Consider the following 144,179-nt stretch of genomic DNA (forward strand, 5'->3'; position numbering starts at 1 on the left):
TGAGAAGAGAAAAATTGTGGGAGCTAACAGCTCAGCATAAGTATAAAATGCTGAGGGCAGCAGGTTGCACTAAAACTTCCTCCTGTTGTTCATAGGCCAACAGTTCTATTGCCAGATCAAATACTAAAGAAAGGGGCAAATGGCCATCTACTGACACAATCAATGAAATGAGAAATTAAATATGTCCATTTTTGTTAATGAAGATTTACCATTCTATCAGTTTTAATATGTTTATTTAGCATAATGATTTTTAGCACAGGCTAAAGGGATAGTTTATGCAAAAATTGTAATTCTGTCATCATTTACACACCTTCATGTTGTTCCAAACCTATCTGACTTTCTTCTGCGGAAAGCAAAAGATGCTAGGCAGAATATTAGGGACTGACAGCCTTAATCATTGTTCTCTTACGGGCTTGGGACAACATGAGGGTGAGTAAATCATGACAATTTAAATTTATGGGCAAACTTTCCCTTTAAAATATACCCTTCTTAACAACAGTTGAAACAAAATCTTCAAAAGACACTGCTTGACATAGTCAAAAATTGAATGAACCGAAAGTCAGTGTGTTAATGTCTTCCTGCCACATACTTTCTATCCTAATTATTGAAGTATTCTCACACAAGAATTCTTCTGTCATACTTTGCATATGCTCAATGCTGTTGCACCATGTTACAGATGACTACACAAAAGTATATCAGCAACTTTTTAAGTAGAATAACTTTTTCCCCTCCAAAAGGATAAGACAAGATTGCGGTCATTATTTCTCAATGGGCATGTCATACCCTACATGCACGAATAAAATAGATGTTAGATTAGTACAATATGAAAAGTTTAACCTGATATATGTGTTGCACTATACTTTGGATAATAATAAAAATAATAATAATATACTGTAGGGCTCTTGTTTTTAACATTTTTAATGAATACTGAACTGTCTCTACAGTATGTTTACTATTTGTCTATTGTCCGTCCAGCTCATCTAGTCTGCATTCTTATTAAATCTCTCTTGCTAGTATTCATGTGACGTCACTGAGACTAAAAAGCCCAAATAGTTATTCATATGAATCTAGTCCATATGTTTGCCTTTTCTAGTCTGAAAAAGCAAACAAACAAACAAATAAACAAAAACCTTAGCTTGTAAGTAAAATGGTTCAGTTGTAAAAGAAGGACTAAATTCTGTTATATAAAATATGCAACTTGCAAAAAACCCACAAACAACAACAACAACAACAACAAAAAACTACAGAGGCACATGGTCTGTGTATGCGAGGAATGGCAGCCAGTGGAGTTTCTGGTGCCCCCATAGGGGAAGATGGTGCCCCAGTAAGGAGTAGGTGCACTACGCAGACTGCGTAATATGTGTATAGGGAGCTGCAGTACCGGTCAGTAATACTACATTGAAGCTGAATAATACCAAGAAATTGACAGTGTATTCAGATGGTCCCCTTCACAATTTTAGAAATAAATCCTTTTTGAGCTATTAATAATAAAAAGTGTATAACCTTTCTTATATACTGAGAACTTTCCTGACCTATGATTTATAAAAAATATCATTCTTTTAATTTCTTTGATTATTTATTTTTATTTTATTTATGTATACATCTGTGATCTGAGTTGGTTTATATATATATGTATATATATATATATATATATATATATATATATATATATATATATATATATATATATATTTATATATATATAATTTTTATTTTTTTATTTACTTTAATTAAATTATTTATTTTTATCTTTATGAGTGATAGTATTCATACGTTGTTGGATCTGTGTAATTTTGTACATCTTATTGAACTTTTATATTGAACTTTTTTTTCAATAAACAAATCCACAGTTTTAGCACAATGTGTGGACTTTTCAGACAGTCCCTGCACCCTCCACAGTATTAGCACCTTTCAGCACAATGTGTGGACTTTTGAGACGACCCCATACCCTCCAAATCTCCAACTTATATCAATGTTATATTAACGATCTGGAATGATTTTGCCATGACGCCATCTGACAAGCTTATGGGACAAATCATGTGCCATATTGATTCAATACAGGACGCATCATTTCATACTTAAATACGGGATGATCTATGAAGGTAAAATAGTGCCTAAATGATTTGCATGTGCAGAGTAAAATGTGTAAAAGCGTAAATTATGTTACAAGCCTGATAGAAAATTTTTTATGTGCATAGTAAGATTTGTGAAAGAGTAAATCAAATTGCAAGCGTAAAAATAAACTGCTTGCGCACAGAACGTTTTGTAAATGTATTAATCAAGTTGCAAGCGTAAGAAAAAAAATATTAGCAATACTTTAATGCTTTGCATAAGTGTAATTCATGTGTTGTGAATCTGCAATTTCATACTAACACAAAGTAAATTTGGTGTGTATTCTTCTGACTTCCTTTTATCGCCCTTACACTTTTGCCACAGTTTTGGTGCCTAAACATGGCCAAAAACATTGCAAACCTGCAGTCAGCGATATGCAAGCAAAGACAGGGTGTTATGAACAGCAAAACGGATTAACCACGTAGAATCAGTCTGCACGTGTAAAATAAACTACTGCAAACATGTAAATTACTTTTGTTTGTGGCATAAATATTTTCCAGAAATAATCCGATATACATTGTTGTCAGGAGTGTTTTTGTTCTTATTAGTTCCATGCCATGTTTGTTCCTGTTTCCTTGTCATGTGATCTTGTCATGTGTTTCCCATGTTCTTGTGTCTTGTACCCATTGGTTCATTGTTTCATTAGGTTGTTAGCAGTCTTGTTATCTTGTTTAGAGTCCTAAGTGTTCATTGGTTATCATTGTCATGTGTTCTCCAAAGTCCTAGTATTTAACCCTCATGTTTGCCATTGTCCATGGTCAAGTATTGTTGGTTCTATAGTCAAGTCATGATTATGTTTTGTTTCATAGCCATGCCATGCCATGCCATGCCATGCCATGCCATGCCATGCCATGTCAAGTCAAGTCAAGTCTAGTTAATTCAAGTTCATGTTTTGTTCACATTGGGTTCTTGGATATCACTTTTGTAAATAAACTGCACTTGGGATCATCGCACTGCATTGTCATCGTCTCTGCGTCTACCTTGTTGCCAGCCTACGTTACAACTGTTCTGACTTCCCTTTGTTGCGCTCACACTTTTGGTACAAATTTCTCTTTGAAAAACGTTTGCAAGCATGAGGAAGGCTGGTCTACCTGCTTCTAGTAACAAATCAAATGAGGTTTTCCTTGACCAGTTTACTCTGACCTGATTGGTTTAATAACGTGACAGACAGCTTCTTCTTCATAAGGCTCAGTGTCATTTCTTTGGGTATCTCTCCTCTCTTAAATATTAAACTGAAGTTTAATATGAAACAAACAGACATTTCAGTTGAAACAAACTGAAACTCTTTTTCAGTTTTACATTTACATTTAATAGAGAGTTCTACATTAGATTGCCATTGTTCTCTTATGTGAGTTGATATTGTCAAAGATACAGTTGAAGTCAGAAGTTTACATACACCTAATTTTCACAATTCCTGACATTTAATCGTAGAAATCATTCCCTGTCTTTCATCATTTCTTTCATTACATTCCCAGTGTGTCAGAAGTACACATACAATTTGTTAGTATTTGGTAGCATTGCCTTTAAATTGTTTAACTTGGGTCAAATGTTTTGGATAGCCTTCCACAAGCTTCTCACAATAAGTTGCTGGAATTTTGGCCCATTTCTCCAGACAGAACTGGTGTAACTGAGTCAGGTTTGTAGGCTTCCTTGCTCGCACGTGCTTTTTCAGTTCTGCCCACACACTGATTGAGGTCAGGGCTTTGTGATGGCCATTCCAATACCTTGACTTTGTTGTCCTTAAGCCATTTTGCCACAATTTTGGAGGTATGCTTGGGGTCAATGTCCATTTGGAAGACCCAAGCTTTAATACTTTAACTATGTTGCTTCAATATACCCACATCATTTTCCTCCCTCATGATGCCATCTATTTTGTGAAGTGCACCAGTCCCTCCTGCAGCAAAGCACCCCCACAACATGATGCTACCACCCCCATGCTTCACGGTTGGGATGGTGTTCTTTGGCTTGCAAGCCTCACTCTTTTTCCTCCAAACAAAAACAATGGTCATTATGGCCAAAAAGTAAAATTTTTGTTTCATCAGACCAGAGGACATTTCTCCAAAAAGTAAGATCTTTGTCCCCATGTACACTAGTCTGGCTTTTTTATGGCTGTTTTGGAGCAGTGACTTCTTCCTTGCTGAGCAGCCTTTCAGATTATGTTGATATAGGACTCATTTTACTGTGGATATAGATACTTGTTTTCTCCAGCATCTTCACAAGGTCCTTTGCTGTTGTTCTGGGATTGATTTGCACTTTTCACACCGAACCACATTCATCTAGGATACAGAATGTGTCTCCTTCCTGAGTGGTATGATGGCTGCGTGGTCCCACGGTGTTTATACTTGCGTACTATTGTTTGTACAGATGAACGTGGTACCTTCAGGCATTTGGAAATTGCTCCCAATGATGAACCAGTCTTGTGGAGGTCCACAATTTTTTTTCTGAGGTCTTGGCTGATTTCTTTTTATTTTCCCATGTTGTCAAGCAAAAAGGCACTGAGTTTAAGGGAGGCCTTAAAATACATCCAAAGGTACACCTCCAATTGACTCCAATTAGCCTATCAGAAGATAACTGGCTAATTGCCTAAAGGCTTGACATCATTTTCTGGAATTTTCCAAGCTGCTTAAAGGCACAGTTAACTTAGTGAATATAAACTTCTAACCTACTGGAATTGTGATATAGTCAATTAAACGTGAAACAATCTGTCTGTAAACAATTGTTGGAAAAATTACTAAAAGTAGAATTACTAAATGACTTGCCAAAACTATAGTCTGCTAATATGATATCTGTGGAGTGGTTAAAAAATTAGTTTTAATGACTTCAGCCTAAGTGTATGTAAACTTCTGACTTCAACTGTACGTACAGACACTAGCAGATCTAAATGCTCTTCCTCAGTTTTCATAAACAATGACCCTACATTGTATGTTTTTATTTTCAAAGTCAAGTTAATCAAAACCTTTGTTAGTTTAGGGTATGAGGTCATGTTTGTTATTCAGCCAAATGTTAATAAAAGTGTTGGGTAAAATAATTACGGTAAAATTATGGCCCCAGTTGAACGTTCATTTGGATAATCTCGCCCCTGCAGGTAGTTGAAGTGCCCTGCCGTATAGTATAAAACCACAAGTTTATTTATTTATTTTGAGATAAACATATGTTGTGAACAAAAACAGTCTCACAGTATCATATAATATATATATATATATATATAAATCAAGTTTAATAAGGAGAGTACATGCATTTTTTTTTTTTTTCACTTTAAGCACTGTACAGATGACTACGAAATGTTGGCCAACATTTTATTTTCTTTGTATAAATGCTTTAAGTTTAAGCTGAGAAAGAGGTAAGTAAAGGTATGTAAAGGTTAAAACAATGCAGACATCTGTGAGTTCGAACTTTTCTTATTCATGGGTTTCAGCCTATTACATGGCCTCTTCTCTGCAGTCTACGTGTCTCTCTTAGACCTGCTTTAATGAGCATTAAATTTCACCTCAATTCCTTTACTGAACTTTGTTGAAATGCTGATTTTCACCACATTTTTCCAGGCAATCATCATGTCTTAAGCACAAATGTAAGTTTTGTCACACACACATTTGGTAAAATGGGATTTAAATGTTCTACAATAATAATAATAATAATAATTATTATTATTATTATATTAACATTATTGTTGTTATTATTATTATTAGTAGTAGTAGAAGTACTGTTATTGTTAATAATTATAATCATCATTATAAGAATATATTCTTTGTTTTCCTGAATTTTTGAAAAAATTACAGTAAAAAAATAAAAATAAATAGCAATAAGGCAAAGGCATACAAAGTTTACAATATAGAGAAAACATGGCATGTATTGTGTATATTTATATAGAGCACTGTCTAGTGAAACAATAAGGACGACAACTGCTCACAGCTACACCATCTTGACAAGAAGACTTATTGAATGCTCCAGTCAAGGGTCATGTAGTAATAGCAATTACATAATTTTCCTGCTGGCTGGGAGGGATCACTGCATCTAAGATTGTGCCATATAAGCTAATTCCATCTGCTAAAGCTAAGCTAATATGAGTTAATCCATACCAAAAGTCTTATACCTCTAAACAGAGTGGGAGGAGGGGGTCTCATTCATGTACACTGAAGTGAGCGGTTAAAGCTGCTCAACCAAACTTTCTAGGTCACGTTGATCAGCAGCCAAGTATATGCAGTTAACAAAAGAGTGAAAGGATTTGCTATTTGTAGCTCAAAAAGCTTCAAAAGATCAGTGTCAAAATAATCAGATTCATTTCACTGTGTAACAAATTTTTATTTTATTTTTTGTTCCTGGGTTGTAAGTGTTATCTCCTAATTGCTTATGCCTCCAAAGTATAGAAAATGGCTATTATTCACCACAAACTTTGCTTTTGTGACCAGGACAGTGATATTTTGAAATGTACCTATTTCCAATGAGAAAACAGGCAAATTTGTGTCTTTTTGTTCACATAAAGTCAGAAAAAACAACAACACATAAATCCAAATTAACATGTATTTATACTAAAGTAATATTCAAAGCCGTGCTGGTCCATACTTGTAACAAGTACCCGTCTCTTTCCCTGCCTCACTCGGTGCACCTCAAAGAGGATTACAATAGCATCAAGACCTTGCTGGACGCCTTGAAGTATGATGATTATGGCTGGGAGGTCATATTAGACTTCAAAATGGTGGCATTCCTGATGGGTCTCCAAGGCGGTTTTTACCAAGTTTCCCTGCTATCTTTGCTTTTGGGACAGCAGGGACACCAAGGCGCACTACCACAGGCGGGACCGGCCACAGCAGACCGAGTTCTCTGTGGGGAGGAACAACGTCAAGTGGGAGCCACTGGTGGACCCCCGGAAGGTTCTGATGTCACCACTGCACATCAAATTGGGCCTTATGAAACAATTTGTCAGAGCTCTAGATAAGGAGTCGGCAGCCTTCAAGTACCTTCAAGACTTCTTCCCTAAGCTGTCTGAGGCAAAGGTCAAAGCCGGTGTCTTCGTCGGACCACAGATAGAGAAGGATTTTGGATTTTTGGATTCATATGTTGTTTTGTTTTTTCTGACTTTGTGAACGAAGACACAAATTCACCCGTTTTCTCATTGGAAATAGGTACATTTCAAAATATCACTGTCCTGGTCACAAAAGCAAAGTTTATGGGGAATAATAGCCATTTTCTACACTTTTGAGGCATAAGCCATTAGGAAATAACACTTACTACCCAGGAATAAAAATTGTTACACATAGTGTTTTCATTGTTTGTTGTATCTGGAACAGAAAAAAAAACTGGGATTGTTGATTATAATGTTGATAATTTATTTGTCTGCAATAGTTTCCTATTGTATTGGATTTTGTGTAAAACCACAGAAGACACATGTAAATGAGATCCAGAGAACCAAAAAAAAATGTACAAAGTGTACATACTATGTTTATGGAGTATGTTTACATAAGAGTATTTTGGTTAAAATCAGATCAGAAAATCTGGTACTTGCTCTTCTCTCTAGATTTTACACTGCTAGGCAGACATGTCTATCCTTCATGGCAGAAGGATTGCCTTGTCTCACCTGGAGATCACCTCCTCTTATTGTAGAAGATTATGAAGGTGGTGGAGGGAGAGAACAGACTAACAATCCCACACCTGCTTTTTAACCCAGAGACACAAAGTACTGAGCTGATCAGCAGGTCACTCGAACAAATGGCATGATTGAACAGGGACATGTTTTTCCTCTATATGTTTGGTGTTTTAACTCTATTTACATGATATTACAGTATACAAGCTTTAAGGTATTTTTGACATTTTCTGACAGTTAGAATAACTGTAAAAAAAAATTATATGTATATTAGTAAAAAAACACTGCATGGACCGTCACCATGCAGTGTATGTTATGTTTTAGATGTTGGTCCCCAGCTTGAGATGCTAGTGTCCCCACCAGACTTTTCATAACTAGCTTAACCTGCAAGACAACAGTACTTTTAACAACACTGTAAAAAGTGGTAACTTGCAATTGTTACCTTAAGGAGTTATTCCTACCAAATCCAACCCTTAAAATTAGTTTTGTTGCTGTAACAACATCTTCAGGTTTATTCATTGATGTTAAAGTTATAGTTCACCCAAAAATAAAAATTTGCTGATTATTTACTCACCTTCAGGTAATCCATGGCTTCTGAAATGATATGATAGGTGTGGGTGAGAAACAGATCAATATATAAGTCAGAGTTGAGATATTCTTCAAAAATCTTCATTTGTTTTCTGCAGAAGAAAGTCATACACATCTGGGATGGCATGAGGGTGAGTAAATGAGAGAATTTTCATTTTTGGGTGAACTATTCCTTTAAATAACAAGTTTGACTTGAATGAAACCAGTTAAATGAAAGAAGATGACACCACATGCAGCACATTTTAAGTTAACATAACAAGAGAGATGCTGGTTTACCAACTAGACCAGCACCAAACCACCATATCCCAGCCTGAATCAGCATGTAAAAGTTGGTGTAAGCTGGTCTTTTTTCAGAAGGGCAGTTTGTATTTCATAGTGTCAAGTGTGTCTGTTTATAAAAGACCACGTCTCTGCATTGCCTATAAATGACAAGACTTACAGGTGCATCTCAATATAATAGAATGTCGTGGAAAAGTTAATTTATTTCAGTAATTCAACTCAAATTGTGAAACTCGTGTATTAAATAAATTCAATGCACACAGACTGAAGTAGTTTAAGTCTTTGGTTCTTTTAATTGTGATGATTTTGGCTCACATTTAACAAAAACCCACCAATTCACCATCTCAAAAAATTAGAATACATCATAAGACCAATAAAAAAAACATTTTTAGTGAATTGTTGGCCTTCTGGAAAATATGTTCATTTACTGTATATATACTCAATACTTGGTAGGGGCTCCTTTTGCTTTAATTACTGCCTCAATTCGGCGTGGCATGGAGGTGATCAGTTTGTGGCACTGCTGAGGCGGTATGGAAGCCCAGGTTTCTTTGACAGTGGCCTTCAGCTCATCTGCATTTTTTGGTCTCTTGTTTCTCATTTTCCTCTTGACAATACCCCATAAATTCTCTATGGGGTTCAGGTCTGGTGAGTTTGCAGGCCAGTCAAGCACACCAACACCATGGTCATTTAACCAACTTTTGATGCTTTTGGCAGTGTGGGCAGGTGCCAAATCCTGCTGGAAAATGAAATCAGCATCTTTAAAAAGCTGGTCAGCAGAAGGAAGCGTGAAGTGCTCCAAAATTTCTTGGTAAACGGGTGCAGTGACTTTGGTTTTCAAAAAACACAATGGACCAACACCAGCAGATGACATTGCACCCCAAATCATCACAGACTGTGGAAACTTAACACTGGACTTCAAGCAACTTGGGCTATGAGCTTCTCCACCCTTCCTCCAGACTCTAGGACCTTGGTTTCCAAATGAAATACAAAACTTGCTCTCATCTGAAAAGAGGACTTTGGACCACTGGCCAACAGTCCAGTTCTTCTTCTCCTTAGCCCAGGTAAGATGCCTCTGACGTTGTCTGTGGTTCAGGAGTGGCTTAACAAGAGGAATACGACAACTGTAGCCAAATTCCTTGACACGTCTGTGTGTGGTGGCTCTTGATGCCTTGACCCCAGCCTCAGTCCATTCCTTGTGAAGTTCACCCAAATTCTTGAATCGATTTTGCTTGACAATCATAAGGCTGCGGTTCTCTTGGTTGGTTGTGCATCTTTTTCTTCCACACTTTTTCCTTCCACTCAACTTTCCGTTAACATGCTTGGATACAGCACTCTGTGAACAGCCAGCTTCTTTGGCAATGAATGTTTGTGGCTTACCCTCCTTGTGAAGAGTGTCAATTATTGTATTCTGGACAACTGTCAGATCAGCAGTCTTCCCCATGATTGTGTAGCCTAGTGAACCAAACTGAGAGACCATTTTGAAGGCTCAGGAAACCTTTGCAGGTGTTTTGAGTTGATTAGCTGATTGGCATGTCACCATATTCTAATTTTTTGAGATAGTGAATTGGTGGGTTTTTGTTAAATGTGAGCCAAAATCATCACAATTAAAAGAACCAAAGACTTAAACTACTTCAGTCTGTGTGCATTGAATTTATTTAATACACGAGTTTCACAATTTGAGTTGAATTACTGAAATAAATGAACTTTTCCACGACATTCTAATTTATTGAGTTGCACCTGTACTTTCACTTACATACACATCTTATGAATCAAGAGATTGTTTATGTTAAGTAAATGATTCTGTTCATTCTAAGGGTGTGTTCACACTTGGCATCTTTGGTTCGATTAAAACAAACTCTGGTGCGATTGCTCTGTTAGTGCGGATCATTTGAACAAGTGTGAACGCTGCCATTCGAACATTGGTGCGCACCAAACAAGCGGACCGAGACCGCCTGAATAGTGGGTCTCGGTCCACTTCCAAACGAACTCTGGTGTGGTTCGATTGATATATGAACGCAACATGGACCAAAGACGTCTAAACGGACCAAAAATGGGAAGTACTTTGCCTGATACTGACCTCAAGCATACCTGGTTCTGCTCATCATTGGAGCTATGTTGCCCATTACAGTTCGGTACAGGCATCGGAACCGCTGTCAGCCGTCCTTGCAACATATCTTTGTTTGTGCAACAGAGGAATTCCTGGTACTGTTTTGACTCCTTTACACATTTTATTAGCTCTTCATTTGTTCTCAGCTGATAAAAATACTACCCTATATACATATATATATATAACGAGTGCATTTAGCCCAGCAGCCAGCATTGTTTTGGATGTTCGAAAGTTCCGTTGCAAAATATACATCATAAAAGCTGTCCAATAAGGTTGTGACTTTTTCCTGATGCCTTTTGTGTTGTATTGTTAGGTTCAGTGTTAAAAATGGCAGTGTGAACGTGAAGCGAACCAGGACTAAATGTATCATTTCTTTTTTTGGTCCAGACCAAGAGAACCGAACTACAAGTGTGAACACACCTTAACCGTAATGAGTAGTTGCTGAGATGAGACGCTGGATCTAATTGCAGGCTTTTAATGAAGATGATGAAAGTGAACCATGAACTCTACTAGCAACAAACAAGAACTGGCAAAAAGGGAACAAAACTAGAGGGTATTTATACACACAAGGGCTAATGAGAGAATGGAGAACAGGTGAGAACAATGGGGAACAGATGGCAGTGATGAGGGCAGTGCATTATGGGAAATGCTGTCCATGGGAAACAGAAGACAGAAGACAAAAACCACTTCAAAATAAGAGTCCTTGGAAATACGACGGAAACACACTGTGACACTACCATTAATGTCTCTAAACTGAAGGGTTACTTCATCAGGCCATAGCATGAGTTAAAAACTGGCTCAGTCACACTTGCTGCCTTTTTTCCCCCTTGTTTTATGGCTGGAATACAAAGAAACCTTTCAGCTATACTAAAAAATAATTTAAAATAAAATAAATTAATAAAATATATAGGTCAGGAAGAGTATTTCAAGAATAAAGAGGTCTAAGATTATACTTCATAGCGAAGTTAAGCCATGCTACAATCCCTTTATGAAAGTGTAAAAATAATGTCAGATAATGTCAACTCCTAAAAATAACCCTAACCTGAACTCTGCTCCTAAATCTAACCAGAGACGTCATGCCCTTTCAGACTGAGGGGCATGTGCCCCCTTAGATTTTTGAGCAAAGAGGATTTTAAATGGATTATTTGAACTCTCAAAAACGTATTTGTTCCTTCAATAATTAAATCAAATGATTATTGCTTTATTCACATTATAATCTTTATTCACACGTCTACATTTTGTCAGTCCAAATCCAAAAGAGTCACTTATGTTCCGCTACACGCGGCGTCCCATGGCTGCCTTGAAAATCGCATTCATGGAGAAGGTCAAGCACCAAAGGAAAGTGTGATGTTATGATAATAAAAAACAATTAATTGCATCAACTTCAATGCAGGTAATGTTTGCCAACTATGTCTGATCGATTTGGAACAGTTAATCAGTGTTTTTAAATAATCTAATATGGAATATACAGGGGTGGAAAGATTACGGAAAAATAATACTCAAGTAAAAGTACTGTTACTTCTTAAAAAATGTAGTATGAGTAGAGTAAAAGTACCTGTCTTAAAAACTAGGAGTAAAACAGTATACAGTAGGAGTAAAACAGTAGCTCATTTAAAAGTACACATGAGTAGTGTGTATTGAGTACTGAGTTGCGAAAGCTATGCCCCTTTATAATAAAATTCTATGCTTCAATTTAAAAATGTTGCACACATACCATCATTTACATTCCCTTTTATGGCTGTTTGCCAGAAAGAATAAAATATATAGGTATTTTATAGGTGTTTGTGATTGACAACTTTTAAAATACATCACTTATCTCTGATACTGAAAACACTTCATGAATCTGACTAAAATAAATAAAAGGGTGACATGATTACAGAAATTAAAAGACAAAAAAGTTATTTTCAATATCATAATGTATAAAACAATTACATTAAAACCAGTTTATGTGTAGGGTCTAAATTTCCCTTAATGCCGACAGAGAGAGTTACTGTTGCGCATAAAACATGTTCAAAACAATGCAAGGAATGCAAAAAATAAAATAAAAATAAAAAAATTATGAAAACCCACTAAAATAGCAGGGTCACTTGGTGCGTCATGTCCCGCACAATAGAGGCGGTAGAGCAGTTGTTTGGTATAGGGGCCACATTGGGCTTCAAAGGAATAATTCACACAAAAATGAAAATTCTCTCATCATTTACTCACCCTTATGCCATCCCGGATGTGTACGACTTTCTTCAGCAGTACACAAATTAAGATATTTAGAAGAATGTATCAGTTCTTTTGGTCTATACAATGCAAGTGAATGGGTGCCTACATTTTGAAGCTCCAAAAATCACATAAATCAGCATAAAAGTAGCCTAATCCATGTGACTCCAGTGGTTTAATCCATGTCTTCAGAAGAGATATGATAGGGTGGGTGAGAAACAGATTAATATTTAATACCATTTTTACTATAAATTCTCCTCCCTGCTCAGACAGTCTCCACTTTAACTTTCACTTTCTTCTTCTTTTGTTTTTGGTGATTCACATTCTTCATGCATATCACCATCTACTTGGCAGGGAAAAAAATTTCTAGCACATTTTGAATTCAGAGTCCTATTCATGGTTAAACTATCTTATGAAGAAATAACACTGAGAAATACAAACCATTTTTTCTTTTTTTTTTAAGTAAATGTTCTTAGTTTTATTAGCTATCACTTCAACTAAACATGGAATAGGCCTACAATATTTGCAGGATTGCCTCATTCAGAGAAAGGATACGTGTATTCACTCTCTGTTGAACTGAAGCAGTTGTGGGCATTGTTGCGTTGGTAACACTTTTCAATAAGGTTCCAATTGTTAACATTAGTTAACAACAGTAGTTAAAATGAACTAACAATGGACAATAGGGCACAACTGGCTAAAGGCACCCCTTTTTTCTGGTCACAAAATGTATCAAGGTAAAAAATATATATATATTTAAATATATATTAAATAATAATAATAATAATAATAATAATAATAATAATAATAATAAATATATTAAATATTGGTGGAGCAACATAATTTGTGTGAAAAGAAATAATAACGGAAGGTTGTTTCAATTAAAATTAAGTAAAAAAAAAAAAACACACTTGGGGTAAAAGGCCTCTAAGGGGTTTTAAGTGATATTGTGTAGATACCAGGGCAATAGTTAAAGGGTTCAATTTGTCAACTAATGCAAATATTTTTGAGACAGCAACATGCTTTTCTAAGTAACAAATTAAGATGATGCTTACTCAAAATAACTAATTCAGAAAAATGTCAGCCATTTCCTGTTCATTTCAAACACATTTGGCATTTTATTACATTTCAAATATTCTACAAACAAACGAATCTCTATAATGATTGTATTATTTGGGGTTTTAGTGGCAGACCATGGTGCCCCCTCAAAAAAAAAAAAAAAAAAAAAAAAAGAAATTGGTGTATGAGTCTAACCTTATCCCAAACCTTAATAACGGCAGTGGTCAAAAATGCCGGTGTGAGGTTGATAGCGTTGGTAAATCAGTCCTTGAACATTTGTCTTTTAACTTGTAATTTTAAGTGCATTTCGTTCAATATTATATCATTTTAACTCGGAAGCACTTCCTGACCACTTAGGGGTTCATTTTGTTTCATTTTGTTACTTTTTTACTTTTCATTTTTTGCATTTGTGAAGTTCGTTCACTTGAACCTTTGTTTTTTATTTAGATTGTTATTAGCTAACACATCTCACTTTCCGTTGTCAGTTTCATCTTTTTCGTCAGAGCTGTGATTGAACCCTCTGGAGGGTTTTTGGACCATGACAAAAGACAAGAAGCGCAAATCTAAACCGATGGATTCATCTTTAAATCTCGGTGCCTGTGTTACAGTGGACTTTAACTCAGACTCATCTGCAACTGTACCACTGCCTGAAACTCTGATAAAGGAACCAATGCACAAAAAAGGCAGGAATGATGATGGTGGTGATGAAGATTTACAATCTCCTCTAGCCACTATGATAATAACATCTCTCAAGTCCATCATCAATGAAAGAGCTGACATCCTTGATAAAGGCATTGAGGAGGTGAAGATGTCAGTTGAATTTTTGACAGAAGAAATTAAAGATGTAAAAGGAAAAGTGGAGCGAGTCGATAAACGGGTAACAAATGCGGAAAAAAGAATCAGTGAGTTGGAGAACAAAGTACAGGATCTCTCCAGATACAAGAGGAGATGGAATCTGTGGCTCCACGGCCTGCCCGAACAACCAGGAGAAAACCTCAGGCAGAAAGTTCTGGATATATGCTGTCATCCCAGCTTTTGCTGGCAAATCTCATGAGCTCATCGATGTGGTACACCGTTTGGGAAAAGTGGGGAGCGACGGTGCTCTGTCCTCTGGTCAAAAACCTTGCGGAATTATTCTACAGTTCACAATGCGTCATTTTCGTGATGCGCTCTGGAAAGCTGCAAACAACTCTCCTTATCTGGCAAAACACCACTTGCGTTTCGCAGAAGATATGTCCCCTGAAGAACGAGAGCAGTGTAACAAACTTTGGCCTCTTGTTGAGAAGGCTCAGCAGCAAGGACGCCACGCTTACTTCGCTGGTCCAAAGGCGTATTTTGATGGTAAACAACTTGCTTTGCAGAACATGGAGATCGCCGAGTGAATTGAACATGAATTAGCTCTCGGTACTGTTCTGCCTTTCTCAACGCGTTTCTGACCTGATAAAGTGACTGTGTTTTCAACCTTAAAAATACTAATTGAAAGTTATTGACTAATTGACTAATTTAAAAATAAGTCACTTTGAGATAAAGCTGTGGATTTAGATTTTATTTAGCTGATTTATAATTATTATTATTATTATTTATTTATTTTCCTGAACAACTCCAACCTTGTTTATTTACAAGTAATTAATTTTTTTTCTTACAGGATGTCATGGGCTTACTCACTTCTTGTTACAGTTCTGGTGTCATATTGTTCCAATGTTTCCTAAATTTTCTATTTGCTCAGTTAATGCAAGAGGGTTGCGTAATGATGTCAAACATAAAGCAATTTTTCTATATGCAAAAACTCTTAATACTGATTTCTGTTTTATACAAGAATCACATGCAAACCTTAGTGATTTTAAGTTTTGGAAATCTCAGTGGGGTGATGAGCTGTTCTTATGGTTCTAATTTCTCAGCAGGTGTTCTAACTTTAAAGCACAAATTTAAGGGTAAAATTATAGAGACAATCTCTGACCCTGAAGGCCATTTTCTTTTTTTATTGGTTGCTTTAAATGATTTCATCTTTGTCCTGGGTAACATTTACGGATTTATTGCTACAAAAAATAACTTAAAATTGTTTAATTCAATAGAAACACATTTAGAATATTTCAAATCTAAATATTCTAACTTGCTTATTCTCTTGGGTTGTGATTTTAATCAAACTATAAACAACTCTTTGGACAGATCACCACCTAGATTATCTAATGGATCATCAGGCCTTTGTGATTTGATCTCCTGATTTGGCCTAATTGACATTTGGAGGGAAAAACATCCTCACGCTTCACAGTTTACCTGGTCTAATAGCTCTGGTTCACTGAGGTCTAGGATTGACTTCTGGTTAATATCTGACTCTTATTTGATTATATCACTAAGGTTGAAATTTTGCCTTCTCCATTGTCCGATCATAAATCCATAATTCTATCTTTTGAAAACCCATCTTCTTATTTAAGCAAATATAGTTCATATTGGAAACTAAACTCTGTTTTATTAGAGGATGAGGACATTTGTCAATCTGTTATATCTAGGATTCAATATTTTTTTTAACAAAGCTCAAGCTGAAGATAATTTTGGTTCTAATTGGGAGTTATTAAAATACAATATTAGGTTAATGCTACTTAAAGCTGGTACTCAAAAAGCCAAGCAATATAAATTAGAGGAACTCAACATTGTTAAAATAATTGTCTGTTTCTCCTGCATCCCCTTTGAAAATGTATCAGTTGTCCAGAAATCAGAATTGGTTGAACTACAGAATTCATTAGATAACTTTTATATATGTAAAGCAAAGGGTGCTTTTGTTCGTTCAGGAAGGAGGTGGCTGGAAGAGGAAGAAAGAAATTCCAGCTATTTTTTCAAATTAGAGAAACAACAAAATCATCTTAATTCTATAAATAGTCTTAATGTAAATGGAGTGGTTTTAAAGCTAAAAATCATAAAGACATTTCTAATTATTGTGAAGAGTTTTATAAAGACCTTTATTGTTCTAGACACTCTCAACATATCTTGGATTTATTTTTTATCTCCCTTGACACGGACCATATTCTCAAAATTGATGATAATGGCAAGATTCTGTGTGAATCTCCTATTCAAATTAAAGATATCTTTGAGGCGATTGACAAGCTGAAACTAAATAAATCTCCTGTAAATGATGGTCTTACCACAGAGTTTTATAAGAAATTTTCAAATGATCTTTCTCCATTTCTCCTCGAAGTTTATTTAGAAAGTCTTCATAAGGGTACTCTCCCACCCTCTATGACTCAGGGCGTTATAAATTTGATCCCTAAACCTCAAAAGGACCATGCTCAATTAGAAAATTGGCGCCCTATAAGCCTCCTAAATAACGACAACAAAATATTAGCCATGATTTTTGCTAAAAAGATTAAATGTGTTCTAGATGATATAATTGATGAATGTCAATCAGGTTTCATGAGAGACAGACTTATTTCAAACAATATTAAATTTGTTCTTGATATTTTAGATTACTCAGATTTGATCCCTGATGACAGTTTCTTGCTTTTTCTTGCTTTTTATAAAGCTTTTGATTCTGTTGAGTTTCCTTTTATTCTCAAGTCCCTGAATATTTTTGGTTTTGGCCCCAATTTTATTAATGCAATTCAAACTTTATATAATAACGCCAATGCTTCAATCAAATTACTACATGGTACTACCCATAGGTTTAATTTAGAGAGAGACATCCGTCAAGGCTGCCCAATCTCACCATATCTTTTTCTGCTTCCTATGCAATTATTAGCCATCCACATTCAAAATAGTCATCTGAAAGGTATCTCTGTGGCAAATCGATCAATATTAATAAGCCAATTGGCTGATGACACAACTCTATTCCTGAAAAATAAAGATCAAGTTTTTTAGTTTTTTAGCTTTAGACATAATTAATTTTTTTTCACCTGCTTCCAGTTTAGTTCTTAATATCCACTTTTATGTGAACATTTATCTGTAAAACATTCCACTGATGTTAAAATTTGTGACGTCCCAGTCAAATCTGAAGTCAAATACTTAGGTATAATTATATGTAAAGATCAGAAAAAGAGATCAAAACTTAACTTTGAACCTCTTATCCTTGCTATTCATCGTAAATAAAACTCCTGGTTACAACGTGATCGGGTAATGGGGGGTTTTGAGTTAGTGGACTTTTCCACTCTTAATAACTCTTTCAAAGTTAAATGGATAAAATCATTTTTAAACAACCCCACATCCTTCTGGAATATCATTCCAAATCATATTTTCAGTTCAGTTGGAGGTTTACATTTTTTCTTGCGCTGCAACTATGACATCTCTAAAATACCGTCAACTTTATTTAGTTTTCATAAACAGGCTTTAATATGTTGGTCCCTAATATATAATTATAGTTTTTCTCCACATAGTTATTTTATCTGGAACAACACAAATATTATTTTTTTCATAATTGGTTTGATAAGAATATACTTTTATTGAGTCAACTTTTAGATGATAGGTGTGTCCTGCTCACTTACGAATATTTTATGCAAGAATTCTCTTTTCCAGTACCCCCAAGAGAGTATGCCATTGGTTTTGGTGCAATTCCTGATTGTGTCAAACTTTTAGTAAAGCCTGGCCCTAAAGGTTTTTTATGCTCTCCTCCTATTTTTGTCAAAAATAATTTATTTGCTCACCAATGTCTTTTCGGTAGCATGTCAAACAAACAAACAAACAAACAAATAGTTTAATTCTTAACAGATCTCAGATTTCTCTACCTGCTTGTGTAAGTTTTTGGAATAATACATTTAGTGATAAAGAATGAGAAGATTTCTGGCTTCTACAACAACAACAAAAACATTTTTATCTAATAAAGTTGTTGAAGTCTCTATTAAAATTATACATAATTGTTACCCAGTAAATTATAAACTTGTTAAATTGAATAATAGTATTTCCCCCATGTGCTCCTTCTGTCATCACTTTGAAAAAACAATTATTCATTTATTTTGGGACTGTACTTATTGCAAAGTATTTTGGGTTGACTTTTCAAATTTTGTTAAAAGTATTTGTCTTCAAACTTCTGTATAAGCCAAAAAATGTTGTTTTTTGGTGAATTTCTGAAATTAGACCATTCTCATTTTTATTTTATAATAAATTTATTACTTTTTCTTGCCAAATTTTACCTTCATAAGTGTCAATTTTCAAAGAATACTCCTTCCTTTTTTATTTTCAAGAAAGATATTGATATTTATTTAAATTCTTTAAGGAAGTCATGGCGTCAAGTCAAAAGTGACGCTGCCCTCTAGTGGCTAATTATAAACATTTATCAGCTGCATCGAGTACTATTCTGATGCTTTTTAATAAGGGATGGGAAACAGGGAATTTACCATCTGCCTGGAAGCATGGGGTCATTGTGCCGATTACAAAGCCAGGAAAAGATCATTCGCAACCTATTAACTACAGGCCCATAGCATTGACGTCTAATTTATGCAAGCTTATGGAATGCATGGTCATGTTTAGATGGGTTTATGTTATTGAAAACAAGAGTCTTTTTTCCCCATACCAGAGTGGCTTACGGAAGAGGTGAAATACAATGGATTCTGCTCTCTGTTTGGAAGCTGAAATAAGAAAGGCTCAAGTCAATAGGGAAATATTAGTGGGAGGTTTTTTTTGATGTGGAAAAAGCATATGATATGTTGTGGAAGGAGGGTAGAATGGGAATCAAAGGGAGAATGTACAACTGGATCATGAGCCTCTTATTTGGTAGAACAATACAAGAAATAGTGGGGTCTGCGTAATCCCCGATATACCCAATAGAGAATATAACTCCTCAAGGAAGTGTTTGCAGCCCTATTCTCTTTAATATAATGATTAATGGCATTTTCTCTCAGATAGACACTGGAATAGGGAGATCATTATACGCAGATGATGGCGCTTTATTGAAGAAGGGGTGCAATGTTACATATGTGGTGAAGAGTATGCAGACTGCTGTAAACAAGGTAGAGAATTGGGCTAATATTTAGTGTTTTCGCTTTTCAGTGGCAAAAACACAAGTGATTTGCTTCTCAAAAAGGAAAACGAATCCCACAGTGAATATTAATATGTATGGATATCAGCTGGAACAAGTATCAGTTGTCAGATTTCTGGGTATGTGGATGGATTAAAAATTGACCTTTGGAGTGCATATCCAGAAACTGATAGATAAATGTAAAAAAAGGATGTGCTTGGCAGGAGCTGAATGGGGAGCAAGTTGTCAGTCACTTAGAAGTATATACTGTGTACTGATCAGATCAGCTATAGATTATGGCAGTATGGTTTACAGTTCTGCATCTATAATATGGCTTAAAAAGGTTGAGGCAATACAATCACAAGCACTAAGATTTATGCTGTGGAGCATTTAGAACATCTCCAGTGCCATCTTTACAAGTGGAGATGTTGGAAATGCCTCTAGAAATCCGTAGGCTTAAGTTAACGATGAGATATTGGACTGCTGTGAAGGGTCATTTTGAAAGTCATCCAGTCAAAGTACTGAAAGATTGTTGGGAATATGAGTAAAAAAACAAAAAAAAAAACAATAAGCTTTGGATGGATAGTTAGTAAGGAGGCACAGAGTATGGGATTGAATGATGTTGATATTGCCTCTTCTGTGGTTGTGCCAGCAATACCTCCTTTGTCAATCAATCAATCAATCAATCAATCAATCAATTTATTTTTATATAGCACATTTAAAAACAACTTTGTTGACCAAAATGCTTCACAATCAAGAATCTAGAAACAGTTAAGAGATTAAGAATGATGGAAGCATCACCACACATAACATACATACAGTGCATCCGGAAAGTATTCACAGCGCTTCACTTTTTCCACATTTTGTTATGTTACAGCCTTATTCCAAAATGGATTAAATTCATTATTTTCCTCAAAATTCTACAAACAATATCCCATAATGACAACGTGAAAGAAGTTTGTTTGAAATCTTTGCAAATTTATTAAAAATAAAAAACAAAAAAAATCACATGTACATAAGTATTCACAGCCTTTGCCATGACACTCAAAATTGAGCTCAGGTGCATCTTGTTTCCACTGATCATCCTTGAGATGTTTCTACAACTTGATTGGAGTCCACCTGTAGTAAATTCAGTTGATTGGACATGATTTGGAAAGGCACACACCTGTCTATATAAGGTCCCACAGTTAACAGTGTATGTCAGAGCACAAACCAAGCCATGAAGTCCAAGGTATTGTCTGTAGACCTCTTTAAAACAGAGCAGGACAATACCATTAATCAAAGTGCTGTTTACAATGGACTGAACACTAGGGCCTATGTCAAACAGGTCTTTCACAAATTGAGGAGGGATAGGATCCAAAGGAATGGATGTCAGTTTCATATGTTTAATTATGTCCGCTAAGGTTGGATGAGAGACAGGATCAAAATGGTTGAATATCCAAAAACTTGAGATGGGAGGCGATAATTCAATATTAGATGAAGTAACGTGTGATCTGATAAGATCAATCTGATTTACAAAAAATTTTAAAAAGTCTTCACAGGCATTTGGAGTTGAATGTAAAGGTGTGATAGCCGGGTTTAGCACCTTGTTTATGGTGCTAAACAGGACTTTTGGGCAGTGAGTCTGAGAAGTATTTTGTTCTTGCAGCTTTGCAACTCTCTCCACTGGTGCTCCATTGATGGTGATGGGGCTGTGTTCTCTTTCTCATCTCCTGAAGTCCACCACAAGCTCCTTTGTCTTAATGACGTTGAGGGAGAGGTTGTGCTCCTGACACCAGTGTGTCAGAGTGTGCACCTCCCCTCTGTAGGCTGTTTCATCATTGTCAGTGATCAGACCTACCACTGTCGTATCATCAGAAAACTTAATGATGGCATTGGAGCTGTGTGTTGCCACACAGTCATGTGTGTACAGAGAATACAGGAGTGGACTGAGAACACAGCCCTGCAGGGCTCCAGTGTTGAGGGTCAGTGATGAGGAGATGTTGCTGCCCATTCTAACCTCCTGGCATCTGCTTGACAGGAAGTCCAGGATCCAGCTGCACAGCGAGCTGTTTAAGCCCAGAGCCCGGAGTTTCACATAAAGCTTGGAGGGCACTTTGGTGTTGAATGCTGAGCTGTAGTCTTCAAACAACATTCTCACATAAGTGTTCTTTTTTCCAGGTGGGAGAGAGCAGTGTGTATTGTGGATGCAATGGCATCATCAGTGGAGCGGTTGTTGCGGTAAGCAAACTGCAATGGATCCAGTGATGGAGGCAGCACAGAGCAGATGTAATTTCTGATTAGTCTCTCAAAGCATTTGCTGATGAAGGGGGTCAGAGCAACAGGACGCCAGTCATTTAAGCAAGTGATTTTGGATTGCTTTGGAACAGGCACAATGGTGGATATTTTTAAGCATGTGGGGACCACAGACAAGGAGAGGGAAAGGTTGAAAATGTCCGTAAAAACACCAGCCAGTTGGTTCGCACACACTCTGATGACGCGACCCGGAATGCTGTCTGGACCCGTGGCTTTGCGGATATTCACCCGTCGGAAGGATCGGGTTACATCCGCTACAGAGACAGAGTGTTGCTTCGGCCGTGAGAGCTCTCTCCGTGAGGGCAGTGTTATTTCCCTCGAAACGAGCATAAAAAGTATTTAGCTCATCCGGGAGAGAGGCAGCAGTGTTCACAGTGGAGTTTTTATTCCCTTTAAAGTCCGCGATGATGTTAATTCCCTGCCACATGCTTCTAGAGTTGGTGGTGTTGAACTGTCCTTCAATCTTGTTCCTGTACTGACGTTTTGCTGTTCTGACTGGCTTGTTTATGCTCCTCCGTGTTCCCAGAATTAAAAGCAGAGGTCCGCACATCAAGTGCCGCGCGTACATCGATATTAATCCAAGGTTTCTGGTTCGGGTAGATCCGTATTTTTTTTGGTCAGAACAACGTCCTCTACGTGTTAAAACTAATGTGTTGGTGGTATTTTGGAGCGACTGATTTGAGATTGGCTTTGTTAAAGTCCCCGGTCACAATGAACGCAGCCTCAGGGTGCGCGGTTTCCTGCTTGCTTATAATCCCGTACAGTTCCTTGAGTGCCCGCTCTGTGTTGGCTTGTGGCGGGATGTACACAGCAGTGATAATGACGGCTGTGAATTCCCTTGGTAGCCAGAATGGTCGACACAGAAGCATGAGAAATTCCAGATCAGGAGAGCAGAAAGACATGATAGAATGTACATTCCTCTGATCACACCATGATTTGTTGATCATAAAACATACACCACCACCTCTGCTTTTACCTGAGAGGTCTTTCGCTCTGTCCACTCGGTGCACGGAGAACCCCATGGGTTCAATGGCTGAGTCTGGAATCTCCGCAGACATCCAAGTTTCTGTAAGGCAGATAATGCAGCAGTCCTTCGTCTCTCGTTGGAAAGAGATCCACGCTCTCAGCTCGCAGAGCTTGTTGTCCAGAGACTGAACATTTGCCAGTAGAATACTGCGTAGCGGGGGTCAATTTGCGTGACGTCTTACTCTGATGAGAACGCCAGCTCTGTTTCCCCTTTTGCTTTTGCGTTTCCGCGGCCGGGCTGCCCAGACAAATGGCTCCGGCGTGTTTGTAAACAGCGGGTCGGCATCAAGGAATTTGAGTCTGGTTTACAGTGTTTAATTGCAGAACCAATGTCCAAAAGTGTTTGTCTGTCGTAGACAATAAGGCAGACAACATCCAAGACAAAAAACATAAGAATTGTAAACAAAACAAACAAAAAACTACAATGTTGTGTCAGAGCTTGCAACACAGCAGCCATACTCGGCGCCATCTTGAGTCCATCTTGAGAAACAGCAGAGTTAAGACAATGAGAAAGACAATAAGGACTCCAGGCAAGAACAGAGTTGGTTGACCAGTCAAAGTGCAGATTGTGCATTACCAACCATGGATGGCCTAGTACCACCAGTGCAGAGTGGGAGTGGACCAGCAGGAAGGACAGCTGTTCACAGTGGTTGCCCGTGATGAGTGTGAGCGGCTTAGTAGAATGGATGACGATGGCCAGGAGCGTGCCGGTGATGGAATAAGCTGTGATCAGCTCGGCCAGTTTCACCACCGGAATCCACCATCTGGAAACCATGGAGGGATCTAGGAAATGTCCCTCCGCTCCGGAGTCCACCAAGCAGAGACAAAATGAGTGGTTATTCCGTGCTGCAGCCGGGCCGGCAGAAGAGGTTGTTGTGCGGGGTTTTTTCTCAGTAGAGTTGTGCTCACCAGTAACCCCTTTCCTACCAATGAGAATGAGCTTTTACTGGGCAATTTGTGATGATGTGACCAGGAGAAGCACAATAGAGACAAAGTCCCTTGGACTTGCGACGCTGTCTCTCTTCAAGTGACAAGCGTGTCCTCCCGATCTGCATGGGTTCCACCTCGGACTGTTTTTCCGATGCCCCGGTTGCAGGAGTGGGAGGAAGGTCAGCCAACTTAGGGAGTGAAGAGCGACATTGGCTACATCAAAGCTTGAGGTGCTGGTCAACTCTAATGGTCAGCTCGACCAGGTTGTCAAAATGGGGAGGCAAGTCCAGAGCATAAATCTCATCCTGGATCATATCTGACAAGCCATCCATGAACCGACTCCAATGAGCCCCATCATTCCATTTGCTGGATGCAGCGAGGGTGCGGAACTCAGTGGCATATTCCGCGACAGAACGGTTACCCTGAGACAAACCGGACAGAATCCTAGTAGCTTCATGACCATGGGCAGATCCATAAAACACTCAAAGCAGCTCAGCCGAGAACTCCTGGTAAGACGAGCAGCAATTCTTCCATATAGCGGTTCCCCACTGGCCGGCCCTCCCGGTCAGGAGCGTGATAATGAAAGTGACCTTGACTGCCTCTGTGGAGTATGTGGAGGGCTGCAGTGAGAAACAAAGTGAGCACTGCGTGAGGAATGTGCAGCATAACCCTACCTGAGTATGGAGGCGGGAGGTTGATACGGGGCTCTAAGCATACGGTGCTGGGGGAAACTGCAGGGGCCGGTGTGGAAACATCCGAAGTGGGGTCGGCATTACGAGACTGACGGAGTTGTGGGAGTCGATGAACCAGAGATGTGAGCTCTGCTAGCTGGGATGCCATCATCTCTATGGCACAGTTGGAGGTGGAGATCTGGTCCTGCTGGCGACCCAAAAACACTCCCTGCTGAGCGAGCGCAGATCGTAGGTCTGTGTCCTCCACTGGATCCATTCTGGCTCGATTGTTCTGTCAGAAAGGATGAGACAAAAGATCCAAGTGCGGAAGCAAGGAACAGTTTATTTATTAAAGACAGCAAGAGCTGGTGAAGCATCGGGGTACCCGGCACTGACTGCAGAGTGGAGAAGGAGAACGTGAGGAATCCTCTGGAGAGTGGTATGTTCATAGGTCTGTGTGTGTCATGGTAGTGTGAGAAGCAGATCCAGTGCAGAGAGATAACCGCTGAGGGAAACTCAGGAGAAGCATCAAGGAAAGCAAAGCAACAGGCTGGAAGGTAACCACAATCAAGGCACAAACAGCGAAGACTGGCAACCAATACAGAGAAGACGATACAGGACTGACTAGGGCAGAGGGAGAGAGTGGTAAATAACAAAACTCAAACAACAATCGAGCAACGAACACAAAACAGAGTGAGGTAAATATACTCGCTGAAAGCTGGAGCGATCAGCGTTCCGATGGAAACAATCAGTGTCCCCATGGCAACGCTGATTACGCAAGCCAGCGGCACCTGAATCATCAGAGGAAAAATTTAAACACAAACTGGAACAAACCAGTGGACTCACCGAGACCGTGACATCCTTGGCTCTTCCCAGTGCCTGTAATTGACTTCCATGTACATGAAGAAATACATAACAAGGAAATGAAAGTGCAAATAGATATAGCAGTGCAACATTATCTAAATCAAACATATTATACAATGATACAGATTTATACAGATGCCTCAAAAGATACAGATTCTTGAAGCACAGTGGCAGCAGTTTATATACCTCATTTTAAAGTTAAAATAGCAAAAAGAATAACAGATCATATATCAGTATTTACCACAGAATTACTAGCCATTTTTATAGCTCTTCAGTGGGTAGAAGAGATAAATCAGTGATATGCACAGATTCACCATCAGCACTTGCAAGCTTGTCAAGTGGACTATCTACAGAATGACAAGACATATTATATGAAGTCATACAGAGTTTGTTCAGAATACGGCAGTTAGGATTAATGGTAAATTTTGTATGGGTGCTGGCACATGTAGGAGTGAAAGTGAATGAGGGGGTAGACCGTCTGGTTAAGCAGGCACTGAAACGACCACAAATTGACATTAAGGTGACATTGAGTAAAGCAGAAGTTAAAGGGTTTATTATGATTGACGTTAAAAAGAACTGCAGGAGTTCTGGGAGAGTGAAACAAGAGGTAGACATTTGCATCGTATTCAGGAATATGTTGGTGCAGAGAGAGTAAAATACGGCAATAGGAAAAAGGATGTTATTATTTCCCGACTGTGTATTGAACATTCAGCATTAAATCAGAGTCAGCACATAATAGGGAAACACGAGACCGGTAACTGTGAAAAATGTGGACATCCCGAAACGGTAGAACATATACTCCTAAACCGTGTTGAGAAAGATTACATCTTATCCTAGCGTTAAGATAGTTGGGAATCAACAATATTTCACTCCAGGTTCTGTTAAGTAATGGCCCAAAGCAATCAAGAATTTACTATGAATTATTTAATTATATGAAAGAGACAGGATTGATCAATAGGATTTAGGATGTATTAATTTTTATTATTTATGTATTTATTTATTTATTTGTGCCATAATTCAACCATTTTACGCTTCACACTCCAGTCCAGTAGGTGGTGGAAATGCACCTTTTACGTTGGTTTGCCAACCGCCATAAAACATCACCAGAAGAAGAAGTGGCTAATTATGTCATAGTTATGAACACAAGCAGGTAAGTTTCATTAAATAATGAGGAAAGAATTTACCAAGTTAACTCGGAAACAAAAAAGAACAGCAGGTCAGGTAGGGAAGCCATTGTGCTGAAAGTCAAAAGCATTAGAGTCAAAACCAGATACCAAACCATTCCCTGTATTGTTTCCTACTAAACATTTTGCGAGATGCCATGCATGCTAAATTAAGTCTGCTAAATACCTTAAATATAAATACAAATGCAGTTTTGTGCTATATTCTCTGAAATACATCACTCATTCATTGCACTAACTAAAAGTACCAAAAAGTAACATGATACTTCCACGTTTTCTTCCCCTGTAAGCTACAGGATTGTGGAGTGCCATGGAAATACTGTGGTATAGAGTACATGAATATGGTAATCATTCAGTACCATGGTATTACTATCTGATACCATTAAATAATGTTACAACCACAGTATTTTTTTGTTTGTTTGTTTTTTGTAAGGGTATGTACTTGATGATTTAAAATGTACATAAATGTTTCCCTTCAGGACATACTTTAGTGTTACGTGGCTTAAATTTGCGTTGTGTTTTGAGGTCATATCTTACCCTGATTTAATCTGTTTTAAATCCAGCAAGCCATATATCCCTCCTCCTGTTGTGGATAAAGAGTGTTTTCTATGAAGGAATGGAGGACTACCAAACAAATTTTATATCTCTTACTCATAACATCCTCTCCTGTTTACATCAGCATCATCATGTCAAGAGTCCTGTGTTCGGACTCTACCAGGTGAAACCACCTGCAGCGGAAGTGATCTCTATGACTAGGTCAAGTATGGGAAAAACAGAAGAATAACTGAATTACCCTTTTAAAGATGGCTTCTCGTAAGGTATGATAAGATGTCTTCTTTCATTGTTCCTCTGCATCTCTCTCCTTCTTTTCATATTCTGTTCCTTTGACAGGATCTCAATAAACCTTGAAAGAAGCTGGCAGAAGCAAGTCATTAGATCACAGTTTTTTTTAATTCAGTGCCTGCATTGTCCAAAATAATATTTGAACCTGCAATATTTGAAGTTTATCGACCATACAGTACCTGCCAGACTAGGAAAGGGAGTGCATAAAGCTGTGATGTTTTGTGATTTTTAACTACACATATCCAAACAATAGTGTGACATAGCATCTAGTGCTGCTCTTATAGAAGAATAAGGAGACATTTAATCCTTCATTAAATTACTAAAGTGAAAAGCCAGGCAGTTATTCTTGGTAACAGCTTGATTAAGAGGCACCCATTGTGAGTTCCATCTGAGCTTGTAGTAATGAGAGCATATGGAGCCAGATGTATGTAACATAGCAGATGCTGTAGACTCTTGGAGTAATATTGAAAAATACCTGTGTATTCAAAAGCTTCAGTCTGATTGGCTGTGAAAATGGGGCATGACAGTGAAGTGTTGAGAAAGTCAAAGGCAGTCGTTAAGTGTGACACCTTTCCTCTGTTTAATCAGTGTGACAGGCTCACTGACTAGGAGGGTAAGATCAGCGAAAACAGTCACTAAGTGTGACGACCCCCCACCCAAATCGAGTTGTTCTGAGTCTGCTAGTGTGGAGCCAGCTTAAGATTACTTAGTGGAGTGCCTTGAAAAGTATATCAGAACAATTCTGTCATTTCACTGAAATTTTGTTCACTTTGATTGTTTAAAAAAATAAAAAAAATAAAAAAACAATATTTCAGAGAAGACTGAAAATTATTTTTCGCCCAAGTGTTTAAAAATATTGCTACTGGCTTTTTTTATTCTATAGGCCACTTCAGTGTACACTTTAGTCTTGTGTTTGGGGTCTTGATCCTACTAAAGTTTTAATAGTTTAATCATTTTTATATGCATTTTATTTATAAGCAAATTATATCAATATAACAGTAATGTTTAGCTTTGTATTGTCAAGACAGTTTTCAGGTTTTTGGTCTGCTTCTTTGAATTTGTTAGTTTTGCTAGTCTTTTATATACTTATTTTCTAGTCACATATCACCGAAAGCCTGTACAAAACAAAATATTAGAATTGCATTATTACATGTTTTCATGTTTCCTTATAATAGCTTTCATTTCACTGAAAGAAAAAACCTGAAGTCTCGTTCAGTCTCCCTGTAAATATGAATGAAGCAAAAATCTGCTTTAGTATATTTTTGTTCCTCCTCATTCAATATACAGTATGCATGCATGCAGTCTTGCCTTTACCTATCGTATGTCCCAGGTGGACTGCATTTGAGGCAGGAAATGATAATGTGCTTCGACTGACGGCTACAAAGGTTAGTCCTTCAGTATGTGGTGCACCTGGTGTTAAATGCTGGGTTGTTGCATATTGATGGAGGCATGGTGAGGAATAGGCAAGTGCAGTTGTAGAATAAGCGCACAGAGGTGCAGTGACAGGAAAACAGAGGTGTTTTTGTTTTGTATCTGGGTCGAGTCACCACTTATGGCAAAGCAACAGTCAACAACGGATCAGTTACGATCCAAGACTCCGAGCATTCAGAGCATCTCTCCTAAGCATACAACCTGACACCACACTGACTGCAGTACTTGTGTAAAATGAAGACATCCTTTAAGAAATTCAAGTTTTATACTTTCAAGACCTGACAGTCATATTTTCAAAATCAATGCCAATATTTTCACAATTTCTGCCAGGGTATGCAAACTTTTGAGCACAACTGTATGGCGTATGCCCACCTATCTTTCTTAGGATTTTGCGTAAGCCCACTTAAAATAAGTGATGATACGTGTGGCCGCCAGTACAACGAGTAAGCTCTTGGCCTGCAAATTTTTCACTAAAATCGCAATGCCGCAGCACCGTTGAGTTAATTGTGTTTTTTATTATTATTTTAAAAAGTGTACAGTGATTCTCTCTTAACGCGCACAGAGCAGCGGGAGGTGGGAGTGCAACTGATGGCACTGGCAAGACAGAGATTTCGACTAAGCTGATCCACCAATCAGAATGTTCATTTCACGCACGATTGGATATTTGCTAACCAATCATATTTTCCATTTCAGTAAGGGGCGGGACATTTCCACCGTCTAATGCTGATGCACAAGCATCTCTGGAGTAACCATAATTTGCGCTGTAAATTGATTTCTCTGCTAAACAGTTTATACACTGTATATACACCGATCAGCCACAACATTAAAACCACCTACCTAATATTGCGTAGGTCCACCTTGTGCCGCCAAAACAGCGCCAAACCGAATCTCAGAATGGCATTCTGAGATGATATTCTTCTCACCACAATTGTACACAACTACTACAGATTATCTGAGTTACCGTAGACTTTGTCAGTTCGAACCAGTCTGGCCATTCTCTGTTGACCTCTCTCATCAACACTCCGAATGGTGCCAAAAACAAAAAACATCCAGTGAGCGGCAGTTCTACGGATGGAAACGCCGTGTTGATAGAGAGGTCAACAGAGAATGGCCAGACTGATTAGAACTGACAAAGTCTACGGTAACTCAGATAACCACTCTGTACAATTGTGGTGAGAAAAATATCATCTCAGAATACTATTCTGAGATGCGGGTTGGCACTGTTTTGGTGGAACGAGGGGGACCAACATAATACTGTGCAGGTGGTTTTAATGTTGTGGCTGATGGTGTATATACATTTAAATTTAATTTAAGCAATTAAACTTTGTGAAAATACTGTATGTTATTGCACCCGTGCTAGATTTTCATGCACTTTGCAGGTACTTCATAAATTTACAGTATGCCCACCTCTTCAGACACTACTACACCACTGTACATCTGTTTGCGTTTTTGTGACAGCTGAAGGCCGTGCACCTCCTAATGAGCCTTTGTTAGGGAGAAACGTGAGGTGTTGACTGGCGTGTGATAATGAACGAAGAGGAACTATAAAAATTATTTTCAGATTGTTGAGCGGAAAACCAAAAATGTTGCAGTGAAAAGTAATTAGTAAGATGATGATAATGTAAGTCATGTATCAATTTTAGCAAAGTAATTAATCTGTAGTGGATTACTTTATGAGTAACTTACCCAACACTGCAACTAAGTACTGTAAGTTCTCATGAGCATTTGAACATTTTAATTCAAAACTGAATCCACTGGAGTCTCAGTTAATGAAGACTCCCGCAGTTAACCTGTTCTGTGTGATACCAGTATAGTTCGCTGTGATGTGAAGAAGAACATGTAGAGGTGTCTGAGAGAAACTCCACTCAGGAGTTACAGTTTGTCATGTTCTGCTAATGAGACAGATATAAAAATGGCCCTTCATTTAGATAAGATATGGCCTCTGACTGTATTGATCCACAGGTAGCAATTAGTGCTGAACTGCTAATTGACCCCCACCAGGCCTTTTTTCTGATTCAGAAATTGTTGCTTAAATTCACATATGCCTTTCATATATGAATGTACAAATAAATATGTATCATTTAATGAAATGGGGGCATAATTGGGCATAATAATCACTTTTTACATAATTTATTTGATGATATGTGACATGCTGTTGGGTTTTGCTGAACAATAATACATTATACATGCATACAATACATAATGCAACATTTCATGGCTTGGCTTAACATGTCTTTTAAATGCTTTCTCATATTCCTTCAGAATTGATTGTGAATGACTTTACAAAATGTTGTTCAATTCAGAGAGTTGAATTTGCACTAACAGTACATTCTGTAATCAGACATCAGTATTTATGTTGTGCAGAGTTTGATTTTAAAGCTTACTGATAATGTATGGTCTGAGAGGGATCAGATATTTGAAATACAAAATATTGACAGAACACTCCAGTAACACATTTTTAAGTACACATCACAGACACCAATTGACTTTATACAGAGTCTCTTTCCATACTTTGTTTAACTTTGCATTTACAATGTAGCACATTCTAATAACTTAAAATGAAAAGGTATGAAAGACCACACAGATAACTTTAAATAAAGAGATAATATATATCTAACATCATAAACTGCATGGTATTAACAATCTGTCATTGTTTTTTATCACCTTATCACAATATCTTAACAATATCTAAATATTTTAGTTTAAAGGAATAGTTCACCCCAAAATGAAAATTCTCTCATCATTCACACTCATGTAATCCCAGTTGTGTATCACTTTCTTTCTTTTGCAGAACACAAGCAAAGATTTTTAGAAGAATATTTCAGCTCTGTAGGTCCTCACAATGCAAGTGAACGGTGACCAGAACTTTAAAGGTCCAAAAGGGACATAAAGGCAGTATAAAATATATCCATTACACTCCAGTGGTCTTCTGAAGTGATATGATAGGTGTGAGTAAGAAACAGATCAATATCCAAGTCCTTTTTTACTGTAAATCTACACTTTCCAGAAATGTGGAAGTGACTTTCACTTTCACATTCAGCCACCTACTGGTTGGGGCTGATAGGTGGAAATTGATAGTAAAAAAGGACTTGAATATTGATCTGTTTCTCACCCACACCTATCATATTGCTTCAGAAGACATGGATTAAACCACTGGACTCATATGGATAACTTTTATGCTGCCTTTATGTCCCTTTTGGACATTCAAAGTCCTGGTCACAGTTCACTTGCATTGTGAGAACCTACAGAGCTGAAATATTCTTTTAATTTTTTTAAATATGTGTCCTGCAGAAGAAAGAAAGCCATACACATCTGGGATGGCATGAGGGTGAGTAAATGAGGAGAATTTTCATTTTTGGGCGAACTGTCCCTTTAAGTACGGAACAAAAAGTTGAAAACATTAAACGATTCATTGTTTTAGCATTATGACATTTAAACTCTTTGACTATATAGACATTTGGTCAAAGCAGGAATTTACAGGGACTGGAATAAAATGTCAGCAAACAGAATGAGAAATGATGTGGGTCTTAAACAATTTATTACAATTTGATGTATACTATGACTATGTTATATGCAAAAGGTATATTATGTTCAAGGTAGATAATAAACAGTGTAAGTGCATGTTAATATACACAATACCGAAATGGGGGAGTATTACAGATTTTTACAGGGTGTGAAAATTCAGCTTGTATTGTGCTGTTGTTACTATGTACAAAACAAAGGCCAGTCACTTTCACAAGCAGAAGCGGATTTGATTGTTCATTGACCTTTTGTCAAATTAGGCACAGATTGTTTAGGCTTTATTAGCCATAAATTGTTTTGTCTGAAGGTGTTTATTATAATTATGTCTTGCCATGTTGGGGGAGAAATATCTGATTACTCAAAAGAATAAGGCAGTAACATTAGACAATCTTTTTTGGTTATGTCCACTCCCAGTAAGCATGTTAATCACAAAATTGACAAAGTGAGCTTGTACTAGGTAGATGCTCTATGGATTATTTTGACCCCTAAGGTAAACTTTTTTATGTATAGTATTGAAATCAAAATGTCCTTTGTCAATTTAAATCTGTAAATTGACCTTGTCTTAGTGATTAAAGACGCAAGCTTTAGGAAAAAGGCAAACAAAAGAAGGAATGAAAATGCATTTGAATAGGTAATTAATTTGCATATAAATAACCAAATGTATGTAATTTTGATCCTTTTACATATTTCACATACCGCACCAGATAAAACAAAAACAGTGAAAACATGCAACCAGATTGCAGACACAACATACTTTTGTATTAGCCCACATAGAACAATCTGTTCTCTGAAGTGAACAAAAAAAATTTATGTATTTAAATATGAACTCAGAGATGAATCTATGTGAAAAGAAATGTGCAGGAACAGTTCACCTATGACAAGAAAGGATTAAAGAAATATCTTAGCAGCACTCTATTCAAACACAACAAAATGATACACAACTTTAAACAGCTTGTCTACATAAATTCAAGTGAGACCACTTCAATTGCTGGCCATTAACAGTGCAGGTTAATAACTGCAAATTCCACAATTCTTTGCACATGTCTTGTTGATATAGGGGTATGATTCTCACTTTGGGTCCAAATCCTGAGAAAGCCTGATGTTTGTTGTTTACTTTACTCTATTAATGTGCACATGCAAATGACTGCAACTAGTAAATAGAGAAGATCAATTTAAAATCTGTCGTGCCAAGAGTTATTAATAAAACAAACATAAGAGGTTTGTTACCAACATTTTTGACAGGTTCTTAATAAACCAATCGAAAACCTTAAACTATTAAAGACTATTCAGATTAATTAATATGTACTGAATAGGAATATTAAATATCTAAAGGAAAAAACAGTTTTATTCAAAAGCATCTGACCATTCTAAGGCTTATCCATGAGAATTTTTTTTAGATAACCAAGTCCATATACAGTGCATTCATAAAGAATTCAGACCGCTTCATTTATTTTTTTTTTCATATTTTGTTATGTTGCAGCCTTATGCTAAAATGCTTTAAATTATTTTATTTTTTTTCATATCAATCTACTCTCCATACCCCAGCAAACCACAAAAATTCATTTAGATTTGTCCCTCCTTATCTTTAATGAAAGCAAAAATCTGGGATACAGTGATGCGCTTACAATGGACGTGAATGGGGTAGATCAGTAAACTTAAAAAAAAACTCAGTTTCAAAAGTATATCCACAAGACATAAACAATATGCATGCTAACATTATTTTAGTGTGATAAAACTAACACTTACTGTGTAAAGTTATGTCCAGGTGTGGCAGGGCGGAGGGTGGGGCCGGGCCGTGATGCTGCACACCCGGCCATTAATCAGGCTGATCAAGCCCTAGAGGGATAAAGGCAACTGGAGGCGGCAGTTCGAGAGAGAGAGAGAACTACAGGCAGCTGCCCTGTATGTGTTTGTGTTTGTGTCTTTTTGTTTTATTAAAAGATTATTTATATTGTCAAGCCGGTTCTCACCTCCTCCTTTCCCTTTTTACCCTGCCACACCAGGTTTACAATTTTGTTGCCATGATTACGTGACACCATAAGCCTTGTTATCCTGGTAAACGACGATTCAAACAACTTTACAGCTCAAAAAACACACAAGTTTTTATGGAAGAATTAATGTACGTGGTTTTATAAAATTATGAGCTTCACATTACTGCCTTTAAACCCTCCAAAAATTGGCCCCATTAACTTCCATTGTAAGTGCCTCTTTACAGGTACACAATTATGTACCCAAAATGAGTTAGAAGCTCTAACTAGAGGTAAAAAAGGGTCCCCTTGAGGGTACCATGTCCACATCAGTGACAGTTCTTCTAAGTTGTTTCTTCTGACAAACTTCAAGTTAAACACAGTTTTGTCTCTTCTCTCTACCTCCTCCGTAGATAGATAGAGATGCCTAATTTCTAAGGATTTCAAAATAACATTAACATTTTTGACAGTACAAAACAGTTAAGTGCTGAGACTCTCTTCACCAAGTACAACATAAGCATAGTATATCACTTCAGACTGATCAAACTGTGAATTCGGCAACAGTAGGTTGAAAGTTTTGCTGTTGAAATTGATCTGAGCTTACCGAAATTTGAATCACTGAATCTCCCCCTCCTCAACTTCTCGCTCTGTGATAATGGCAGATAAGGTGCTGGTGGCCAGGCTGGTAGACACATTTGTCTCTATACTGGCTCCGGTCCCTGCACTGGTTAATGTCCCAGTGCTGGTGTCATCCATGCTCCCTATTTGGCCACAGCTCCCACAGTTTCCCTGGATGCACGGCAGGAAACGCGGTATCTCCTTGTAAAGCTCTTTGCAGCGTAAGCCAAACACCACGGGACTCAGTGACTGTGCAAAGCTGAAGACAATATAAATAGCCATTGCCACAGCTATTGACTCCTGATGCCTGGAGATGATGATGGCAGAGGGCAGGATATGCAGGCTCATCTGCAGGCTGTGGATAAGAATGGTGCGCCGGCCCTTAGTATTGGAGCGTGTGAAATGGCCAGCGCGTCTGCCCTCCAGGTAAATTGCCACATAGCTTATGATGATGAGCAGAACCAGCAATGACAACACTACTAAAGCACTAACGATGCAAGCCGTGCCTTCCAAAGCCGTGGAGCACTCTGTATCCAGCCCAATCACGTATTCCCATGGGAAGTGCATACAAGCTAGGACAGTGAACACCACAGGGTTCAACAGGGCAAGGACACAAGCCACCAGCATGACCCAGCGGTGGAAGCACTGAACCAGCACTGGGTAACGCAGTGGCATGCAAATAGACAGACAGGTGCTCACAGACATCAGCGTGAGGGTGATCATCAAACCACGAGCCATTACTACATGCAGGTCAAAGAGAATCCAGCAGATAATTCGAGAGATTGGCCAGCGGAGGCTGCGCAAACCGTGCACTGCTGCACCAGTAACATTAAAGCCAGTTACACAGATGCAATGTTGACATAACAGGGCGTAGCGAGGGTTCTGACACAACTCTGGGGAGTGCCGCACTGTCACTATGATAAGGTAGGTGAAGAAACCAGTGACAATGAAAGCTCCAAAGTTGACATAGGCTTTCACGGTCTCTAAAAGCTTGCTGCCCTCAGCTAAAGTGGAGCTACTGTGCCCTGCAGAAAGAAAAATATTATAACACAAAAAATCTAAAGTTATATAAGGAATGATAATGAGTAAACAACATAACTGTACTTAACATAATTGAAAAAATTAAATGTATCCAACAAGCTTCTTATGGCAACAACGCATCTACTGGCACAGATGTCATTCTGTGTTCAAGAAAAATAAATCAGTAACAAGCTCTGAAAAGACTGCTAGATTAACAGCTGTAAAATTGCTGTAAATCCTGACGGTATATTGCAGTAAAGTAATTTTATGCCAAAAATGTAGATATTCACTCACCTGTTTGAAGCAGAAGAGCTAAATCCATCCTATCACTGGTATTAGTCATTGTTGATTTTTCACTTGTTTGATTCATAAATCGAATTCACATCTCAGCCCTCCTGCCTCTCTCTCAACTTGATTTAAACAAAAATAAATAGCTTTGTCTTTCAATACTCCCTCTGGTCTTACTCATGCTTATTCACATATGAAGAGCGCCTGAGTGATCCTCACCTGCAGCCAGTGGTGTAGTCACAGTTTCTCGGATTTCGAACATCCCCCAACACATGGTCTTTTCCTGTGCTGTCACACAAAGCTATGCAATAGAAGTATATTGAATGCATGCGTGTGATTTAAGCACATGCTTATAAATGACTTATAAATGAGAAATTTGGCACCTCCATGACCCAGCAGATGCAATGCTGTGGATATTTTTTACATGGTTGGTGTTTCCTGGTGTAATGATTGTTAAATCTAATGATGGAGTGGATTGTCATGGTAACATTGCTGTCTTTCAATGGAATCCAGCAATATAGATGAGTTGAGGATGAACCTATGTCTCTTTTTTATATACAGTATATATTTGAAACTATTTTCTCTTAAGCTACTACTAAACAATATTTTAATTTTCCTCACAAATGCACAGGACGAAGAGCCAGGGAATTAAAGTATACAATGTACTTTTATTATGGAACTGCGACATGTATTTTTATCAAACAAAACAGGACATCTACACATCCTTGCTAAGGAGTACCATCCCCCACAGCCAAATAGCAAACTTTAAATGTTTCACAAAATGTTTCTAAATTATAGGCGCAATTCACAAAAATTGGCATATGCACAGGACAATACTGTCAGAACTGAGGGAGTCTTGTTTGTACTCCTCAGTAAAGTCAAGAAAACCTGTCTTTCACATGCAGACATAATCTGTCTTTTAATATGTGTTTAAGGTAGCCGGAAAGAGTGCAATAAATATGCAAGAAAATCAGCTAAGATGAGCTTGTCTCACAAGTTGCAAGATGCAGGGGACAGTATCCTTTCACCTCAAAACTGGTTATTTTGGTTAAAAAAAACAAAACAAAAAAACATATATATATATATATATATATATATATATATATATATATATATATATATATAGATTTGAGTAAAAAAAAAAGTCCTAAGAAACAGAATTAAGCATAAATGCACATTCTATTCTTTTTATAGTGAACCTTCTCCAGTGGATGTAACAAGCAAAAATGGGCATCTGAAAAATAAACTTTAAATGAAGGCTCTGGCCAAGCAGATGTAAAAGAGCCTTGAAAAGGGTCTTCCAACTCGACCCTTACTCCAAATGTACTGAAAAGGAACTTGGCTCGTTTGTATCCTCACAGGGCTGATTCTTTCTCTGCTTCCGACGGCTAATCTGCATCTGCAGCTGCAGCTTGTTGGTGAAGAAAACGGTCCTCCAGCCAACCTCCTTAGCTAAATCCTCCAGTGTGGGAGTGACCGTTTCACTGTTCTTTCTCACTGTCTGCTCCCAGAACTCCTCAGACTTACAAAGCTGGAGATAAAAAAAAATATAAATCATAGAATCCAGGCACATAACATAAACCAGTGGCTCCAAAAAGTTTTTAGAGCCACATAACACCTAAGGTAATTTTTTGTAATATTCAGTCAGTCTCCCTCAAGTTTACACAGGTGTCAAAGCAGAGTAACCAGGTGTAGTTTATCACAATAACAATGGACATGCTCCACTAAGTTGATAGGACAACAAGAATGTGTCTAATTGTTTATTTTCATATAGTTTTGTCATTTTCCATTTTTAACCAACTGGGCCTAAGGTGATTTCCTGTAGATGTATGAAGTCAGTAACCACTGAAGAGTAACCACAGGTGCACAGTATATCAGTTGTTTTATCATGGTAACACTTTACAATAAAGATCTATTAGTTAACATTAGTTAATGCATTAGGTATCATGAACTAACAAGGAATAATATATTTTTACAGCATTTATTCATCTTGGTTAATGTTATCATCTACATTTTTTTATTAAAAGAAATTATTTATATGTCAAAAGTAAACCAAGATTGATAAATGCTGTAAAAATATTGATTATTGTTATTTCATGTTAACTAATGTAATTAACTAATGTCAATAACTACAACCTTACAGTGATGGGATTACAATAGGCCTTACCTCTCTAAACCTACGGCAGGTGCGTGAAAGGCCTGAAATGTCTTCAAGGTCCAGATGTGCCAAGATCTTGAAAAGTAAAGAGTTGGGCAGGCGCACGATGTAATCATAGTGGCCCTGGCATAATTTTTTGGAGTACTGCAAGATGTGAAGGCCAAATACCATGGCCACTTGACCTGGATGAGATCAGTCAGTTTGTGATTTGAATTTAGCAAGCAAGCACAATAACACCACATACTAATGTTCATTGATGAACCCACTTTGCAGGCGTTGGTCTTCTATGTAGTCTTCATGTGATTCTCTCAGTTGTCCTGGCTGTGTGTTCCTGCAGTCTGATCTCAAAGAAATCTTCCACCACCTCCAAATTACCTGAGAAGGTAGATTGTAACAATAATGATAATTCTACATTTGCATCAATTTTTTTGTTTGTGTACAGTAATCGTGGTATTATTTAAATCATATGAATCAAGCTTGTTTTCATGTGTGCATCTTAAATTCTTATTAAAGTTTAATGACTTAAGATAATGAATTAAGATCGCTGCACCATTTGCAGTGTGACGAAACGCAAAACAGCATATTAAGGCTCATTTTACTCTTAAATGCATTGGTGCTTTGCCAAACATTCTTTACAAACCTTGGGTCTTTTGCAACCCGGCATATATCTATCACAAATGGATCTACAAAATGCCCAGATAGTGTCAAATTTTCAAAACGTTTTCAAGACAATTATGAATTAAATAGAATGGAATATATTCTGAAATATTTTGATGTTTTATTTTATAAACCAAAGAGATGATGCCAAAAATATAGGATTCATTACTTCCACACTGAAATTTCATGAGATATAATAACACATAAGCTAGACATGGGCTACACATGTATTTTCTCAGGCACTTATTGAGTTTAAATAGACTTACATAATTTCAGTAGTACACCCAAATGACAACAGCCAATTCATACTGTTCATGTGTTACATTTGCTATAGTTTACTTCCACTTTGCTTTTTCATCAAATAGCAATGACAAATGTAAATCAAGTCAATCACTGAAACATCAGCACCACCATGAGTAAGAAATAGCATGTATAAAATGTGTGTGTGTGTGTGTGTGTGTGTACATGCATATGGGATAATGAAAATTCACCATTTATCACACAGAAAATCAGCGTGATATAGTAGTCATTTGTATGAATATAGTACTCATTTCTCTTGTAATAAACAAAGAAATAGATATCCTGTGATAGTAAACTTACATAAATATGAAACAATCATACAAATATTATTTATGGAAGCTAATCCCTGCTGGAATATCCATTTTAAGCTGGTAGCTGTGTTTTGGAACATGGTAGCTGGTATTTAGCTGGTCCAAGCTGGTCATAAGCTGGTCCAAGCTGGTCTTTAGCTGGTCCAAGATAGTCATAAAATGGTCCAATCTGGTAATTCGCTGATCCAAGCTGGTCTTTAGCTGGTCCAAGATGATCATGAGCTGGTCCAAGTTGGTCTTTAGCTGGTCATGAGCTGGTCATGAGCTGGTCCAAGATAGTCATAAAATGGTCCAATCTGGTAATTCACTGATCCAAGCTGATCTTTAGCTGGTCCGAGCTGGTCGTGAGCTGGTCCAAGCTGGTCTTTAGCTGGTCATGAGCTGGTCCAAGCTGGTCTTTAGCTGGTCACGAGCTGGTCCAAGTTGGTCTTTAGCTGGTCATGAGCTGGTCCAAGTTGGTCTTTAGCTGGTCATGAGCTGGTCCAAGCTGGTCTTTAGCTGGTCTAAGATAGTCATAAGCTGGTCCAAGCTGATCTTTAGCTGGTCCAAGCTGGTCATGAGCTGGTCCAAGTTGGTCTTTAGCTGGTCATGAGCTGGTCCAAGCTGGTCATGAGCTGGTCCAAGATAATCATAAAATGGTCCAATCTGGTAATTTGCTGATCCAAGCTGGTCCAAGCTGGTCGTGAGCTGGTCCAAGTTGGTTTTTAGCTGGTCCAAGCTGGTCATAAGCTGGTCCAAGCTGGTCATGAGCTGGTCCAAGTTGGTCTTTAGCTAGTCCAGCTGGTCATGAGCTGATCCAAGCTGGTCTTTAGCTGGTCCAAGATAGTCATAAACTAGTCCAATCTGGTCATTCGCTGGTCCAAGCTAGTCATAAGCTGGTCCAAATTGGTCTTTAGCTGGTCCAATCTGTTCATTCGCTGATCCAAGCTGGTCTTTAGCTGGTCCCAGCTACCAGCTTGTCATACCAGCTCAAGGTGGACCAGCTACCATGTTCCATAACACAGCTACCAGTCTGAGCTGGATTTTCCAAGCTAAAAGCAACTAAAAAGCTGTGGGCACAACTCCAAAAAAAAAAATTGGGTCCCATTAAAGGGTTAAATGAGTACTGTATACATTACTAGGTTAATTCAAGCTGTTTAGTAACCAAAATGGAATATACTCTGGAAAATGTACTGTAATTCAAGTTAAAAGTTAAAGTTATCGCATAAGGAAGTGCCCTAACCCTGTATCTCAGTAATTAAACTGTAAATCAAGAGGAGTGGAGAGACACGCTAGCCGACTTCAAATAAACACACACATATTGCTGCAAGTGCAACATTTCATCAAGTTTAACTATTGAAAACCTCGGCTAACCTCAGACGGTCTTATTTCAAAGTGGAAATAGTCCTTAATGGGTGCAGGACCCTGTCCACTGATTTCAAAGAGAGTTTCTCCCAGCAAACTCGCCATTCCCGGACGCCGCTGACACGTTACCATGACAACAGAGCTCCACGGTCTGCGTCATCAGCTCTAGAGCGAGACACAGCTCGATTTAACACTCGGCCATGGTTAGATTTAGATAATACGCTTGCTCAGTAGTTATTGGATGTCCTAAAAAATAGAACACTTTCCTATATTAGGCGAATATCAGTGCCTTCACGCAAACTGTCGCAAGGTTGGCTTGTGCGTGTCACAGTAGCTAATGGTGAAAATATTGCAGGGTCGCACGCCAACGGGAATGCTTTTGCTCGCGCCTCATAATTGCATGAATATGTCCAGTTGTAATATTACTACGGGGTCTGCTCATCGGTCTTTACTTACCAGTTACACACACTGTTATTAAAAGACGACGAGATGCCTGTTAGTTAATTTATTAGCTTTTTTCTTTAAGAAACATCCAGTAACCACCAGGTGTAACAGAATTACTGTATTATTGTCCGAGCAAAAGTCCAAAATTATTTATATAGTCTTTGATAACAATAATTATCATGGGTCTGCCATACGTGGCAAATTAATCAGACTGAAATGCACGCAGGCAAATACACACAAACAAAAATAAATAGTGTGACCTTACACACGTGGGTATCTTCACAATGTCTCTGGTGAAAGTAAAATGGATGAACTTAACAAATTGTACTCTGTATGCTAGATAACATTACTTCATGCTTTCCGTGTACCGCAATGGGGGACACATGTAGCAGAATTTAACCTCATTTAACAATGAATTCATTTGCAAATAAGAAACCTTGGATTTGTGTAGGATCAGTAAATGTGCTTATTATGTTCTTCTAAATACTTCAAAAGCTAAACAGATGCTTTAATTATAGAAAGCTTTTTTCGCTATTAAAGAACATTAATTGTTGACATCTAATGCAAGTATTATAAGGGCTCTCAGTAACTGATGAGCACTAAAGACAAAAGTTAGGTGTCATTCAGCTTAAATCGGATCATCTGTTAACATACGCTCCAATAAATAGAATGAATGCTTTGATTTTTAGTGCCGCAAATGTTTTCTTTCCTTTTATGTTCCTACTGAAAAATAATTTCTTAAGTTACATTATACTGTCTTTATAGGTGTATAATTTTAACATTGTGAGAACTAAACTAGCACACTCAACTAACTAACTAATAACCCTTGCACTACCCACTCAATGAAGTTAATAAGAAAACAAACAAACATACACATGTAACACAGTAGTTAAAAATCATTTAATATTTTATACATATATTTATATATGTACACATTAACTTGTATACATGTATTGGTAACTTTTGATGTGGTCAAAAATCCATTGATGGACAACACTGCAGGTCAGACCTGCCATTTTTCAAGGTGCACCTATAGACCCCGAAGGCAGATAATAGAAATAAATCTCTACCATTTATTTCAACTCAGTCCTTTTGTGCTGTAGACACCTGTTTTTCCTACATACCCTCTTGTGCTGAGCTCCTCTGCCCTTTCAAAATCAAACCAAGTTTTCCTTGCCTCCTTGATGTATATTCCTTACAATGGGTTTTTTCACCCTTACAGAACAAAACATTTCTGCAAGAGCAGGTGCTAAGGACAAACTTAGTTGTTTGGACAGCTAATCATAGCATCCTTAGACACCATTTTGTTCTGCGGTTCTCTTTGTGAATAACTCATGTTTTTAAAAGGATTACAAATGCTGATATGCACAAGGAGCTTACTTTCTAGGCATAAAACTTAACTTATTGAGTCAAAGGCATAAACGACAAAGGACAATTGTGGAGTTTTGCTTCAATTCCAACAACATTTGTCCAGAATACACAGATGGGTGGGGGAGCCCAGCATGTGCAGACCCATAGCACTTTCTCTAGAAATGTCAAAGACTCAGTGCAGTGAATTTAAAATCTGAACACGTTCAGATTCTTGAAGACAATGTTTTAGAGCATTGGTGATGCGGAATGTGTACATGACACTGCGGAGATGTGGCATAAAAAGCACTCTAGAGGAAGGGGTTGGTAGAGGAACCTCCTGTGGAGTACGGTCCTGCTGGGCCTCCACCCTGAAAAGAAGACAATGTAAGGATCAATACAGATTACTAATTGTTATTAATGGTTTAATGCATAATTCTTGCCTCCCTGAAACTTAGCTCTAAGGGCACATTAGAAGTACTGTTACCATTAAAAGGCAATCCTGTTAAATTGAAAGTAATTTAAATGATGGTGATTGTGGAGAAGTAGACTTGAGAATGCAATAAACTTTCATGTGCATTTCTTCACTGATCATTGTGCTGCACTCACTGATTGCACTGCATCATTTTATTTCTGTATTCTTTTTCTGTTTTATCCATTTTTAATCAGTTTTACTTTTTTGAATGTATTTTATTTCTTTTATTCTTATTTTGAATTGCCATTGTGTATGAAATGTGCTATATAAATAAACTTGCCTTTCCTTTAATGCAACATAATAAGACCAGTAACCAGATGTTAAACTATTCAGACTGCCATTAAGCCAACTGGAATGTGACATTCATTATTGTTCCATGTGACTGATGTTTTCAAAATGATAACACAAATAATAATTCACTGAAGTGTGTAATTTTATCGATGTGAAAATATTTGATTCTCTTCTAGCTTAATATGCAGAATTAACCAAAATAAGCCATTTGTAGGCTGAATTCCCCAAAAAGTGTGCTATTAAAATATCCAGACACATGAAGTGAGTTTGGGGCTGGACTATCTGTAATTGCATTTGGTGACGCTAGTGGCAGAGAAATGACACACTTCAGCAGCTATTACGTTTAGGTACAGACAGACATTCAAAGTAATAAATGCATAACTTTAACATCCTTCATACTTGATATTTATTTTCAAGCCATTGGTTTGCTTACCATGAATGGGTTGCTAGAGATCCCAGGTCCTGTGACCACCTGACCATAGCTGCCCATAGGTTTGGCCTGTCCATAGGAAGGAAAACCACCTGAAAAGGGCCACGAAAGGACAAAAGCCATGGAGCTGGTGTGTTATATTAACAGCCATTAAATATTGAACTCATTGCCAAAAAAACGGAACCTGCTACTCCGACACATGCAACATCAAAAGTCACATCAAAGCATAAAGCACAAGAGTTGATAAAAAAAGGAAAAAAAACAGCCTTCCTCATGACTTAATATTATGCACACAAGAAGGCATAAGCCACTGGGGTTTTGGGCCACCTTACACTCACAAACACACATATAGTCTCACATACCATTGGGCTGTTGGTGGTAGGCTGCAGGTGGGGGAAAAGGACCTTGGCCAGGGAATTGCTGCTGGAAGGTCCCACTAAAACTGGTTGGCAGGCAGTAACTTGTTGTGTTCCCAAAGCCAGCTGGCATGCTCATGGAGCCAGTGCCAAATGAGGCTGGTGTAAATAAAAGGGAGACCAGAGGAGGAGTAGCATGTTTCATCTGCTCATTCCTTAAATGGACAGACACAAAGCGAGCATGCTGATCTGACGGAGGCTAGATTTTACCTGTGGCTGAAGCTCTTCCGTTGGTTTGGAATGGATTTGTTGACATTGGCTCCTGAACCATCCCAGCAGCTACAAATGGGTTTGTGGAAGGAGCAGCTGGACAGTTAAAAAAAGTGTCGAGTCAATTTGTGTAAAAAATATGTAAAAAAAAAATAAAATAAAAAAAAACAACAACAAAAAAAATTAAACTGAAGACACTTAAAAGTGCTGTGACTTCCACCTGCAAAACCCTGTTGCATGTTTGGTACTCCTGGCTGAGTTGGAGCAGATCCTGGCACAGGTCCAAACACGTTTCTGCATTCCCAATTAATGCATGAACACACAAAAAGATGAACACACAAATAAAGATTCAAGGGATAGTTTACCCAAAAATTAAAATTCTCTCATCATCTACTCACCCTCATGCCATCCCAGATGTGTGACTTTATTCGTTCTGAAGAACAAAAATTAAGATTTTTAATAGAATATCTCCGCTCTGTAGGTCCATAAAATGCACGTGAATGGCAACCAAAACTTTGAAGCTCCAAAAAGCACATAAAATTAGTTTTGAGTGAGAAGACCAAAGTACAGATCTTTTTTCACTGTACATCTTGCCTTTACAATCTCTAAGCATGATCATGATTTCAAGCTAGATTACACTTCCTAGCACTTGATGCATGCGCAGAGTGCTAGATGATAGAAGTAATCCATATGACTTCAGTGTTTAAATCCAAATCTTCAGAAACTATATTATAGGTGTGATTGAGAAACAGATTCAAATTTAAGTCCTTTTTTTACTCTAAATCTCCACTTTCACTTTACATCTGAAAGTCACATGTGGTGCCTGTTTAGTTTCACTTTCACATCTGAAAGTTAAAGTGGAGATTTAGGTAATAAAAAAAAAAAAAAAAAAGGACTTAAATATTGTTCTGTTTCTCACCCACACCTATTACATTGCTAAAGAAGATATGGATTTATACACTGAAGTCATATGGACTACTTTTATGTTTCCTTAATGTGATTTTTAGAGCTACAAATGGTCTGATCACCATTCACTTGCATTGTATGGACCTACCTAAAAATCTTAGTTTGTGTTCTGCTGAAGAAAGAAAGTCATACACATCTGGGATGGCATGAGGGTGAGTAAATGATGAGAGAATTTTCATTTTTGGGTGAACTATCCCTATAAGTACCACTTACAGAAATTAGCAGTAGAAAAATGCGTGGCTGCCTTGACAGCTTCTAAAACAATACATTTTTAAAGTTTGGTTTGAGCTAGATATTCACTTTTTATAAATCTGCCATTATTATTTTTTATAGAACGAGATACTTGAGCCAGGTTCCACAATGCTTCACCATGAACAATTCTTAACCGATCAACTGCTATTGATTTTGTAACTTTTTTTTTTTTTGTCATGATTCATTTTTGTATTTCTTACATTTTCTGCATGTTTTGTCCTTGTGTTTTGAAAATGTAACGTAATTTGCAAAAAGGTCTGAAAAGCATATGTGCTGTTGCATGTTGCAGAGACCTCTCTGCACTGTACATAGGGACTAAAGTGTCTGCTCACCCTTGTGGACCTCCGCTTGAGACTGAGGAACTGAGAACACTGTCAAGCTCAGCCAGAGCAGCGTAACGGTCCTCTCTTGAAGAACTGCTCTGAGGTGGGGTAGGAGCCATACCAGGTAGTGGAGGAACTGACATGCCTCCTCCTATAGAAATTATTCCTTACTTATTGCTTTAGCAAAAGCATAACCTTCCTAAAATGATCGGTAACAGTAATAACACTGGCTGTTTTATATAAACACACATTACATAAAATTCACACTGTGTTGACATTTAGCAGCAATGACAGGACATGGAACATAAGGGTGATGGAACAAACACACAATGGATGGCTTCATGGGGCAGGGTGTGGTACCTGTAAGGGGTTGCTGAATGGAAGGCTTTGAAGGGGGTGATATGCCAAAATGTGAAGGTACACTGGCATTTCCAAAGGAATCAAAGTTGGCAAAGTCTGTAGTTGAATTATTTAGTGCTACAGATGGCACAGGATGAACAAAGTTTGTTAATGAACATGACTGATGAGGACAATTCAAGTGACTGTCTGAAATCATGATACGGTGGACATAAAGTCAGGTGAACAAAAACTCAACACTGAGCGTTCAAGGCTTGTTGGACTGACAGTGATCATGTAAACACAAATAGCTCTAGAGCCAGGGGTTTCAACCAGGGGGTCCATTTACAGGATTTTCTTTAAAAATATATTTTAAAACATTATATAAATTTGAACATTTATTTAGAAATGTGGTAGATCAATGATCTATTAAACATTACAGAAGGTAACTATGCAGCTTTTTTATACTGGGGATCCCTGAGATGGCTGAGAGTCTGGATGAGGAGTCGCTGGGTCTGTAAAAGTTGAAAACCCATGCTGTAGAGTACTAGTTTTAGTACCTACTGTACAGTAAGGTTTTTTTTGGAGCTAAGTGCACAAACAAGTTACCTGATGGCCTGGTAAAATTTGTAAAATTAGCAAAGTTCGAGGAGCCGCTAGTTTGAGCTGAAGGGGCAGAAAAAATATCTCCACCCAAATCAGACAGGAGGTCAAACTTCTTCTCCTGGCCTGCAGACTGGGCCTGAATACGACTGCTCACTGGTGACTGTGTGAGGAAAAACAAGGGTAAGAAATAAAGAGGAACACAAATGCAGAAGATTTCAGGTACAGAATATGCAGAAAACTGTGGCACAACCTGGTATTAGTGAGAAGAACGAACGGTTTTGAGATACAGAGTAAAAGCACAACGTAGATCTGGTTATGGAAGACCTTGGTGCGATGTTACCTGGTTACATGGAGTCTTGGTGAGATGCAAGGTTTTGAGGGGCTGGGGAAGAACCTCTGGGGTACTACTGGTACTGCTAGCAGATGAACCAGATATTGAGGCCTGAACCGAGGCTATCACCTTCGCCTGCTCTGGGGGAACGTACCTGCAAAACACAGTAACATAATAAAAACACTACAAAAGTAACAACTACCTGCTGAAATTATTACCTGAAAAGATCTAAAGGTGGACCTGACCGCAAATGGCTCCTTACCATCTTTTCTTCTCATATTTCTCCTGTAGAAACTCTTTGACTTTCTGGGGTTCGCGAAAGTCTGGGATCACAGAGCTCTTATCATCATATAACCCAAGCCAGATGTGTTTGCAGGCCTGAATACACACACACACAAAAAGAGACTACTCAGAGAGAGACCTCAATATGCTCATCCAGTATATTGTGATGAGCCTATATTAAAGTAGTACCTCATTGCTGTGTTTCTGTAAGAACTCGATTTCCTGTTGGGTGAAAGTTGTCATAGAGATGGACTTCACTCTGTGTGGAGGGTTGAGCCCTCGTCTGAAACACAAATGAAAGCAAATGTAACATTTTCACTGAAAGATGAGAAGCACTGTCATCATAACTAAAGTAAACATCAAAGAATGTTCATTGCATAGACAAGGTTAAAGTAATAGTTCACCTCAAAATAAAAATTATCTTCATTTACTCACCTTCATGCCATTCCAGATGTGTATGACTTTTTCCCCCTCTGCAGAACACAAATTAATATTTTTCGAAGAATATCTCAGCTCTGTAGGTTCATACAATGCAAATGAATGGCAGCCAAAACTTTGAAGCTCCAAAAAGCATATAAAGGCAGCATAAAAGTAATCCACAAGATTCCAGTAGTTTTATCAATGTCTTCTGAAGCGATCTAACAGATTTGTGTGAGAACAGATTAAAATGTATCTCCTTTTTCACTGAACATCTTGTCATTGCAGTCTCTAGGCACAATCATGATTTCAAGCTTGATTATACTTCCTAGCACTTGACACATGCTCAGAGCGCGATATGGTGCTAAGAAGTGTAATCAAGCCTGAAATTACAATCACCAAGGAGACTGCTGTTGAAACAATTTATAGTGAAAAAGGAGGTACATTTTGGTCTATTCTCACCCAAAAACCATTGGATGGCTTCAGAAGACACCGATTAAACCACTGGAGTCCTATGGATTACTTTTATGCTGCCTTTATGTGCTTTTTGGAGCTATACAATTTTGAACACCATTAACTTGTAAGGACCTGCAGAGCTGAAATATTATTCTAAATATCTTTGTTTGTGTTCTGCAGAAGAAAGAAAGTCATACACATCTGGGATGGCATGAGGGTGAGTAAATGATGAGAATTGTATTTTCTGGGTGAACTATCCCTTTAAATTACGTCCTGTACGTTGCATTATTATTTTGCTATACAGTAATATATACATCCTTGTCATATATAAAAATGCTGTTCTGTTCTATTCTACTCCATTCTTAAAGGACATTAAGGCATGATTTTCTGTGAAGCTGCTTTGAAACAATGAGTACTGTGAGATGTGCTATTATACAAAGAAAAATATTCCAATCTATTCTGCAGAGACAAGTGAGATCAGAGATCCCTGATGGTTCTGTTCTACCAGACTTGCATTTTGCATAATCTTTTGTATTTATAAGCAGTTGTAATGTTTGGACATGGGTGTGTCACAGGTTTATAGAGAACTTTATGAACACATACTTAATACAGCCCTTGTTATGGATCAACTGGGGATCATGTTAGCTGGGGATGTGTGCATGCATGTGAATAATTTCACTTGCCTTTTTAGCAGATTCGTTCAATGTGAATTTCCAAGGAGCTGAGAAAAGATGTTTTTCACATTGTAAAAAACTGAGTTGTTTCTTTGATGCCTGTTCTAATGAATTTGACCCGGGTTCAAATCCAGGTCAGACAGGATGCATTTGTAGCTTTGCTGCAGATTTTGATGTATTTTTTAACATAAATAATGAAAACAATTTTGTAAAACACACATACAATAAACTTATTGAATTGTTTTAAATAAATCAATCAAACTGAATCTGACAGTGAGTAATAACAGTATAATCTATTGAATTTTCAGAGAATGCTTGAATTACTAATAAAAAAATAAATATACAAACTATATTTTCCATACATAGTTAAGAGGCTTTTTAAAATTGTCAAACCAATTTAAGATTTAAGATGCCCAACAAATAAATTCATTACATTTCTGAAGAACTTTCTCATGCTTTCACAGTTTATCATCACTCACTGGTCAATTTGTCCTTTGCACGTGCTCTCCACAAAAAAAAAAAAAAAAAAAAAAAAAAACGCCGTTCTAAAAGATCATATTTTGGCAGTGTCATGGGTAGTTATAAACATACGAAACTGTCCTGCACATAACCTTTGAAAAGTAAAGGATGCTGTTATTCACCTTATTCAGCCCCGCCCCTTTTCTACGATCCACTCATTTTGTCATTAACTTCCTGTTTGTATTGAAGCTACTGAGAAGAGCCGATCAAAATGGTATACATGTGGGAGCACATAAAGTATTTTTCCCCAAGAGTTGATGGTGAGTCTACAACACCCCTTTACTACGTGAAAATGCTAGTGAGGTGTTTTTTCTGCCACTCTAAATGTTCAGACAGCTATGACACACTGCACTTTTTCATAATACAAACATTTAATTGTTATACGTGTAATTCTGCTTGATTTTTAGGTTTCAACTTGTTAATAATTTGTGTTAAAATGTGTAGTTGATATGAAATTTCCAACAGTGACAGCTCATTACACATGCAAGTCCAATATTAAATACAATTACAACTGTACTTTTTAAAATTGTCACCCTACATTTTTTAGAGGCTTAAATGTGTTTAAAATGGTTGTAAATGGAATATAAAATAAAACATACACTTTCTCATGTGTGTGTGCAAAAATATAGTATTAGCACCTTCACAGCTGTAAAGTTGGACATGTTTTGAGAACTGTAGAAAATTATGTTTATTTTAAAGCATATATTGAGTCTAGTCAGAACCTGAAGAGTTTGTTGTACCGAGATTATGTACTTACTGCAGATCCAGGAGAGGTCCAGACAGCAGGATGCTCGTGTATTACTGGACTCAGGCGATGAGACTGTCATGCTGCCATTTTTCGGATAAAATACAATTATTTTGTGGGAGATGACTGTGTAGTAAGCTCAATCTAACTTTATAACTGTTAGTTTACATACATAATATCCATATCTAAATGCTATACATTAAATGTTTTAGTGTTGACTGAACAACTGATCCTGTTGGTAGACTGAATTTATTGTTCTTGTGTAGTAAATAACGATGTATTAGCAGCCACACAATAAACTGTACCGTAACAAAAGAACTACATGCAATACAAATAAACATTTACTTGGACATACATAGTAAACATTGTACACAAAAGTTCAATGTTCTCTGTAAAGCAACTATAAAACAGTATGTATTATTAAAAGCACTAGCTGTGGGGGCCTGGGTAGCTCAGCGAGTATTGACGCTGTCTACCAACCCTGGAGTCGCGAGTTTGAATCCAGGGCGTGCTGAGTGACTCCAGCCAGGTCTCCTAAGCAACCAATTGGCACGGTTGCTAGGGAGGGTACAGTCACATGGGGTAACCTCCTGGTGGTCACTATAATGTGGCTCGCTCTTGGTGGGGCGCGTGGATGCTGCGGAGATTAGCGTGAAGCCTCCACACGTGCTATGTCTCCGCGGTAACGCGCTCAACAAGCCACGTGATAAGATGCGCGGATTGACGGTCTCAGATGCAGAGGCAACTGAGATTCGTCCTCCGCCACCCGGATTGGGGCGAATCACTACGCCACCACAAGGACTTAGAGCGCATTGGGCATTCCAAATTGGGGAGAAAAAAGAAAAAAAAGCACTAGCTGTACAAATACATTTAACTGATAATTAATTAATGTCCAAACTGTTTTCCAAATCACCTTTTCCCCTTAAGGGAAGACAAGCACATTCTGCAAAGACACTCAAAAGAAAGTGAATTGCAGGCAGGAAATATGCAGGGCAGAGGAATATCAGAATACAGTTCATTTCAAATTTGATAAAATTACTGTACATGTCTCATCTAATAATTATGGTCTTTCACTGTATAATTTATCCATTTAGCATCACAGCAGGAAAACAACTGAAAACACAGTCTCTAATCACAGACAGTTCAGGAAAAACACTGTTCCTTTTTATACTCCGTAATAATGCCATTTCAGAACATTTGAAGCATTCACACAAAAAAGATGCTAAATAGAAATGAACAAACTCTCAAAATTTCTAATGAACTTTCAGCACATGTACACACACCTGTTAGAACAATAATGCTATCGTTTATATGTAATTAATTGCGCTCCGTTTCTGGACGTCTATCGTAGCCGGACCTTAACGGTGGATAATACAAGTAATCCCCACTGTTTACTTCTTGCCAATAAAGTGAAAAGAGCACACAAAAAATTATTCCAAATGTTTTTCAAACAAATGTTCCTAAGTCAATCCTTCTGTAGGCAGCGATGGAAGAAGCAGCATCTGGGACTGGAGCGCTGTGCTTTGCAAGTGGTTTCTGATCATAACATTGCTGTTTTAGACAAAACTTTAGTTTCGCTTGATTATCAGGATAACCATTAACTGCACACATTGTCCGGTAAATTTTTAAGACATCTTACAACATTTAAAAAGCAAGAATCTAAACGCAACTTCGCTAGCTAATTACACTGTCATCAACACCATAGAACTGGTAGAATGGAGGTTGCGAGACAAAATTTTCAAGATGGCTGCACGCTAGTTTCTCTGGCACATAAGATGAATAACAATTTAAATAAAAATACAAATGATTACAGGAGATTTGAACCCAGGTCAATATGCATGGTTAGCAGACACACAACCGCAAGACCAACAAGCCTAATAATTAAAAGAGAACAGTAATTTTATCAAACTATTATTTTTCCTAAATAAACAAAAGTAATTTAAGTGTATAGGCCAATTATTAACATTTCAGCCTATGATGCTTTAATTTTGCAAATAAAATAATTACACTTGCGATTTACTGCTCTAACAAGTGTAATTGCCAGTTTCCATTCGAACTAATATCCCACGTTAACATGGGAAACCATTAAAATTGCTCTTAAACTGTGTCAAATTCATTGGAACAGACATCAATGAAATAAAGCGGGTTTATAATTTTACCAAAAAATTTTTATAATGTGCAAAACGTCTTTTCTTTGCTCCTTGGCAATTCACATTGAACAAATCAAAATAAAATTAACGCACATCCCCAGTTAAACCATAACACCCTCAACTTGCTTTAAAGGATAGCGAAAACAATACTAAACCGCACCAATCTCACACTGATATGTTTAACCCTTGTGCGTCAATATAAAAAGTTACTCAGAGGTCCACAGAGGACAAAAATGTCCACGTCAAAGAACTGCCATAATAAGATTATATATTAATATTATTTCCCACTTTCAATTAGTTAATTTATTTTTTAAACCAACATCAGTCCTGATCATTACTACCAAATATTTATTCTTTTTCAGGATTTTAACCCTTTCAATGCCAATGTTTATATAATTCCACTGTTGTGTTTAATGAAAACAAACAAACAAACAAAAAAAATAAAATAAAACCCACAAAAAAGGAATTATTTTCCATATACTAAATGCTAAGGGGGGGGGGATTTATTCCAGACTGTAGTTTGGGATAGGTCAATGATTAGCAACAACATTGATTTGAAGCATTATTATTTTTTGTGCAGTGTCAGATTAAAAAACTAAAAAAAAACACACACACACACACACACACACACACAAAAAAAACACTTAGGACCTTAGAGTTCAAAAATGTCCATGTCAAAAAACTGCCATAAAAATATTATATATTAATATTATTTTCCACTTTCACTGACATTTTTTTAACCAATATCAGTCATGATCATAACTACTAAATATTCATTCATTTTCAGGATTTTAACTCTTTAAATACCAGTTTGTTTGCATAATGCCACTATTGTTTTTTAAACAAACACACACACACACACACACATTTCTCAATACACACATACAAAACACACTCTGACATCTATACCAACACACCCACACAATTTTAGCAGCATCATTTATTCAACTGGCCTGCAGTGCTCTATAATACAGCAAATAGGAAAAAAGCATGTATTTGCTCCATAGGCTAAACATGAGAAAAATTGCACCATCTCGTGGAAAATATTTTTGTTTTTTTATTTTGAAGCCAGGGCTCTGGAATGAAAGCATAATATCATAGAATTCATAATTTTATGCTTTAATGGCACTGGGATCAAATATTGCAGTTTTAATGGGTTTCAATGGGGACATTTTTGTCCTTAAGGTCCTGAGTGTAACTATTTTGTGTACACAGTGTATTATAGATGTATTATAGGAACTGAGATTTAAATATCAAAATCCACCCAAAAATGCACACCTTCGTCAAAATGTAAGCCTTTCGCACTAACACAGCCAAAATGATCGACAAAAAAAAAAAAAAAAAATGGAAAATATTTTTGTGGAAGCTGATGTTATGATTATGTTAGAGAGGCAGCTGGGACAGATTCTGCAGATGTTCTCTCAGATGGGAGGGGTTATTAAGCGTCTGCCAGTACAGACTCTCGCTACACGGGGAAAAACAACAACATCTACCATCTGTGTGAATGCGAGGACCCTGTGTTTATACACTTACAGTATTCCGGAACAGGTGGTACACACAAACGAGCCCACTGTCATGTTGGCGTAGGTCGGGCCGCGCTGGTCGCAATCAAAGCATTTCCTATTGGGAGGAAGGCTGGTCATCTCCCGAAGCATCTTCAGGTGTTTCTCCTCCTGTTTTCGCTTGGCACTCGCCGCCATCACTAAATAATAAAGAGGTCGACTCTAGTGCAGGTAGAGCTGTTAGTTGTGGCTTAATCTAGTGCATAAACACGCCCGGTTGCACTGGAAACCCGTTCCCCATAGGAATGCCAGGAATAGCCATGAACGGCCGGTTCCTCGCTGCACTGAATAAAATGGGGCGCTGTAGTCTGGGAATGTGAATACTGCCACCTGCTGCACCGGAGAGAGCCACGCTATTACTGAGACGTCAGAGAATCAGAGTGAGCTTTTCTGCCAAACATGCTTACACACACACAAGGAATTTGTCATGGTTACAGAAGCTTCCAGTGCAAGAGAATGCAACATATATACATACATACAACATATACATTTAAACATATATACATATAGTGACATATATATATATATACATATATATATATATACAGTAGCGCAATAATGTTGTTAGAATATTTTATATACAGATATACAGTAATGTATGTAATGTATTGATGAAGAGGTAGGATATGTTAAAGAATATAAATTAAATATGGATATAAGTAGGAATGGATGGATTGAATTTTGCACATGGTTGTATTAACAAAAGGAAAGTATTTGGGGGCAGTTTTAACTGTTCATGAGGTGGATGGCCTGAGGGAAAAAACTGTTCTTGTGCCTAGCTATTCAAGTGCTCAGTGCTCTGTAGCGCCAGGCCAGAGGGCAACAGTTCAAAAAGGAAGTGTGCTGGGTGAATGGGGTCAAGAGTGATTTTACCAGCCCTTTTCGTCACTCTGGATGTGTACAGTTCTAGCAGTGTGGGTAGGAGAGCACCAATAATTCTCAGCAGTCCGAACTATCCTTTGAAATTTTCTGATATCTGACTTGGTAGCTGAACCAAACCAGACAGTTATAGAAGTACAAAGGACAGAGTCAATGTGGGTCTCCCACTTCAGGTCCTGTGAGATGGTAATGCTCAGTAACCTGAATCACTCCACTGCTGCCACAGTGCTGTTCAGAATGGTGAGCGGGGTTAATGTTGGGGTGTTCCTCCTAAAGTCCACTATCATCTCCACTGTTTTAAGTGTGTTCAGCTCCAGGTTGTTTTGACTGCACCAGACGCCCAGCTGTTCAACCTCCCTTATGTATGCAGACTCATCATCATCTTGGATGAGGCAAATGACTGTAGTGTCATCTGCGAACTTCAGGAGGTTAATAGAGGGGTTGTTGGCAGTGCAGTCATTTGTGTAGAGGGAGAAGAGTAGTGGGGAGAGCACACATCGATGGGGGGCACAAGTGCTGACTGTAAATGTGCTGGAGGTGAATTTCCCCATTCTCACTAGCTGCTGCCTGTCTGTCAGAAAGCTCGTGATCCACTGACAGATAGAGTCGGGAACATAGAGCTAGGTTAATTTAGTCCATAGGAGAGCAGGGTTGATGGTGTTAAAAGTCGAACTGAAGTCAACAAATAGTATCCTTGCATAAGTCCCTGGTCTGTCTAGATGTTGAAATATGTAATGCAGTCCCATATTGACTGCATCATCCACAAACCTGTTTGCTCTATAAGCAGATTGAAGGGGATCCAGAAAGGGTTCAGTGATGTCCTTCAGGTGAGCCAACACCAGTCTCTCAAATGACTTCCTGACCACAGATGTCAGAGCGACGGTTTGTAGTCATTAAGTCCTTTGATCTTGAGTTTCTTTGGGACGGGGATGATTGTGGACTGTTTGAAGTGGCAGGGAACATCACTGATCTGTTGAAGATCTGTGTGAAGATGGGGGCCAGCTGGTCAGCACAGGATTTTAGACAAGTGGGTGAAACATCATCTGTGCCCTGTGCTTTTCTTGTCACAGATCTTAAGTGCATGTTGAGTAGCAGGAGAGGGGAGGAGGGTGGTGAATGAGCAAATATGGTCAATAAACAAAGTATTATTGTACTGTTTTACACTTGTCCCAGACCAAGATTTCCAATATTAATCTATGAAAATCCATTTAGGCTAAAATACAAATGACTACAAGTTTAAAAGTAGTATAATACCTAAACAAAGAGTGAGATAAACAAATAATTTCAATATTCAATAAAAATACCTGTACTACTGTCCCAAAATTATGCAAAAAGTGTGAAAATATTATTTAATTGTGTGTATTTAGGATACATAAAATGTTAGCAATGATGTTAGGTGCACTCTCTTTTTTTCCCCTAATTTAAAAAGCTTTACTTCTAAAGAAATTAATGTTAATTTTGAAACATGTAAAAAATCATGAGCACTCTTGTGAGATGAAAAGTTCAGTCATATCAGTTACCTTATAAAAGCTCTTTTATTCTACATGGAGCAGGGTTGCCTCATGGGGGCAGCCATGTTAGCATCACATGACCAGTTGAATATTACTGGCTTAATCTCAGTAACTGCCCTGTTATTGGACACTTTTATTCATGGAATTAATCCTGGTTTACTGTGCATAGTGAATTTCTACAATGGCATCTGCAGCTGAAAACTACTGTTTTTGAATGGTGCAGCATCCAGGCCACTATGTGTCAGTCTAAGCCACTTCGACCTACTGCAAAAAATTACTGAGTGCACCTTTAACAACAATTTATATAAAAAAAAGTTTCAAATGTAATTTCCAGAAATGACATAACTATCCTGTGACACATACGTTATACACTGTTGAACATAATTATTAGTTGAATAATTAAACTAGTTAGAGTATGAAAAATGTATTGAAGGGTCCTTACTTTCTGGAAGTTCACAGTGCTAAAAGTGCCCAAAGCTGAAAGCACACGAAATTATGAACAGGAGCATGAGATCCTAACAAAAAATACCGTACATTAATGGTATCAGATGATAATACTTATTTTGATACCATGCTAGTTTTTATGTGAGGGCAGAGACAACTTAGCCCCGAGATGAAGCACTTGCATTAAAATAAACGTGAGAAATTGGAACACTCAATATGGCAGATGTAAAAAAGGAAGTCCAGTCCTACAGATAAAAGAGCCAATCATCTTTTAGATATAGACATCGCCTGTCAGTCATCTTAAGAACATGCATGTGTATTAGCTGGACCGGTCTGAAAAATAGCATTTTTACCCATGATCTGAGCTAAAGTAGCACAATGTATAATACCACTATTGTCAGATTTTACTGCTGATTAAAAATATGTTCTTTGATCATAATCTTGACCAACTGTTTTGGACATTTTAGTCTTTCCCCATTCATGTACTGTCGATAGGAACTGTACTTTCATGCCGCTTGTATCCATAGAAAATAGCTACACGGGAGTGTTCCCAAGATGGCCTCTGAGTGGACTGACTTGCCTTGAAAGGGACTTTGGTCTGGGCCCCTTCCTCCCTTGGACCTTAGTGGACCCCCCTCATCACAAAGCCTATGATGACAACATTTCTGGTTGACCCAGCAAAAAATGATCTGACCCCTATCAACTACTTAGTTGTAGTCGACTAGTCTGTGCAAACCCTAATACATAACATTTACTGTATATAAGCAATGACATACGGAGCCACACAAACAGGAGCAACACATACTAGTATTGTATGACATTAAGAAAACAAGAGGCAGAGCGTAGTTTAAAAAATAGTGTTGGTATTTTACTGTAATCTAATTCAGGTTACCAAACATAAAAGTTGTTCCTTTTTTTTTTTTTTTGCATGATACAAACAAAAATGTAAAATATATTTTCTCTTGGCACTGGTTTTATGTTATGTTGCTTTTTGATAAAAATCTAATTATTCAGAAAGTTAGCATCCAAAACAGATCCATGCTTTATCTTCATCATCAGATACTGCCATTAAATTTCAGACTGTTCGGTTGAAGACATGGTTCAAGCAACACTGTGTTTTATTTAGTCTTTAATCGTTTTGTGCCACCAGATCTTCCAACAACTGTAGACTCTGCCTGGAAAAGGAAGGAAAGAATGCTTGTTAAACTGTTCAAGCAAGCAGCCAATTTACACTACTCCTTAAAGGGATAGTTCACCCAAAAATGGAAATGCTCTCATTATTTACTCAACCTCATGATATCCCAGGTGTGTATGACTTTCTTTCTTCACCAGAACACATTTGAATAAAATTAGAAAAATATCTTAGCTCAGTAGGTCCTTAAATTGCAAGTGAATGGTGATTTCTCTTTTGAAACTCCTGTTTCACAGATAGTCACAGATAGTCAGCATAAACATCATTCATATGCCTCCAGCGTTTTTTTTTGCCAATGTGTGAACGGCTTGTAATGCAACTTAAAAAATGAGCCCTTCCCGGACTTCCTAGGTTGCCTATTAAAGCCTGTAGACTGATTTTCATGCAAAGGGAGCGGGTCCCTTTTGCCGGGAAAATACAAAGGATGTGACGTTTATGCGCACTCCCGAGAGCCTTGCCTCAGTGCTTCTCTTCCGCTATTCAACAGCGACAACAAACTGCAACACTAGGTAACGTTATCTTAGAGATGGAATCCAGCAAACGTCCGGCTCCCAGCACAACACCAACTCCTACACAAACTCAGAGTAAGCCAAAAAAAAAAAAAAAAAAAACTTTTATCTACTGAATCCCATCTGGCTAAGCGGGAACGTGATCGTGGTCAAGCGAAAACTAGAGTGAACATCGGCAGGGCATTTGATTCCTGGAGGGACCTTCGTTCCGTTTTGGGGATCAAAACCGACCCTGAAGAATTGCCGTTCTTCTTATTGGACAGGTAAGCTTACATAACTGCAAAGCATGTGAAAAACAGTGCCATAAGAATTGATCTGTGTCATTTTAGCTAACTTGATCTTGCCTGCTAACGCTGACGAATTGCAAGCTACCTTGCTTCGTAACTTTCAAATAATTTCAACGATCTTCTCTTTATACTAAAAGTCAGGTATGCTGATTCACAGTAACTGACATAATGTTAATCTGTAATTATTCAGCAAGGTAAACTACAATAACACATGAAATGAATGCTAGACAATGTTCAAAATAATGCAAAAAGCTCCATTAATTAGTGTAATGTAACTTGGTTAAACAGAAAATATATACATTCTATGATTATAAAACAATAGCGCATCAATATATCAAAATGACAGTTGTGATGGAATCACATCAATACTGAATTGTCAACATATTTATAATGTACAGTCTATTTTATAAACAGCTACTGTCATCATCCACTAAATTTAGCTAACAGTTATTGATAAAGCTGGCTAGCTAGCTAATGGCGACATAGGCTATCGTATAAATGCAGTCAATGTATCATGCAAAGAAAAGTGATTACTTCAAACTACAGTCTCGCATAGTCGGACCTATATCCACACTTTGTTTTAGCCCTGTTCCAGCACTGGAGAGTCAAATATAATATACAATTTCAAAGTGTAATAGTAAATAGTAAAACAATCATAACTGTGTAATTTTAATTATGCTACCTTATCTGTCATCATGATGCCGGTGAATCATGTTCAGTCTCTTTGTTTTTGTCATGCTCGCTCGCGTCCCCATAGAGTGTGCACGCGCGTGATCACGAGCAACAGGCTGCAGTTCACTTAACGGCCACAGGTGTCATTAATAACAAGGGTTTCTGAATCTTACATACTGCACCTTTAAACTCTAAATCATGCTTCTGTGCTGCAGCGGTATGCGTGTGTAACTTAATCGCATTGGCATTTGAAACACACGAGAACTGAGGCATGTGCGTCACAGCCGGAAGAGCAGCACTGTTTACAAGTGAGCAGGAGGAATGCTATACAGTAGCTTGGTTGGTTTTGGTTTAGATCTGTATTTATCTGTTTCTTTACTCACAATAGTGCATTTGTATGCTCATCCTGGATGTCTCAACCGAGAGGAGAACCTGAGATTACGTCCGTAACATGGCAACGCGAATAAGTCACACGAGAGACTGCACGATCTCCAAACTTTCAGGGGCCTGGGTAGCTCAGCGAGTATTGACGCTGACTACCACCCCTGGAGTCGCGAGTTCGAATCCAGGGTGTGCTGAGTGACTCCAGCCAGGTCTCCTAAGCAACCAAATTGGCCCGGTTGCTAGGGAGGGTAGAGTCACATGGGGTAACCTCCTCGTGGTCGTGATTAAGGGTTCTCGCTCTCAATGGGGCACATGGTAAGTTGTGCATGGATCGCGGAGAGTAGCATGAGCCTCCCATGCTGTGATTCCCTGCGGTGTCATGCACAACGATCCATGTGATAAAATGTGCGGACTGATGGTCTCAGAAGCGGAGGCAACTGAGACTTGTCCTCCGCCACCTGGATTGAGGTGAGTAACCGCGCCACCACGAGGACCAACTAAGTAGTGGGAATTGGGCATTCCAAATTGGGAGGAAAAAAAAAAATCTCCAACCTCTCGTGAAGCTTACCTTCACGTTGAATTATAGTTAAAAAGTTCTTAAATATTGATCTTTTTCGCACCAAAAGTGATCGTATTGCTTTAGAAGTCATTAATTTAACCGCTGGAGTCGTATCGATGACGTTTATGCTGACTGTCTGTGATTTCTGGAGCTTCAAACGAGAAATCGCCATTCACTTGCATTTTAAGGACCTACTGAGCTATTTTCCAATTTTTCTTCAAATGTGTTCTGGTGAAGAAAGAAAGTCATACACATCATGAGGGGATTTCATGAGGGTGAGTAAATAATGAGAGAATTTTCATTTTTGGTTGAACTATCCCTTTAATTGATATCTTACCTTTCTCCTCCGTGCTGCAGGGAAAAATTCCTCAAGACGTGACTGTCTAGTTGGCCCCATCTTGTCATCCACCTCCCTCTGTTTCCTTCTCTTTAAGAGAGACTCACGAAACTTCTGAATGCGTCCCCGCACTTTTATTTCCCTTTAAAACAATAAATATGATTACAGATGCTAAAGAAAGGTTATACGCACACCTAAAAAATCCTTCAAGTCTCCCAGACAGAATCAGATAACATTGTGCAATCTCAACTTTTTTTTTGTCCAGTTCTTGACAGTCCAAGAATACAGTATCAGTTCATATTGAATGCTAAACTCAGAGACCTACTTCAAAGGTTTCTCCTGGCATAGGAACTGCACCAGGCCCTCTTCATCAGGCTCATTCCAAGCCAGTACAGGGGCATCAATTTGTGGCTTTTCAAAAAACAGCTTGCGGGCAGCCTTGTAATCCCAGTTAGAAGGGATAGGGTGTGTCTTTAAGAATCAGAAACTGTCAGTTACTCAGGATTATTTAGTAACTCATGGCACTCTGAGTCTGAATAAGAATTTTATGTTTGTGAAATAATAACGATCTGAATAGTTCATCCAAAAATGTAAAGCCATCATTTCCTCACCCTCATACCATCCCAGATGTGTATTACTTTATTTCTTCTGCTGATCACAAACAAATATTTTTAGAAGAATATTTCAGCTCTGTAGGTCCATACCATGCAAGTAAATGGTGACCAAAACTCTGAAGCTCCAAAATGCTCATAAAGGCACCATATAAGTAATTCATAAGACTCCAGTGGTTAAATCCATGTCTTCAGATGCAATATGATAAGTGCGGGTGAGAAACAGATCAGTTCTCCTCCCTGCCCAGTAGGTGGCAATATGCACATAGAATGTGAATTGCCAAAAACACGAGAGGAAGAATTTGAAAGTGAAAGTGGAAATTTATAGTAAAAAAAGACTTTAATGTTGATCTGTTTCTCACCCACAGCTATCATATCACTTCTGAATATATTAATTTAACCAATGGAGTTGTATGGATTACTATTATGCTGCATTTATGTGCTTTTAGGAGCTTCAAAATGTTGGTACCCATTAACTTGCATTGTATGGACCTATAGAGCTGAAATATTCTTCTAAAAATCTTTGTGATCAGCAGAAGAAAGAAAGTCATACACATCTGGGATGGCATGAGGGTGAGTAAATGGAGAGAATTATAATTTTTGGGTGAACTTTTCCTTTAATAAGATCATTTCTGAAAATGAACCTTTCTGTTGACGTGTTCCATCACACCCTCTATTGTATGATGCTCCTTTATAAGCTTTAGTGCTCGACTTGGCCCGAGGCCCCGAATCTTATCACAGTAGTCACAGCCCAATAAGATACATAGGTCAACAAACTGTGAGAGTGAAACAGAAGACAATGAAGAAAAACTGTAATCACACTTTCCTGTATTACACCAAAGTCCTGTTCTTTTATATTGTTTTTCTCTTAAAGGGGTCAAGGCATGAGGAATCAAATTTTCCTTGATCTTTTTTTTATTTTATTTTTTATCCCCTTTTCTCCTAATTTGGAATGAACAATTCCCACTACTTAATAGGTTCTCATGGTGGCGCAGTTACTCACCTCAATCCAGGTGGTGGAGGACAAGTCTCAGTTGCCTCCACTTCTGAGACCGCCAATCCGCACATCTTATCACGTGGCTCGTTGTGCATGACACCGCGGAGACTCCGCATGTGGAGGCTAATGCTACTCTCCACGATCCATGCACAACTTACCACACACCCCATTGAGAGCGAGAACCAATAATTGTGACCACGAGGAGGTTACCCCATTTGACTCTAACCTCCCTAGTAACCAGGCCAATTTGGTTGCTTAGGAGACATGGCTGGAGTCACTCAGCACACCCTGGATTCTAACTCGCGACTCCAGGGGTGGTAGTCAGCATCAATACTCGCTGAGCTACCCAGGTCCTTCCATGATCTTTTGACATTTGAGAGGTCATTGCACTATAAAAACATACTGTAAGTTTCAGAACTCTCAGAACAGAACTTCCTTCTCAATGCAAAAAGAACATTTGTGTAAACCAAGCTGCCAAAATGACTCATTCTCTACTTCCTCCATATTGTGACTGTGGTAGACATTTGCATCTGACCGCCTCCACAACAACACATCAATGCCTACTTTATCTTATCACTTACGAAGCCCCGCCCAGTAGCGGTGAGCAGTGAGATGGCAAGGAGAGAGCAGGCCAATCAAGAGCAGAGAGCCAATCATAAAAGTGGGCGTTTTCTGTCATGTCTTAAAGGAGAAGCAGCACCAAAACTAAGCATTTCTGACAGAGGGTCAGAATAAGGGTGAAAAATGACCATGTCTTACAAATATTTTGTACATGTTTTATAAATATATAATATATTTGTGAATTTTTTTCTTACAAATATTATAAGTGAACCTCAATGAACATATTAAAATAATAAAAAAAATGTATGCCATGACCCCTTCAAAGCTGAAGAGTGTAATTTCTGTGCCATAACCAAATGGAATACGCCACCCCCCACTGCTGTTGAACAAACAAACAGACAGTCCCGCCCCCAACTCACGTCATTGAGTCAATGTTGTTGTGTCGGGCTGGACATTCAGAAGAAGATCAGAAAAAAGACTGAATGTTTTACCTCTTTATGTGTCAGCTGTAAAGCTTCCAATAGTTTTGGCAAGGAGTACTCTGACACCTCACTATGAGATACATGAAATAAGGACATTCCAGTGAATTATTTGTAGTGTAAGGTTTGTATCTTGCTCTGACTGTACATATACAGTTCTGTATATGCCATATATTGCATAATACATAACAATAATATAATATTTGTAATGCCATTATTACACGTGTCAGGTTGGTAAAAAAAAAAAAAGGAAGGCGACAAACATTTTGGTTCCTTAACTATTATTTGTGTCATTAGGACGACACTTAACAGGCTCTTTTAAAAGATGAAAATATGTTAAAAACAACAATAACTATAAGTAGGATATTTTAGTTGCACAGAAGACACAGTACTGTAGATTAAAATGTCTCACATCAGCTGTGAGTTTATGCTGGTTCAAAGCCATTTATAATTTGTTTCCACCTTAATGCAGCTTTCATTTACAATTTTGGGTATTCATGGAAAATAAAGTTAGCAATTTTTGTTCATTTTTGTAATGACATTTAAAAAGAGCACTAATGTGATGACTAAAACAATAACACTGCTTTTATCATTGAAATACATAGCCTCAATTATCTTGTTCAATGGTCTCCTTCAAAATCTATAATAATCAGAATCTCTAAGTCTGCAATCTGCAAATTATTTTGAAACTTTTTCTCAACCTGTCTTTCTTTGAATTAAGCTGGCGTAGAAGAACAGTTCCCCCAAACGCTAGTGTGTCCATGTCCTCTGAGGCTACAGCATTAACTGCGCCACTTTTAACCAAGTGGGCACAGAGTGCCTCTGCTTCACCTGGAGCCTGAAAGTAAAAATCATAAGAACCTTATATGTAGTAAAACATTCCTATTTGGTTTATTTGGATTGAGCTCAATTAAATAGGGAAAAGGGAAAGTCATACCCTGATACAAGGTACACCCATGAGCACTAGAAGACGTTGGCAGTCTTGTGTAAAGGAGGACACTGCAAAAACATGGGAAAAATGTCACAGTCTTCAGCAAATTGGGAATATTGATGGGAAGCATGAAACGTGAAAAACGTGAAAAGCCTAACTCATTACAGTATACGTTTTTTTTTTTTTTTTTTTTTTGCTAAAATTTACGTAAAATAGAAAGTGATTCACATTTATTTTCTTGGCAGACCCATTCATAGAACAATGTTTTGGCCATACATTTATACTACCTGTGTTTGAACTCGGTGAGCTGCTCCAGCCTGTGCTTTGAGCTCTTTTCTCCAGCTGCAGGGATAAAAATAGATTTTTATTAAATTAATATTTAACTGATTGATTTTTTAACCTCTGTTTGTGTACAAAATCTTTTTTTGTAAAAAAAAACAAAAAAAACAAAACACTTTTAAAGGTGCACTCAGTAAGTTTTTGTTAATGTCATCTTGGACTTACACTGACACCAAGCGGTGTGGATGCAGCATCATTGAAACACAATAGTTTTCAGTTAAAGAAAATCACCATTCAAAGTCAGACATGATTAATTTAATCCAAGAGTGAATGTGTCCAATAACAGGGCAGTAACTGAGTTTAAAGGTGCTGTAAGCAATTTAAGCCATTCTAACTTCCACGAGACTGAGCCGTTGAATTAGCCACGCCCTCTCTTTCCATCACATCAAAGATACCATTGAGACTGTCACTGAGGAGAAGAGCAGCATTAGTGCATGTTCCCATTGTTGTCAAACACAACAGTAGCAAAATAGAGTGCAACAGTTGGGTTCCGGAAGGAAAAATCTCATACATTCATCCCATAGACCAACTGATATTCAACTATAACTTATAAACCTTTAGAGGCAGACCTACCGTGAGCTACAAGGTTGTTCATCGATGGTATATGCTTCCGTTAAAGCCATCTGTCTGCGTTAGCAGAGAAAGCTTCACCAATAAGACAACCACTGCCAACGAAGCCCGCAAAACGTGCCTCAGAGCGACCACCCACTCCCATGACGCACTGTGAAGGAAGTAATTGAGTTGGTGTCTCTTCACCATTAAATTACTTACTATCTAGTTGTACGTATCAGAATATTTAGCAATAAATGAAAAATATATTGTTTCTGTACTTATAATCAAAAACCTAAAATCAATAGTTTTATATTCCCATCATTTTTTATTCAACGACATCATTTGCAATGCTTCATGGGATTGTAGTCCGTGCCCTCATGAAGGATGGTAAGTGCACAGCTTTGTACCTTTGTCTTTCTGTCTGATTTTCAAAGACTTTTTTGCCTCAAGACAAAGTTTGTGGTTGTGATTTACCTCGGAGTTGGTTGGTTTGGTTCATGGCTTACAACACTTTTATGGGGGATTTTACTAAAAGTCTATAAAAGAAATGAGATCCTGCTTCTGTATATGCGTTCATCATTGCTATTGTATTACAGTCTATTGGCAGAGACTGTCAGTTGTCCAATGAGACGATGGTGAGAGGGAACGTGACTGTCAAGAATCCCGACTGTACATGCTTGGGGCACTTCTCTCAGCGCCCCTCAGGCCATAATATCGAGGCTGCTGATTGGCTAAATTTCGTTTGCACATGTGAATATCTTGTGTCAGCATTGGTTGGCACTGCTCCACCAAGGGGCGCTGCAAAAACAGCCCCAAGCATGCGCAGTCATTGGTGGTCGGGACTCTTGACGAGAGAAGGGATGCAAAGGAAGCTAATTTTCCCACACATAATGATTTATATTTTATATATTTATATAGTGCATGTTATTATGCATTTTAAACACACACATACTTAAAATAAGTTTTAAAAAATTACTTTAACATTTTTTTTTATTATTTATTTATTTATTTTGACAATTTGCAGTTCTTTTTAACTTGACATGGTGTTTAAAGTATGCCGGTCCTGCGCGAGACGCTGATGAAAAAGCGAGACGCGGTGCAAACTTCAAAGACATCCGTCCAGCATGTGTTTACATAGGAAAACAATGGGAAAACAGAACAGACATGCACAAAAACACATTCGGTGTGAATAGCCCTTAACTCGTCCGTTCGCACGTGTCTGTAAGTGAAAGGGCGTGCGCGAAATAAGTTTAGTAATTTTTTTTTTTTTTTTTTCATTAATTACAAACCCGAACCCGAAGTTCTACTTGAAAATCTGACCCGAACCCGGCCCGAAACCCGTCATGTTCTCGGGTCCCGTCGGGTCCGGTTCAGGTTGCAGACCTCTAACTGGAGTCTTCATCTCATGCGGGTTATCATGAATGTATACACATGTATCAAAATTACATTTAATTTCTTTAGGAGTAAAACTTTTATATATATATATATATATATATATATATATATATATATATATATATATATATATATATATTATGAGGAAAACATTACCGAGTGCACCTTTAAGACTTTACTGAGACATTTAAATTTGCTAGTGCACATCTCACCACAGCTCTCTTTTCATTGGGAGGCCTGCCATCAAATACAAAGACAGGTTTAATGTCATGCTCCAGGAAAGTAAGAGTGCGGAAAAACAGGCCTGTGAGAGGGCTACAACATCAGAAGTTCGTATCATAATAGAACACTGTGGAAAACCATTATCTACTGTACATATAAATAAGTATTAAAATGTTATTTGCGCATAACATTTAAAAAAGACAAAGAACACAGATTTTAATACAGCATAATCAAGGTAAACAAAGTCAGTGTTTTAAGATTACTTTAGATGTGATGTGACTAGAGCTTTTGTATGTAGAATTCACCTTAGCTTCAGATGGCCGGGGACAGCTGAGCGAAACTGATTCAACACAATAGACGTATCCAGTGCGATAATCTTCCCTGGAGCACAAAAACATACTGCGGTAAAGTTGTTTTTATGTTGGATATTCGTTAGACATTCGATTCTTCCTTTAACATTAATTGGTATGTAATTGCAAAATAGTGGCGGCTCATGCTGTGTCTCGTTCTGATAACACTGTAAATCATAATAGCAAAAGTAATTGTTTTAAGCATCAAAAGTGAAAAACGCAAAATAGCTATCCCAACAAGGGCAATCCAAGTTAGGGTGTGTCTCAAAAGTGCAAACTGCACAAATATTAGCTAAGAGATACATTATTCCATGACTACATTAAAAAGTGGTTCTTTTTACATGTGTAATGTTTATGTTGGTAAACAAATTAAGTTAAATTTAAATCATTTTTAATTTTCTTATTATTTATATACCTGTTATAACTACTTAATATAAACTGAATGCATTAATGAAATAAATCTATTTAACTTTCTGGTTTTTCTTTACCTGAATATCTCACTTCACCTGCAATGTATTTATACACACCTGCTACATATCTTACACAGCTTTGATTGTGGAAATATGTTTTTTGTGTATTTTTCTGGAATTTAGAAAATAATAAAATCCATTTAACTTCTTGTTAATTTCACCTGATGATGTCACACCACCTGTAAAATATTCACAAACATCTATGACACATCTTACATGACTTGAAACTTGAAAATATGATGTTGTGTATTTTTTTTCTGAACTTTTTTAAAATGTTCAAATCCATATAACTTCCTGCTCATGTGACCTGGTGATGTCAGACCACCTGTAATGCATTCGCACACATCTGACACACATCTTAAACAACTTGGATTTTGGAAATATTATTTTGTGTATTTTTTATGAATTTTTGAAATTTTCAAATCCAAAATCCAAATCATGTAAGATGTGTGTCAGGTGTGTGCGAATGCATTACAGGTGGTCTGACATCACTAGGTCACATGACCAGGAAGTTATATGGATTTGAACATTTCAAAAATTCTTAAAAGCTCACAAAACCGTATCTCCAAAATCCAAGATGTGTATTATGTGTGTCAGGTGTTTGTAAATATATCACAGGTGGTCTGACATCATCAGGCCACACACAGGTTTTATTTTTGAAAATAAAAGCTAAAAATCATAAAAAAGGTGTTGTGTATACATGTGCTATAGGAGGTTTGACATTCATCTATTTCTGTTAGCTATAAGTTAAATGCAATTACATTGTTATAACATCATTACATATCCTAGGGAATAAGCCATTTATAGCTTTAAATGTTTGTTTTTTGTACCATATATTTCTACTTAGCTTGTTTGACAATATTAAGATACATCTGGATAAAGCTACACATAGCCACAGAGTAATCTGTTTTTCACCAGCCTTTGTCCGTTTCACACTTTAGTGACACTCCCTAACTTTGCCTGCCGAATGTCTAACAAATGTCCAATATAAAAACAACTTTACCGCCGTCAAATACATAAAATTAGAACAATTAATGCCTACTGCATGAAGCATGTAAACGTAACAAAACTATGTTAATATAAAGACTTTTAATAACAAGCCATTTCTGATGTGTAGTTTCGATGCTTTTTCAGCTTGTCACGGGCTTTACTCAATGTTTTCTCTTCTTTCATGTTGCTAATGCATTCCTGTAAAACTTAGCTCAATTAGCTGCTTCTTCACATTATAAAACACTGCACTGATCTTACCAGAATAATCGCCGATCTCTTTGTTGCGCACAGACGTTGGCGCATCAGAACGAATTAATTTTGCCAACTTTGCGATCCCCATTTTAAATTAAAGAGGTTTCTGACAGTTGTTATTGTCCCTCGTCATTCGGCTAAATTTCCGCATTCTCCCAGACAGTTCTCAGTAACGTACAATTTGCAGAACGCAGATAGGCTACCGCGACTGCACATCACCATCTCTCGTTTCGCAAATACAAACAAACTGTCCCATGTCGCTTGCCGTACATGAGCTCCAACGAGTGAAAATAGTTTTGAAAGTGAGGCGAATGTGAGAGGAGAAGATGGACAGACTACTGAGTTAATTTGTCTAAATGTTTTATAAGGCAAATTACGTCTAAGTTCAGTTTTATTTTGTAAACAATAAAACCTCATTTGCGTAGTAAAGATGGAGCAGGGACTGGAGATGTCAGCAATGATTCCAGCATTGCAAGATCTAGCCAGGTAATATCAATGGCTGCTAACAGTACTGGACATTCACCCGTTATATGATGTTGGTAGTTTATTAACATGTCCTTAATGTAAATATTTACGTCAGAAGTAACCCACTTTTGTCTTTTACAGTGCTAGTTCGGTTGAGTACAACCAGGCCGTGCAGAAACCTCGTCAGATTCTGTGTCAGTTCATTGACAGAATTCTGACTGATGTTGATGTCGGTAAGATTGCAGCTTGCATTTGGTTGAGCTACTAACTTGAGTGTTACCACTTTAAGTATGATATAGTTTAAGGCAAATGTAGTGATGTCCAAATGAATTCTGAGGCGATTTGTGAAAATCCTTCTATTTTGTATGATTTTGTCTCAGACTTTTGAACTTTACTATATCTTCACAGTGTTACTATTTTTTCTTTCTCACATTATAGTTGCTCTGGAGTTGTGTAAGAAGACCAGTACTGAACCAGCATGTGTCATGCTTCTGGACTTTGTGCAGCACATCATTAAATCCTCTTCACTGATGTTCTTAAACCCAGCATGTCTTTCAGATAACTTCAAAAACACAGAAAACAGCTCTACTGGTAGGCTGATTTGATGTAAACAGTTTATTTTAAAGGAACTGTTCACTTGAAAATCAGAATAAAAAAATCTGTCTTCATTTACTCACCCACATGTCTATTCCAAATTCGTCTGACATTCTATCTTTTAAAGTAATAGTTCTCCCAAAATGAACATTCTCTCATCATTTACTCACCTTCATGCCATCCCAGATGTTTATGACTTTATTTCTTCTGCAGAACACAACTGAAGTTTTTAGAAGAATATCTCATCTCTGTAGGTCCATACAATGCAAGTGAATGGTGACCAAACCTTTGAAGCAACAAAAAGCACAAAGGTAGCATAAAAGTAATCCATACTAGGGCTGAAATTATTATGAAATCTGGCTGACGTTTAGGCCTAATTGTCAAACAAATAATTGCAATTATGACGAGATCATTTGTCTGTTTTAGGGCTCGCACAACTATGATGATTAATTGTCATACAAATTGTCATACTTTTGTCATAGGTGTATGTGTGCTTCATAAACCTTAAGAACTCATTTATTAATATTTACCTTTGACATGATTTCCTTTAATGTTTTAAAAAAATGTATGAATGACATTAAGAGTTATATTTTAAATATCAAAATATTTCAAAATACATAAAATATCTGTCTCTCTTTGTAGTCTATTGTTGTTAGAACCCAGCCAATAGCTATTATATTATATTATATATCTCACCCACACCTAAAGACTTGAATTTAACCACTGTAGTTGTATGGATCATTTTTATGCTGCATTTATTTGCTTTTTGGAGTTTTAAATATTTGGTATTCATTAACTTGCATTGTGAGGACCTACAGAGCTGAGAAATTCTTCTAAAAATCTTTGTTTGTGTTCTGCTGAAGAAAGAAAGTCATACACATCTGGGATGGCATTTTTGGGTGAAATATTCTTTTACGGGGATGTTAGGCAGAATATTAGAACTGACAGCTTCAGTCACCATTTACTCTCATTGCATCTTTTTCCATACATTAAAAGGAATGGTGACTAAGGCTGTCATTCTGCCTAACATCTCCTTTTGTGTTCCAGAGAAGAAAGAAAGTCATACAGGGTTGGAACAACATGACGGAATTTTCATTTTTGGGTGAACTATCCCTTTGCAACTCTAGCTATCAAAAGTTATGCTCAAATACATCCTGCTGAGCTTCGATTTTCTGACTGTCTTTCTCCCTTCACAGATTTCAGTAGATGGATCATCAACCGCCTCTTGCGAATTGCTGCTAGCCCAGAGTGTGAGGATCTTCACATGAAGATCTCCTCAGTCATTTGTTCTTTGCTACATCTTTTCAGAGCCAAGGGTCCAGTCATATTTGGTCTGTTTTCAACAGAGCTGATTCATTTAATGCAAGATCTAGTGCATAAGAATCTCGTTGTCAGACGAGAATGGCCAGTGGCGGTGGAATGCTTCTCCATCACGTCTACAGAAGCTGTTGTTTACCTGACTCCAACTGTCCTTCAGCTGTCCTCAAGTGCCTCAGCACAGGCATTGTTAGTAACTTCATTAACAGTTCTGACAGATATTCTGCAAGGTATCTTCTTCCTGAGAGAAGTGGGCATCATTTGGGACACTACTTGTCTGATCATGTCCAATGGGAGCCCAAAGCTCAAAGCAGTGTCCATGGTGCTTTTAATTCGCATTGTGACTCTGGGAGGTTTCCCTGAAGACCATTCACAGCCATTTTTCTCTGCTTATTTACATCTTCTGGACTCCTTGCCTGCTTGTGAGGTGTCAGATCTCCGTGTCTATGCCAAGGAGTTCCAGAGTCTCTCCCAGTGTGTTTTCCAGCCAGAGCAAGGTGCTCATGTCAAGTTTGAAAGAGTCCACCTAAACATGCTGATGGAGAGGCTTGAGAACCTGGTGGTTGGTGGGATTCTTGAGCAGTTGAAGGTGATGGAGGTGAAGGCTACACTTTGTGATGTCTTCTGCTTCATCCTGGGCTTTGTTCCCCCTGGATATGAGTGTGCGGTGCAGATCCGAAAAAAGAAAGTCACAGCAATTTGCAAAGCTCTGATTAAGACCATTGGAACTCGAGGACAGCAGGAGGTAATGACTTGAAGGAATAGTTCACCTCACAATAAAAATGTATCATAATTTTTTTAAATCCTCAGGTCATTCCAAATCCCTGTCACTTTCTTTCTTTAATGGAACACAAAAGGAGAAATTTAGCAGAATGTCCTGGCAGCTCTTTTCCATACAATGAAGGTGAATGGGAACAGGGTCTGTCGAGCTCCACAAATGACTAAAAAGCATCTTAAAATTGGTCAATATAACTTGTGCGCTGTATTCCAAGTCTTCTGAAGTCATACGAAAGCTTTATGTGAGCAACAGACCAAAATGTACAATTTTGCCCTCTGCAGTAGCTCTTAAAAGTTCACCCAGAAATAAAAATTCTCTCATCATTTACTCACCCTCATGCCATCCCAGATATTTATGACTTTCTTCTGTGGAACACAAATTAAGATTTTTGGAAGAATGTCTCAGCTCTGTAGGTCCATACAATGCATATGATTTTGAAAGCTCTAAAAAGCACACAAAGTCAGCATAAAAGTAATCCATACGACTGCAGTGGTTTAATCCGTCTTCTGAAGTGATCTAATTGGTTTTGTGTGAGAACAGACCAAAATTTAACTCTTTTTTTTTTTCACTGACACTGTACCATTGCAGTCTCTAGGCATGATCATGATATCAAGCTCAGTTACACTTCCTAGCGCTTGAGGCATGCACAGAGTGCTAGATGGCACTAGGAAGTGTCATCGAGCTTGAAATCATGATGGCAAAGGAGACTGCTAATGTCGAGATTTATAGTAAGAAAGAGTAATATTTTGGTCTGTTCTCACACAAAACTGATTGGATCGCTTTAGAAGACATGGATTTAACTACTGCAGTTGTATGGATTACTTTTATGCTGCCTTTATGTGCTTTTTAGAGCTTGAAAATTTTGGCCACCATTCACTTGCATTTTATGGGCCTACAGAGCTGAAATATTCTTCTAAAAATCTTTGATTGTGTTCTGGAGAAGAAAGTCACAAATATCTGGGATGGCATGAAGGTGAACTATTCCTTCAAATCTCAGTCCTGTTCGTGTACATTCAAATATAGCATTTCAAGACACGTTTGATGTCGTTGATGCAACATATTTTAATGTACTGCAAATATATAGGATCCGCTATGTAGTTTTCTTGTGATACTGTAATAGTAAAAAAAAAAAATCTGTTTTGTGAAAATTAGCAGAGTGTGGAAGGTTACCTGTACAGTGCCTTAAAGACAGAGGCCTTCGCTGCACTACAGGACACACTGTCCAGTGTTTCTGAGCTGGCTGATCCTAGTATGTATAAAGAGGAGGTTCCAGCCAAACGACCAAACCTCTCTCTTCCAACCCAGCTGAGGAGCGGGGACAAAACCCAGCCTATGTATGCAATGTTCTTTCTAATCTCCTTCAATCTTTTTATTTATTCTAGGTACACATTCCCTCGATCTGTTTTCTGACTATGTACATTATTCTTGTCCATGATCAGGCAGGTGGATATGAAGAGCAGAAGTGAGGTGTGGGCTGCTGTAGACAGTCGTCTGGAGGACTTGCTAACCCAGCTAAGGGACCACAAATTGGCCCAGTGTGTGAGCATCGTACAAGGACTGGCAGTTATCTTCCACTTGGCTGCACTCTGCTCCAAGCATTGTCTGAATGCCACACAGAGGTAGAACTCTGGGTTCATAACAATCTCAATTTCATTCAAGGCCTGTGTGTCTTGATTAGTGATTCTCATTTTAAAAACCTCTTCAGTGGCAGTGGAGAGAAGACATCAGAGACCTCGGATGCAGTGCAGTTGGTTTGGTTAAAGCCTCGGATTTTGGCTCAGGTAGTGGAAAGCTGTCGCACTGTGATGGCCAATACCTCTAATGAGGAAGAGCTGGAGCCTCTGATAGAGGGTACTGTCAGGATCCTTGATGCTGTCCTTTACATTAACGGTAAGTGTCCATTCCTCAAGGTCTTTGTTTTCATGTCAGTTATGTTTATCATTCCAGGGCAGGCCATAGATATATTAACGTCATCATGTTAGACTCCGTTTACACCTGGTATTAAAAATGAGTGGTCCGATTACAAGTGGACAGCGCTAAACACAGGTGTCAGCGGAGTCCAAAATGTTATGTTTTCAGATCACAAAAGCAGCAAACGTAGTCAAAAACACGTAACCACATTGCAGTTGAGGTGTAAACACTAATCTGTCCTGATGCATCCCGGACAGCAACGAAGCACGACCCACTCACCTGTCTGTCAACCACTGCCGATCACGCACAGGTTATAAAAAAAAAAAGTCTGATCGGAAAATTTGAAAAAGCAAATACATGTACAAGCATGAGAACCTTACAGATCTTCTTCAGTGTGTTGAATATCAACATGCAGTGACACAGATGAGAAGCACACACATCTGAAGCTCAGCTAATACAGGTCCTCCACTAAAATAGCAGAAAATTCTGTTGAAATTGTGTTTCGATTAAGTTCAAGTATAATAGGTTGAAACAATGCCAGATGTTTATTGCGCTTTCTTTGTCTTTTTAAACTTTTTGCACTTCATCATCATGCAGTAACTGATGAAGTGAATGATGTACCGTATGTTTTCATGAAATCAGGGGCACTCCCCTCAAAATCCAAACACAAGTGGTCACTGGAGACTGGAGCGTTTAGGACTCATGTGCATATAAGACAAAAACTTGTGATCAGATCACCCGAAACCCCCCCAGAAATCTTGATAACAAATGTAAACATCGCCTTAGATCATTTGCATTCATATGAAGTTTATTTTCTGTTTGCAGCCAATAGCCAGGGTGACACAAGTCTATACAGGAATCTTTGTGCACTGTTGTCGATTCCATGGGTGCTTGAGCATTCTTCACAAGCTGCTTATCAGACAGCCTCTTTCCCTGCAAGTCTGATTGCCCTCTCCCAGAAACTTGCTCGTGGCTACTGTAAGTCTGTAATATTTTAATGGTATACCACACTTTCTGCATACCTAACAGGAAGTACCAAAGCAACAGTTTTATTGCTGTTTGTTTTTAATTTAGTTCCTAAATGCTTTAAATTTACTTCAACTGTGTTTTATTTTATATTAATAGTAATTTTATCTGCAGCTGCACAGACTCGAGCACACTGTGTTTTCCTGCTCTCTCTACTGTCGAAGAGTGTGTGTGGTGACTGGCGGTCGTCTGTGTACCGCTGGGCTCTTCAGAGTAAGACCGAAGCTGAACGGGCCAATGCTGTTCGGGGCTTCCCCCTGCTGTTGCACCACCTGGGTGTCAAATCCTACAGCCTCATCCACGAGGTCCTTCTGTACGTCATCTAAGGGCCTATTTACATTTAGTCACTTCATGCGTTTTTACTGATCAGATAGCTGTCCGATTGAATAAGCTCATTCCAATTACACCTGACCACATCAATGTGTCTCCACCAAATGGATATACTGTAAATCCGATCTTCAATTCCCACACTATATGCAAATAAAACTTGAGTTTATGTCCATGACTATGCTAATTCTGGGCATTGATTTTAAAAGATGTGATTTATTATTTTCTTCCAAGTGACATTGAACAGTGCGCGTGTGTTTCTCTTTGTGCACGCACATCATCCCCCCCCTCTGGGCTTCTCGTAGATATGATGCGCGTCAGCTGCTCTCATGTCAGTGTTTCAATTTCATCAGTGCTCTGCATCAAATAAGTGAGGAAAAAAGATCTCTCCTACAACGTGCATCTGTGTCTTAATTTGATGTTATTGCGGGACACAAGCCCTATGTAAATACTCGGGGACAGATGTTATGTTTTGCATTTTCATTTTGCTTTTTGGGCGGAGCAAGGTTTACATATGTGACTTTAACACAGTTACACTTGAACAGTTTCGTCTGGAATGTGTCTCAAACTAACTCTTGAAGTGGTTTGAGTTGCAATCCGTCTCAAATGCGTTTCAGAGGGCATTTACGCCTGGTCTTTTCATGACCGGATAGCTATCTGATCACTGAAAATGCATGAAGTGACCAAGTGTAAACAGGCCCTAACAGTCATACACTGAGAATCTAGAAGAAAAAGTTGTCCCATATGGGTACACAATAATTCAGGGTTCCCATGGTCAAGGAAAAACTAGACATATTTGAGATTTTTTTTTAAATTGTGATTTTCAGGCCTCCTTCTTCTAAAATTCTTAAAAAGTCCTGGAAGTTTCTAGTGAATATAAATTGTGTTAGTGATGCTCAGTTCAGAAATGCTTCAGCTAGAAATCGCTCATACTGAGTGCAACCTCTATTCATACATTTTTCAAAATCATTATCTAGTAAACATGAATAACTGGAAAAGTCAAAAGTTGTGGAAACCCTGAACGCTGTAGAATTTTCGCACAAGGTGTGGAAATGGAATGTTCACGTCTGAAATGGCCTTTTAATTCCAGTGGGTCAGAAGTTTACATAAAGTTAACTGTGCCTTTAAGCAGCTTGGAAAATTCCAGAAAATCATGGCAAGCCTTTAGGCAATTAGTCAATTAGTTTCTGATAGGCAAATTTGAGTCAAATGGAGGTGTACCATGTGGATGTATTTTAAGGCCTACCTTCAAACTCAGTGCGTCTTTGCTTGACATCATGGGAAAATCAAAAGAAATCAGCCAAGACCTCAGAAAAAAAAATATTGGACCTCCACAAGTCTGGTTCATCCTTGGGAGCAATTTCCAAATGCCTGAAGGTACTAAGTTCATCTGTACAAACAATAGTACACAAGTATAAACATCATGGGACCACACAGCTATCATAACGCTCAGGAAGGAGACACATTCAATCTCCTAGAGATTAACGTAGTTTGGTGCAAAAAGTGCAAATAAATCCCAGAACAACAGCAAAGGACCTTGTGAAGATGCTGGAGGAAACAGGTTGACAAGTATCTATATCCACATTAAAACATGTCAATATAGGACTCAACCTGAAAGTCTACTCAGCAAGGAAGAAGCCACTGCTCCAAAACCACCATAAAAAAGCCAGACTACAGTTTGCAAAGATCTTTCTTTTTGGAGAAAAGTCCTCTGGTCTGATGAAACAAAAATTGAGCTCTTTGGCCATAATGACCATCATTATGTTTGAAGGAAAAAGGGTGAGTCTTGCAAGCCGAAGAACACCATCCCAACCATGAAGCATGGGGGTGGCAGCATCATGTTGTTGGGGTGCTTTGCTGCAGGAGGGACTGGTGCACTTCTAAAAATAGATGGCATCATGAGGAAGGAAAATTATGTGGATATATTGAAGCAAAATCTCAAGACATCAGCCAGGAAGTTGCTAATGGGTCTTCCAAATGGACAATGACCCCAAGCGTACCTCCAAAGTTGTGGCAAAATGGCTTAAGGACAACAAAATCAAGGTATTGGAGTAGCCACCACAAAGCCCTGACCTCAATCCGATAGAAAATTTGTGGGCAGAACTGAAAAAGCATGTGTGAGCAAGGAGGACTACAAACCTGACTCAGTTACACCAGTTCTGTCTGGAGGAATGGGCCAAAATTCCAGCAACGTATTGTGAGAAGCTTGTGGAAGGCTACCCAAAACATTTGACCCAAGTTAAACAATTTAAATGCAATTCTACTAACAAAGTGTATGTAAACTTCTGACCCACTGGGAATGTGATGAAAGAAATAAAAGCTGAAATAAATCATTCTCTCTACTAATATTCTGACATTTCACATTCTTAAAATTAAGTAGTGATCCTAACTGACCTAAGACAGGGAATGTTTTCTACGATTAAATGTCAGGAATTGTGAAAAACTGAGTTTAAATGTATTTGGCTAAGGTGTATGTAAACTTCTGACTTCAACTGTGATTAGGAACAGACTTCAGGACAGCTCAACACAAGTAAAGATAGAGCTGGCTGGCATTACAGGTCAACTGGCCTGCTGTTTGTCTGAGAGCTCGCAGCTGCAGTTTCCTCAGGAGATGATGCCACCCCGTGAGCTGCTCTGTAATGGTCTCAGCATTTCAGACTCCCATCTCAGCCAAACATCCTTCATCGGTGCCTCCATTCTCACCCCATTTCTGCTGCTGCTCAAAACTGGGGAGGACATGAAGGTGAAGAAAGGTTAGTCCAGTCAGCATCACTGTCAATAAAGCGATATTTAATGATTCAGCATGGAAGGCTTGTTTCTATTTTGAACACTGATGAGGATTAAAAGCTTATTTAGAAGAATGTAAATGGCTACATTTAATTACAGTGAGCTTTTGAAGTATTTAAGTCAAGAAGACTTTTTGTAAATCTTGCAAGTCATGTAATTTTTATTTTTATAGCGCTTTTCACAATACACATCATTTTAAAAGTGGCTTGCATCATTGTAATTTTACAATGTTCTAAGCATTACACTGTAACCTAGAGGTAAATCCAGTGCATAGCAGAAGTAAACATTATACTATCATTAAACTAAACATACTATTCTATTTTGCTCCCTGTATCAGACTTAAAGTTGCACTCAGTAATTTTTTACCCATTAAAAAAACTTTTACTCCTAAAGAAATGAATTGTAATTTTGAAACATGTATAAAATCACGAGCACTCACATGATATGAGGAATCAAGTCATATCAGTAACCTTATAAAAGCTGTTTTATTCGACATGGGGGCTGCCATTTTAGAATCGCATGTCCAGCTGAATATTACTCTCTTAATCTCAGTAATCATCTTGTTATTGGACACTTTCCCTCTTGGATTAAATTCATGGCTGTCTGTGAATAGTGAATTTCTACAACGGCATCTGTAACTGAAAACTATTGATATTGAATGATGCTGCATCCACACCAATAGGTGTCACTGTAAGTCCAAGATGACACAAACAAAAAGTTACTGAGTGCACCTTGAAGGCATTCCACTTAGGTAAATGAATAGTACTTCTGACAAATATGTTTTAAATGATGTACACAATTACAAAACATGAAGACTCCAATTGTATCAGAGGCTTAGAAAAATATATTTTATTGCTCTTAAGGTGAGTCACATTATGCCATGCCATGTTGAGATCACATGACCAACCCTGACTATTTTCTGACCAATTCAAGTTAATAAACAAGATCTTCATGCATCCATGCTGATAGGTGTCAGTATAAAGTCCAAGACCACCATCGTATCGGTTATTTAGGAAGACAAATAATTCAGAGCAACATAAACCTAAAATTACTTTAACCTTATATGCAACGTTAACTTGTCTTTTGAAATGGCAGCCTTTATCAGGAACATACGACACTTGTTCAAGCATGTGGATCTGGGTAACAGTGACCCTGATACAAAAGCTCTGGTCAGTGCACTGGTCAACCTCATTGAAGACCCAGACCAGGAAGTACGCACAATGTTCGGCCAAAACATCAAGAATCTTCTAGAGTTTTGGAATGGAAATGGCTTTTTGAAGGAGGTACAGATCTTCATATCAGCACATATTGTGATTTAATCATAAGCTTGTACTTGCTTAATGCATGGTTTATGATTTGCTTTCCTGCTCCACAGCTCCTTGTGTCCAGACTGAAAGAAGCTTATACAAATGCGAAGACTTCCAGAAACAATGAACTCAAAAACACACTGATATTTACCACTGGAGAAATCGGGAGGTAGGGCAAATGCTTCTACCTTATGCCATGTAACATATGGTCTTCTTTTGATTCCACTATTTATATGTATTGATGCTTTAAAGATATATAAGATAATGTCGCATATTATGGTGCTTTTCTTGCTTGTGGTGCTTATCAGAGCTGCTGAAGGGAACCTGGTGTCTTTTGCTCTGCTTCGCCTCCTGCACTGCCTGCTCTCAAAGTCTACTCAGGTTTCAGTAGCAGCCTACACAGAGATTCAGGCATTGGCCACCTGTAGAGACCTAAAACTGCAATCCTTCTTCAACCAGTACAGGAACCCAATTTGCCAGGTCAGTGTAACCCTAACAATACTGTAAAAACTGTGGTCCAGCGTTATTAGTAGTGGTAGTGCTCATACTCAGATAGGTGATGAAGTTTCAAGTCTGGACTGCAATGTTTCCTGATTCCATTCCCCTCTTTCTTCTCAATTTTCTGTCCCTCTTGATTTAACTCTCTTTTAGAGAGACAACATAAAATGAAGAAAAAAACAAAACTCACATTATCATAGTGAGTTAATCAAATGATCAAGTCGAGTGTGTTGTTGTTGTTGCATGTTGTAAAATTATAGTAATGGCTGTAGATTTTTTTCAAAATGCACACTTTTCTTTTCATGCTTCGTTTCATGTTCTATTACAGTTTTTGGTGGAATCCTTGCACTCACGACATGTAACGGCTCTCCGGTGCACGCCAGATCAGAGCAATGAGGCTCTGCAGGAGGAGGCGGCTCATCAGCGAGAACTGGCACTGGACATCCTTTCTCATGTGGCACATGTCTTTGATTTCCCTGACCTGAACCGTTTCCTCAATGTAAGCACAATAATTGACATTTCAGTATCAGCCTCTGAAGTAAAGGAAAAGCCTTTGGTTATAGTTCAGTAAATTTTGGTGTAAACATGAAATCACTCTGAGAAAATGTAATGAGTCCAACAAGAACAATCCTTATGCATTAATGTGAGTTGAACTGTTTGCAAACCAATATTAAGTATCAAGAAAAACTGATTCTACATCTTTGACACCTGAGAAGTATGAATGCAGCATCATTCAAACGCAATTGTGTCCAGTTACTAATGCCATTGTAGAAATTCACGTCAAAGTCAGCCATGATTAATTTAATCCAAGAGTGAAAGTGTCCAATAACAGGGTGGTTACTGAGATTAAGTGAGTAGTATTCGGCTGGTCATGTGATCCTGACATGGCAGCCCCCATGAGGAGACCCTCTCCATGTCAAATTAAACAGCTTTTATAAGGTTACTGATGTGACTGGAGTCTTCATTTCTTGTGATTGCTCATGATTTTAAATATATGTTTCAAAATAACCATTCATTTCTTTAGGAGTAAAAAGTTTTTATTATGGGAAAAATTACCTTTAATTATAAATTTCTCTGATGAACCAAAGTGTGATTTTAAATGTGTAATTTCAACCATGTAATCTCTCTCTCTGTTCACAGCGGACTTTACAGGTCCTTCTTCCCTTCTTGGCAGCCAAGGCCAGTACCACTGCCTCTGCCCTTATTCGCACCATTGCAAAGCAGCTGAATGTCAACCGCAGGGAAATGCTCATCAATAACTTCAAGTTCATTTTCTCCCACCTCGTGTGTTCCTGTACCAAGGAGGAGCTGGAGAGAGCCTTTCATTACCTTAAGGTGGGATTTTCATATGAAGACAAACAAAGGTAGAGGTTGTATGTACACTACCTGCTGGTTGTACAATATGTTGTTAAGACTTCACTGTATTTTGTTTTTTGTTTTTCTATAGAATGAGACAGAAATTGAATTGGGCAGTCTGCTCAGACAAGACTTCCAGGGTCTTCATAATGAACTGCTGCTGCGTTTAGGAGAACATTACCAGCAGGTCTTTAATGGACTTGCTATTTTAGCTTCCTTCGCCTCCAGTGATGACCCCTATCAGGGACCCAGAGAAATCACCACCCCTGGGCGCATGGTACAGCTGCCCTAATTTCTCGTAGTTCAAATGATGTTACAGATCAGAGCTCATGTGCAACTAGCTCCCGCAAAATTCATGTTATTGTATCCATTAAGCATAAACTGACCAAAGAGCATTGTTCTACATAGTTTAATGTCAGCCTTCTATTATAGTCAGTGCTCTGTCTGGAAATAACAATATCTGAACAGTCTCCACGATTTTGTGCAGGCTGATTACCTGCAGCCCAAGCTCCTTGGCATCCTGGCCTTCTTCAACATGCAGCTGCTGAGCTCTAGTGCTGGAGAGAAGGAGAAAAAGAAAATGGTAGGTATTCAGCATGTATTGAAAAACTTAGATGTTGTTTTGTCTGGTTTGCAATGTAAAACATGGATGTTTTGTCTGTACAGGATTTATTATATATAGCTCTCAGTAGTTTTGATCTGTCCTACAACCTCTGTCCTACCATGTTCTGGACATACAACGTATTTTTACCAGGCATGACGCACCAGGTATTTTTTGCATCCTTACTGAAAGTGAAATGCTGTGCGACACAAGATCTAGCCAATAAGAACAAATTATATGTTTAAAATGCAGTGATCTGGAGCTGGATTTTATACCAATTAGATTTCACAGTGGGTGGGGCTAGCCATCATGATACTTTAGAAATAGTGACTTACAAAATATCCGGTTACATTATGTGGTTAATTAGTAGACGCCGACAGATAGTGGATTTTGCCAATTCAGATAACTAAGGTGGTGGAAAAGGCTATAACCGATTAATTGACTGATACTTTTTAAAATCAATTTATAGAATTTTTAAAAATGTACTTAGCCTTTCCTTAATATGACGAGCATAGGCATAGAGGCTATAAGAATTCAAAATGGATAAATTTTCATATGTTGTTAATTGTGCAACCAAAATCCCAATAATAGCAAATAAAAATAAAAAAATAAGAGGATTTGAAGTATATTGTGGAACTATGAACAATCCCAAAATATACGTACTTATTTTGGGACTTTTAAATGACGGAGACCTGGCTCCGTTACAATGCTTTTTAAAGCAAATTAATCTTTTATAGCCTATATATTCACCAGATCAAGGACTCTGTATGTACTGTATATGTGTGTGGATATACATTATATACAGTGGATATATGTATTTCACCAGATGAGGTTTTTTATTATTATTCACAAGATAAAGTTTGGAGACTCATTTTGTGTGCTGACGGGGCACGTTTCTATATCGTCACATTTTTCTTTTCATGCCCTCTCTTCAATTTAGAATATTTAATTTATCTAATCAAAATAACCAAATTTGCATTGAAGTGAGGATAAAAATATGGATATATTGTCAGTGAGTGAGTGAGTGAGTTGTCAGTTTTTATTTCACCTCTAGAGGCCACTGTTATTAACTGTAGAATCCTCCAGCGCTGGCAAAACAGGATTAAAACAGAGGAAATAAATTATCGGTAACTGTCGGTGTAGATTTTTGCAGATAAAGATAGTTCCAAAAAGCAACTATCAGCACGGATTAATCTGTAGAACCGATATTTTGGTCTACCTCCATTAGTTGGTACACTAACTAAGATTAACATGGAATAGATTTATCACATGTTATTGTTGTGTTACGCCTTGTTGTCAGGACAGTGAAGACATCACCAGAAACTCAGTATTTTAGCTACAAGAATTTTAGCGCACTATTGAACAAGTACAAAGAATCCAAAGAAGAACTTGCTGGAGCTATCATGATATTGGTAAATGGGATAGAGATATGATTCTATTTACTTAATCTGCTCTGCTGTATTTGCCTCTTCTTTCCTCTCAGGCTCTGAACAGTATAATGGCACTGATGAAGCTAATGGGTCCAAAGCACATCAGCTTAGTGAGAGTGAAGATGATGACCACACTCAGAACTGGCCTGAGATACAAGGAAGACTTCCCAGAACTCTGCTGCAGGTATGTGGATTGTAGATTAGTCTGAAACACTGAGAAGGATGTGCAAATAAATACACGAGAAATAGCGTCATAAGTGCCATCTCCATGAGAGTGCTAACGATGAGATCCAGATTGTCCTTTAATTAGCTCGATGAGCTCAACAGAACATCTGTTTTGAATTTCAAGTGGAGGGACATATAATTTTTAACAATCTTTAAACTCTCCAGAAACCATCTGCATTTAATATGTAATCAGATCAGAGGATGAAATCGTAATTGCTATTTGCCCACAAAAATAACAAAAAAGGATATGTTTTTCATTCTTATCTTTTTGTTTAACAGGACGTGGGACTGTTTTGTGCGCTGTCTTGATCCGTCTTATCTGGGGCCGCTCCTGAGTCATGTAATTGTTGCTCTATTACCTCTCATCTCCATCCAGCCTAAAGAGACAGCGGTAATCATGCACTACCTCATAGTAGAGAACAGGTGTGTATAGTTCCTGTTTTCTCTTGTTTTGCTGTAGGCAAGATCTGGTTTTATTTATTTAAGTGCTTTGAATTTTATATTGATTTTCATGAAGAGCATTTGCATTTATCTAGAAAAAGTCATATAGATGTGTATTTTAGGTTGTTATTTTAAAATTGTTTCGTTATGATATTCTCATCTAAGGGAGGAAGTGCAGGACTTTCTTCATGAGATCTACTTCCTGCCTGACCATCCAGAACTGAAAAACATCCACAAAGTGCTTCAAGACTACCGTAAGGTACAACCTAAATAATCATCAAAGGACTAAAAGTACAGGTTTAAAAGTCTGTTTTGCAAATTTGTGTTCGGCATTGAGACATGACCAACATTATAAATTAAATGATTGCAGTAATGATATGTGAAATGTACAATTGTTGTGTAACTGCAGCAAACCTCCAAGAGTACAGACATGCAAACAGCGTTACAGCTCTCCATGCGGGCCATCCAGCATGAGAATGTGGATGTGCGCATCCATGCCCTCACCAGCCTGAAGGAGATGATATATAAGAACCAGGTCAGACACACTCTTAATGAATTAGAGAACATTTCGAGCTTCTACATGTCACATCTCATCATCTGCTAATCATCCTCACAAAATGGAGTAAACCATAACAGACTCATATACTGTATTTTTATTTTTTTATTTAATGTTTTAAATTTTTATTTTTATCCCCTTTTCTCCCAATTTGTAATGCCCAATTCCCACTACGTAGTAGGTCCTCGTGGTGGTGCGGTTACTCACTCAATCCGGGTGGTGGAGGACAAGTCTCAGTTGCCTCCGCTTCTGAGACAGTCAATCCGCGCATTTTATCACGTGGCTCGTTGTGCATGACACCTTGGAGACTCCCAGCATGTGGAGGCTCATACTACTCTCCGCGATCCACGCACAACTTACCACACACCCCATTGAGAGCGAGAACCACTAATCGCGACCACGAGGAGGTTACCCCATGTGACTCTAACTTCCCTAGCAACCGGGCCAATTTGGTTGCTTAGGAGACCTGGCTGGAGTCACTCAGCATACCCTGGATTCGAACTCGCGACTCCAGGGGTGGTAGTCAGCGTCAATACTTGCTGAGCTACCCAGCCCCCCAACCCCCCCCCGCCCCGCCATACTGTTTTTAATGAATTTACCCTATGAACCACTTTCATCATTGAGTGCACAGAACATCTGTTATTTGAATCTATAGTTTATTTTTTGTTCCACAGGATGCTCTGTTGAAGCTTGTGTTGGACAGTGAAATGGTAGAGCCGGTGATCTCTCAGCTAGTGACAGTGTTGCTCCGGGGGTGCCAGGATGTCAATCCTGAGGCTAGGCTTTTATGTGGGGAATGCCTGGGGGAGTTGGGAGCCATTGATCCCGGCCGTCTCGACTTGTCGCCCGCTGACACACAGGGAGCTGGCTTGACTTTTGTGGTAAAAACATTCTCCAAACAGTTTTGTTGAGCAAGCAGAATCTTGAAGATCATGGTTTCTTTTTGCAATGAATAAATAGTATTTCTCGATGGTTTTAGAGTGGGATTGATGATCCAAACTTTGCCTATGAGCTACTGACAGAATTGACCAGAACCTTTTTGGCCTATGCTGATGATGTGAGAGCACAAGATGCTGCAGCATATGCCATGCAGGTATGGAACAAGGCAAAGATTATATTTTCTGTTGACTCTCACTTTCAGACAGGCTTTGTGTACTAGCTCAGTTGAAATCTATTCTGGATTACTATGTTGTAGATCTTGTAAATGTCTGCTATTGATGTGTTGTTGACCAAGAGAGTTCTGTTTCAGGAGTTGCTATCACTATTTGAATGTCAAGAGGGCAGGACAGACTCACCAGGTCGGAGACTATGGAGGAGATTCCCAGAACAGGTTCAGGAAATCCTTGAACCCCATCTCAATACCAGGTTTGGCAAGATCACACACATAGCTTGTTGCAGTTGGCTTATACCAGGGGTCGGCAGCCTTTTTGAAATGAAGTGCCATTTTTTATTTCCTGGTCAATGGCTGTGTGTTGGAAATCTCAAGTATTAATAGTGGTATTTTCCTTATTACATGGAAATATGTGTTTTTCTTAAAGCAAAAAGTAACACGATATGAGGCTGTCATCCGTGCAGTCTGACCGAAGCAAAGCGGGCGCGTTTACTCGTGCGATTAACCGAAAGTGAAGCGCTGCCGGCTCGTGATGTGCGAATGACTTAAACGCGCTGCACAATTCTGTTGGGTATACTGCAGTCTTGTCACATTTTAACTTTTGCCTCCCATTCAGCTGATGAAAACATGCTGTGTGATCAAGAGGAAGGATTACATCAAGATGTAGATTGGAATGCAGGTGCGGCATTTCATAAAAAATAAAATAGTCTGCTCCTCTCTCGCCCTTGCTGGCGTGCCAGTGATTACCCCTCCACGTGCCAATGCTGGCATGCATGCCATAGGTTGCTGACCCCTGTCTTATACTGTACCAAAACCCACATCCATCTGTCCAGAGTATAAAACTGACTTCTTTTAATCACCTGAAGGTATAAGAGTTCTCAGAAGGTGGTGAACTGGTCTAAGCTAAAAAAGCCGATATATCTCAGCAGCCGTGGAAGCAAATTCTCTGACTGGTCTGCAACATGGGCAGGGTATCTGATCAGTAAAGTAAGTCTGTCTCCACATGCTTTCTATGAATACAGAATCTAACTTCTAATATACATGAAAAAAAAACCTCTGTTTTGTTTTAGGTTAGACATGAGCTTGCTGGCAAGGTTTTTAACTGCTGTAGTTTTATCATAAAGCATGATTACAAAGTGACCATCTACCTCCTGCCCCACATTCTGGTCTATGTGCTTATTGGATGCACACAAGAGGAGCAGCGAGAGGTAGAAATTCAGTCCCTATTGAAAAAACATGCTAATGATTGTTGATAGGAATGTTGATTGTTTAGTGAAAGTATCAGTGAACAAGCCTTAAAATACTAGTGTTTCTTTTAATCAGTGAGTGAGTTTGTACACTTGTTTCCTGTAGGTGACTGAGGAGATCAAGGCAGTCCTGAAGGAGGGTGACCCGCGGTTAGCTCGACTGCAGGACAATGCCTCCAGTCTGAGTCAACTCAGCACACAGACTGTCTTCTCCATGATGGATCATCTCACTCAGTGGTCCCGCCACAAGCTGCAGAGCCTGAGTACCAACAAGAGGTCAGGCAAACATGCCAGAGAGCAGCCCCAGCAACAGACCACTGGTGAGTCGAGAAATTCTGAAGTGGACTTTTGGATTTGTCTTGCTACATGGTGTAAACACGCACTGGTATAAAATGAAAAAATGAAAATTTCATCCGATATAATGCATAATGTAAGTTTAGACTTTTTTTGCTTTGCAGTATTTGTGATTCTTTATTCTTCCTGTTAGGCCCAGAGAACAGTGAATATCAGAGTGTGGTAGCCTTTCTAAACAGCATTCCTCAGGATGTACTGGCCAAAGCATCTTTCCGCTCCAGAGCCTACACACGGGCTGTCATGCACTTTGAGTCCTTTATACGTGAGAAGAAGCAGAACATTCAGGACCATCTTACGTTCCTACAGGTCCTTAGAGTTTACATATCTTTGCCTGAGTTTTTGTGGTTGTGCAGGCTTTGAATTCTTGAAACTGTGTTTCCTGAGTTTTGAAAATCCACCCGATAGAGGCACCGGCAGGACTTCATGTTTTGTATGTCTAACATTTGCATTTAATGCATTGTAAGTGTTTTGCAAAGATAATTTTTTTTTATGCTTTAAGAGGGGGATAGATTATCTAAACGACTCATTCACACTGATCATTTTCTCAAAATATGAATTTATCAAGTTTGATTATGCATTCAGCTACTAATGAAAGAGTGTAATAATCTCAGATCTTTTTAAACACATTTTACCATATTAAAAATTATTCCACAGAATTCCACATATTGTGGTTCAGTCTAGAGAGAAAAGTGTGCAGATTCTATGTGAGACACATCATATTAGCATCATTAGTTTACTTAGTTATGAACTATCAAATATACATAAGGTTATATTGAAGTAAAATTTTTGTAGAAGTTAAAAAACTGGCATGGACATTAATATTATTGTTACTTGGTTTTAATGAGCTCCACTCTCAGCACTATCTGTTGTTGTAAAAATGCATCAAACTTTTTTTTAGACTTTGTATGCGGCCATGCATGAGCCAGATGGCGTGAGGGGTGTGAATGCTCTAAGGAAAGAAGAGCCATCTTTGAGAGAGCAGATCCTTGAGCATGAAAGTATTGGACTGCTGCGTGAATCTACTGCCTGCTATGACAGAGCTATCCAACTGGAGCCAGACCAGGCCAGTACCACACACACACGCACACACACACACCAATTCTAATCAGTACCAACCAAATCCATGTGATCTGTGCATGCTACCATTCTCCAAACAAAACCATAGCCAAACTTAAGCTTATTACCTGTAAACTGCAAATACAGTTAATATGTTTTAAGGTAATTAGAAACTTAGGGTTAAAAGGTTAGAACCTTGTAATAACATTTTCTAGTAAATGCTTTTTTGGATTATTGCATCAAAATGTTTACCAATATAGCTGCTGGAAATGCAAATTATCGATAAAATGAAATGTTTTTTCACTGAAAATCTTTTTTAATTTAATTTTAGCGCATAAATTCTACACTCACAAGCACTTTAGGTACACCTGTACACCTACTTATTCAAGTGATTATCTAATCAGCCAATCATGTGCCAGCAGTGCAATGCATAAAATCAGGCAGATACGGGTCAGGAGCTTCAGTTAATGTTCACATCAACCATCAGAATGGGGAAAAAAATAGATCTCAGTAATTTCGACCGTGGCATGATTTTTGGTGTCAGACAGGCTGGTTTGAGTATTTATGTAACTGCTGATCTCCTGGGATTTTCATGCACAACAGTCTCCAGAGTTTACTTAGAATGGTGTCGAAAACAAAAAACATCCAGTGCGTGGCAGTTCTGTGGATGGAAATGCCTTGTTGATGAGAGAGGTCAACGGAGAATGGCCAGACTGGTTCGAGCTGACAGAAAGGCTACGCTAACTCAGATAACCCCTGTACAATTGTAGTGAGCAGAATAGCATCTCAGAATGCACAACATGTCGAACTTTGAGGCGGATGGGCAACAACAGCAGAAGACCATGTTGGGTTCCACTTCTGTCAGCCAAGAATAGAAAACTGAGGCTGCAGTGGGCCTACCATCTGCATGTCACAGCAGAAATCGAGATTCGTCAGACCAGGCAATGTTTTTCCATGTTCAGTTTTGGTGAGCCTGTGCCCACTGCAGCCTCAGTTTCCTGTTCTTAGCTGACAGTAGTGGTACCTGGAGGGGTCTTCTGCTGCTGTAGCCCATCCGCCTCAATGTTCGACATGTACGTTCAGAAATGCTTTTCTGCATTGCACTGTTGTAACGTGTGGTAATTTGGGTTACTGTCACCTTCCTGTCAGCTTGGACCAGTCTGGCCATTCTCCTCTGACCTCTGTCATTAACAAGTCGTTTTCGCCCACATAATTGCCACTCGCTGGATGATTTTTGTTTTTCCGCACAATTCTGAGTAAACTCTGAATCCCAGGAGATCAGCAGTTACAGAAATACTCTGTATATTTTATACATTGCACTGCTGCCACATGATTGGCTGATTAGATAATCACATGAATAAGTAGGTGTACCTAATAAAGTGGTCAGTGAGTATATGTCGATACTTCAAATGTCACGAAAAACTAGTTTGGAAACACTTTTTGTATAAAGAAATTGCCATAAATGCAAAACAATTTAGTCACATGACCAAATTTACAGAATTTAGGTTAGGCTTACATGTACAGATTGGACACCGCAAACACAGCTGCATCATGGACCACTTCCAGGAGTTTCTATGTAGGCTTCTGATATTTCCTACCATTGCAATTATTTGTGAAATGAAAATGATAGTAAACTGGCCAATTTACTCTCTCCATTTTACTAAGACTTGGGGACAAAATTTGGGGACATCTGGAATGCGAAAGGTACAAATCTTGCAAAATGCACAAAATTCTGTATGGAAATGGCTCAAGGGCAGATTTCTTTTGCGATAAACCAAAACATATGCGACAGTGTTTTTTAAGTCAACACACACACACCGTTTTATCGGTAAAAGGCCAATTGGATGGAAACGAGCAGGAGAAAGAAAACATTTTTTGTACCCATTTTCACTTTGTCGATAACAGAACAGCACAAAATGTGGATGGAAACTTGGCTACTGACATAGGTGTAAATAATAATGCCAATCAATACTGTACATTTCCTCTCATTTTAAAAACATTGTGTTAATTGATACTTTTCCCTCTCTTTTTCTTACCTCTGTATGCAGCTTGTCCATTACCATGGTTTTATGAACTCTATGCTGGGTCTTGGTCAACTCTCCTCTGTAATAACCCAGGTCAATGGAGTTCTGGCAAGCAGGTAGCATTACTAATGCAGACTTATAGGCCTCTGGGCAATTTCAATTAAACTGTGTTTCACGCATTCCCAGGTTTTGTATTTTTAAAACTAATTCTATTTCCTTTATATAGGCCTCGATGGAAGTCAGATTTGAATGCTTACCGGGTCGAGGCAGCGTGGAAGCTTTCAAAATGGGACTTAGTTGAGGACTATCTTGCCTCTGGTACAGGGTTTTGACTATTGTAAGAAACCTTATGTAAGGTCGTTCAGATCAAAATGCGGTAAGATTTTTATGTGTTTTGCAGATTGTAAGTCCAGCACTTGGGGTGTCAGACTTGGCCAAATGCTGCTGGCGGCCAAGAAGCAAGATTCCGAAGGATTATATGAAAAGCTTAAAATAGCCAGGAAAGAGCAGGTGGTCCCTTTATCAGCTGCCAGTTTTGAGTGTGGCACCTATCAGAGAGGATATGAGTACCTAGTCAGGTAATGTCATCTAGTGGTACATTCTTTTGTAAAAACAATTAAAAAAAAATATTAAGAGCTGTTAAAGAGAAATTTCTTCAGTGTGCATCTACAATGATTTTTGGCACTGCTTTACTAATGTTGACTCCATACGGTGATGTGTTAGGCTGCACATGCTGTGTGAGTTGGAGCATGCCTTCACTGAGCTGCAGAAAGATAGCACGGAAGCTGGAGGATCCAAGAAGCCAGAGCCCAAACTCAAATGGGACGCCCGCCTACTCATGACCCAGAACTCATTCAGAGCCAAGGAGCCAGTCCTAGCTCTGCGAAGAGCTCTGCTAAGCCTTAGCAAGGGGTTAGAGCATATTACTTACGTATATTAGTCTATCCATTTGCCTCTTTCAGTAGAATGTACAGAATGTTTGTGTCAAAAAACAAAGTAATGAGCTACACTTGAAGTCAGAAGTTTACATATACTTAGGTTGAAATCATAAACAAATTTAACCACTCCACAGATTTCATATTAGCAAACTATAGTTTTGGCAAGTCGTTTAGGACATCTACTTTGTGCATAACATGAGTAATTTTTCCAACAATTGTTTACAGACAGATTGTTTCACTTTTTATTGACTATATCACAATTCCGTTGGATCAGAAGTTTATATACACCAAGTTAACTGTGCCTTTAAGCAGCTTGGAAAATTCCAGAGAATTATGTCAAGCCTTTTGGAAATTAGCCAGTTAGCTTCTGATAGGCTAATTGGAGTCAATTGGAGGTGTAGCTGTGGATGTATTGTAAGGCCTACCTTCAAACTCTGTGCCTCTTTGCTTGACATCATGGGAAAATTAAAAGAAATCAGCCAAGACCTCAGAAAAAAATTGTTGACCTCCACAAGACTGGTTCATCATTTGGAGCAATTTCCAAATGCCAGAAGGTACCACTTTCATCTGTACAAACAATAGTACGCAAGTATAAACACCATGGGACCACGCAGCCACCATACCGCTCAGGAAGGAGACGCATGCTTTCTCCTAGTGTTGAACGTAGTTTGGTGTGAAAAGTGCAAATCAATCCCAGAACAACAGCAAAGGACCTTGTGAAGATGCTGGAGGAAACAGGTAGACAAGTATATATATCCACAGTAAAACGAGTCCTATATCGACGTAACCTGAAAGGCTGCTCAGCAAGGAAGAACCCACTGCTCCAAAACTGTTGTGGCAAAATGGCTTAAGGACAACAAAGTCAAGGTATTGGAGTGGCCATCACAAAGCCCTGACCTCAATCCGAATTTGTGGGCAGAACTGAAAAAGCATATGCGAGCAAGGAGGCCTACAAATCTGACTCAGTTACACCAGTTCTGTCTGGAGGAATGGGCCAAAATTTCAGCAACGTATTGTGAGAAGCTTGTGAAAGGCTACCCAAAACATGTGATCCAGGTTAAATAATTTAAAGGCAATGCTACCAAATACTAACAAAGTGTATGTAAACTTATGACCCACTGGGAATGTGATGAAAGAAATAAAAGCTGAAATAAATAATTCTCTCTACTATTATTCTGGCAATTCACATTATTAAAATAAAGTAGTGATCCTAACTGACCTAAGACAGGGAATGTTTTCTACGATTAAATGTCAGGAATTGTGAAAAAATGAGTTTAAATGTATTTGGCTAAGGTGTATGTAAACTTCTGACTTCAACTGTAGTTTGGATTCATTGAAACTGGCTTTTGAGAACAGTGTGTTTTTGTTATTTCTGAATTATTTTTCTTTGAAGCATCTCTAATTTTTTTTTTACAAAGCATATCATTTAAAAAGTTATACACTTAGACCTCAGAGTGAGTTTGTTATTCTAATGAAGATGTATTTTCAGGTCTTCATGTGAGGAGCATGTTGGGGAGTGCTGGCTGCAGAGTGCTCGTGTGGCCAGGAGAGCTGGCCACCACCAGACAGCCTTCAACGCCCTGCTCAATGCCGAGAACTCCCACCTGTCTGAACTCTTCATCGAGAAAGCCAAGTGGCTCTGGTCTAAGGTATAGCAGTTTGAATAAATATGTTCAGCTTGGCTTTTACTCTATAACTGAAAGTGTTGCTATTCAGAAAGCTGTTTTTATTGCAGGGTGACGTACATCAGGCTCTGATAGTCCTGCAGAAAGGTGTACAACAATGTTTTCCTGATGATCAGCCACTCACAGACCCCAAGAGGATCCAGATAAAAGGGAATGCCATGCTGCTGGTGGGCAGATACATGGAGGAGACAGCCAATTTTGAGAGCAATGCTATTATGAAAACTTATAAGGTAAATCAGCCAACTATAGGTGAGGTCAGTGGAAGCATAAAATACTTTGAATTCATCAGACAATAACCTTGCCTCTGAATTCCCTTGCACAGGATGTCACCTGTTTGTTACCAGAATGGGAGGATGGTAACTTCTACTTGGCCAAGTACTACGACAAGGTGATGCCAATGGTCACTGACAACAAACTGGAGAGACAGGGCAACCTCATTCGTTATATTGTCACATATTTTGGAAAGTAAGATGTTTTCTATTGAGAATTCCCTAGGGCTTTCACACAGCACTTCTAGCAGGAATGTTTAAGTTTGTCAAAGTTAGATACAATAATTCTCTGCTCATCTCATAGAGCCTTGCAGTTCGGTAATCAGTACATCTATCAGGCCATGCCCAGAATGCTCACCTTATGGCTGGACTTTGGAGCCAAAGTTTATGAGTTCGAAAAAGGTAAAGCATGAAAATAAAAGTTTTTTTTTTAAATGCACTTAAATAGAACGGCTAATTTCTTCCTTCTGTTTTAGCGGGCCGCTCGGACCGAGCCCAGATGCGTGCAGAACTTGCCAAAATCAATTCTGTGATTAGCGAACACACCAGCAACCTCTCGCCCTATCAGTTCCTCACAGCCTTTTCACAGCTGATCTCACGGATCTGCCACTCCAACAATGAGGTCTTTGCTGTTCTGTTGGAAATAGTGGCCAAAGTTTTCTTAGCTTACCCTCAACAAGCTATGTGGATGATGACTGCAGTATCAAAGGTCAGAGACCTTGGCTACAACTACAGTATGACTATTAAGCCTCAAGGAAACTTTTCTCTGAAATAAACTGTTTAATGTTTGTATCTGTTTAATTTATTTAGTCCTCCTATCCTACTCGGATGAACAGATGTAAGGAGATCCTGAAGAAGGCTGTCAGTTTGAAGGATTCATTTGGGAAATTTATTGGTGATGCCAACAGATTAACTGACAAGCTAGTGGAGCTTGGTAATAAACCGGTAAGAGAGACTTTGCCCCTAGCTAGAAAATCAAACCTTGTTTTCCAAAAATGGCTTTTTGCATTTATTAAACTCTAATGTTTCTCAGCTTTAGGCATTTGTTCTCAGATGAAATTGTTTTAAAATTGTCCATATTTTGTTGTGTAGGTGGATGGCAACAGCAGCACTCTCAGCATGAGTGTACACTTCAAAATGTTGAAGAAGCTGGTGGAAGAGCCCACCTTCAGTCAGATCCTCATCCCACTGCAGTCTGTCCTTATACCCACCCTGCCCTCCACTGGAGGAGCCAACCCCAAACATGATGCTTTTCCAGGCCACTGGGTCTACCTGGCAGGCTTCGATGACACAGTCAGTCTCCACTTTTCTTTTCTTTTTTTTTACTGTATCTCAGTTTTAAAGTGCATGGTGCATAACTCGTATTTTAGGGAGTATGATATTTATGATCTTAATTATCTTTTTGTTTCTTCAAGGTGGAGATCTTGGCATCTTTGCAGAAACCAAAAAAGATCTCACTCAAGGGCTCAGATGGAAAGTTCTACACCATGATGTGCAAACCCAAAGATGACTTGAGGAAAGACTGCAGGCTGATGGAGTTCAACTGTCTCATTAATAAGGTACTGTGCACAGTGCTAAAAGATTTGTTCTCTTCACTAAATATTCATATAAGAATGATGGACCTTTGTCAGAGTACCGCCATATTAAATGTTTTGGTGGTAATGAAAACGAGCTGTGAGGGATAGAAGTGCAGTCTGTTCAATGGGTACTGTAAATTGATTGTTCTGCTCACAAATTGAAAATATATCTTTCCAAACCATTTTCAATAGAAACTCCCAAAAGCACGAGTTGTGAAAATTAGATCTAGGACCATACCATTGTACAGACTGCAAATCTATACCCTACAGCCATTTTTCATCCACGTAAAATTCAGTAGGTCCCTGACTAAGGTCTGTTGATTAAATTTGAAAATGAATGACATTTTTCTCAAAACATTAAAAGTTTAATTGAATGTTTTGTTTTTTTCAGTCTTTGAGAAAAGATGCAGAGTCTAGACGAAGGGATTTGCACATTCGGACATATGCAGTCATACCTTTGAATGAAGAGTGTGGCATAATAGAGTGGGTTAAAAACACAGCAGGCTTACGTCACATCCTTACAAAGCTCTATAAAGAGAAAGGTATTACATACACTGCTACAGGTACAAAGTTTATGGCATAATGAAATACTGTTAGCCATTTGACAGAGTGATCTAGCACTGATTCAAAACTGGCTTTACTGTTTTGTCATGGGAATTTTTTTACATTTGTTATTTATATACTTGTGAGATATTTAAAGCTGAAGTGAGTAATTTCTGTGGCACTAGCGCCACTGAACGGAATTGCAAAAATAAACATTGTTTTCAAACAGCCTTCCTAATACGACCCGCATCTGCTATTGATTGAACAAACAGATAGTCCCGCCCCCAACTCACGCTATTGGTTGAGTGAATGTTGTTGCGTCAGGTTCTATGGGTAGCTCAAAACAAACAGGAATTTTTATAGTGCCACAGAGACACAGTGTTTTCAGTTTTTTAGAAAATGTATTTACAAATAACTTATACTGTAGTTGCCTCTGCATATTAAGCTAGGATATGAGAAAATTGTTTAAAACTGACAAATTTACGCACCTCGGCTTTATACTTATAGTACTCTGAGTTCTCCGTCTTAAAATTTTTTTTTAGGTTGACTTTCATTGTTTCCATTAAATACTTTTTTGACACAGTTCAGTTAAATTGGGGTATTTTTCTCTTTAAAACACAGGGATCTATGTCAGTGGGACAGAGTTGCGGAAGCTGATTTTGCCCAAAACAGCCTCTTTTCAGGAGAAGCTGAAGTTGCACAAAGATATGCTGTGTGCCAGACACCCACCAGTTTTTCATGAGTGGTTCCTACGGACATTTCCTGACCCCACATCTTGGTACAAATTCAGTTTTACAGTGTTAACATTCATTAACATTTAGACTGTCATAGTATGCAGAAGTTTTCATAAGATTGGCTATTAAAGGAATAGTTCACCCAAAAATAAAAATTCTCTCATGATTTACTCACCCTCATGCCATCCCAGATGTGTATGTCTTACTTTCTTCTGCAGAACACAAATGAAGATTTTTAGAAGACTATTTCAGCTCTGTAGGTCCATAAAATGCAAGTGAAAGAGTGCTACATTTTTGAAGCTCCAAAAAGCACATATAGTAATCATAAAAATAATCAGTTAGACTCCAGTAAATTACTTAAAGTCTTCTGAAGCAAAATGCTAGGTGTGTGTAAGAAATTGATTAATATTTAAAAGCGTGTTGGCAAGTTCACGCAAGAAATGACGCATAAAATACGGAGAGAAAAAAACAGAAGTGCAGTGTTGTTTACAACAGAGGAGCATAGAGAATCATACATAGGTGCCTCATATGGTTGGTTTGATTCAAAATCAACCATATACACAAGTGCAGCAGTGGGTGAAAGTCTTGGGTGTGGTTCCAAGCAACATAGCAGTATGACAATTACAATAAACATCTTATTTACACCTAACACAATTTACACATCTTGTTACACTATACAGTATACACAAAATAAGAAGACCGTATACAATAAAAATACACTGTACCACCACCCCCCCCCCCACATGTAAAGAGCGGAAATAAATATGAAGTGTTGTGTTGACATTCAGCTGTCAGTTGATAGTCAGTTATTGATAGTATTATTAAGAGAAGTATAAAATGTGAGTCCAGTCTGAGGCTAATAAAGTGCAGTTCTGATATATGTATCGTGAGCGATCAAGAGTTCAAAAGTCTGATTGCTTGGGGGAAGAAGCTGTCATGAAGTCAGCTAGTGTGGGTCCTGATGCTGCAATACCGCCTGCCTGGTGGTAGCAGTGAGAGCAGCCCATGGCTTGGGTGGCTGGCATCTCTGATGGTCCTCCGAGTTTTTTCACACACCGCCTGGTGTAGATCTCCTGGAGGGAGGGAAGCTCTCCTCCGATGATGAGTCTGGCTGTTCGCACCACTCTTTGCAGGGCTTTGCGGTTGAGGGCGGTGCTGTTGCTGTACCAGGCAGTGATGCAGCCAGTCAGGATGCTCTCTATAGTGCTGGTGTAGAACCGTGTGAGGATGTGGTGGTTCATTCCAAACTTCCTCAGCCATCTCAGGAAGAAGAGGCACTGGTGAGTCTTCTTCACAACGGCCTCAGTGTGGACGGACCATGTGAAATCCTCAGTGATGTGGACACCGAGGAACTTGAAGCTGCTGACTCTCTCCACCGGTGCTCCATTGATGGTGATGGGGCTGTGTTCTCTGTCTTTTCTCCTGAAGTCCACCACAAGCGTGAATACCACAACTGCGGCGCCATCTTGGAACAGTGAACAAGGAGAGCTGTTTGAATTGGTTTGGATTCAAGTGATTGAGTGGAGGAGATGCCTCAGATCAAGGTCCTTGCTCAGACCGCAGCATAAACTTCTTTTGTGTCGAAAAAGTACAGCGGCCCATAGAAACAGCTGCTAATAAGGGATCTACGTATAAATATATATATAAATGTATCCAGAGGAGGCTTATGCACTTGCGTCACATGAGAGGCAGTTTGAACGCAACCCTCGTAAATGTACAAACCTCAAACTGGCCAGAAGCTAACATTTTTAGTAAAAGTTTTAATTATTGATACATTTCTTACACACACCTAGCGTTTCACTTCAGAAGACATTAATCAGACCATTGGAATTGTATGGATTATTTTTATGATTGCTATGTGTACTTTTTGGAGCTTCAAGAAGTTGGCACCCATTCACTTGCATTGTATGGACCTACAGAGCTAAAATATTCTTCTAAAAATCTTCATTTGTGTTCTGTTGAAGAAAGACAGTCATACACAACTTGGCATGAGGTTGAGTAAATTATGAGAGAATGTTCATTTTTGGGTGAGCTATACATTTAAACGAGCTTAGGGTAAGAGTCATTCAAACTGAATGTGTCTTTGCATAGTTCAGCGCAGTTTTTTAATTGTTTTTCTATGTACTATAAATATGTGCTAGCTGGATGTTTTTGACAGTTGCAGTGTGAAGTGCATTTTTAAAAGTTCTTGAAACTTGACACTGCATCCTAAAAACACTGCGCTTCTGTATGAAACACTAAAAGGCATGGTGCAACAGTCAAAAATGTCCATCTACCGCATATTTAGATAGAAAACTATTAAAAAGCAGTGCAGACGGATGCAACAATGCGTTTGGTGTAAACAGCCATTTAAAAGAACTTTTTTAATAAATTTTTTTTATCCCCTTTTCTCCCAATTTGGAATGCCCAATTCTCACTACTTAGTAGGTCCTTGTGGTGGCACGGTTACTCACCTCAATCCAGGTGGCGGAGGACAAGTCTCAGTTGCCTCCGCTTCTGAGATCGTCAATCCGCGCATCTTATCAAGTGGCTCGATGTGCATGACACTGCGGAGACTCCGCATGTAGAGGCTCATGCTGCTCTCCGCGATCCACGCACAAATTACCGTGTGCCCCATTGAGAGCGAGAACCACTAATCGCGACCACAAGGAGGTTAACCCATGTGACTATACCCTCCCTAGCAACCGGGCCAATTTGGTTGGAGTCACTCAGCACACCCTGGATTCGAACTCATGACTCCAGGGGTGGTAGTCAGCATCAGTACTCGCTGAGCTACCCAGGCCCCTCCACTTAAAATAACAAACTTTTAAAAATTGCACATTTTATCACGTGACAAATATGGCACTTGTGGTTTACAGGTACAACAGCAGGTCTGCTTACTGTCGCTCTACTGCCGTCATGTCTATGGTGGGCTACATTCTTGGACTGGGTGATCGCCATGGAGAGAACATTTTGTTTGATTCCCTAACTGGCGAGTGTGTCCATGTAGATTTCAACTGTCTCTTCAACAAGGTGTGCAAGGAAGTAAAGGCTGTATGAAAATAAAACGCTGCAGTATTTTAATTTCATTACTGTCCATATTTTTCTCTATGATTTTGATGTATGTGGAACATAACATTAGAACAAATTTGTTATATGGTGCTGCAGGGTGAGACGTTTGATGTTCCTGAGGTAGTTCCCTTTCGGCTCACTCAGAACATGGTTGATGCGATGGGACCCATGGGCACAGAGGGTCTGTTCAGACAGGCCTGTGAAGTCACGCTCAGACTCATGAGGGACCAGAGGGAGCCGCTTATGAGGTGAACATCTCAGACAAATAGAAAAGCAAACAGAAATGTACAGTTGAAGTCATATGTTTACACTTAGGTTGAAGTCATTAAAACTCATTTTTTAACCACTCCACAGATTTCATATTAGCAAGCTATAGTTTTGGCAAGTAGTTTAGGAAATCTACTTTGTGCATAACACAAGTAACTTTTCCAACAATTGTTTACAGAAAGATTGTTACACAATTCCAGTTGGTCAGAATTTTACATTCACTAAGTTAACTGTGCCTTTAAGCAGCTTGGAAAATTCTAGAAAATGTCAAGCCTTTAGGCAAGCCTATCAGAAGCTAATTGGAGTCAGTTGGAGGTGTACCTGTGGATGTATTTTAAGGCCTACCTTTAAACTCAGTGCCTCTTTGCTTGACATCATGGAAAAATCAAAAGAAATCAGCCAAGACCTCAGAAAAAAAACTGTGGACCTCCACAAGTCTGGTTTATCCTTGGGAGCAATTTCCAAATGCCTGAAGGTACCACATTCATCTGTACAAACAATAGTATGCAAGTATAAACACCATGGGACCATGCAGCCATCATACCGTTCAGGAAGGAGACACATTTTGTCTCCTAGAGATGAACGTAGTTTGGTGCGAAAAGTGCAGATCAATCGTTATGTTTGGAGGAAAAAGGGTGAGGCTTGCAAGCCGAAGAACACCATCCCAACCGTGAAGCATGGGGGTGGCAGCATCAGGTTGTGGGGGTGCTTTGCTGCAGGAGGGACTGGTGCACTTCACAAAATAGATGGCATGATGAGGAAGGAAAATTATGTGGATATATTGAAGCAACATCTCAATACATCAGCCAGGAAGTTAAAGCTTGGTCGCAAATGGGACTTCCAAATGGAAATGACCTCGAGCATACCTCCAAATTTGTGGAAAAATGGCTTAAGGTCAACAAAGTCAAGGTATTGGAGTAGCCAACACAAAGCCCTGACCTCAATCCGATAGGAAATTTATGGGCAGAACTGAAAAAGTGTGTGCGAGCAAGGAGACCTACAAACCTGACTCCGTTACACCAGTTCTGTCTGGAGGAATGGGCCAAAATTCCAGCAACTTATTGTGAGAAGCTTGTGGAAGGCTATCCAAAATGTTTGACCCAAGTTAAACAATTTAAAAGCAATGCTACCAAATACTAACGAAGTGTATGTAAACTTCTGACCCACTGGGTAAGTGATGAAAGTAATAAAAGCTGAAATAAATCATTCTCTCTACTATTATTCTGACATTTCACATTCTTTTTCTTTCTTTCTTTATTTTATTTTATTCTCCCCCTTTTCTCCCCAATTTGGCATGCCCAATTCCAACTGCTTACTAGGTCCTCGTGGTGGCACGGTTACTCACCTCAATCCGTGTGGAGGAGGACAAGTCTCAGTTGTCTCCGCTTCTGAGATAGTCAATCCATGCATCTTATCACGTGGCTCGCTGTGCATGACACCGTGGAGACTCACAGCATGTGGAGGCTCATGCTGTTCTCCGCGAACCACGCACAACTTACCATGCGCCACATTGAGAGTGAGAACCACTTAATCGTGACCACGAGGAGGTTACCCCATGTGACTCTACCCTCTCTAGCAACCGGGCCAATTTGGTTGCTAAGGAGACCTGGCTGGAGTCACTCAGCACACCCTGGATTCGAACTCGTGACTCCAGGGGTGGTAGTCAGTGTCAATACTCTATGAGCTACCCAGGACCCTGACATTTCACATTCTTAAAATAAAGTAGTGATCCTAACTGACCTGAGACGGGGAATATTTTCTACAATTAATTGTCAGGAAATGTATTTGGCTAAGGTGTATGTAAACTTCTGACTTCAGCTGTACACATACAGTTGTTTCAAACAATACATGTTGTTTCAGTTGTTTCTATTACTTACTAGTTTTTTCTACTATAAAACTGTGCAAATACAGTATTTGTCTAATACTTTTGTCTAATACAGTGTTTTAAAAACATTCCTACATGATCCTTTGGTCGAGTGGAGTAAACCTGTGAAGGGTACCTCCAAGAATCAAGTTAATGAATCTGGAGAGATCCTCAATGAGAAGGTACTTTGCCCCTTTGGTTACTTAGGCTTAAACGACAGTGCTCATCTATGACTTATATATTTAGCTAAGTGGACTTAAATTATACATAAACATACAACATATTTGAATGCAATAATTTCGAAGCACTCTTATGCACTTTGAGCTTGTTGGAAGAGTAGTAACAATAAAAATAAGCTGTAATTTAATCTTTGTTCCATTTTAGGCTAAGACCCATGTTTTGGACATAGAGCAGCGACTTCAGGGCGTGATCAAGAACAGGAATAAAGTGATGGGTTTGCCTCTGTCCATTGAGGGGCACGTACACTACCTCATTCAAGAAGCCACAGATGATAACCTCTTGTGCCTGATGTACCTTGGATGGGGTCCTTATCTGTGATGAACATGTTTGCACTTAAAAGATTTAGACCTAAACTTGAACATAAGCTTTCTGTTTAGTTTTGTACTTTTCCTCACATGTAGGAGGCTTTGTTTAGGTGAGATTCTGTTATGTTTATGTCAGTGTTAAATTCCTTGTTCCTTAAATGATTACATTTCATGTTTTCATATTTAAGAGGTAAATATTCTTATGATACATGTTGTTTTGATGCTGTTCCCAGGAAAAAGAAAATCTCAGAACTAGAAATGGCTTATGTCACAGTAAAAAAATAAACATTCCTTACCACTAAGTCTTGCATCCACTATTGTGTATCTTTAAAGTGGTGATGTTATTTAAAATGTGCTCTGGTCTTGTCATTGTACAATTATGTTGGTCTTATTCTGATTAATGTTTTCTGCAATTTTCCCTTACTGTATGTGTGAGCTTGAGTCTTTGAATATTTCACACAGACATTTCACGAAAGCCCTTAAAGGAATATTCCGGGTTCAATACAAGTTAAACTCAATTGGCAGCATTTATGGCATAATATTGATTACCACAAAAATTTATTTTGACTCATCCCTCCTATTCTAAAAAAAAAAAAAAAAAAAAAAAAAAAACCCATAGTAAGAAAAAAAAAAAAGGTTATATTGAGGCACTTACAGCGGAAGCTAATGGGTAAGAATTCATGTAAGCGCTTTTATAGTTTTACAAGACTCACGTTTCTGCCTTTAGACCCATCATAAATTGGCCCCATTCTCTTACATTTTACAGTAAGTGGCTCACTAACCTCGATTTTTGCTTTTTTTAAAGAAAAGCAAGGACGAGTCGAAATTCATTGTTGTGGTTATCAACATTATGCCACAAATGCTGTCGATTGAGCGTAACTTGTACTGATCCTGGAATATTCCTTTAATAACCACATCGTAAAAACTATCAGCGCTTCAACCATATAAATGCAGCGTGACTGGTCATGCTGTCTGTTGTGAGTGTTCTCCTGGTCCCTTATTGATTGTAATTATCTTCACACGCTCGCTGACAGCCAGAGCATCCTATCTTGTCACGCGCGTCTGGACCACCATCTCCCGCCAAGCGACTTCGGTCACATTCTGTTCTGATACAGGTATGTAATAAAATGGCCGTTAAAATAACGTACGGGACCGTTTATTAGGCGAATTCAAACGCCTTATTACGAAACAATGTTTATTAGGCGTAGCTCAAATGTAGTCGAACGACGAACTGCAAACGGCTGAATATGTTACATATATCAGGAAATGGCACGTTTTCATAAGGTTTTAGATTTTTTTGCGAAGGATTAAGAATTTACTTCGCGCCATTCGAGGCGTTATCATTTCAGTTTTAGAGCTGTGTACTATCATGTCATATTCGATTTTCCCTGTGACCCATTTTATATGCTGTTGGCTGTACTGTTAAATAATTGTATAAGAAACATATGTACCAACATTAGGTATACTAGACTATTCACAGGTGTGGGAAAAAGTAATTGTAATTTCTAAAGTAAATATAACATTTGAGTTGTTCAGCTTAAAAATGTTTAATCGAATAGGAATTGCTGTTTGTTAGTTCAATCTCTATATAACTCATCCAGTAATCATGATGGGCAAGTAATAGAAATGTAACAAACTGAGATAATAGATTTTGCCTTTATTTTGTACTCATTGTTTTGAGTATTAAGCAAAAGTCTAACTGGGACCTACATTATAAATAGTCTATTTGAAATTAGTTTAATCCGTTTAATTAGATATTTTGTCTTCAACTGTATTCTTTAATGAAATAATGTTCATAATGAATTTGGAATATGTAGAAGCTATACAGTTTTTATTTAATATTATTTATTCCATGAATTTCAATTTAAAGTCTGGTAGCTACCAGCAACATTGTTTACATAATTCTTGTTAAATTTTAATGAGTTAGAATATTAAAAAAGATAAAATATAAGTTAAAATTCAAAGGCATCAACATGTTAAGAATAAATGTAAGCCTACTGAACATCTTTAAAAAAAGAAACTTGTTAAATTTCTCATGAAGTGAGATAATCACGCTGTCTCGGGCAGAAAGAAAATAGAGGGAATTATGAGCATATGCTTAATAAAACTTTTTGATCTTGTTGAATTTTGTTGATAAATTCTGAAGATGAAATAGTAGATGCATTAATGATTTAAGCACAAATTAACATTGTAAAAGGCCTGAATAATTTCTATCATGTCCATAAGGCCCGGTTTATGCGTAAATAACAAGAATACATCTTTTTATATTTGTAACTGTCTCTATCCACAGTTATGTATATGAAATTAAAAAGCGAAAATCCTTCGGATGAAAGGAAGAGTTCAAATAAAAATGCAGCACATGGCCAAAGTAAATACACTGAAGAGCATAAATCTCACAACACTCCAAATAATGGATTTGTGAGAACCAGTGAATGCCCATGCCCACTGCCTATGCCAGACACTCCTGATGTTCTCTCTCCAGAGCTTAGTGACACTCTCTCGGAAAGTAATGGACAGCTCTGCAGCTCTGTTACAAGGAGCAGAACCCATGAATGTGTGAGAGGAATACGGTTGCAGCAGGCTGAGAGCCCTGGATACAAAGACAGGACCAACTGGCGCCATCATTATAAGCTTGTGACCAGTGTCAGCTTTCCTCCACAGCTGCTTCGTGAGAATCGGGATACATCTGGCAGCAGTCATGAAATCATTGATTACTGTAATCTAACACCGCAAGTGCCCTTTGTGCCCTGCATAGCTAAATCCATTCCTATAAAGAGGATCTCCCTAAGGAAGCCTAAAAAGGCCACTAAAGACTTGTTAGTTCATAAAAGAAACAACCATGAAAAAGCTATGTCCCCAGGTACACCGTGTCGTGTTGCAGGTGAAAATGTTCCAACAGTTAATCGGACGAAGAAGTCTTTAAGGCACAGAGGAAGCAGGTATGATCATGAACTTAGTGAGACATTCTCAGATTCTTCAGGTGAAAATTGTGCTAATGTTTGTGATGATGCTGCCTCATTAAAAAGCTTTGGATCACAGGCTGGTTGTGGAGAGATATTTGCTGATAAGGAATGCCTTATATGTCCTGAGTGTGAAAAAGTTGCTTGTGGACCTCAGAGACAAAGTCCTACTTCTGCAGGTTTGCAGGGAGGTAAAGAGTGTCTGGCATCTCCAGTTCACGTCGAGGACATGTTTGGAATGTGGGAAACCCTAAACAGAAATATAATTGGGCAAAGTTCAAGATCAGGGGGAAATGCAACAGAAACCAAAACACCTATTGCAAATTCTCCTAAAACTGTATCTGAAAATGAGTCACAGATCAGGGAACTGAATCCTGATGTGATAACACCAAAAAGTGACAACCAAGAGAACACTAGTGATGAAGGCTATTGTGATTATGTTTCTCCTGGTTTTGAGGACCACAGCAAAAGTTCCCTCACCCCAGTTCACTCCAACAAGTTCACTAGGGACACTTACAGTGGAGATGCTCTTTACGAGTTGTTCTATGACCCCAGTGAGGCAGAGATGACCCCCATCTTTGATGATGAAATAGATCTTACAGACAGCATTGCTGGCCAATGCAGTGACCTTCCATTATCCATGTACAGCTTTCACGTTGGAGCAGAGGAGAATCTTGCCCCACCTTTGGCTAGAGACGTCATAGGCCAAGAGCTTCTGCAGAGTAAATGGATGGGGAAGGATTGTTTACTAAAGCTTTGTGACACAGAAATCTCTCTGGCTATGGGTATCGTTAACTGGCTGAAACAGAGGACAGAAAACAGCAACCCAACAGAACTGAGGTCTTCGCAAACTAGCAGTGCGGAAACAGGTGATTTATGTCTACGATGCAAAACCCAGTCAGCAGGGGTTAGAAAACCACCAAGAAGAGCCCCTCCAAGAACTTGTAATGGTAGGAAAGATATGCTTAATTTCACAAAAAAAGACCCAAACCAGCCAAGTTTTGTTGTTCCCTTAATGCATTTGCCTTCACAATGTGATGTTAACACAGTGATGTCAACCTTGGCCTCTCCAGAGAGACTACCCCAAACCCCAGTGAGTGGTGTGTGTTTCAGGATATACAATATCGACTCCCCAGTGACCCCAAGTGGAGATTTGCAGTCTCCTGTGGTAAGCTCACCTGGCTCTGGCACAAGATCTTTGTTTGTGCTGGCCATAAACAAGCAATCTCTTTGTGAATCTTGCAGGAGTTCCCTGAGAAATGGAGCTAAAGATCTGTACCTGTGTCCTTCTTGTATGTCTCTTATTGAGCACATCAAGACATCAGACCTGTGGGCCTGTGCCAGCCTTCCCCAGTCCAAGACACTAAATCCACAGCCAATAACTGGAGACCTGCTATCCCCAGCTAGCACCTGCGGGATAGGAAGTGATATCAGCATAGCTTCCCTTGTTGAGCAGTGTGCTAGTCAGTTGGCTTCTATGAAGATTAACATTACTCAAAAGCACTTAAGCTGTGAAAAAAGAGGTGTATTTGAACCTGAGCAAGGGGTTAAAAGGAACAAAGAACAAAAATCCCTGAAGTCAAAGCACAAGAAAAGACCAATGACAACTACAGAGAAGGGCTCGCATGCAAGACATTGCATGAGGAGGTCCAGCCTCTCTGAGGATGTTCATAAATCTTCCCTTTTGAAGACTGAGGGACTTGGCTTTGTAACTACCAATGGTTCAGATGACTTGATGTTGGAAACTTACAGTCCATGTACAGACACATCTCAAGCTACTAGGCCTACTTCTCTTCCTCTCATGGCCTCTATCTCATCTATATCCTCTTATTGCCGAGAGGATCACCATATTCAACATTTGAATATGATGGAAAACGGAAACCCAGCCAAAAAGAAGCGTGGATCACAGCATCACAGGAAGTCTGCTGTAAACATTGATGAGTCTAGCGGTTTTGTCCTTCCAAGAGAAAAGAAGGTAGAACGCAGATGTAAAATGAAGAAGTGAAGCCCATGTTAAACAGGTGCCGAATTCCTCTTATCAAGCTTTAAAGGAATGTTCCAGGGTCAATACAAGTTAAGCTCAATCGACAACATTTGTGGTATGATGTTGATTACCACAAAAAATTATTTTGCAATTTATAGCAGTTATAGTAAGGCACTTACAATGGAAGAGAAAGGGGCCAATCCATAAACATTAAAATAACTCATTAACATTCAAATAAATGAGGAACGAGTCGAAACGCATTGTGGCATTTATTATATTCTTAATAAATACAATATTCTACTATATTATAAATATTCTTCTAAAAATCTTCGTTTGTGTTCTGCAGAATAACGAAAGTCATACACATCTGGGATGGCATGAGAGTGAGTAAATGATGAGGGAATTTAAATTTTTGGGTGAACAATTCCTTTAATGATCAGCTCCGGAATATCAGCAACCATTCAGTTTAGGGTGCAAAAGGAGCTCTTATAACATTTCTAAGGCATCATACTGAATTACTTCAGTAGGTCTAATCATTGGACAATGGCTGGGATTGCATCCCAATGTGGAAAATTTATTAGTTTATGTAATCTGATTTGGTGTTTTTTGTAGAATATAATTAATATTTGTGATACTAACTTTATTGATAAAGCTCAATAACGGATGGTGGGTTGCTGTGTTTTGCAGTATACAGAAGCACAAATCAGAGCCCATATTCTTTTTATAGCTTAGGGCATTTGGTCATGTTTAATGTAACAGATACATATATATGTATACGTTATGTATTTCCTTGCTTCATAGTGTTACAAATTTGAGAAAACTTGCTGCAAGAAAAATAGCAAATAGAAGATTTTCTTACAAGGCTTTAATAATGACCATAGGGATGCTTCAGAAGCACCAGCGCAATCAAGCCTGCAGAGGAAAGGGGCCGTTTACACGACAACGTTTTCAACTAAAAACGGAAAACAACAGCGTTTTGGGGCCTGAAAACGCAAACTTTTGAAAAAGGGTTTCAAAGTGCAAGTTTTTGAAAACGATGCCGTTATCGTCTCCGTGTAAACATACAAAAACGCGCATTTGTGAAAACGATGACATCATGCACACGCGTATTACGTGTTATATAAAGAATGATGGATTGATAGGCATTAATTTGAGATGTATAATTATCAATATGAATACTGGTGTCTGTGCAAATAACAATAATCAACAATTTATTCATTTGGAGTGTTTGGTATGGAGTGTGAACATTGTACAGTAGGCAGAACCTGCAATTTGAAAATCTTGAAATGAATGTATCAGATGGGAAAATATATTTGTATTTTAAATGTTATTTATTTACTTAATTTTATTTGATGTACATTTACTCTGCAACTCACTCACCCACCGCTTATGTATATAGCCTATAGATAGAGATGTGATGCCATGTACAGTTTTCAATGATATGCTTAGAATATGAAAACATGAGGCAGTGAAAATGCATGTGAGATCCAGTGTACATAAGACCTCTCTCTCTCTGTCAGAAGATATCATATATCAGAGTTCTGTCTGATATCCAAAACCAATCAACATCAACAGCTTGTTATGTTAACTTACTCTCCTACCAGCCCAAGAGTCAGCAGGGGGAATACAGAAGAAGGCAGGAGACGAAGTAATGGTAAAAATGAGCAGAGTTTATTGAATATTCTTGAGAGTTCAGTCTATAGGCATGCGCGCGTGTACATTAAAACAACGCGCGAGACATTCAAAACTACAATGGCGGACTACAGGACTGTGTTTGTTCTGCTCAAGATTTTGAGTTTATTGACGCTTCTCTAGCAAAGTAATTGTAGTAATAAAGCAACCTCATCGTGCGTCCAGACAAAACTGCTCGATGCTTTCGCCATCTTCATTGTTTGTATTCACCGCTCTGTGGAAGAATGCTTATGTGCGCAGGCGCGTAGTGTCTCTTTATAAAGTGGCATCGTAACTACTGGCCTGGCATGCATAATACAGCGTTTTTAGTCGTTATCGCGGATCCGTGTGAACGGGGATCGTTTTGACAAAGTTGTCGTCTGTACGCGAAACTTTTAAAAAAACGCAAAGAAAAACTTTTCCGTTTTTAGTACATCGTTGTCGTGTAAACGTACCCGTCCTTCATTCTGCTGTGAAATTTGACCATGCCTTGCAGGTATACTCACACTCACAGCAAGCACGTTCTCCTTTAGTTCACCCACCAACAAAGGCAAGAGGTGAAGCGGATGTCACACTGTACTGTAAAAGACACATAACCTGCATTTTTTGGTTTGTTACAATAAACAATTGGAAAATGCTATTTGATGTTGTTTAACGTCACAATACTGTAAACTGTATATCCCACCAAAAATAAACCGTAGTTTATTTAATTTCCTCTGTGATTCAGTCATTATGGGTCTTTTTTTACACGGCCAGTCACTATAGTGTAGAAATGATCTTACTTCCGATCAGGGCCTCTAAAACATCTCTTAAAGGCCTCTGTTTTGTGCTTGTGCTGGGGAAGTGTTTGTGTCTCAGCATTTCAGTAGGCTTCAAGGATTTCTGGGAGCTATTCTGTAGCTGGGTCAGCAGAGATGCTAAAAGGCTCTGATCTATACTGGTTGTTTGGTGTGTGAGTCAGTGAGCATTGATGAGTCGAATCTGTAATTAGGATTTCAGGGGAGGGAGGTCAGCAGTTTCAGTCATTTGCACTATTATAGTCTCAGACAAGGAACTGCACAAAAAAGATATTCAGATCTGCATAATCTGTGCTAAATGGATACTCATCGAAACATTGATATAAACGTTTACATTTAATAGGGAGAAGATAGGCTTCCTGTCTCTCTGGATTTGTTCCTTTGCAAATTACCATGCAGAATTATGGTTCTGAGATTGAGGTTGAAATTAATGAGAGCTAAGTACTTAGGTAGCAGAGCTTTTATTGATAGGGTTTCAAGGTCAGATATCTTCCCTGCTGTGCATATCTGTTTCTTGTTATATATTTCAGCCTGATATCTCAAAACCATAGCAACAGCACACAGTATCTTGGCAGTCTACCAGCATGAGAGTGGAAGTGATTAAATTATGTTAAGATTGTAATGTGCTGATTTAGAATTTATTGATTTGATCCTGCAGTTAGAACCTCTAATGTAATTGTTTTATTTTCAGGAGGTTGTGTTTTAATAATTATTTAATTGTTTTTTTTTTTTATTGTTTTTTTATTGTAAGATGTTTTCTGTGATTAGTATTTTAGTGTCTCAGTAAAAGCACCATACCTAATTAATAATTAAAAACCAGAACAATGAAACTGGAAAGCAAATTGAATTGAGGAGAATAGCTTGTTAATAATTTAGTAAGACTGTCTGGTCACAAAGAATGACTAAAGAAAATCCAAGAAAGTCTTAATTTAGTCATGTTTTTAAATCTTGGTGTTTTTGTAGACATTGCGTGGACACTAAAAAGGGTCATGACATGAGGAATCAAGTTTTCCTTGATCTTTTAACAAGAGGTTGTTGTATTTTAAAAACATACTGTAAGTTTCAGAACTTAAAGGGATAGTTCACCCAAAAATGAAAATTCTCTCATCATTTACTCACTCTCATGCCATCACAGATATGTATGACTTTCTTTCTTCTGTAAAACACAAACGAAGATTTTTAGAACAATATTAAAGCTCTGTTGTTCCTCGCAATGAATGGTGATCAGACATTTTGTAGCTCCAAAAATGACATAGAGGGAACATAAAAGTAATATTTCTGACCTAAGTTGTTAAATCCATATATTCTGAAGCGATAGGTGTGAGTGAGAAATCTTTTTTTTACTCCAAATCTCCACTTTTAATTTCCGATGTGAAAGTGAATCTAAACAGGCACCACATGAAATTGAAAATGGAGATTTAGAGTAAAAAAAAAAAAAGGACTTTAATTTTGATCTGTCTCTCACCCACACCTATCATATCACTTCTGAAGACATGGATTTAACCATTGAAGTCTTATGGATTACTTTTATGTTTCCTATGTGTGAGTTTTGGAGCTACAATGGTCTGAACACCATTTACTTGCATTGTATGGGTCTGCAGAGCTGAAATATTCTAAAAATCTTTGTTTGTGTTCAGCTGAAGAAAGAAAGTCATACACATCTGGGATGGCATGAGGGTGAGTAAATGATTAGAGGATTTTCATTTTTAGGTGAACTATCCCTTTAAAACTTCCTCATTACTGCAAAAAGAGCATTTGCTGAAACCAAGCTGCCAAAACAATTCCTTCTCTGCTTCCTCCACATTATGATGTCATACTGTGGTAGAAATTTGCATCTGACCACCTCCACAACAACACATCCATTAAGTCTGCTGCTCTTTTCTAAACAGAGTTGCTATAGCAAATAAAAGGAGGCCAATGTGACAGTTGTTTGCAGTAACCAGAACAACATGTAGTGACAGAGAATACTTGCTCCTTTAATTTATATCTAAGGCAGTGGAGTACATTATTTATTTGGTTATATAAGGACTGAATAGATTAAAAAAAGGTTTTGTTTTCGCTAAATATTTAGCTTTATTTCAGTGTTTGTATCAGTTTTGTGTGCAATGTTTTGGAAGGTAATGTCATGGATACAGGGTTGAGACATGAGCAGTGAATGGACTATTGACATACTTTTATTTCCTGCTCAGCTCTCAGTGGATCCACACAGCAGACAGCTGTTTGGTTGCACATCTGGCAAGCGTGAAAGCGTATATTCACTCTAAGCCACAGGTGACTTCCAACACTGAGGGGGCATAGTTCAGCCAAATATGCATTAAATAATATTTTATCAACATGCTAAGGAGTGGTAGAGGTCAGCATGTTGTTGTAATAACCTGACAGGTTTACTGATAAAAGTGTTGTTTTTGCACTGTAATGATAACACTTAGCCACTATGGGGCAGTATATACAATACATTTCACAACCTATGCATGGTTACCAAGGACTGAGTCCAAGCTTGCATAGACAGAATGTTTAAACCATCTGCATTCTAGGGATGGGCACGAGTACTCGAGTACTTGGGTACTCAGACGTAGCAGCAATGATCTATCATGAAAACGATGATAGATGGTGATCATGCATGATGTGACTTTTCACTTAATTCGAAATTCAGTGACAATTACCAGACAACTAAACATAAACATGTCAAACAGGGAGCTTATTTTTAATTTTGAGATTGATTACGTTGTGATTTTGAGGGGTACATTTATTGTCAGAGACGTCTCATAGCAAACAAACTGATATACAATGCTGCAATTCTATCGTTACAACAATAAAAAGAGAGTTTTGAACACCTCTCTCTGCAAAACGTTTGCTAAACACATTTTATTATAATTTAATGTAAGAACTATGGCTCATTAATGGATATTATTTAATGAAAGTGAATGTTTGTCACTGAATGTAAACCTCCCTGCCCTGGGCGCTGAAATGTTTGCGTGACGTAACACACACCTGCATCTCGATGAAATGGGAGTTGAAGATTTCCGCACCAGTTTCCAAGTTAGAAGTCCGACATAATGTGTCATTCCGTTGCACTTTCCCCAGTTGATAGGTGGAAATTCCGACTCTCCGAGTTGAACGATTCATGAATAAACACAGCTACAACAATACGGAGCATCACGGCTTTCCCCACAGGAGCGAACACTTGGGCACACACACACACACACACACACACACACCAGGCATGTGGCAGTGGACTCAACGTGCTGAAGCAGCGCATTTACAGCAAGTGAGGGTTTCAAACAGATAGACAGAGCTCAATGGAACAGAATGCAGCGTCTTCAAAACTGAACTTCAACAAAAATGCGATGGTTATGGCATCTCCTGTTAAGCCAACTGCGATTTGAAAATAGAAGGTTCAGACAGTCACTAAAAAAACTGGGGCGCTTACTAAGATTACTACTGTAACCTGAAGGAAGAACAGAGAGACGCGCGTTGTGCACCTTCTTTAGAGTTGGGCAGCGAATCTTCACATAATGACCAAATATGATGCATTATATTTTTATTATGTAATCTTTTGTACAGTTTGTAACAGAATATTTTATAACAGTCTATAATAATGAATAGACGATACACTGGAACAACAAGACGTAATGCAGCAGCCAAAGATGCTTGTCAGACATGTTATTATATATACAGTTATGTACATGTCATTGCCCCTCGAGTACTCAACGAGTAATTAGTCCGAGTACTCGAATAGACAAAATGAGTTCAGTCTAGGTCTGCCTGTCTTTTCTTATACATTATCTTTCATCAAAGCAGGACATTTTCTACTCATGCTTGTTTAGGAGTTGTCTCATCAGCTGCTCCCCAGCAGTTCGGCTTGCAGCCAGAGGTGAAGGAGTTTGTGTTGGCTTTGACTGGTCTATAATCCATCAGTGTGCTCATGGGAGTGTTCTCTGCAACCCAGGAGCCGCTACAGAGCAGATGTTTAGAGCTGGTTGACTGTTGCCCATTGAGAGAAGTGATGCTGAACAGGACTCTGTTCTCTTTTCTGGCTGGGGGAATAAGCCTCATGTTGTTAGTTTGGTTGCATGACTCTAATGATGATTCAGTCCAATGACATGGGACACAATGGGGAACTGTGTCAGTATTGAGGGGTGGAATTAGCCTTGCATTAGGACACTGTGTTGGAAAGGGTATAGACAACACTGATGGCACTGTGAGCCCTTGAAGAGTTGGTTAATGCTTGCATGAATTAAATGAAAATAAACATCTGTCTTGAAGTATAGAGCAATGTATCTGGTGAAGCTGCACCAAAGACTGTAGTTTGCAAAGGCAATATAATAGTTACCAATAACAGGAGTGCATTTTTGTAATTTTTGATGTTCAAAGCAGTCTAGATTAGTAATTCAGATTATTAAAGGCATAATGTTTATTACCACAAAAATTATTTCGACTCGTCCCTCCTTTTCTTTAAAGGGATAGTTAACCCAAAAAATTAAAATTCTCTCATCATTTACTCACCCTCATACCATCCCAGATGTGTTTCACTTTCTTTCTTCTGATGAACACAAGCAAAGATTTTTAGAAGAATATCTCAGCTCTGTAGGTCCATTCAATGCAAGTAAATGGTGTTCAGACATTTGTAGCTACAAAACTCACACATAGGAAACAAAAAAGTAATCCATAAGACTTCAGTGGTTAAATCCATGTCTTCAGAAGTAACGTGATAGGTGTGGGTGAGAGACAGATACAAATTTAAGTCCTTTTTTTACTCTAAATCTCCACTTTCACGTTTACATATGAAAGTCACATGTGGTGCCTGTTTAGTCTCACTTTCACATCTGAAAGTAAATGTGAAAGTGGAGATTTAGAGTAAAAAAAGGACTTTGATTTGATTCAGAAGATATAGATTTAACAACTTGAGTCAGAAGGATTACTTTTATGTTTCCTTTATGTGATTTTTGGAGCTACAAAGTTCTGATCACCATTCACTTGCATTGTGAGGACCAACAGAGCTGAGATATTCTTCTAAAAATCTTCGTTTGTGTTCTGCAGAAGAAAGAAAGTCATGAGGTAATGATGAGAGAAGTTTCATTTTTGGGTGAAATTTCTCTTTAAAAAAAAGGCAAAAATCTGGGTAACAGGGAGACACTTACAATGGAATTGAATGGGGCCAATTTTTGGGGGTTTAAAAGCAGAAATGTAAAGCATATAATTTTATAAAAGTGATACATTAGTTGTTATTTATTTATTTATTTTGGATTTTTCCCCCTTTTCTCCCAATTTGGAATGCCCAATTCCCAATGTGCTTTTTTTAAGTCCTCGTGGTTGTGTAGTGATTCGCCAAAATCCGGGTGGTGGAGGATGAATCCCAGTTGCCTCCGCATCTGAGACTGTCAACCCGCACATCTTATCACGTGGCTTGTTGAGCGCGTTGCCACGGAGACATAGCGTGTGTGGAGGCTTCACGCCATCCACTGCAGCAACCACGCTCAACTCACCACGTGTCCCACCGAGAACGAATCACATTATAGCAACCACCCCATGTGACTCTACCCTCCCTAGCAACTGGGCCAATTTGGTTGCTTAGGAGACCTGGCTGGAGTCACTCAGCACGCCCTGGATTTGAACAAGCAAACTAGTGAACTCCAGGGGTGGTAGCCAGCGTATTTTTCCACTGAGCTACCCAGGCCCCCCATTAATTGTTATTTTAAAGCTTGTGAATTATTTAAGTTGTAAAGTAGTTTAAATAATCATTTTTACGGTTGATTAGGGTTTACAGCATTATGTTGTCATGGCAACAAAGTTGTAAAATTGGATATAACTTTAAACAAAAGGTTAGAATGCATTTTTATCACACTAAAAATAATGTTTATGTTTTGTGGCTATACTTCTGAAACAGTGAGTATTTTAACGTTTACAGATTGGCTCCATTCACTTCCATTGTATGTGTCTCACTGCAGCCCAGAATTTTGCTTTTGTTTTTTTGTTTTTTAAAGAAAAGGAGGGAGGAGTTGAAATACATTTTTGTGGTAATCAATATTATGCTTAACTTGTATTGAACCCGGAATATTCCTTTAAAGGGGGTTAGTGATTAATTTGAGATTTATAGTGTAAGTAAAGCTGCTTATACATGTAAACTGATATGTTTTCTAATTTCTCCTGTACAGATTCTGATTTTTGGGATCCTGCTGGCTTAAACTCGTTTCAATCTACTGTGCAGTACCTCAGCCCTCAGGGCAGCTGAACTCTCTACCAACTGTCTTATAGTCTCTATCTTTCATCCTCAAGAATTCTGACATGCTTGCTCATTTTACTGTCAACTCAGCAACATTGCAGCTGGGAACAACAACAGGTCTGTTGATCTGTTTGTTGGAAAAGTGACATTTGTCTGAAACCTGTCGTATCAATGTTTTTCCTCTCCACAGAGTGGTTTTTATTTCAGGTTTACTGCTGGTGTTTTCAAACCAAGGATCAATGACAGGACATACTGTACTAGTGCAATAACTACAGTAACAATTTATTAATGTCCAAGGGAGAAATAAACTGTTGACTGTTAAATTTCTACTGTTGTTCTAATAGAGAAACCTTTGTGAAACTGCAGTTCAGCTTTTGGAACTTAAAGTACATTGTGTGAAATTACACTTTAGGTGGTTTTGTATACAGTATTTAAACAATCTGGCAAGCTATTTGAAAAGCTCTGATCTGAAGTTTAGAGTGGAAATGATCAATTTATTTTAAGGATTGGGACATGTCAGTGGAATCAACTTTGCATTTTCATTTGTCATGCTATTAATGTTCAAGACAGAGATGGGTCATGTGTATCAGTGAATGAATGAGGAAAAGTAGTCCCTTGAAAGAACGCTTCTGATCTGGCTGATGTGACCAGATCAGACAAAGCAGGCAGGTGGCACTTTTACTTGTCATCTTTGTCCATTTTGGAATGTACTTCTGGCAGTTCTGCCCTTTTTTACTCAGTAAATACTCAGCTTTAACGCGACAATTCAACTTGGACTGCAACAGTCCAGCTGGATTTGTTACATATTGAAGAGAATTTCCATAAAACATAACCTTATATGATCTACAGTATACATCTACAGTATATCTAAACATCTATCTTTGAGCAGACAGTTATCTGCATAAATATGTTTGCATATCATATTTGAGCAGACAGTGATCTGTTATGTGTATATGAATAAACCAAAAACTCTTTATTTAAAAGAACACAGTCAAAGGAAATGGTATCTGTACAAGTGGTCTATGCGGGCCAGTAAACCTTGCTCAAAATAATATTAAGCCAAAGGGTAATTAAGAAGAATCTCTATATACAAAAATCTTAGCAGCTATTGATGGGGTATTACTGTATATTTCAGGGCCTTAACCTGTTTTCCATGAGATCAACATCAACCATAAACTTCAACATTTAAGGGTAGTGCACTACACTGTGGTATCAGTGATAAAGGCAATGATAATGTTATGAATAAATTAGTAGCTATTTTTCTATTTGATAATTAAAAAATACAATTGGGTTATATTACACAGTAAATTCAACATTTTAAGAATTGAACAGAAGCTTTTCAGATAGCTTACAATTTCTCACGTCATTTTTTTCTACCCAAAACTGGGGGGAAAAGTTTAGGAAATTGTTCCTGGTCAGTAATTCTTGAAAAAAAAAATGTCTACTTCTCAGGATAAACTAGAATCAAAATCCAAGGATTAAGAAACTAATTATAGCATGTGAGACTTGGACCGCTGACAATATCCTAACAACATGAATATTCTTTGTTCTTTGATAAGCGAATGTGTTGCATGATTTTGAAGGCTACTGTATGTTAACCATAGATATTAAAATCTATGTTGTAAAGTATGTTCATTAGAAAGTGCATATGGTGTTGGAATGCAGTATTAACAAGGTTATTTTGTCACCTGTTAGTGCCATTATAGTCTTTTTAAGACAGGGCAGCTGACAATTATTGTTGTAATTCTGTGCAATATTTCTATTTAAGTGCTTGCTTTGTCACTGAGTATTAATAAAAACCTATTTATGAATCCATGTGCATTTATAGTTTTTATTATTATTATTATTATTGTGTTCCACTTATTGATTTCACAGCCAAAAGTAGACTCTTTCAAAGCCAAAATGAGCAGAAGGGATAAACAGTTGAGGTGTCAGCACTGAATGCATTGACTGTAGCTCAGACATTGCTTAATAGGCAGAACAATGGCAAATCAAACAACAGAGTGACTGAACAGAGCCCTGTAACAGGCCTGGTGTCGACCATCCTTTAAGACAAAATCATATCAACAAGTCCATGAAACGACTGATCTGAATACTTATTACGATCATGACATATATATATATATACACACTACCGGTCAAAAGTTTTGAAACATGACTGAAATGTTTCTCATGATCTTAAATATCTTTTGATCTGAAGGCGTATGCTTAAATGTTTGAAATTTGTTTTGTAAACAAAAATATAATTGTGCCACCATATTAATTTATTTGATATTAAAACTAAAATTTAATTTAAAAAAATAAGTTTTTGAAATTAATGACTTGGACCAAATAATAAAGAAAAGCAGCCAATAAGTGCCCAACATAGATGGGAACTCCTTCAAAACTGTTTAAAATCATCCCAGGGTGATACCTCAAGAAGTTGGTTGAGAAAATGTCAAGAGTACATGTCTGCAAATTCTAGGTATAGGGTGACTACTTTGAAGATGCTAAAATATAACACAGTTATTTTGGATTTTGTTTAGTCACAACATAATTCCCATAGTTCCATTTGTTATTCCATAGTTTTGATGACTTTACTATTATTGTAAAAAATAAAAAATAAAAATAATAATTATAATAATAATAATTATATATACGTATATATATATATATATATATATATATATATATATATATATATATATATATATATATATATATATATACTGTATGTATGTACGTATGTATCAAAGACTGATTTTGTCCCATATTGTAACTCAAACAGTATTGCAGACATGTTGTTTTGACTTAATATTTAATGATACTGTGAATCACTTGCCAGAAAAGTTCCTGTTACCTTTTAGGGATAAGTGTGCTCACAGGACCGGTTTCCCCTCATTTAACTCACACCTCACCTACACTTTAAAGAGCCGTTCACACCGAACCCTTTTTTTTTCATCCGCCTACGCCGTTTTCAATTGTTTTCTATGTAACCATGCGCTAGCCGGACGTCTTTGACCGTTTCGGCGCGTCTCGTTGTTTTGTCAGTGTCTCGTACAGGAGCTCCGCGTTTTTTAGAACCCGTGTCATGTTAAGATAACGTCAGCTTTTAAAAAATGCATCACGAGACATCTAAGTCCTCTTCCATTCGTTGCGCTGGATCTAGCAAGTACGCATTCGGTGTGAACGGCCCCCCAGTGAGCGTTCCTGTTTGACGCGACACATCGCGCTGCTCGCATAAACAAAATATTTGATTGGTCGACTGGATGTTGACGCCAGTATTCCATCCACAACTCTGCGTTGCGCGCGTGCACTGTAAACAGTTTGGTTGATGTTTGTCGCGTTGCGTCGTCCGCTTGCAGTCAAGTGAAGATGGGGTGGGACGGTTGGATCTTTGAGAACTAAATCTCTCCCTCCTCTCGGACACTGGAATTTGCACTGCTTTTTATAGTGTGCACCGTCGCTTCTTCAGATGTAAGTACATCGAGAGCATTTCGCGGAGCTGGAAAATATGTATAAACTACTGACAGCGGTAAAATAAACACTGCACTACCAACCGAGGTTGAGTAATCACTAATGTTATGTACGGACTACCTTCGGCAGTGTATGCATTCCGCTGTGCTGTCAAACAAGGACTTGACTAAATATCCATTGCCGTTAAACAGCACTCTGGTCCATGCGGACACACTTGCAGAGCCAATGCCTTCTATAACATGTAGAGGACTAACTAACAACCGATATGAAGCAAGCACATGTAGTTAGAGCGAACTTTTTCCATTATAAAGGACTTTCATAACTTGTTGAAATCATTGGAAACATGGAAAAGGGAGACGCTGGGAACGGTACGGGGACACAGAGCGGTGAACTGGAAGCTCATGGTGACGGAGGACTGGATGAGGTGCAGATGCACCTCGCCTGCTTACCGGAGAGATACATGAGGGCGAAGTTTTCACTCTCAGCTTACATATTTTGTTGGACAGTTGTCAAGTTGTGTCAGGTAAGACAGACATCCACAATTAAGAATAAACAGTTTTTAACCTAACTTCTCATAATAAAGTACAGAGTTGTCGGTCAGGTTCACAGTCTGACCATCATGATGGATTTAAAGGAAAAGTTCTCCCAAAAATGAAAATTCTTTCATCATTTACTCACCCTCATGCCATCCAAGATGTGTAAGACTTTCTTTCTTCTGCAGATCACAAATGAAGATTTTTTAACAATATCTAAGCTCTGTAGGTCCATGCAATGCAAGTGAATGGTGACCAAAAATTTGAAGCTCAAAAAAGCACATAAAGGCAGTATACAAATAATCTATAAGACTTCAGTGGTTTAATCAATATCTTCTGAAGAGATCCAATTGGTTTTGGGTGAGAATAGACCAAAATATAATTCCGTTTTCACTATAAATCTTGACATCAACAGTCTCCTTGGCGATCATGATTTCATGCTCGATTACACTTCCTAGCTCCATGTTGCACTCTGCACATGTGTCAAGCACTAGGAAGAGTAATCAAGCTTGAAATCATGATTGTGCCTAGAGACCGCAATGGCAAGTTGTTTAAGGAAAAAAGAGTTACATTTTGGTCTGTTCTCATGCAAAATCGATTAGATCACTTCAGAAGACTTATTAAACCAGTGGAGTCATAGGGAATATTTTATGCAATATTTTTGTGCTTTTTTGAGCTTCAAAGTTGTTCGCCATTCACTTGCATTGTATGGACCCACAGAGCTGAAATATTCTTCTAAAAATCTTTGTTTGTGTTCAGCAGAAGAAAGGAAGTCTTACACCTTGGATGGCATGAGGGTGAGTAAATGATGTGAGATTTATTTATTTTTTTGGGTGAACTATCCCTTTAAAGTCTCCATTCATGGAAATAATTTATCTGAAGATTGTGTTAATAAAGACTTTCTTTACATCACTGGAAACTTAAAGGTAAAAATATATTCTGAAAGGAAATATTACACTTGCATTATTTCTAACGGTAGGTCTAATGTATTTTACTGTTGCTTGGTTAGCTTGAACAAGGAATTGTTCTTAACACACAGATAAGTAAAGAGAGCAAAGGTTCTCTGGAGATTGAACTTAAGTCAAAAAGTTTAAACTGCTGCCTTAAGTGGAGTGGCAGCCCACACCACCTGCTCCAGCCCAGGGGAACTGTTAAGTTCATCAGTAAACAATTATCCCGGCATTCCCCTCAATCTCACCCCTTTTTACCCTAGTAATAATGGTATGTGACATTATCATCATCACACTGGCATTTATAAGTCCATTAAAAGGGTGGGTACTTTTTTTGACAGAGGTCTTTGAAAAGTAATGTTTATCTCCACAATATTGGGGGGCAAATATAAGACAATAACAATGAATGCTAGGCCCCTGATTAAGTCATTTTGAATGTGATCTCCTTTAGTATTTTCATTTAAAAGCAAACCAAACCGATCAAATCATAAAGACAACAACTATTTTGTTTGTTTACCTTGTAATAAGGCATAGCATTAAAGCTATTATTCATTTTCTACTCTTCTGCCAAGCAGATTGGTAATACTGTTATGGTATCAAAATCCTGTCAAAAGTATTGCGGTCACAGATCCAAAAATAATAAGCGTGAATCAAAAAATAATATGTGCAAATAAAAAAATAATAAGCGCAGATCAAAAAATCATAAGCACAAAAATAAATAAAAAGCGCAGATCAAAGTAATTAGCATAATAAAAAGCATGAATCAAAAATATATAAACACATTTAAAATATGCTGCAAAAAATGTTGTCCTAGTTATATTACTGTTATTTGTGCTCTCTGACAATTTTTTGTACACTTACACTGTATTTTTCTTTGCTTATGTTTCCAAGTTCTGCACTTGGTTTTTCAAAACTTGTGAGTAGAGTTTCATGTAAATCAGGGGGTGTTTTGCATCCCTATTGGTCCACTAGTTCTTGATTGACAGCTCCTCTAGCCAATTATTCGAAGAGGGGAGGTGACATCACTCCAGTGCAACCCCGACGACTGCTGCTCAATATTATATTATTTGTGGTTGATAGATATGCTGCTTGTGTCTGTTTTGAGTATTTTCTGCCAGCTCTAGGAAACATTGTGTTGTCAGAGTAAGCCATTATCATAGTCCATTAACACATATATCGAGTCAGCTGAATTTAGTTAGCAGAGTCTTTAGTTTAGGCATTATTTAAGACTTCATTGTTTGTAGGTTATTGGCTGCATATCTAAAAAAAAAAATAAAAAAAAAAAACAAGGCTGGGTTGGTGTGGATGTTTGATGCATGTTTTTACTAGCTGTACCAGAACCCAACAGAAAATACTCAAAACAGACACAAGCAGCGTATCTATCAACCACAAATAATATAATATTGCGCAGCAGACATCGGAGTTGCATTGGAGTGACATCACCTCCCCTCTTCGAATGATGGGCTAGAGGAGGAGCTGTCGATCAAGAACTAGTGGACCAATAGGGATGCAAAATGCCCCCTGATTTATATGAAACTCTACTCACAAGTTTTGGAAAACCAAGCGCAGAACTTGGAAACAAAAGCAAAGAAAAATACAGCGTAAGCGTACAAAAAAAATGAAAATATGAGGGGCCACGTGATGCCATGTGAAGGGCAGACGTGTGAGAGACAGCTCTGCGCACTTTGCTAATTTTTTTAATTATTTTCATGATATAATCCGGTGAAATTTGATACACCCAGTTACACATTTGCTGTTTGAGGTAAACATGGCAAAGAAGTCAAAATCATTGGGCTCTGGAGACATTAAAAGACACTTACGGGTTCAAGATGAAAGCCCAGACAGGCCTGTGGACTGGCGACTCGATTTGGATGACGTGGCAGGAGAAGGAATCCAGCGTCAACTGTCCAAAATGTCGCTGATGTTGACGAAGGTACTTGCGGATTTGGAGGATCTCGTTATAATACGTCGATCGATTACAGCGATGGAAAAAAAATTCTCTGAGCTAGTCACAGGAGTGACAGATGTTGAGAGACGAATTGATTATTTGGAGTCATCAGAGGGGGAATTAGCCGCTAATCCGCCTGCGACCAAAGTTGATTAGGAACGTGTTCTTAAAAAGCTTGAAGATTTTGAGAATAGAAGCCGCAGGAATAACGTTCGAATTGTGGGAATTCCTGAGCATGAGGAGGGCAGAGATATGGTGAAATTCCTAGACGAGCGTTTCCCGAGTCTGCACGACATAACAGGCCATAAACTGGAAATCGAGCGAGTTCACAGAGTCCCGGCTCGCTGATCTGCTGAGGGAGACCATCAATCTTGGCCAAATTTTTGAGATCATCCAATAAAGATCTTGTGTTGCGCCAGGCGAGGAGCAAAGGAAAGCTTTTTTGGAAGAATCACAATATTTTCTTGTTTTTGGACTTTGCGAATTCGACAAGAGTGAAACGTGATCGGTTCAAGGAATGCAAGAAACTCTTACATCAGCGGAAGATTGCTTTTGCCCTGATGTTCCCTGCCAAACTGAGAATAAACACTAAGGACGGCTGCAAAGTATTTACATGTCCCAATCAGGCAATGTCTTTTATAGAAACAATGGGTGAGTAACCATTGGGTGTTTCTCTTGTGAGTGGATTGAGCAATCCAATGGCAAAGTTGTCACGGGGGCTCTCGTAGGCGTACATGGACTCTTTGAGTTTAGAGGGATTGACGCCGGTTGGAGCTTTCGTGCGTGGGGGTTAATGCGCACGTTTTTTTCATCAGTCCATAAGATTTATTCTAGAATAGATTTTTTTTATATATCCAAATCCCTCATTTCATCTGTTGATTGCTCAATTGGAAACATTTTAGTCTCGGGTCACGCCCTGGTGAGTTTAGAGGTGTTGCCACATTTAGAGAAAAAGAAATCATATAGTTGGTGCCTTAATGTATACCTTTTGCAAAATCCTGATTTCCAACAAATGATAAAGACTGAAATCAATGTTTATATGGAGACCAACTGGTCCTTAGTATCCTATGTGGGCGTGGCTTGGGAGGCACTTAAGGCGGTTCTTAGGGGCCGGATCATACAGTATGCCTCATTCATCAAAAATCCAAGGCACGAGAACTTGTGGAGTTGGGAGGAAATATTAAAAGTGCAGTGGGAGAGCTGAAGCGCCGTATGTCATCTGATGGCCTCAGAGAATTGACCCGATTGAAATACAGATATAATACTATTTTGTCACAGAAAGTGGAGTTTTGGTTATTCAGGGCAAGACAGTCATACTATGAGTCGGGGTACAAAGCAGGGAAGCTTTTGGCTAGATATATAAAGCAGAGAGAGTCTTTTTCTATCATTCCCTCAGTGAAATCTGCTGGTGGTGAAATTTTTACCATGGCCCTTGATATTAATAATGCCTTTAATGAGTTCTACCTTCATCTTTATAGTTCCACGTCTTCGTCTACTGATGAAGATATTAGAAACTTTGTGGAACCATTAGATCTTCCTAAACTGACGACTGAGCAAAAAACCTCTCGATTCTGAGATAACCTTGGAGGAGCTTGACGAGGTAATTAAGTCCCTACCTACTGGCAAGGATCTGGGGCCAGATGGTTTTGCTGCAGAATTTTTTAGATCCTATGCTACAGAACTGGCTCCACTTTTGTTAGAAGTTTATACTGAATCATTAAAGAATGGAAAGCTTCCTCCAACCATGACACAAGCCCGGATCAGTCTGATTCTTAAAAAGGACAAAGATCCAAGCAAGTGTAAAAGTTACCGTCCAATCTCCCTGAACTAACTAGATGTAAAAATTTTGTCAAAAAGTTTGGCTAACCGATTAAGTAAGGTTATGACATCTCTTAAACATATAGATCAGGTGGGGTTTATTCGGGGCCGCAGCTCTTCTGATAACATCAGGCGTCTCATCAATATCATGTGGTCAGTAGCGAATGATCAGTCTCCGGTCGCTGCCATCTCACTTGACGCCGAAAAGGCATTTGATATGGTAGAATGGGATTATCTTTTTAAGATTTTGGAAATGTATGGGTTCGGGAGTACATTTATTGGTTGGATTAAGTTACTTTATAGACACCCTGTAGCAGCGGTACAAACAAATGGATTAATTTCAGATTATTTTACTCTGGATAGGGGCATCCGGCAGGGTTGCCCTCTTTCCCCATTATTGTTCTGTCTTGCCCTGGAACCATTAGCAGCCGCGATAAGAAAGGAGGATGATTTTCCAGGGGTGATTGCGGGAGGTGTGGCGCATAAGCTTCTGCTTTACGCAGATTATATTTTATTATTCGTCTCCGACCCCACTAGATCTGTGCCTTGCCCCCACAGAATTATTAATTCCTTTTCCAAGTTCTCAGGATACAAAGTCAATTGGTCTAAATCCAAAGCTTTGGCTTTGACAGCGTACTGTCCAGTAACGGCCTTCCAGCCTGGCGCCTTCCAGTGGCCCAAACAGGGCATTAAGTATTTGGGCATTTTATTCCCAGCAAATTTGTCTGATTTAGTCAGAGTTAATTTTGATCCCTTAATAAAAAGGTTTTTGAATGATGTGGACAGGTGGGCTTCATTACACTTATTGATGATGGGAAGGTTAATGTGTAATGTGTATTTTAAATGTGTAGCCTTTTTGTTTTTGAACATATACTTTTTAAAATGTATTTCTAAATATTTTCTGTTTTATTGTCTGTTTGTGTGTCTTTGTCAATTGTATTTGACCACTGGGGTATCTGTTTGTGTTGGGTGGTGGGGTGGTTAATGTTCGGGAGGAAGGGTTGTAAATAATATAATATGATTCCAAATATTCTGTTATTTTTGTCAGAGAGCACAAAAAACATGATTTTGTTTGCAATTCTGATGACTTTGCTTTAATTTTTATTTTTTTTTGCAGCATATTTTTGCACTTATTATTTTTATCTGTGCTTTTTATTTATTTTTGCGCTTATAAATTTTTTTAATCTGCACTTATTTTTTGATTCACACTTATTATTTTGATTCACGCTTATTATTTTTGGATCTGTGATCCCAATACTTTTGACGGGATTTTGATCCCATACACCGTATGTGTTATCATAGAAAGATGCGTTGCTATGGTCTCCAGTGGTGAATTCTTTACACATCAACAGTCACACATGTATACAAATGTCAACATCCTGTTTATCGGACATGCAAGCAGAGGAAATAGGGCTTTTCTGAACTCTCCTTTTGCAAGAAAATATCTTTCATTACACTGTGTCCAATTAAGTTTTGTCAAGCTAAGTAACACTTGCTTTTCAGTTAGCCTAAGCATTCTTTGTATTGTGAGATGTTTCATTCATTAAAAAAGACTGAAACAGGGACAATGCAAACATCACCTTGGACCTATTCCAGCAGTGGAATGTTTCTCAGGACACTGAAATGACTGTAATGGATGTCTGGCTATGTCCATGCTGTAACCCCACTACCAGCCTGTCAACTGCTGCTATTTGAACCTTTCCATGAATTTGTCAGCTGTAAATCACAGGAACCTCTAGAGGTTTATGACCTCTTAGGGGTTTATCTTGGGTTTAGCATCTTTTATTCTATACAAGAACCTCTGCATGCCAAAACAACAGCAACAAATCGGTTTGTGGGATGAGTTAAAGAATAAAATGCATTATTGTATAGTAAGCTTTATTTCTTATGACAGTTGAAGAAGATTTCTAGATATCTTTCGATGGGCTTATCCTTTGTTGTTTTCCAATGCATTTGATTTAAAATGGCTGACTAGGCTATTTGACAATTAATCCTGTTTAAAAAAGATTATAGAAAAACTTTACCTCCACTCATCTGTCTTATTTGCAATGAAAATGAGCCAGTTACCGTAGGTCAGAGGTCAGATTCTGAAAGACACAGCACAACCTTGACAAGGTTTCAATTGTTTTGATTGGTTTACAAATGCCCACAGATCCTGAAGCCCAGCAGGAGATTTTAAAAGTGGTAGAAAACCACATGGATAGCTGGTAGATCAAACAAGTATAGATGTTTTAAGGCATTTATGACTGAAAATAAATTGCTCTAGAAAATTACCTTGAAGCACAGTATACAGTATAGACTTAAGTTTTGATTTAATTTTAAGAGACAGTGTTCCTCCAAAGAAGTCATTAAGGTGTGGGCTATGAGAGAAAATCTTGTTTTACCTCACCCTGTTTAAACCCCAACATATCTTATTAGTGTTGTAGTCTTGCCTGGTATGATTATGCCATACCAGTTCTCTGTGGTTTGCAATAACATCAACAATTTGTCATAAGGATATAATGATTTCCTTGCTTGTGCTCTGTTAAGAATTGTTGGTACTTTTATTCAGGACACACCTTGAAACAGTCTTGTTAATGTATTTTTTTTTTTGGTCTTTCTCTAGAGATTAAGACTATCCTCGGCTCCTCCCCAGGTATGTTCAGCCTTTCCTTTAAGTCACTGAGTTTTCAAAACCTGATTGTATAAATTAAATGTAAAATTGTATCATAAACAGAAGATTCTGTAAAAACAGAAGCCTCAAGCCAATAGAAAAAGCACCCAGTTGACATGGTAGCAAAACCACATGGACTAAATCCAATAATTATCATTCATTACATTTCATTTAGTTCATTTAATAAACACTTCTGTAGTGAGGTAGTTTGAACTCTCCCTGCTGAAAAACAAAAACAAAAAAACAACATAGCTTGAAGTGTTGGAACCAACTTTCATAAACGGTTCTTATTTAGCATTTTTCCACTGGCATGGTTCGGGGGCAGGTCCTGGGCTGGTGTGAATTCTCTAACTGTACTGCGTGTTTCCACCGCAGAAAAGAACGTTCCAGGGCCAAAAACCTGGTTCAACACCAGCCTCAAAAGCTTGCTGGTCTCTACGCAGGAACCGATTACGCCAGGGGGTGGAGGGTGGGATAATGTTTCGTCAACAGGTGAAGTTTTCCCAAATAACAACAGTAGCTACCATCTGCAGCAAAGAGTACTTCTTCACTCTATAACAACAATAAAAAAAACACAAAATTATCAGACATCAAAAGCATTCAGGTAACGTGGACGAAACGAGCACTCTACTTGCGATATGGTCTTTACGGAGATCCGAGGTAAAATAGAGAGATCGTAAAGGAATAAATAGTCTACGAGGATGAAGATACAGCACGAAATGATGCACGCAACCTTCAATCGGACATTTGACCAAATCATAAACAAATTGAAAAACACTTAAGGGAGTGCAGGGACTGTAAAAAGGACCTAAACAAAAGCGACAATGGACAGAGTAACAATGTTTTGGACTTGGACATGACCAGCCATGACCAGCTTGGTTTTAATTTTGTGGCTGATCAGTGTAATATTATATGCCATGGCAAAAATCCAAATATAACCATCTGCAACACCAATGTTTACAACGATTCCACTGTTACAGTTTATAGAACTTAGCAAGTTAAGCCATAGTTCATACAAAATAAAGTAATTAATTACATTACCTGTCATCTTTAGTGTAGATGTCATCTCTGACAATCTTGTTGAGCAATGTAATAACATTGGATTGCATTACTCTACATGTTTAAATATGTCCTCGAAAAGCAAGAGTAAAAGCTGTATACAAACACTGTGATGCACCATGTTTGTTTGTGAGCAGGTGAGTTAGTACGCATGAAACTATCACATAGACGATTCATCATCGTTCGGTTCTCAAGTCAGTGGAAAAGTATGGCCAGTTTACAATAGGCTCCAGATTGTCCTGGCCGTGAACCAGCACAGGCTTGGCCCGAGAACCATCACCATTTCAGTGGAAAAGGGCTAACTGGGAACCGGTTCCATTTAATACAAAATAGGAATCTAATGATTTTCAAGCTTTTCAGTTCTGTTAACAGTACTTGAACGTAACAAATTATTCCACAATGGTGGATGCAACACCATGCTAAAATGCTCAGATTTTCTGTTACCTGTGCTACAACTCCTTTTCTCAATTGAATCTACAGCACGAAACATACAGCGCAACCAGTGTAGTCCAATTTTCAAATTAATGGCTCTGAAGAACCAGTTAATTTGAATCTACTGCATGAAACAAACAGCATTACAAGTGCAGTCCAATTCCTGAACAAATGGCTCAGCTCTTATGAGTTTACACCGCAAAACATACAACGCTACCTCCCAAATGAATAAATCTGATCAGATGGTTCTTTTTAGTGAATGAGAAATGTATGTCATGTCCTACTCGAAATGAACGAAGAATTGTTACAATGTTATGTGTACTTAGGTCTTATGAGACTTAAATCAGAGTAATTACTGGATATTTGTTGATATGAAAATGAGTAGTGTAAGACAGATGTACATTATGAGTTTAGTTGTAATTAGGTTTATATAAAATAATGAATTAATAAGATATTCTAATGAAAAAGTCTGTGTAAACACGTTTTGCAAAAATCTGTGCTGTTAAAATATGAAATCATCTCATTATTTGGTAAAAGGCTGCTGAGGGTAGTAAATACAGTAAGAATTACATTTCTTATTTTCAAATATTTCTTCAATTAAACCATTAAGTAACCGGAAAATTTAAGAGAAATCAGAATTGGAACAGAAATCATTAAATACCTTCGCATCCCTAATAGCTGGTCACCAGCATATATTTTGTTTTGAATGCTTGTCCACAACACTGGATGGTGGTTTCCAGTACTCCAACAAGGCCTTTGAACTAACTTAACCAACGAGGCTTTCTTAGTTATCCAGCATTACCTGTAAAAAACATTCTGGGTGAGCTAAATATTGCTGATGAACAATATAGCTTATATATAGTCCACTAGCTGGACCAGCACCAAACCAGTGCTAATCCACATAAACCAGCCTAGCCCATCATGTGAACTGCAAGATGGTTAAGCTGGTCTTTTTAGCGGGGCTATCATTTAATATATCCATGATACTGTTAGATCAGTCATTTTCCATTTAATATCAGGGTTCATTCATTTGAATTTATTCCCACAAAGCATCTTTTAACTAAAGAGTTTGATGTAATCATCATTGATGTGCAAACATCCATGCTCCTTGAGGACATACAGTACTGTACTTCTACTAATAAATGCTGCCAAAAGATTATCTTCCTCCCCCCTTTAACGGCTGTGCCTTAACTTGTCGGATGTTGCTAAGGAGTTGTGCAATGCGTTGAGATCTGAGCTATCCTTTGCTGCTTAGTGTCGGCAGATGGCTGATGTACTCTCATGAAACAAAGAATAGAAGATTTGCAGTGTGTTGTGTTGCTTGCTCAGATCAGGCATGAGCAGGCTAAAATATGATGTTGGTTTTATTCCATGGCAGTTATGCAATGCTAACTCTTAATAAATATGATGATTTTTCCCAGTCACAGATTGTTTACCACTCTTCCCTAAACCAAAAGTTGTCGATTCCTGCTGCAAGACTTGCTCACTTACCACACTTGTGTTGTATCACTACTTAATGTTGTAGCATAATATTCTTCATTCAATAGGAATTGTACTTTGACCAAGTCTTAACCATCATCATGTTGAGGTCAGGTTAAAACATCCAACCAGCAGAAACACACAATAACTGGAATTATGATTGGAATTTATATGTGCATGTCTTTCTTGAAGTTATGTTTCCCAGAATAAGAGTGATCTGGTCTCACTTGACATGCGTTTACTTGTAGCTTGACCCATGGAATCATTGCCAGTATAGTCCACCTACTGTATTTAAATGGCTCTGCTTAAATTTATTTCAAGTGTCTGGCATTATATTAACAGCTAAATTATGAAGAGCCTTAATCTTCAGCAGTATTTTTATATAAAAGCACTAAAACTCCAAACTAACACAAAAGTGTAATCTGCTAAAAAAAAAAAAAAAAAAAAAAAATTAAAATTTTTATTGATTCATAGACATATCAAAAAGAAAAAAACACAACATATATTCATTGAATCACATTTAACATTTAACCCCCACTATTACCCCTCCCAATCACCCACCCCACCCTGACCCCCAACGAACACCCCTGTGGTCACAATAGGAATACACAAAAAACTGAAAAAAAAAAAAAAGAAAATGAAAAAAGAAAATATAATAGTCATGTATAATTAAAACTAAACTACTCTCTCCAACGCCCCTGCCCGAGAGTCTCCCAAAAACACTAAGTAGTTGCCCCATTTCCTATCAAAGGCACACCTTTGCATCTCTAGATGCAGACTTGACATTTTTTAGAATCCTAGCCCACACTCCCTCCTCCAATATCAAGTTTAAATCTTTCTCCCATAATCTCTTGATAGAAGTTAAAGCTCCATCCCCCAGACTCTGAATTGACAGGGAGTAGTACACTAATGTCTCATGACCTTTTCCAAAAGCAGTAATTACCTCTCCCAGAGTATCTGCTGCTTTAGGGGGGGTGTGTGCTACTCCCAAAAACAAAACAGAGCAGGTGGCGCTGCTGTAAATACCTATAGAACTGAGATCTGGGAATCCCAAAATGTTGAACCAAATTTTCAAAAGATCTCAACACTCCACTCTCATATAGGTCACTGAGTGTAGTAACCCCCCTTACAATCCACTCTGACAAGTAGAAAGGGGACCTATTAATACATAATTTAGGGTTCAGCCATGTGCTTGAGGCAACATTTAAATAAATGTCCAAATTAAACACTCTGGACACTTTTGTCCATACCGAGTGCAAATGCGAGATAATGGGGTGTAACGTAACTTCTCCGATTAGTTTGATAGAAAGGCTTTGCAATGGTGAAATAGGGGCAAGAACTTCCTGTTCAATACAAAAACAGGGAGGGGCTCTCTTAGGTGGAAGCAACCAATGAGCCAAATGTCTGAGACCGAATGCATAATAATAAAACAAAGTCTTGGGTAGGCCTAGCCCACCTTTGTCAATCGGCCTATGTAACTTATTAAAATGTAATCTGGGACGTTTACCATTCCAAATGAAGGACTTTGCTATGCTATCAAATTGCTTGAAATAAGAGAGGGGGACATCTACAGGGAGACATTGTAACAGGTAGTTGAATTTTGGAATACAATTCATTTTAATAATATTAACCTTCCCAATCATAGATAAATGTAATGAAGCCCACCTGCCCACATCGCTCAAAAACCTTTTTATTCAGGGGTCAAAATTAACTGTAACTAAATCAGACAAATTTGCTAGGACTAAATGCCCAAATACTTAATGCCCTGTTTGGGCCACTGGAAGGCGCCCGGCTGGAAAACCGTTACTGGGCAGTATGCTGTCAGAGCCAAAGCTTCGGATTTAGACCAATTGACTCTGTATACTGAGAACTTAGAAAAGGAATGAATAATTCTATGGAGGCAAGGCATAGATCGAATGGGGTCGGAGACGACAAAAAAAATATAATCTGCGTAAAGCAAAAGCTTATGCGCCACACCTCCCGCCACCACTCCTGGAAAATCACCTTCCCTTCTTATCGTGGCTGCTAATGGTTCCAGGGCAAGACAGAACAATAATGGGGAAAGAGGGCAATCCTGCCGAGTGCCCCTATCCAGAGTAAAATAATCTGAAATTAATCCATTTGTTTGTACCGCTGCTACCGGGTGTCTATAAAGTAACTTATTCCATCCAATAATAGTATTCCCGAACCCGTATATTTCCAAAATCTTAAAAAGATAACCCCATTCTACCATATCAAATGCTTTTTCAGTGTCAAGTGAGATGGCCAAGACCGGAGTCTGATCATTCGCCACTGACCACATAATATTGATGAGATGCCTAATGTTATTAGAAGAGCTGCGGCCCCGAATAAACCCCACATGATCTATATGTATAAGAGATGTCATAACTTTACTTAATTGGTTAGCTAAAATTTTTCTGGATCAGGGAAATTGGACGATAACTCTTACACTCGTTTCGATCTTTGTCCTTTTTAAGAATCAGACTGATGGTTGGCGGAAGCTTTTCATTCTTTAATGATTCCGTATAAACTTCTAGCAAAAGTGGAGCCAGTTCTGTAGCATAAGATCTAAAAACATTTTACACATCCTGTGAAGCGTCACTGTTGCTCTAGGGGGCTTACACACATTTGCTTCACTATGATCAAGGACTGAGTCCATCAAATGATTAAAGTCTCCTCCCAATATTATATCATGAGGGGTGCCAGCAGCTTGCAACATCCTTGCAAGATCTATAAAAAAGCCCTGATCATCAGCGTTAGGTGCATAAATATTAGCCAAAATTCAGCGGCAAAGCCATCTGGCCCCAGAGCCTTGCCTGTAGGCAAGGCCTTAATTACCTTGCCAAGCTCCTCCAAGGTTATCTCAGAATCAAGATAATTTTTTTGCTCATTCATCAATTTAGGGAGTTCTAATGGTTCAACAAAGTTTTGAATGTCTTCATCAGTAGACAAAGATGGGGAGATAGAATTCTTTAAAAGCATTATTAATATCAATAGCTGAGGTAAATATTTCGCCACAAGCAGAATCCACTGAGGGAATGGTAGAAAAAGACTCTCTTCTTTCTATATCTAGCCAAAAGCTTCCCTGCTTCGTCCCCTGACTCAAAATATGACTGTCTTGTCCTGAATAGCCAAAACTCCACCTTCCGTGACAAAATAGTATTATATTTGTATTTCAGTCGGGTCAATTCTCTGAGGCCATCAGACGACATTCGGCACTTTAGCTCTGCCTCACACTTTTAATATTCCCTTCCAACTCCACGAGTTCTCGTGCTTTGGATTTTTTGATGAATGAGGCATACTGTATGATCTGACCCCTGAGAACTGCCTTAAGTGCCTCCCAAGCCATGCCCACAGAGGATACTAAGGACCAGTTGGTCTCCATATATACATTGATTTCAGCCTTTAGCATTGTTTTCAATTCAGGATTTTGCAAAAGGGATACATTAAAGTGCCAACTATATGATTTCTTTTTCTCCCTATGTGGCAACACCTCTAAACTCACTAGGGTGTGATCTGAGACTAAAATGTTTCCAATTGAACAATCAACTCAGATGAAAAGAGGGACTTATATATATAAAAAAATCTATTCTAGAATAAATCTTATGGACTGATGAAAAAAAAAATTATAGTCCCTACCAGATGGGTTTAAAAGTCTCCAAATATCTGTAAGACCAAGATTTTTACACATCCTGTGAAGCGTCAATGTTGCTCTAGGGGGCTTACACACTTTTGCTTCACTATGATCAAGGACTGAGTCCATCAAAAGATTAATGTCTCCTCCCAATATTATATAATGAGGGGTGTCAGCGGCTTGCAACATCCCTGCAAGATCTATAAAATAGTCCTGACCATCAGCGTTAGGTGCTTAAATATTAGCCAAAATGAACCTATGCCCCTGATTATCTGCTAAAACAATAATGACTCTTCCTAATTTATCTACATTTGAATTGTAGATGTTTACTTATCAGTGTAATGACTCCACTGCTCTTACTTGAGCCAGCACTAATGAAAACATGCCCATCCCATATCTTCCCAAATTTTTCAGCTTCCTGTGGGCAAAGTTGCGTTTTTTGAAGAAACACTACGTCATATTTCTTACATTTAAGAAAAGAAATAACCTTCCTTCTTTTTATGGGGTGCCCCAACCCATTCACATTCCACATGGAGAGAGACAATCCACTCATATTAACATTTGACATTTTGACAGAAAAAGTTATTTTCTAAATATTGAAAAAATAGATTGTGTGTCAAAAATAAAATTATAACGACCACATTCCAACATTAGTGCAGCAATCAAACCCCGAACTCCACCCGAACAAAAAACAGAGAAAAGAAAAACGTGCGCCAACCGGCGTCCATCCTTCTAAACTCAAACAGTCCATGTACGCCTACGAGAGCCCCGTGACAACTTTGCCGTCGGATTGCTCAAGTCCGGTGCTTCTATACAAATTTTGTGAGACAGAATTACACAACAGAAAATAATCTATGAAACAAACTCTAGCCAATAGGATGCATAAGCACAAAGAACGTGTAGATTCATCCACATAACTGCTCTGAAGGTGTGTTCCTCCACAAAACAAACTCCAGCTGCTAGGCGTAACCATCACAAAAAGAAACAAAAAAGGCGCCCAGTTTCCTCGGACAGTCAAGTGAATGTTCAGTGAGTCAAGTTCACTTGGGAGCAACGTGAGAATCACACCATGACTTACTCATTCCAATGTCTTTATGAAGGCCAGTGCTTGCTGAGGACATGTAAATACTTTGCTGCCATCCTTAGTATCTATTCTCAATTTGGCCGGATACAACAGTGCAAAAGTGATCTTCCATTGATGTAAGAGTTTCTTGAATTGATCACGTTTCTCTCTTGTTGAATTCGCAAAGTCTGGGAACAAGAAAATGTTGTGGTTCTTCCAAGAAAGCTTTCCTTTACTCCTCGCCTCGCATAACACGAGATCTTTATCGGACGATCTCAGAAATTTGGCCACAATTTATTTCTCCCTCCGCGGATCTCCAGATAATCTATCCGTTTCTCGACGTCCCTGATTCTTGTAACCAACTCGTCTCCATGGCCGTAATCAGTCGACGTATTACAGCAAGATCCTCCAAGTCCGCCACGACCTTCGTCAGCATCACCGACATGCTGGACAGTTGACACTGAATTTCTCCCACCGCACCATCCAAACTGAGTCCCTGGTCTGTGGCCCTGTCAGGGGTATCAGCTTGAGCACGTAAGTGTCTTTTAATATTTCCAGAGCCTGAGCATTTTGAATTCTTTGACATATTGTCTTCATAGAACAGTTATGAAACAGAGTGTATCGAATGTCACTGGTTTATGACACAAAAAGAATTAAAAACTAGCAAAACACGCAGAGCTCACCATTCACATGTCCGACCCTCACATGGTGCCACCAAAAGCCCAATTTGCTCAAATTTTTATATTTTGTGTAGACACCTTTTGCTCATCAATGACAGCTTAAAGTAATTTGGGGTAAGCATGCAGTACCATCTTTGCATATTGTTTAGGTGTGAATTTGACCCATTCTTCCAGGCAGATTTGCTGTTATTCAAGTGTTGAATAGTGCCACAGATCCTTAATTGGATTGACTGGATGAGGGCTTTGACCCTCATGTTTTTGTTTCTTAGCCACACTACAATGTTAATTTGGGCTTGTTTTTTCAGACTATTGTCCTGCTGAAAGAACAAGTTTCTTCCAAAGTGACTGAAACAGGTTCTCTTGCAGTATTTTGTACCATCTAATTTTCCTTTTATTTTTTATCAAGATTCCAAGCCTGGTCTGGAATGCTGTTTTTTTTAAAGAGTTAATTAAAATTTCGGTGAAAAATTTGGTCTCATTTGATCAAAAAATCTTTTCAGTATGCTGCAATGGTGTCACTACTACTTTATGGCTCTTTTGAGTGCCATACTGCCTATTAAAGGGTTAGTTTACTCACCCTCATGCCATGCCAGATGTGTATGACTTTCTTTCATCTGCTGAACTCAAATTAAGATATTTAGAAGAATTTATCAGCTCTGTAGGTCCATACAATGCTAGTGAATGGGTGGCACAATTTTGAAGCTCCAAAATTCACATTAGGGCAACATAAAAGTACTCTAGACGACACTGGTGGTTAAATCCATATCTTCTGAAGCAATATTATAGGTGTGGGTGAGAAACAGATCAATATTTAAGTCTTTTTTCCTTCACTTTCACTTTCTCCTTCTGTTTTTGGTGATTCACATTCTTAATGCATATCACACCCTACTGGGCAGGGAGGAGAATTTATGACAAAAAAGTGCTTAAATATTGATCTGTTTCTCACACACACCTATCATATCATTTCTGAACACTTTTAACCACTAGAGTCATATGGATGACTTTTATTCTCCCTTTATGTGGCTTTTGGAGCTTCAAAATTTTGGCACCCATTGTCACGGTCCTGTCACTCTGTCAATCTGGGTTTTTGTCTGACAGGACCGTGACATCATCATCCCATGTCTGTCTTGTGTTTCATTGTCTGTCTTGGTGTGAGTGCACGGTTTCGGTTGATTTCCCTTGCGTGGCGTTTGCCTCGTGATGTACGCTCAAGCTTTGTTTAGTATGGGAATGCGTGGCATCGCTTTGTTTGCCGTTGCTACTCATTCTCTCATCTTGTCTGTCGGTTGGCATGAGCGTATATTGCCTTATTGTCTTGGCGATGTGCGCTCATACCATTTGGGTGTTTTGTTGTCTTATGAGAGCACACAGGTTTGTTTTGTTTCTGTATCACCACGTGTCTCTCTGTCTTACATCATACCCCGCCTCCTTGTTTTCCCATTATCATTTGTTACACCTGCCCTGCATTAACCTGTTTGATTTCCTTCCCTATTTTAGTCTCCCTTTGCATGCTGTCCAGTGCCAGTTCATATTGTGTATTCAGTCTGTCCTGTGTTATCCAGTTGGTCTTGTCTTTTGGTCAGTCCCTGTTGGTCGGTCCCTGTTGGTTGGTTCATGTTTATTCCCTATCCTTACCCGGTCCGGTCGGTCCTGCAGCCAGTTTCCCCTGCCCCAGCCTGGATTGCCTTTTTTCCCCTTCAGGGTTTATTTTTGTTTTCCCTATTGTGGGAGTTTTGGTTTGTTTTTGATTTTATTTTTGTATCAATAAATTCCTGTTTTTTGCAACTCTGCACTTGGGTCCGGAGCCTCTCTTTTTCTCTGCATCACTGCTGATTCCTGACATCCATGCACTTGCATTGTATGGACCAACAGAGCTGAAATATTCTTCGAATAATCTTCATTTGTGTTCTGCAGAAGAAAGAAATTCATACACACTGGGATGCCAGGAGGGTGAGTAAATCATGATAGAATTTTCATTTTTGAGTGAACTATCCCGTTAAGCTCTTTTTGAGTAATGGCTTCTATTATGCATTTATTATGCAAAATGTCATTTTATTTTGTCATGTGTGAGTTGCAGTGCTTGGACTTAAAAATTTCACAGAAATTACATTTGTAATTCAGCAAAATAGGACAATTAGTGCTGCACATGAATAAAATTATATGTTTATGTAATCATATGATTATTATTTAATGAACTAATTAAGCATGCACTTAATAAAACTCATTATTTAAGCAATGCAACTTGAAAGCAAAGATAATAACCTGTTGACTTTGATAAGGGGGATTTCGCAGAAGAATAAATACTGGTAGAACGTCATACTTTTCCACTGCTCAACTCTAATCTGCCTCTTCATGTCTCAGCCTGTACCTGTTTAATTACATAAACCCAGCTGTCACTCAAATCTTCTCCTGGGCGTTTAGCCTGTGAGTAATAAATGTGTCTCTCAGAAGTTCTTAATGTGTAAAATCATAAAAATGTACACACATAAAACCTACATTTGCTCAAGGATTGAAATTTGCATAAATACATTGCATATTTGCATATGTACATAATGTTTTTCAAAAGTATATTTATCAGAATTATTATTATTATTATTTATTTTTTTCAAATTCCAAATTAACATTTCCTTAACATCCTTCATTTGATTGACTGGATGAGGGCTTCAAAATGCAAACACTTGAACATCTTGAACACACACAGAACATCTAAGACTTTCCTAACCCTGGTTAAATTGACAAGGGTAAATAATGAAATACTTAACCAAAAATGTAAAATTAATAAATAAATAATATATATAAATAATATACTGTCAGTATACTGTATAATAAATAATAATGAACGTGAACATAACATTTATATAGTGTTTATCTGACACTACACTCAAAGCACTTTACATTGTGAACAGGAGACTCCTCAATCAAAACACAACACTGATAATGCAGGCCATAGAGTTTCAACCGTAACCATACATTACCTCATATCACAGCAAAAAAAATAAATAAATAAATAAAATAAAATAAAATAAATAAATATATATATATATATATATATATATATATATATATATATATATATATATATATATATATATATAGTTGTGCTCAGAGGTTTGCATACCCTGGCAGAAATTGTGAAATTTTGGCATTGATTTTGAAAATATAACTGATCATGAAAAAAAGCTGTCTTTTATTTAAGGATAGTGATCATATGAAGCCATTTATTATCACATAGTTGTTTGGCTCATTTTTAAATCATAATGATAACAGAAATCACCCAAATGGCCCTGATCAAAACATACTCTTGAATGTTTGACCTTGTTACAGACACACAAGGTGACACACACAGGTTTAAATGGCAATTAAATGTTAATTTCCCACACCTGTGGCTTTTTAAATTGCAATTAGTGTCTGTGTATAAATAGTCAATGAGTTTGTTAGCTCTCACGTGGATGCACTGAGCAGGCTAGATACTGAGCCATGGGGAGCAGAAAAGAACTGTCAAAAGACCTGCGTAACAAGGTAATGGAACTTTATAAAGATGGAAAAGGATATAAAAAGATATCCAAAGTCTTGAAAATGCCAGTCAGTACTGTTCAATCACTTATTAAGAAGTGGAAAATTCGAGGATCTCTTGATACCAAGCCAAGGTCAGGTAGACCAAGAAAGATTTCAGCCTGCCAGAAGAATTGCTCAGGATACAAAGAAAAACCCATAGGTAACCTCAGGAGGAATATAGGCTGCTCTGGAAAAAGATGGTGTGGTTGTTTCAAGGAGCACAATATGATGATACTCGAACAAAAATGAGCTGCAAGGTCGAGTTGCCAGAAAGAAGCCTTTACTGCGCCAATGCCACAAAAAAGCCCGGTTACAATATGCCCGATAACACCTTGACACGCCTCACAGCTTCTGGCACACTGTAATTTGGAGTGACGAGACCAAAATAGAGCTTTATGGTCACAACCATAAGCGCTATGTTTGGAGAGGGGTCAACAAGGGCTATAGTGAAAAGAATACCATTCTCACTGTGAAGCATGGTGGTGGCTCACTGATGTTTTGGGGGTGTGTGAGCTCTAAAGGCACAGGGAATCTTGTGAAAATTGATGGCAAGATGAATGCAGCATGTGATCAGAAAATACTGGCAGACAATTTGCATTCTTCTGCACGAAAGCTGCGCTTGGGACGCTCTTGGACATTCCAGCATGACAATGACCCTAAGCACAAGGTCAAGTTGACCCTCCAGTGGTTACAGCAGAAAAAGGTGAAGGTTCTGGAGTGGCCATCACAGTCTCCTGACCTTAATATCATCGAGCCATTCTGGAGAGATCTCAAACGTGCGGTTCATGCAAGACGACCAAAGACTTTGCATGACCTGGAGGCATTTTGCCAAGACGAATGGGCAGCTATACCACCTGCAAGAATTTGGGGCCTCATAGACAACTATTACAAAAGACTGCATGCTGTCATTGATGCTAAAGGGGGCAATACATAGTATTAAGAACTAAGGGTATGCAGACTTTTGAACAGGGGTCATTTCATTTTTTTCTTTGTTGCCATGTTTTGCTTTATGATTGTGCCATTCTGTTATAACCTACAGTTGAATATGAGTCCCATAAGAAATAAAAGAAATGTGTTTTGCCTGCTCACTCATCTTTTCTTTAAAAATGGTACATATATTACCAATTCTCCAAGGGTATGCAAACTTTTGAGCACAACTGTATACAATAATACACATAAACAATCATATCAGAATTCAGTCATTCCACATTATCTAGACTGTTTGATTAGTGAGTCCATATCTTGTTAAACTCTTCTATTTTCCCTCTGACTATACAGTATATGCCAATGATTCCAAGGAAGATTACAAGACATTTCTTTAACCCACTGAGTAAAGGGGGGCTTTTGGATATTTTTCCATTTTAAGGCAATTACCCCTTTGGCCTGTAGCAAACCAAAAACTATTAGCTTGTGTTTTCTTGCATTTATCACTAAATTTACAGGGTATAAATGCTGTAAACATCATTTGGCTTGCAAATGGACTTTCGCTTCAGTTAATTCACAAATCAACTTAACCTCCTTCCAGAATGTTTGAAGTTCACAACTCTCCCACATACAAAGAAGAAGGGTACCAATTTCTTCTTTGCATTTTATACAATAGTCAGGAATAGTAGGATTAAACCTGCGTAGTTTTACAGGTGTAATTTAAGACCTAAAGAGCCATATGTATTGTAGTAATTTTATACCTGGTATTAATGGTGTGAGTTTGAGCTAGAAGACATGATTCTTCCCACTCCTCCCTGGAGATTTCTATCTGAAGATCATTCCTCCATACTGATAGATAGGAGAGAGAATTAAATGTACGTTATTAAACAAGGATAAATTACCACTGTCATTCATTTGCTTTAAAGTGAGTTTTTCTATGGTTGAATGTGGGGGTTCTGAGTAAGTTTTCATTTGGGAGTAGACAAAACTCCTGATCTGCAGATACTAAAAAAGTTTTTCTAAGGGATAACAAATTTTGTCACCAGTTGCTGAAAAGACATCACTATAACCTCCTCAAATAAATCTTTTAAAGTACATTTTAATGTCAGGCCCTGGAGCCTTTTCACTGTTCATTCTCTGCAATGACTCTAGCAATTCTTCAATGCACGGACAATTCTCTAGTCCACATCTTGCCTCCTCTGGTTATTTAGGAAATTGAAGTTTATCTAAAAAATTATTTTGTTTTCTTAAAGGATCCGGACATTCAGATTTGTACAGGTTTTCATAATATACTGTAATATAAATGCTTTGGTTATTTCCACTGGATCAACCACGTTTTCCCCATCTTCTAATACAATTGAATTAATAGCTCTATCTGTTTATATGTTTTCATTCTCAAAGCAAGCAACTTTCCTGGTTTTTCTCCCTGATAATAGTATGATTGCTTTAACCGTAAAAAAAATCAGTCGCTGTTTTACTGCTTGCCATTTTGTTATATTGGACTTTTAATAGGAGCATTTTTTTTTTCAGGGTTATCGCTAACAAAGAGTTGTTGATCCAACCTCTTAATCTGATGTTCAAGATTCCCCAATTGTTGACAATGTATTCTGGATTTGTATCTTGTATAGCTTATTATCTCACCCCTTATATAGGCTTTAAATGCCTCCCACTTTACTGAGGCACTTTTCTGGTCTGTGTTAGTGAAGAAATCTATTTTCATCCATTTTCCGGTCCAAAAAATTTACAAATTCAGGGTTTTGAAGCAACCTTGCATGAAAACTGTTGATGAGTGTTATCTATACCAATTGAGCAGTCGTTTATTGGGTCTAATACACAATTAAAATCTCCTCCAATTATATACTGTTTGGGATATTGTGATATTAAAAGAAAGTGTTTATGATCATTAGGAGTATATATGCTTATTAAACTAATCTGGGTAGTGACAGTTGTACCATTAAGAATTATATACCTTCCAGATGGGTCTATGTACTGCTATTTTAACCGAAATGGGATTGATTTATGTATGAGAATCATGACTTTCCTTGCACGTGAGTTGTACGAAGCAAAGAATACCTGACCTGGCCATCTTTTTGTGACTCTGCCAATATCATCCTTTGACAGATGTGTTTCCTGTAGATAGACGATATTAGATATGTTTTAACATTTACATTAAGTCATTTAGCAGATGCTTTTATCCAAAATGACTTACAAATGAGGCACATAGCAAGCAATTTGTCATACGAAGTTTAACAACATTTGCAGTGTTGTACTGCCAAGTTCTCAAAGTGGCTGGAGCAAGATAGGCGTTTGTGAACAAGAAAGAGGCAGAGAAGGATTTTTTTTATTTTTTTGGTACATTAAGTGCAAGTTAAGAGCAATAGTAAGTGCAGTTAGTGTGGCTTGGTTTATTGCTCGTGGAACAGATGTGTTTTCAGCTGGTTCTTGAATGTTGAGATGGGATCAGCAGATCGTGTGGAGGTTGTAAGTTCATTGCACCACAGAGGAGCAGAGAAAGTGAATGATCATGAAAAAGACTTTGAGTCTTTATGTGATGGGACCACCAGGCACCGCTTGTTCATAGACCGCAGAGAATGAGTTGGAGTATATAGACCTGGAGAAGTGAATTGAAGTAAGAGGGTGCGGTTCCATTGGCTGTCCTGAAGGTCAGAGTCAAAGCCTTGAATTTGATGCGGACAGCTACAGGTAGCCAGTGGAGTGAAATCAAGAGTGGGGTGACATGAGCCTTTTTTGGCAGATTGAAGACCAGACATGCTGCTGCATTCTGGACCATCTGCAGTGGCTTAATTGTGTTAGCTGGGAAGCCAGCCAACAGAGCATTGCAGTAGTCCAGTCTTGAAATGACCAGAGCTTGGACCAGGAACTGTGCAGCATATTCAGACAAAAAAGGTCTGATTTTCCTGATGTTGTAATGCATGAATCTGCAAGATCGGGTGGTTGATGAGATATGAGTGGTGAAATTAAGCTGGTCATCTACCACCACTCCCAGGTTCCAGGCTGTTCTGGTTGGTGTTAGTGTAGTTGAACCAAGATGAATAGTGAGGGTGTGGTCAACAGATGGGTTGGCTGAGATCATGAGGAGTTCTGTCTTGGCAAGGTTGAGCTGAAGGTGGACAGGAGGACCTGTGTCGAAGGCGGCAGATAAGTCAAGGAGGATGAGGACAGAAGATTTGGAGTTAGCTCTCATCAGTAACAATGGATGTTTTAACAATTTATTCAATCCTCTTGTATTCCAGCTACAGATCCTTATCTCTGATTTATTAACCATGCTACCATTCTATAATTATCGAAATAAAAATATATCCACGAAGAGAGAAAAAAAAAAAAACACTCAAAAACCACCCAACCAATCATGCATTTCCCCAAATGAAATGCATGGAGAGAACCCCAAGAACAAACGTCCTGGTTACTTTCGTAACCTCCGTTCCCTGATGGAGGGAACGAGATGTTATGTCGATGTAGTGACACTAGGGGTCCCTATACAAAACGCCACAACTATCTGAACTGTGTTACATGAACACAGACCGCTGTGTGCCTCGTAGCCAGTACACCAGGCCGTCATGTAACCTCCCCCAACGCTCTTATGAGCGTCAAACGGTCCATCAGGAACAAGTCGACTGCCCAACTATGGGGACAGGCTAGCCCAGCCGAGGCCTCTTTCCCTCTCTTTTCTCCCCAAAAAGAGTGGAATTTGTTAACTGACTGGGAGCCATAAGTGTTTGCGTCGGGGGGTGTCCCTCCCAAGGGGAAGACACTGCGGAGACCACACCCCGCCCAAAAAGGGGGGGGGGGGTATTTTGAGTGGAATACATCCCATGGTCTTACTGAGTCTTGTCGGAAGTATATCATGTGGAGAGGTCCCATGGTAGGTCCTACCCGAAGGGGGAGGAGTTTCTACAGAGCATGGTGACCAGGGGCAGAGGTGCCCAAGGAAGATGCAGTTTGCCGACAGGGAAATGATTTTGCGGAAGATATCACATGGGGTCGCCTTCAGGGAACCAGCACATGTGG

At 38.4% G+C, this 144,179-nt stretch overlaps 6 protein-coding genes across 15 annotated transcripts; 2 read left to right on the top strand and 4 right to left on the bottom strand.

The window, feature by feature from the left end:
• Positions 1-32,369: 32,369 nt before the first annotated feature.
• On the bottom strand, positions 32,370-36,577 carry LOC127441507 (olfactory receptor 2T11). The gene is made up of 3 exons (XM_051699022.1): positions 36,529-36,577; positions 35,201-36,239; positions 32,370-35,030 (listed from the first exon to the last, which is right to left on the bottom strand). The coding sequence occupies exons 1-2, from the start codon at positions 36,575-36,577 to the stop codon at positions 35,212-35,214; spliced, it is 1,077 nt and encodes a 358-aa protein (XP_051554982.1). The 3' UTR covers positions 32,370-35,030; positions 35,201-35,211.
• Positions 36,578-37,730: 1,153 nt separating this feature from the next.
• On the bottom strand, positions 37,731-41,445 carry fbxo36b (F-box protein 36b). Its single transcript, XM_051698261.1, has 4 exons — positions 41,302-41,445; positions 38,947-39,055; positions 38,690-38,862; positions 37,731-38,053 (listed from the first exon to the last, which is right to left on the bottom strand). The coding sequence occupies exons 1-4, from the start codon at positions 41,422-41,424 to the stop codon at positions 37,835-37,837; spliced, it is 624 nt and encodes a 207-aa protein (XP_051554221.1). The 5' UTR covers positions 41,425-41,445; the 3' UTR covers positions 37,731-37,834.
• Positions 41,446-42,617: 1,172 nt separating this feature from the next.
• Positions 42,618-54,808, bottom strand: agfg1b (ArfGAP with FG repeats 1b). 4 transcript variants are annotated; one of them, XM_051698758.1, is made up of 14 exons: positions 54,496-54,633; positions 50,825-50,895; positions 49,558-49,595; positions 48,191-48,284; positions 47,982-48,097; positions 47,729-47,873; positions 47,392-47,548; positions 46,807-46,923; positions 46,456-46,597; positions 45,126-45,199; positions 44,906-45,001; positions 44,642-44,794; positions 44,283-44,371; positions 42,618-43,454 (listed from the first exon to the last, which is right to left on the bottom strand). In XM_051698758.1, exons 4-14 carry the CDS (start codon positions 48,242-48,244, stop codon positions 43,395-43,397), a joined length of 1,203 nt encoding a protein of 400 aa, XP_051554718.1. In that variant the 5' UTR covers positions 48,245-48,284; positions 49,558-49,595; positions 50,825-50,895; positions 54,496-54,633; the 3' UTR covers positions 42,618-43,394. The 4 variants fall into 4 exon arrangements, with proteins under 4 accessions (XP_051554718.1, XP_051554719.1, XP_051554715.1 ...); XM_051698759.1 differs by lacking the exon at positions 50,825-50,895 and having other exon boundaries at positions 54,496-54,622; XM_051698755.1 differs by lacking the exons at positions 49,558-49,595; positions 50,825-50,895 and having other exon boundaries at positions 54,496-54,808.
• Positions 54,809-58,200: 3,392 nt separating this feature from the next.
• Positions 58,201-69,627, bottom strand: zgc:110269 (probable flap endonuclease 1 homolog). 5 transcript variants are annotated; one of them, XM_051697189.1, is made up of 11 exons: positions 69,454-69,627; positions 67,691-67,784; positions 67,376-67,400; positions 65,165-65,219; positions 64,884-64,945; positions 64,648-64,784; positions 63,959-64,019; positions 62,554-62,685; positions 61,624-61,769; positions 61,299-61,440; positions 58,201-58,533 (listed from the first exon to the last, which is right to left on the bottom strand). In XM_051697189.1, the coding sequence occupies exons 1-11, from the start codon at positions 69,533-69,535 to the stop codon at positions 58,477-58,479; spliced, it is 993 nt and encodes a 330-aa protein (XP_051553149.1). In that variant the 5' UTR covers positions 69,536-69,627; the 3' UTR covers positions 58,201-58,476. The 5 variants fall into 5 exon arrangements, with proteins under 5 accessions (XP_051553149.1, XP_051553147.1, XP_051553150.1 ...); XM_051697187.1 differs by having other exon boundaries at positions 67,376-67,478; XM_051697190.1 differs by having other exon boundaries at positions 67,691-67,766; positions 69,454-69,624.
• Positions 69,628-69,699: 72 nt separating this feature from the next.
• On the top strand, positions 69,700-103,090 carry atr (ATR serine/threonine kinase). Of its 3 annotated transcripts, none has more exons than XM_051697184.1 (47): positions 69,701-69,933; positions 70,054-70,145; positions 70,351-70,503; positions 71,703-72,568; positions 73,754-73,935; positions 74,041-74,220; positions 74,307-74,491; positions 75,338-75,490; positions 75,653-75,851; positions 78,368-78,618; positions 79,748-79,935; positions 80,028-80,128; positions 80,268-80,439; positions 80,786-80,956; positions 81,598-81,792; positions 81,905-82,090; positions 82,301-82,396; positions 83,898-84,028; positions 84,349-84,492; positions 84,676-84,769; positions 84,920-85,045; positions 85,741-85,947; positions 86,046-86,159; positions 86,316-86,431; positions 87,044-87,164; positions 87,248-87,385; positions 87,531-87,744; positions 87,912-88,084; positions 88,677-88,841; positions 90,883-90,974; positions 91,085-91,176; positions 91,259-91,436; positions 91,582-91,770; positions 93,286-93,445; positions 93,532-93,711; positions 93,804-93,946; positions 94,055-94,152; positions 94,227-94,459; positions 94,561-94,695; positions 94,843-95,043; positions 95,166-95,309; positions 95,719-95,869; positions 96,492-96,648; positions 99,463-99,616; positions 99,752-99,903; positions 101,863-101,968; positions 102,171-103,090. In XM_051697184.1, exons 1-47 carry the CDS (start codon positions 69,878-69,880, stop codon positions 102,342-102,344), a joined length of 7,908 nt encoding a protein of 2,635 aa, XP_051553144.1. In that variant the 5' UTR covers positions 69,701-69,877; the 3' UTR covers positions 102,345-103,090. The 3 variants fall into 3 exon arrangements, with proteins under 3 accessions (XP_051553146.1, XP_051553144.1, XP_051553145.1); XM_051697185.1 differs by having other exon boundaries at positions 73,757-73,935; XM_051697186.1 differs by lacking the exons at positions 99,463-99,616; positions 99,752-99,903; positions 101,863-101,968; positions 102,171-103,090 and adding an exon at positions 99,029-99,456 and having other exon boundaries at positions 69,700-69,933.
• Positions 102,998-117,777, top strand: amer3 (APC membrane recruitment protein 3). The gene is made up of 4 exons (XM_051698359.1): positions 102,998-103,001; positions 103,264-103,446; positions 104,814-107,312; positions 115,899-117,777. Exons 1-3 carry the CDS (start codon positions 102,998-103,000, stop codon positions 107,294-107,296), a joined length of 2,670 nt encoding a protein of 889 aa, XP_051554319.1. The 3' UTR covers positions 107,297-107,312; positions 115,899-117,777.
• The last annotated feature ends 26,402 nt before the right edge of the window (positions 117,778-144,179 follow it).

Source organism: Myxocyprinus asiaticus, chromosome 5 (genome assembly GCF_019703515.2).
Source record: "Myxocyprinus asiaticus isolate MX2 ecotype Aquarium Trade chromosome 5, UBuf_Myxa_2, whole genome shotgun sequence".
Lineage (NCBI taxonomy): Eukaryota > Metazoa > Chordata > Actinopteri > Cypriniformes > Catostomidae > Myxocyprinus > Myxocyprinus asiaticus.

Bases quoted from the DNA above. Each gene is read 5' to 3' on its own strand.
- agfg1b (XM_051698755.1), bottom strand. From the start codon at position 54,662: ATGGCGGCGAGTGCCAAGCGAAAACAGGAGGAGAAACACCTGAAGATG. The intron at 47,549-47,728 runs GTAACATCGCAC...TTCCTCACACAG, and splicing joins CCAAGACTCCATGTAACCAG to TCACCAGTGAGCAGTCGTAT. The intron at 46,924-47,391 runs GTAACTTGTTTG...TGCCATCTGTAG, and splicing joins AAATTTTACCAGGCCATCAG to CACTAAATAATTCAACTACA.
- atr (XM_051697184.1), top strand. From the start codon at position 69,878: ATGGAGCAGGGACTGGAGATGTCAGCAATGATTCCAGCATTGCAAGAT. The intron at 72,569-73,753 runs GTAATGACTTGA...TGTGAAAATTAG, and splicing joins GAACTCGAGGACAGCAGGAG to CAGAGTGTGGAAGGTTACCT. The intron at 82,397-83,897 runs GTAGGTATTCAG...CTTTCCTCTCAG, and splicing joins AGAAGGAGAAAAAGAAAATG to GCTCTGAACAGTATAATGGC.
- zgc:110269 (XM_051697187.1), bottom strand. From the start codon at position 69,535: ATGGGGATCGCAAAGTTGGCAAAATTAATTCGTTCTGATGCGCCAACG. The intron at 64,946-65,164 runs GTAGTATAAATG...ATGTTTTTGCAG, and splicing joins CTCACCGAGTTCAAACACAG to TGTCCTCCTTTACACAAGAC. The intron at 58,534-61,298 runs GTAAGATATCAA...TTCCTTTTCCAG, and splicing joins CTGCAGCACGGAGGAGAAAG to GCAGAGTCTACAGTTGTTGG.
- fbxo36b (XM_051698261.1), bottom strand. From the start codon at position 41,424: ATGGTAACGTGTCAGCGGCGTCCGGGAATGGCGAGTTTGCTGGGAGAA. The intron at 39,056-41,301 runs GTTAGCCGAGGT...CTACCTTCTCAG, and splicing joins TTGAAATAAGACCGTCTGAG to GTAATTTGGAGGTGGTGGAA. The intron at 38,054-38,689 runs GTAAGGCCTATT...TTTTATCTCCAG, and splicing joins CCTGCCGTAGGTTTAGAGAG to CTTTGTAAGTCTGAGGAGTT.
- amer3 (XM_051698359.1), top strand. The intron at 103,447-104,813 runs GTATGTAATAAA...TTCTCTCTCCAG, and splicing joins CACATTCTGTTCTGATACAG to AGCTTAGTGACACTCTCTCG.
- LOC127441507 (XM_051699022.1), bottom strand. From the start codon at position 36,577: ATGACTAATACCAGTGATAGGATGGATTTAGCTCTTCTGCTTCAAACA. The intron at 36,240-36,528 runs GTGAGTGAATAT...TTCTTTCTGCAG, and splicing joins AGCTCTTCTGCTTCAAACAG to GGCACAGTAGCTCCACTTTA.